This window comes from Trichosurus vulpecula, chromosome 9 (assembly GCF_011100635.1).
Source record: "Trichosurus vulpecula isolate mTriVul1 chromosome 9, mTriVul1.pri, whole genome shotgun sequence".
In the NCBI taxonomy this organism is placed as follows: Eukaryota; Metazoa; Chordata; class Mammalia; order Diprotodontia; family Phalangeridae; genus Trichosurus; species Trichosurus vulpecula.
The window spans coordinates 5788367-5932545 of NC_050581.1; the positions used below are offsets into that span (position 1 = coordinate 5788367).

The window sequence follows — 144179 nt, forward strand, 5'->3', positions numbered from 1 at the left end:
AAAATAAGGATTTCTATATACATTGTGAAATAGAAGGTACTGTGTGTGAAACTGTGAATGTGTTATATAGTTTACTTTTACTTTTAAGTATATAACAAATTTAATGTGCAACTTTCAAAGCTATCCTGCTTGTCTTAGGGAGCTGCCTGGAGCTCTGGGAGACTATGTGATACTCCCAAGGTCACAGAGCCAGTACTTTTTGGAGACCAGATTTGGACTCAGGTCTTTCTGGTTTTGAAGTCTGCTCTTTATCTACTATGCTATGTGGTCTTTCAAAAATTCAAAGGACAAATCTTTAGACAAAAGTAAATCTTAGTTCCCTAGCCACACCCAACCTGGGTACTACTACATTTTGGTTCCTTTCTTCTCTACCCATGACAGAAACCTGGGGCACAGCATGAAAAGTGGTCAATCCTAATCACTGGAACAGATCTCAGAACACCTGAGTTACTGAACCTAGTTTCATGGATTGAATCCCCATGTTGGCCTGCTACTCTCGATCTATTTTCCAGCCATCACACAGAATAATATTTATAGCCCCAACCAGGTGTCTTGAAAATGTGAGCCATTTGCCACAAGGAGAACATGGATCAGTATAAATCCATGTGACTAAATGAAAAAAAAAAAAACCAATCCTCCAAAATATCTACCTTATTGACTCAGTTACATCCCAAAAACACAGTACTAGGAACAATCAGTGAAAATTGCTGAAATATACTTAGCTTCAATCTAAAGAAAAATGTCCTCAAGACAAAAATTTAAAAATGGAATTTGCTAGTTCAAGATGAAGTGGGACCCTCATTACCAGAGATCTTTTTTTAAAATTTTTATTTATTTATTATTTTTTCTTTCTTTTTTTAATATATTTAGTTTTCAGCATTGATTTTCACAAGAGTTTGAATTACAAATTTTCTCCCCATTTCTACCCTCACCCCCACTCCAAGATGGTGTATATTCTGGTTGCCCTGTTCCCCAGTCAGCCCTCCCTTGTCACCCCACTCCCCTCCCATCCCCTTTTCCCTTTCTTTCCTGCAGGGCAAGATAAATTTTTATGCCCCATTGCCTGTGTATCTTATTTTCTAGTTGTATGCAAAAACTTTTTTTTTTGTTTTTGAACATCTGTTTTTAAAACTTTGAGTTCCAAATTCTCTCCCCTCTTCCCTTCCCACCCACCTTCCCTAAGAAGTCAAGCAATTCAACATAGGCCACATGAGTATCATTATATATAACCCTTCCACAATACTCATGTTGTGAAAGACTCACTATATTTTGCTCCTTCCTAACCTATCCCCCTTTATTTTCTCCCTTGATCCTGTCCCCTTTTGAAAGTGTTTGTTTTTGATTACCTCCACCCCCATCTGCCCTCCTTTCTATCTTCCCCCCTTTTTTTATCTTCTTCTTCCTCCTTTTTTCTTGTGGGGTAAGTTACCCAAGTGAGTATGTATGGTATTCCCTCCTCAGGTCAAATCTGATGAAAGCAAGATTCACTCATTCCCCCTCACCTGACTTCTCTTCCCTTCCTACAGAACTGCTTTTTCTTGCCACTTTTATACGAGATAATTTACCCCATTCTATCTCTCCCTATCTCCCTCTCTCAATATATTTCTCTTATCCCTTAATTTTATTTTATTTCTTTTAGATATGTTCCCTTCATCTATAACTCACTCTGTGCCCGCTCTCTCTCTCTCTCTCTCTCTCTCTCTCTATACACATATATATACATACATACTCACATATACATATATATACATAAACATATATATACATGAATATTCCCTTCAGCTACCCTAATACTGAGGTCTCATGAATCACACACATCATCTTCCCATGTAGGAATGTAAACAAAACAGTTCAACTTTAGTAAGTCCCTTGCAATTTCTGTTTCTTGATTACCTTTTCATTCTTCTCTTGATTCTTGTGTTTGAAAGTCAAATTTTCTATTCAGCTCTGGTCTTTTCACCGAGAAAGCTTGAAAGTCCTCTATTTTATTGAAAATCCATATTTTGCCTTGGAGCATGATACTCAGTTTTGCTGGGTAGGTGATTCTTGGTTTTAATCCTAGCTCCATTGACCTCCGGAATATCATATTCCAAGCCCTTCGATCTCTTAATGTAGAAGCTGCCAGATCTTGGGTTATTCTGATTGGGTTTCCACAATATTCAAATTGTTTCTTTCTTGCTGCTTGAAGTAGTTTCTCCTTGATCTGGGAGCTCTGGAATTTGGCGACAATATTCCTAGGAGATTTCTTTTTGGGATCTATTTGAGGAGGCGATCAGTGAATTCTTTCAATTTCTATTTTGCCCTGTGGTTCTAGAATATCAGGGCAGTTCTCCTTGATAATTTCTTGAAAGATGATATCTAGGCTCTTTTTTTGATCATGGCTTTCAGGTAGTTCAACAATTTTTAAATTCTCTCTCCTGGATCTATTTTCCAGGTCAGAGGTTTTTCCAATGAGATATTTCACATTGTCTTCCATTTTTTCATTCCTTTGGTTCTGTTTTATAATATCTTGATGTCTCATCAAGAAACTAGCTTCCACTTACTCCAATCTAATTTTTAAAGTAGTATTTTCTTCAGTGGTCTTTTGGACCTCCTTTTCCATTTGGCTAATTCTGCCTTTCAAGGCATTCTTCTCCTCATTGCCTTTTTGGAGCTCTTTTCCATTTGAGTTAGTCTATTTTTTAAGGTGTTGTTTTCTTCAGTGTATTTTTCAGTATTTTTTTGGGTCTCCTTTAGCAAGTCATTGACTTGTTTTTCATGGTTTTCTTGCATCCTTCTCATTTCTCTTCCCAAGTTTTCCTCTACTTCTCTAACTTTCTTTTCCAAATCCTTTTTGAGCTCTTCCATGGCCTGAGACCAGTTCATGTTTTTCTTGGAGGCTTTTGTTGTAGGCTCTTTGACTTTGTTGACTTCTTCTGGCTGTATGTTTTGGTCTTCTTTGTCACCAAAGTAAGACTCCAAAGTCTGAGACTGAATCTGGGTGCCTTTTCGCTGCCTGGCCACATTCCCAACCAACTAACGTTGACCCTTGAGTTTTTCAGCGGGGTATGACTGCTTGTAGACTAAAGAGTTCTATGTTCCATGCTTGGGGGGTTGCGCCAGCTCTGCCACACCAGCACTCCTCCTTCCCCAAGAACCCCCAACCTGGACTGGACTTAGATCTTCAGCAGGCTCCATTACCAGAGATCTTTAAGAAATTGTATGACTATTTGTCAGTGTCTCCATAAGAACATTTGTCAATGACCTTATGGAAAGGATTCTTATTATGGATTGGACTATATGGCTTCCAAGGTCCCTTCCAAATCTGAGAGTCTGTGTGAACCAAGCACCTGAACATGTGAGAGGCAAGCATGATGCAGTGGGAAAAGCAATGAATCTGGAGTGAGAGGGGTTCAAGGCAAATCTTAGCTTTGTCATTTACTACCTATGTGTTCTCAGATAAGTTACAGTAATTCCTCTGGGCCTCAGTTTCTTCAACTGTAAAAAATGAAGAGGTTACCACTAAAATCTCTTCTACTGTGATTCCATGAACCCATGATTCTATGTGCAAAAAAGACTGGTATGAAAAGCTAAGCTGCTGCTTGGAAGGGACCGAAGTAGGGAGAATTTAATTAGCAGCAACTTGGATATATATATATATATATATATATATATATATATGTGTGTGTGTGTGTGTGTGTGTGTGTGTATGTATATATATATGTATATATATGTGTGTATATATATATATATGTATGTGTATATATATATATATATATATATGGGATCAAATACCTCCTTTTCTTCATGAAGAGACACTTTAGTGGCTTAAAGAGCAAAGACAGGCAAAGGGTGCACAATGGAGGGAGAAGGGAGAGAGGTTACAAAAAGAGAAAAACATTCAGTTCAGAAGAATATTTGTAGATCCAATTTTCCACAAAGGAGAAGGGGTGAGCTCAGATTAGCTAGATAGAAGAAAAAACAGAATCTTTGAGAAGTCATTAAAAAAAAAAGAATCATGGACCAAGAATAAACTGAGTTGATGAGTTGGACAGATGTATCTATAAGGGAAAAATCAGTTAAAAGATGCCTACAGAGCTGAAATGTATAGAAAGGCAGCATGGTGTCCTTGAAAGAACTAGTTCTAGTCTTGTATGACCTTAGGCAAGTTACTTAGCTTAGTTATTGGGACTTTCATTTTTCTCCTCTATAAAATGAAGGTGAAATGATTCATAAAATTCACCTTTTTCAATTCTGACATTCTGAATTGGTTTCTACAAGTGCTGTAAAAACTGGCCTAGTCTATCTTATCTCATTGTGTATGGTGAAATAAATGGGAACAAGCAACATTACTGGGAGAGATAGTAGAGGCTGGAAGGGCTTGTCATGCTGTGCTCCATGGAGTCACAAAGAATCAGATGTGATTGAACAAACAACCAGATGAAGTAACCATTGTTCCTCACAGACCTAAGAGTACGTTGCTAAAGTGTAAAGTGGTGAGCTGCTACATTCCTGAGTCTCAGATGATATTCACAACACAAAGCCCATGGGGAGTTAACTGGGGACAGAGAACTAGCAGCCAACTGTTACTGTAACACTACAAATTGATAAAAGAGAGGATGAGTGGTTAGCAAAGCAGCCATAAAATGCAAGTAAATTTTGCATTAAATATCAATTCACCACAGCTCATTACCCATGTCCCGCAAGGTAAGGCTGGATTTTTATTCTTGCAGGCCTGGGACATAAGTAATATCGGATGTTCTTTGGGCTTTTCTCTCTTTAAATAGTAAAAATTTTGTGAAGTGAAAATACCAAAACTCAACAATAAGGAAACCCTCTGAATAGGAATCACTTGACCTTGAGGGTGGAGCACAGATGGAGGGGAAAGTATGGCATTAGTAAAGACCCGGGATTGGGTCCTGTGTCACTTGCTACCAAGTGGTCATTTAAGCTCTCTGGGTTTGTTATCTACTGGGTGAGACAGAGATAATAATGCTTGCCTTGTTGGCTTCACTGGGATGCTGTGAGGACCAAATGAAATAACATGCGTGAAAACTTTGAAGAAATCTATTTGGTACAAAATATAATCCTGTGTCAGAAGCTCCCTTTTGACATGAAAGGCCTAGTTATACTTTGGGGACCCCTCACTTCTCTGGTCCTTCGACCCTAGCCTGATGAAACTTCCAATCTTTGACAATTCCCTAATGCTAGCACCTTAGCGAGCACTTGTGAGCATGCAGGCTCACAAACATCAAACCAGAATGAACTTCAGACCCAGAAAGGACTGAAGCATACACCTAAGGATTGTCAGATGGGTTCCCCTTCCTCCTTTTGGTGGGTCCTCTTCCAGGATCCCTAGAGGCCTGAACAGTTTCTGTGACTCACAGTACAATTCCAGTGAGGGCTGTGATAGGAACAGGGTTCCCCCCATTTCCAAACAACAGAGATTAATTTTCCCTGCAAGGTGACAAAGTTGTGCTTAGGACTTAATTGGCCCCTGCCTCATCTGACATGGCTTTCTAGTCCTCTAAGGGAATAAAAAGTCCCACTCACATGAAGTTGGGCATCACTCTAACCTTGTCTATGTCTGAAGACCACAAGAGTGACTATATCCTGCCCTGCTGATCAGATGAGTTTCCGTACTGAGATCAGAGGCTGTTGCCCATGCTTTCCCTCTGATGAGGGTACAGTCTCTGGGAACCCCCTGAACCCTTGAACTCTCCTTGAATCTTCCCACTCGACCTGGCCTTGGCCTGAGGCTATAACCATTAAGCCCAAATGCCTACCTTGCCCAGTCCTCTATTGTCCAGCTGTTTCCCACCCTTAATCTTGTCTTCCCAACGACCTCCCACCCTTAATCCTGTTTCCCATCCTTAATCCTGATTAAAATATCTATACCCTAGCTCCACTACCCCAGCCCTTTATGGGTTGTCATTTCCATATAGCCTTCAGCTATTTCCCCCACCCGGGAGTCTGACCTCATCCCAGTCCCTTCAAGCTCCTCCTTAGACTCCTCCGTAAGTCCCTCCCTAGACCCCTCCTCTGGTCACCCCAGACCACCCCCCCTCAATCCCTCCCACAACCTTTGTGTATATAATCTCCATCTTGCCTCCATGAAGGTGGTCAGATCCAATCTAGCTCCGACTGATCTGGCCCTTTTTCCTTACAGGCGCCACAAGGGGTGGGATCTCTCGGGGCAGGCTTATTTGGCTAACTCTTAATAAACTTTATCTTTTCCCTTGGCTGAGAAAGCTTGAGGCGAATTCTTTCGGCAGGACCTGGCCTGTCGGTACTTTGGGGTGTTGAGCACCTCTCACCCCAAACCCTCATCACCTTCTCACTTCTGACTTCATATCACCTCTTAAAAGTCTTTCCTGATCCCTTCTTGTAAGTGTACTTTCTCCCAAACCCCCAAATTACTTTGAATTTACTTTGTATATGTCTTCTATTTCATAAGAGGCAGCACCTAGTACCAAATGGATAACTGGCTTGGGAGATAACATTCTACTTCGGATGCCTACTGCTTGCAGGACCCCGAGCAAATCTCTTGACCCCTCAATGTTCTAGGCAACTCTCTAAGATTGTAAATTGCAGAGAGGGCACTGCACTGGCTTACATTGCTAGAGGGAGTTTCTTCATCTGGGAGTTCTCTATACCAATGAAATCACAGGGGTAGTCTCTGTCCTGATGTTTTGTATTTGCTTAGTGTCTGGTTGAGGGGTGGGGAACCTGCAGCCTCAAGGCCTAGTGTGGTCTTCTAGGTCCTTGGGTGCTGCCATTTAACTGAGTCCAAGTTTTACAGAACAAATCCTTTTATTAAGGGGACTTGTTCTGTGCCATTTTGATTCAGTCAAAGGGCCGTACTTGAGGACCTAGAAGGGCACATGAGGCCTTGAGGCCAATGGTTCCCCATCCCTGACATGGGTTGTTTCCTGGTAGAATGTAAGCTCTATAAGGGCAGGAGCTGTTTAGTTTTTTTCTTTGTGCCTCTAGTGTTTTGTACAGATTTGGCATTTATTAAATGCTTAAGCGATGTGACCTAAATGTCAAGGCTGATTTGTGATACCATTTCATCCCTGATTTTACAGCTACAGTCAAGGCAGAATAAAACCCTAAGACTCGGGGCCTAGAAACAGCACTTAATTTAGGGGCATCTACGTGGCACAGCAGATAGAGTGCTGGGTCTCATCTTCTTCAGTTCAAATCTGGCCTCAGACACTTAGTAGCGGTGTGACCCTGTGTAAAGTCCATGGGCCATCAATAGGCCTCATGGGGAGCCCATTAAAGGAAGCCTGCTTGCTCGTATAGGAAGGCTAGCACACCTTTTGTTAATTTCCCATTAGGCCCTGAGCATAAGGAGCACATATTGTGAAAGGTGACCTTTTGCCTGGTGGCTCGCTTATGAGAGAGATGCTGTGATTCCCTGGTCGAGACCCTGAGCCGCGTTATGTTCAGAGCTCCCTGACTCTCTCCATTCTGTCCTCATCAACACTTTGGATGTTAAGTGCCGTCACTAAGGTGACAATAAACGCGGGCATTTACGTGGGTCTTTAGGACTTTACATGATGTTACGGGTCGTGTGTGCATTAGGATCTCCACTTTTTTGACGAGGAAACTGTAATACAAGGAAAATTAGGAACCCCTGAGTAACCCCTAGCTACTGACAAGCCCCCCAGAAAGAATGGATTCAGATATCTTTGGTATTTAGCAAACCCCTGGGACTCCATGGCTCCTTCCTGAAATGTCAATAGATAGGACCATCCCACTGAGAGATAACCTGGCAGATCCTGTCTAGCAGATATCCCTGAGACTCCTTGGTTCCTTCCTGGAATGTCAATAGATAGGACCATCCCACTGAGAGATAACTTGATAGACCCTTCCTGGGAGATATCCCTGGGACTCTGTGACTCCACCAAGGAATGTAAATGAGATTATCCCACTAGTACGATAACCTGACTGAATCTTTTGATCAGCCAGGACCTTTGTTCCTCTTCCCCCCTACTCTGTACCCCCATATCCTATATAAGCCAAGCCATCACCCCAACACATTTGCCATTGATTTGTGGTGCCGTACCCCGATGGCCGCCGGCTAATAAATTCTCCACTTAAAACTTATACTCTGTGGTGTGTCTCGCTCGCTTCTGGTACAACATTTTGGAGGCCCCAGCGAGATGCGGGCGGTATTTCGTGTTACCGCCCTGGAGACACACACAGAATTCCGGACCTCAGCAGGGAGTCTCTGCCCCCGATCCACCTTCTCTCACTTCAGAGGGCCGGCTCCTGGGGATTTCTTTTCCCAGGACTCTGATGTGGAGTAATGGTCTCGGAGAATGGACTCTTTGCTGACCTGTCCCTTTTCGGCCTACGGAGAATTCTGGTTTTGTAGACCTCTAGAGGTAAGGTTTTCTGGTTTGGTTTCTGGTTTGGGGCTAGCCATTTGGGTCTCTGATACCATGCTAAACCCTGACGAGGCTGTGGTACAGAGCTAGGAAGCTGGGACGCCACCCTTCCTATTGGGGTGTGGGAAGATTGGGGTGTTTTCCTTGAAGAGGGAACCTGGTTTATTTTCTTTCCTCTGAGGGGACCTGCTTAGCCCCAGTTAACTCATGCCATTGGTTATATGTTTTGTGTTGGGTGTGGGAAGATTGGGGTGTTTTCCTTGAAGAGGAAACCTGGTTTATTTTCTTTCCTCTGAGGGGACCTGCTTAGCCCCAATTAACTCATGCTGTTGGTCTCTGTTTTGTATTGGAGGTGTGAGAGAGATTGGGGGTCGTATCTTTGAGGAGGAAATCTTTCCTCTGAGGGGGCCTGCTTAGCCTTCAGTTCGATCCACACCGTGAACTTTGTTGTGTTTTGAGTTCGTCTCTGTTAGCGTGTCTGTGTCAATTGTGAAATGTCTATGTTTTGTTAAAAAAATCTGAAACTTAGGCAGCCAGAGATATCAGGCTGCCACTAGGGAAACAGACTCCCTTCCTTGTGGCTCCCGTTTGGCCAGCGTGGAACTACGGGAATGGGTTAAAATTTGGCAAATTCTGGGTTTTAAATTGTTAAAAAGTTTGGAAATTGGTTAGTTGAATTTGGGAAGAAAGAACTCCTGAAATTGTAAATCCATTCCAGGAGCTCACTCTTGCTGGAAACATCTCCTCCCAATGAATGCCTTCTGGCTAAAACCTCAGTTATAGTCTTCAGCGGGACTCTCGCATTTGTCTTAGTCCCGGATTCCCTTAGATTCAAGTACAAAAGAGGTTTTTGGGAGTGAGCAAGGGGTGAAGTTTACCTGAATTACAATCATTGAGATCTTTTCACTAGGGCTGCAGTAAAAGTTAGAGCAGTTAAATCAAACTCCTCTTCTCCCGGATCAGATTAGTAGAGAATGCAGGAGAACTGTAGGGAAAAACTTAAATCGCCCTCCCCACCGGGCGAAAGGAGGAAAGGGACTGAAATTCACAGACTGACAGTCAGTCCTGTGCCCCTGGGTACCTTTGTAGCCCGTCCTTGTGGTAAAGTTTAAAAGGTAAATTTGTGAAAGAGAGAAATAGAAAACCTGTATAAGTAATTTAGGGGGTTGTAGAATAGCAGCTTGAGATTACCTGTCTAGTCAGGAGTCCATGTGCTCCTCTTGGCTGCCATGTGCTGCTCCTGGCCTCACCCTTCCCCCACCCTCCACATTGAAAGGTTATCAGAGCTGAAGCTAAAGGAAACTTGTAAAGAAACAGGGCTGGTTAGTTAGTGCTTGGGAGGGTAGGCTCCTTGCCCTCAAGGGGCTGCCAGGCCCCACCTAGGGAGAAGCCCTTTAGAAAACTAAAAGGGATTTTTTCCTGCTCTTATCTTCCTTGGGAGTCCGAAAAAATCCTTTTAGGCATTTTTGTAAGATGAAGCTTGGAACAAAATTAAGTTTCTCTTTCTTTCATAAGTTCATTCATGGCCAGGCAAAAGTTCCTATACCTGGGCCAGAGGTAGTGGTGCTGAAGAATATACAGCTAAATAAAGTGTATTTGGGATGTTAATGTATTAGTATATGTGATACACGTATTTATATATTAATACATTAATATATAATACCAAAAGTAATAAGCTGAATAATTTCTATATGTGGAAATCTGGAAATGCAATAGATGTCATCTGAAAATTATTGTTTCTGTATTTCTAAACTTGCATTGTGTTCCCAAAAATTCTCTTAGATTGTGAAATTTGAGAAGACCATTGTGTGGTAAGAAATGATATTATAGCAATTTTAATCTGATTTTGATATACGTGAATTGGGTTTTTAAAGGGATGTGATAAAATTTGGAACTGTTATATGTGGTTATAACAAGTAAATAATTAATAATACTAATATTTAACCATGAGAACAGACTTTTTGTGTGAAAAAGTTTTCTATTATGAGAATATATCTGGTGATTTAAAGTTATGGTTTCAAATAATGATATGAAAGATTCTCCGTGCAAGGAGATTTAGAAATGTGATCACCTAAATTGATAAAAGGGTTGTTTCAAGTTTTAAAATGCATAGTTATGTTTAGGGCACTGGTACATTTCTAAATTGTGTAATTTGACAAACAGATGTATCAGCAATATTGAAAAATGTGGTAATCTTTTACAATGCAGAGAGTATTGGGCCTTAGAAATTAAAATGTTACCACTAGTGGTTATGAATCAGATTTGATTTGCTTATCCAACTCAGTTATGATCACTAGATTGGTAATTAATTGGAATGTGTTTCAAGTTTTAAGTACATGATAATTGCTTGCGGTGCACTTATTTCTAAGTTAGTTATTAGATACAAATTGGTTAACATCGCATTACCTGTGCTGTTAGAGAATAATTTCTCTTATAATCTGGATGTTGTTAGATTAAGAATTGTAGTTAATTAAGAAATTGAGGTTATTAACTGAAACAAGAACTTTTGAAACCATCTAGTCATGAATTCTTATCAATCTTGTGTGAGTTTTCTGTGTAGAGGAATTATTATGGAAAAAAGCCTCTTTAAGTCCTGGTAAACCTTATTATTGTGATAAGGCTAATTAATTATGTAATTTATAGAAATTAAGTGTCCTCCCATTATAACACTTTTTGATTAAGGAACTTTGTAATGTCTAGGAATTCTGTGCAATATTTGAGAGTGAGGACATTTGGCACCAACTTAGTTAATGAATACCACCATTTAAGGGTTAATTTGCTTTAAGGAAAAAGGAGATGTCTATCATTTTAAAACCTTCTAAATAATTGTGTTCAGGAAAGTTTAGTGAGCATGGCTTTTAACATCTGGATAAAAAAAAAATCCTTATTAGAATTATTAGAATTGATGCTTATCTATAGAAGGGCCCATTCAATGTCTTATTCAAGTTTTTTTGAGTAAGGAGGTTCCAAACGACAGTCTGAATTCCTTACTCCTCCCCGCCCTTAGTTTAGATAAGGAGAAAAGAATTTCACCTTAGCCCACCTGTCAGAAGGGAAAGAAAGGAGAGGGGCAGCAATGAGAGGACGGTAGGGGCCTAGAAGCCTCCAACCTGGCTTCTTTTAAGAAAACTGATAAGATTAGACTAAGACTTGAGATGGGTTTGGCCTAGTAGTTTAATTAGTGAAGTCTGCCAACTGATGGAGAAGAACCCACCCTCAGGGGGAGACGAGATGGCAGATCTTTTTAATAAGTATTCCCTTTATTTTTAGAATGAGTTATCACGAAAAACAAATCCCCTTTTTTGTGTCTTTGTGGTTTAAGAAGCTGGAATGGGATTCCAGTATACACAGTTATGACAATGAAAGTACTAACTTATGAGTTGTTTTGTCTTATGGTTGAAATATAAAGAAGACTTAGTACTAGGTTTGAAAGATTTGGAAAGGTGAATTAAGGTTGAGGGAAAATAGGAAAGGCAGATAAGAAAGTTTGGGGACAAATGGGAGTTAGCTAAGCCTCTCCTGTCCCGAGAATGATAGTTTCAGATGGTCAAAGTAAGTTGGAGATGAGTGTGAGGAAGTATTTAGAAGATGGAAAAGTTATGTAGCTTGATTTGATAATTATTAGCTCAATAAAATTTGGGCAGTCTTATTTGAAGGATATTTATTTGCTATTTAAGATTTTATGGGACTACAATTTAATATTGTCTTAAGCTCTGATTACAGGACTAGGTCACATGAAGCCAGTAATGGCACGGCAGGCATTACAAGCTGAGAATTTTTTAGGTGGGTCTGCCTGGGAGCAGTCGTGAAGACGACCTTGGACACAGCCTAGGTAGGATCTTCCTGACTTTATTTCCCAACTCTGCTATTTCCTTTCTGAAAAGGAAAGTCCCCACCTGGTTACACCTAAGCCCTGCTTTCAGCACCTGGTGACTATAAGATTGGCTATCAGATATGACTCGTGCCTGGAATCAAACAGAGCTAAGGAAGTAAGTTTTTTCCTTCTGTTAAGATATTTGACATAGTCCCTTGTTTCTTTCATAGCAAATTTAAATTATCAAGAAGTTTTGTAAGCACTATGCTAAATCTGTTAGGTAATAGATAGATGAATATTGAAATATCTCTGAGTTATTATAATAGGATATAGGTATGAATAGCTTACAATTTTAACTTAGGTTCATGACCAAGTAAAACATTGAAATAATATAGGGATAACATCCTCCGAAAGGGGAAAATGATTAGGCAAAGCAAATAAGGCAAAGATGTAATGTGATCAATGTCTAATAAAAGGAAGGGATAGCGAATTTTGAAAAAGGCAATAGGGATTAGATTGATTCCCCTAAGAATTATGTACAGATGTGTATGATTGGCTCTAAAAAATTTATCAATTCTGGAAATTTGAGCTGTTAAGTCTTTTTTGGTAATAAGATCTTAAATCTGGATGCTAATACAAGAAAATTGTATAAGATAGTGGTACAGGTGAAAATATATTCCCTTTGTAAAGTATCTGTAAGTTATAGTAAGTTAAAATTGTCTGAGAATTTCTAGATCTGAACCAGAGAAGCAGAACTCTCTTTTACTATCAAGGGACCAGATAACTACAATCAGGCATCTGGGATTTTAAAATACTGCTTTAAATGAACATTGTGAGGAGTGGACATCTGGGCCTAGAAGACCTCGCCCTGCGGTTCCAAGAGCCTGAGAGGAACAGCACCAGATGCGGACGGCTTTCTCACGGGATCCGGAACCAGAACCTGAGCAAAGACCTGCTTTTTTTTCCCTTCTGCGTCCTTGTGTTCCCAAGACTGTTTTTCCTGAACTTTTATTATGTTCCCTCTGCTTACTTACAATTAGTTTACAATTTCTGCCCATCCCTGGGGATGTCCAAATACAGAAAAGGGAAAACCTGACTCCACCTAGATAGGGATTTTAAAACTTCACCCTGTGGAAAATAGAGGGTTTTTTTTCCATACCTTTAATTGGTCTTTAGGCGAAACTTTCAGTTTGCCTTTGACCAAAAAGGGGGAAATGTGGGATGTTTTATACCATTTTTAAAAATTTCTGGAGTGCAGTACCTGGGGAGGCTCCTTGGACTCTCCTTGAGTCTTCCAACTAGGTCTGGCCTTCCCCTGGGGCCAACGACCTAGCGTTCCTTTTATTGTCACCCCTGCTTAGCGTTTTGGTTGGCCTCCTAATTTTATTGCTATGCCCCATCAGGTCGTTCCTTTTTTTCAAGGATTTGAAATTCCCATGAAGAAAAAAAGTGGGGAATGTAATACAAGGAAAATTAGGAACCCCTGAGTAACCCCTAGCTACTGACAAGCCCCCCAGAAAGAATGGATTCAGATATCTTTGGTATTTAGCAAACCCCTGGGACTCCATGGCTCCTTCCTGAAATGTCAATAGATAGGACCATCCCACTGAGAGATAACCTGGCAGATCCTGTCTAGCAGATATCCCTGAGACTCCTTGGTTCCTTCCTGGAATGTCAATAGATAGGACCATCCCACTGAGAGATAACTTGATAGACCCTTCCTGGGAGATATCCCTGGGACTCTGTGACTCCACCAAGGAATGTAAATGAGATTATCCCACTAGTACGATAACCTGACTGAATCTTTTGATCAGCCAGGACCTTTGTTCCTCTTCCCCCCTACTCTGTACCCCCATATCCTATATAAGCCAAGCCATCACCCCAACACATTTGCCATTGATTTGTGGTGCCGTACCCCGATGGCCGCCGGCTAATAAATTCTCCACTTAAAACTTATACTCTGTGGTGTGTCTCGCTCGCTTCTGGTACAACAAAACTGCGGCTCAGTGAAACCACCTGGTCCTCCAGATTTCCAAAAGAGGCTTGAGAGGCTCAGGAGGAAATCAGGTCAACGCCAAGCACTGCACTCGGCGGTCTCTAGACTGCCTCGTGATGCTCCTCTACGGAGCCTTTCGACCATCGATTGGCTTTCCCTGAAGCGGTAGCACGGTTTTCAGTCGGAGGACCCCGGGCCGACCCGGAAGTGCCTGTGAAGGTCCGGCTCAGAGGGGCCCTTCCTCGGGCCCGTGCGCGCTCCACGTAAGACCCGTCCCTACCTGATTCCCTCCTCTGCCGGCGTGCGCCCCACGTCCGTCTCTACCGCCCGGGAATGCTCCATATCTACCCCTCCTCCCCCGCTACGTTCCGGTGCTCTCGAGGAAGAAGGCGCTGACCTGCCCACGCATGTGCAGTGAGTGTACTGAGGTCACGCGCTACGTTAGCTCTCCTCCCGTCGCTTTCCTAGCTCGCGCGGGAGCCCCGGGCTAGCCGCGTATTGGTCGGCGAGCTGTTGGCGCATGCTCCGTAACTGAACGTTGCCCTCCCTCCTCGCCCACCCCGCCCCCATAACCGCCCGCGCGCTCGATGTCTGCCGAGTGCGCCGGAGTGATGACCGCCGGCCCGCTGTACCTCAGTCACCCGGCGCGTCTGCCCCTGGGGCGGCCCCGTAACCGCCCTCGTCTAGCCCGCTCAAGGCCTCCCCCCAGACCCCGACGGAGCCGTGACTGAGCCCCGCTTATCTTCTGACGTAACTCAGTTCCGCCAACTTTCCCCAGCGCCTTCTCCGAGCCAGGTACTGTGTGCGCCAGCCTGGGCCCGGGGGTGCCGAGAGGGAGTCGGAGACGGACGGAGACGGACGGCCGGGGCCTTCGAGCCCGGTGGACCACGGAAGGGCCTCTTCCCGAGCCGAGGAACTAGCCCGGGGCCCCGAGCGCGGAGGGAGGGAGAGAGGCCGAGCAGAGAGGAGACCAGATGGGGGTCGAGGCTGCAGCTGATCCTCCAGGGAGGCCCTTCAACCTCGGCGGGGGGAGGGGAGAGGGGCAGTGAAAGCCACCCGTGCCGGGCCTCGGGCGCTGGCGGAGCAAAGGCGCCAGGATGGGAGCGGGCTCGGGGAGAAGCCCAGGACAGCTTTGAAAGCTGCTTGCGTACAGAGAGGGGACGGACTGAGCGCAACGGGACGCATCTTCGGAGATTGGCTTTGGTTCCCTGCGCTGTATTTGTTACAAAGGTTTTCTTTTTCTTTTTCCTCCGGGGGTGGGGGAAGGAGTTGTGCGGGAGAGAAAATAAATGCTTGATAGTTGGAAAAAAAATTAATAAAAAGCAAGCTGTGTCCGTAGTAAAGATCTGCAGTTCTGCGTGCAGCCCTTTTCCTGTTTATACCGTGTGTACAGAAATGCCCCTTTTATTTGGTGTTTAAGTTAAGAATAGACATTCTTTGGACAGAAAAAACAGTGCGAGCAGCGGGATGAGAACAGAATAGGAGGATTGGCTTTTTAAATTCAAGGGAAAAGCGCATCATGAGCCAAGGCCAGAAAGTTAAGTTAGAGTTAGGCTGTTGAGTGTCTAGTGGAAAGCAGTGGCAAGCCTCTGATGCCTTAGACTAGACTACAGGGTCATGGCACCAGGACAGTAGGTTGACAGTATGGATTTGTCAGGAAAGAAAAGCCTCGTACGCAGATATCAGTGTGAAGAATACATCGGAGAGGGCGTGGAGTGGATGCGGGAATTAGAGTTAGGAGGCTATTACAGTAACCCAGGTAAAAATAAATCAGGGTTGGAGCCAGAAGCCTCTCCAGGCTAAGTGGTCCTAACTGCCCTCAGAGGACATTCAGCTATTCCTGCCTGCTCTTAGGAAGGCCCATACTGGCAGGGCCCTACAAACCCCTACAGGGAGTCTGATTTTATACCCTTAGAGGGTCTAGAAATGACACCCGAGACTCCCGCTATGGAAAGCATTACTATTTTTGCTTTCTTAATGGTTCCCAAGAGTTGATCTCTTTTCCTTTTTCTGTGAACTTTCAAATTGAACTATCCAAAAGCAGCCTCTGTAGGTTTTGGGGCACTTGAGGCTAAAGAAGAACCCTAGACAGCAAGTCAGAAATGACAGGAGAATACACACAGTGCCATTTTTGTAGTCTGCTAATTGAAAATAAGTATTTGCTGCATGTTATTAGAGACCCTCTGGGGTCCATTTCAATAGAATCCTCATGTTTTCCTTGAATGAGCTACTTTCCTAGGTAAAAATCAGTTACTCATCTCCTTAAGAGTTAATTACCAGTGTGAGTCTCGCCTTGCAAAAGGCCTTGGAAAACAAATGCAGTGCTAAATGCTGCCTCTGTACCTAGGGAGCTGGTAATGGTGGTTTTGTTTTGGTTTTTGCAGATACTGACAAAAGAGGCCTTTGCTGAAGCTGTTGATTGGGCCTTGCAGGGAGACACTTGAACTTCCTGAGACTTAGTTCTGTGATTTATAAAACAGATATATGAAATGCTTGCTTACCTCTTTAGTAGGGCTGTTGGGAGCATTGAATGAGAAAATATATTTTGAAGTGTTTGGCAAACCTGAAAGTGCTATATGCTTGCCAACTTTTTTGTGGCAGAATAGTGTAGTGGAAAGAATCACAGTAGAAAATCACAATTTTAAGCTCTTGATCCTATAAAACTCAGCATCCCCGCCCCCCCCCCCCAAAAAAAACAACTGGCCCCAAGAGTAAAAAAAATAGGGATAGGACCTTTGATATCATCGGTGTCAAGAACTAGAAAGGGAAAAAACCCTTCTGCCAAGGCAGGCCGGCATCTCTGCAACTTTAAGTTTGAGAGAGTTGTTGAGGGCACCAAGAGATCAAGTGACTAACCTAGGGTTACACAGCCAGTGTTTATCAGAGGTAGAACTTGACCACGTCCTGACTTCCAGGCCACCATTCTATCCTATATGATAGCCACATTGACTCTCAAAATTAATCACATGTCAATCAAGAAACATTTATGAAGTGCCCACTATGTTAAGGGTATTCCCTTATTCTAAGGGAATAAGCTAAGCTCTGGGGATACAAAAAGGCAAAAGTCAGTCCCTGCCACCAAGGAGTTTACAATCTAATGGAGGAGACAACGTGCAACTACATATGGACAAAGCAAGCTATGTACAGGATAAATAGGAAATAACAGAGGCTAGGCACTAGAATTAAGAGGGTTTGGGAAAAGCCTTATGTAAAAATGGAACTTCAGTTGGGATTTAAAGGAAGCTAGGGAAGTCAGTAGGCAAAGTTGAGGAGGGAGAGTATTCTGGGCATGGGGAGCAGCTAGAGAAAATTCTCGTGCTGCAGAGACTGAGTCTAGTGGATCAGAGTGTACTGCATGGGACAAGGCATAAGAAGACAGGAAAGATAGGAGGGGGCCAGGTTATGACTGTCTTTGAATGACAGAGCATTTTGTATTTGATATTGGAGGTGACGGGGAGCCACTGGAGTTTATTGAGTAGGGGTGTGACAAGATTGGACCTGTGTTTTAGGAGAATCACTTAAGTGGTGGATTGGAGGATGGATTGGCATGGAGAGAGACTTGAGGCCCACCAGCAATGTATTGCAATAATCCAAGAGTGAGGCAATGAGTGTCTTCACTGCAGTGTTGGCAGTGTCAGAGGAGAGAAGGGGGAGAATTCAAGAGATGTTGCAAAGGTGAAATCAACAGGCCTTGGCCACAGATTGGATATGGGGGAGTCCAGCATGACTCCTAGGTTATGAGCTTGAGGAATTGGGAGAATAGTGTTGTTCTGTACAGTAATATGGGAGGTGGGAGTGTGGGAATGGAGGGTTTAGGGAGAAAGGTAATGAATTCTGCTTTGGACTTGTTGAGTATAAGATGTCTACAGGACATCCAGTTCAAGATGCCTGAAAGACAGTTGTAAGATTCAAGACTAGAGATCAGCAGAGAGTATGGGGCAGGATAGATTTGAGAATTAAAGATGGTAATTGAATCCTTGGGAGCTAATGATAGATTACCAAGTGAAGTATAGAGGGAAAAGAGAAGAGAGCCCAGGACAGAAATTCTTGCAGACAGTATTTCAGCATCTCAAACCAGATTCCATATTTCATGCTGATTGATGACAGCAAATTTGAAACCCAGAAAATGAAGTACAAAAATCTCAGTTCAGACAGTGGTAGGATTTTTTTTCCTGGAGCTTTTGTCTGTTGTCTTTGGAATATAGTGTTAATGTGACTTAAAAACTGAAAAAGTCACTTTGAAAACTACAATTGAATATGGTTATGATAGAGTACCTGTGAAAGTAAAAGCTCTTGTTAGACAAATTATAAATATTGAATGATGACTGTGCTGTATGGAAATCATAAATGTCAAAACATAGCCTACACCTATTTTCTGCCTTTTATTCTTATAATGGTACAAAGGCTTTCTTTTAAGGAATAACTTATAACAGAACAAATCAGTAAATCCTTAGAAATGCCACATATTAGGTAATAGATGAAACCTCCAACATATAATGGCTTTATGTGTAACTGGGGTGAGTTAGAGTTGTTTCTGTTGAAATATTATAAATAGTGTTTCGGTCTCCAGACTAACTTTTCAAAAACCTATTAGAAAATAAAGAAAAGTAGGGAAATAACAGAACTCAATAAAGTTGGTTTTAGACATTATCTTGCATACTTGTCCTTGCATTATTTATATTTTTATATCTTTTTGATTTCCGCAGCTCTTTAAGAAGTCACTCCTGGATGGGAAACCAATGATTTATACCTCTTTGTATTTCAAATGCCTACCATAGTGCTGCATACATAGTAGGAAGTTACCTGAAGTAGATTTAACTGAACTATGAGTAGTAAAAGACAGAAAAGATGGGAAAAGGAGTCTTAGTCGCAAGGCTCGTACAGCCTGGCATATGGGCATCTCACTATCTTGGTTGTTTTCTTTTGAATATTCTGTAGTGTCCTTCCCAAAATGTGGCACCCAGAACTAGATATACTGTTGCATTTGTGGTCTGACCCAGTGCAAAGCTCCTTCCTTGTGTTTGCCTCTTTTGTTCTTTGATACATCATATGTGCTTATCATGTTCTGTCTACTTGCCCTTAATATTTCTTCCAGTTTGTACTGCTAACCCAACTACAGGTTACAGGCATCCTGTGAGATTTGAGAGGGTTAGAGACACAGGACCCCAGCAAATGTGAAAAACTGTGAATAACTCTTGGCCCCACCCCAAACTTATTTTTTAATAATTCTGATCATATTTAACATACAAGCAAAATAACACATTGCTCCTTTAAAAAGGTTGCTGTTTTCTACGCACAAGAGATTAGTGTCTTGCACACTGTGTCTTCACAGCCACAGTTTGCTGCAGTAACTACTTCATGGATTTCCTTCTATGAAAAGCACAAGATAAAACTATCATTGCAGGAGAAAATCATATGACTGAGTCTGGATGGCTGAGAGACAACAGAAGGCATTCCCAAAAAAGTGTGTAGCCCATAGTTCCTTAGCACACTGAAACTCTAAACAAAATTTAACTGTAATTTATGTATGTATACTTTTAGTAGTAAATGATAAAATAGTTGAATAATTTATAGCATTTATGCATTTATGACTTACTAAATTTTTCTAAAGTATTCTTTATATATGCACATCATCTGTAATTTTCTGCAGTATGTTGCAAATCTCCAAAAATTCCCATTTAATTATTGATGACCAGCCTGTGAATAACCAAAACTGCAAATGTGAAATCCTGGAGTGTTGAGGGATGACTGTACTTTATTAGCCTCTAAACACTTGGCCTCCAGTCTCTTACCTTCTTGCTTGCTGTTTTCCGTTAAGGCTAGCCTGCTTACGAGGCTGCACTTTGTCCATGTTGTCTCTCACGTGTGAAATCGTCTACCTGTCTTCCTTACATTATGTGCTATATCATTTCTATATTTCAAACTCCAACTAAAGTATAGGATATTTTTCATCCGCAAAACAATTGGCCACATCCAATCTGAGCACTACATTTTTCTTCTCTTTTCTACTTATGATAGAAACTTGGGCCACAGTATTGAAAATGGTCAATCCTAATCACCAAAACATAACTCAGAGCATTGAGTTACTGAGCTTAGTTTCATGGGTGGTATCCTCATGCTGACCTGCTGCTTTTGATCTGCTTCCCCAGTCAACACACAGTAAAATTTAGAGCCCCATCTAGGTATCTTCAAAATGTGAGCCAGTTTGTCACAGAGAATATGGATCAGCACAAATCGATGTGACACAGTGGAAAAACAAAATATCTGCCTTATTGAGTCAATTACAGAGATTATTGTGGAGAATATTCTTATGAGTTGTACTACATGGCTTCCAGGGTCCCTTCCAAATCTTAGGTTCTGTGTGAACCAAGCACTTGAACATAAGAGAGACCAGCATGATTCAGTGGAAAGAGGGCTGGATCTGGAGTCAGAGGGCCTTAATGCAAAGCTAGGCTATATCTGACACATAGTGAACGCTTAATAAATGCTTATTGATTGATCAGCATTTTTAATAATCTGTAATGTTTCCCACTTCCAAATATTCACTTTCTTTAAGTGGAGTGTACCTGAATCACCTAATCATTTCTACTAGTCCTGGGTCTACCTAATGAGCTTTCTTATTTCATTTTATTTAATGCCTGTTTTGCTTAATATCCATTTCCAACTTCTGAATTGCCTAGCTTATGTGTTGGTGAGCAAAATGGGCTCTTAGCACTTAGTTCAACCAAGTACCCTTGTTTCCTTTGAGTAATTTCAAATTTCAGTTTCAAATTGTCCAAAGTTCTTTTGGGGTCTGTTCTCCCCATTATGTTCCAGTCCCCGGTTCCAAGTCCTGAGGGTTTGCTGGGCAATAAAGTCAACAGGGTGGGGTCCCTGGGGGTCCAAGGTACTTCTCCCACCCCAACAAAAACAAATCCATGCCTCCTTCCTGGGTCCCAAGCAGCCCAAGCAGAAGGGACCAAAAAGGCAGACTCAGTGCCTTGCTGCAAAGTTTCCATCTTGCCCCAGGGCTGAACTCCAAGCTCCTGGGTTCCAACTCCCGCTGGCCTCAGCTGACTTCTGCTGGAATGTAGGTGATTCTCCACCATTTCAATCCTCTCACCAAAGTCAGCTCCAAGGCAGCTCAGTGCTTTCAGCTTTCCAAAGTTCCCATGCAGGTAGTCTTCTGCTCTGTCTGAATCAATATTCCAGCAGCCCCTGTCTGCTTCTTTCTCCTCACCAAGTCCCTCCTGCCAAACCTGCAGCACTGTCCTCCTGGGCCAGGTTTATCAGCTTAAGCCCTTGGAAGAAGGGATTATCTCCTGGGGTGGGCCCCTGGGAAACCACTCCCAGCACTTCCACTGGCCTGTTTTCCTTCAGGCCTTTGTTGCTCCTGAGGCTCCACAGAACCATAGCCACCCCAAGTACAAAGAGCAATACAAAAACTGGGAAACATTCAACCCAGTACCCCAGAATGCCATGCTTTCCTATTAAAGGCAGATCCTGCCAATTATGCCATTTGTTTCAACAATCCGGCTAGCAGCTGTTGTGGGTGTGAAAGACCAACACAAGCCCAACAACAAGAATCCTACCAGCATGCTGCAAAAGCACAGGTTCTTTTGATCTGCTTTAGTAAGGAAAGCAACGTTAAGGGGTTGACAAGCTTACTTTAATTCAGCATACAAATATTATTCACTTAGTTCAGGGGAAAAGACCAGCACACTGAACTTCAGAGCAAAATACAAACAAAGTACAAACATTGACAGACAGACCTTGTCTGATTCAAATCCCAGTACATAGTTACCAGAGTTTAACAAAGTCTCAGCATCCGGGTTACAAGCTGGAGGGCTCCTAGCTACAGCTGCCCGGAGTCTCCACCTCAGCACCACCACGATTGAGAGTCCTGCACAAATGGCCCTATCTTCTCTTCTTGTAGAATTTCAGATGTCATCAAACATCATCAGAATGATCAGAACTTAGGCTCCTACGATTGGCTCTTGAGTTAGCACCTCCCCTTAGGACCCTGGGAGGTTCACGCCCACATTGGCTTAGTACCTAGTAGGGGTTTGGGCCTGGGGCTTAGCACCTAGCAAGACTCAATGAAATACACTGAATTACTCAAAGGAGACAAAAGCCAAACTATTCAAGGGCACTTGGTTGAACTAAGTGCTAAGTGCCCATTTTGCTTACCAACACAGCTTAAAAAATAAATACAGCTACAAATGAAGAACACATTTTGATTATGCTTTTGCAAGTTGAAGTTACAGGGCTGTCCCCAAGCAGAATCTTCATGTAAGTTTGTTTTATGACCTCCTAGATTTCCTTTTACCACCCTCTCTACTTTGAGGCATTCCCTTATATTTTTTTCACCATACCAAAACTTATTTTTGAAAGAATGTCTGATAGAACATTTTCCTTGTATGATCTTTGATAAGGTTGACAAGAAAATATATATGTATATGTATATATATAATTATTATTTCTTTTTTATAGATAAAGCTTCAGAGATGTAAAGCAACTTGCTAATAAGTATCTAATAAGTATCAAAACTGGGATCTTAACCAAGGTTAAGATTATATCTTATATCTCTGTCTTTATGTCTACATGTTATCTATATATTATACTTCAAGTACAGCATTCCTCCCACTGTATTAGTTTGCTTTGGTCATGTATTCCTTGTGAATGTTTAATTAAATCAACTGGCATTTATTGGGCTCCTAGTTAATAAAAATTGAACACCGTGCTAGGTGCTATTTAGAATACAAGGAGGTTTAAGGTCATAGTACCCACTGCCAAGGAACTTACTAGTAAAAGAGACCAAACATGACAACAAATGCTTCAGTAGATCAGAGAAGGGACAGGTTGCTGAGTTGGTCCAGGAAGAAGTCAGAAAGATGTGATTTGACCTGGTTCTTGAAGAATGCTTAGGAGTGCAGAGGAAGGGCATTTCTGGCAGCAGGTATAGAATGAAGCACTAGCCTGTTGGTGAGAATTCTCATGACTCATTTAGAGACTAGATTGGCTGACAGAATTTGTGGGTAGATAGTATAAAAAATACCTTTAGTACTTTAAAGGCCTACAAAGAGCTTTCCTTATGACAAGATTTTATTTATATATTAAAAGAAATTTCTGAAATATAGGTGATATTTTATGATACTAGTTTAAAGTTTTAAAAGTTCTTTACATGCCATATCTCACTTGATTCAACAGCCTTCTGGGGATAAGCACTACAGTACCACTCTAATTTGCCTATTGAGGGACTTGAGATTCAGAGTAAGTGTCAAATGGGATTCAAGTGTAGGTTTCTTATGTTTCAGGATTTCTCTAGCATAGCACTTTTTCTGCTATATCATGGTACTGTTATAACATATGACAAAACTTTTTTTCCCTGAATTCGTATCATGCAGTTGACCACCCACCATACCTCCTAATATGAGTTGTAGATGTTTATGGCAGATTTTCCATTCCTTATTATATACTCTTCTTCCTCATGTTGTCCTTCCTTTAGCTTTTCATTCTCCATGTATTTGTTTTGTTGTTTTTCTCTTACGGTACCTTGTCTTTTTTCATGTAAATACCTGTTCAGTAATCCCACACTAGTCATTAACTTCTGGGGGATAGGAGAGGCTTTCTGTTTCACAGCTCTTAGCTATTTATAATCTTGTAGCATGTATGTGAGAAGCAGTGTTATGTAGTAGATAGATAATTGACTTTGGAGTCAGAGTTCAAGTTCTGTGTGACCACAAGCAAGTCACTTTGTCTTTGCCTCTTAATGGTCCTGACGGCTTTATAAGACTGAAAGTCATAGCTAACCTTTGCCAGTGCAAGGAATTTCTCCACAAGAATGAAATCAAAGGTATGGACCAAAAAAAAAGTATGTAATTCAAACTCAGTTTGGGTTGCAGATTAAGTTGAGGTAAATAAACATTCAATTCAGAATTTAGTAGTAAAATCTTTTCCTATCTTTGGAGGAAGCCACAATTATTTAGAGATCTGTAATCTATGAGTGTCATTAGAACAAAATTGGCCATTTTTAGCTTCTGGTCCATTTTGGCAGGGTAAAGGGCTACATAGAGATCCCTCTACTACTGGACTTACCCTTACCCAGGGATTTATACAATTTTTGTGACTTATGGTACTACCTTGGCTGGGTCCTCAGCAAGAGGAAAGCATTTTCACCAAACTCATAGAATCAGAGGAGTTCCTTTTCCCCTCATGAGTGCCACCATTTTCCTGCCTAAATATACCTAGGACTTAAAATACTACCCTGGGTGGGGCTTAGCAAGGGGGAAGGATTCTAGGTTCTCTTGGAACCTAGTAGTTATATCTTAATACTCTGACACTTGATCTTTTACTGGGAGATCCCTTGTTTACAAATTAAAGAATTTCAGAGTAGGAATGGACCTCAGTGGCTCTAGTCTTGACTTATACTATTAATTCAGTAAACTTAATTATGCCTACCATGTGCCAGGCAATGTGCTTAGCACTGGGGATACAAAAAGAGGCAAAAGACAGTAGCCCCAAAGAGTTCACAATCTGATCAATATCACCTGAAAAAGAATCCCTTCTACAGCATATCTGAGGAATGATTGTCCAGTCTTTGAAGATCATCAGTGAGGGGGAGCCTTCTTTTTCCTGAATCAGTCCATTTCATTTTGGGATAGCTATAATTATTAGAAATTTTGTCCTCAGATGATGTAAAAGTGTCAATTTGTGTCTGAAACTTCTACCCTTGTGCCAAGCAGAAAAAAATGAACTCCCTTTTTCATGTGACAGCCCTTAGAGTATTGAAGATAGCTATTGTGGCTCTCCAAAGTCTTCTCCATGCTCAGCATCTCAGTACCTTCAACCAGTCTTAATGGCATGAGCTTAGAAGCTCCTTGCCACTTTGGTTACCCTTGTTTGGATATTCTCCAGCTTATCGATGTCCGTAGCATGTAGCACCTACAACTAATTATGATACTCCAAATGTAATCTTACCAGGGCAGAATCCAGTGGGTCTACAGCTTCCTCATTCTTGGGTGTACCCAGATAGTCGTCTTGACTTCTCTCTTCTATCAGACTGGGCCTGCCAGAGACCTGCCCCTCTCTCCTCCCCTTACCTAGGGAGAATGAATCAGCTCACCTTTGGCACTTTGGTTGGAGCCTGAGCTATGATGGTTGCTGGGTGAGTGAAAATTGACCTCAACCCACTGTATCCATCTGGCACATCCCTGCCTGCCATCCACAAGAGCAGCAGGGCCTACTCAGTGAGAACATCTTGCCACCTCTTCTACCTCTGTATTTGTAATCCCCCACCCTTCTAAAGCCCTACTTTCTATTTCTCTAGAAAATATCAGATCAGTACTACCATTGCTAGGAAGGTCCTAATAATCTACTGCTCTGTGACTTGACACAAAATCCTGTAACTATCTTGGACCAGAACTTTTTTCTCTATGTACCATTCCCCTAATTGTGATGTATCTCCTTGTTTGAATCTAAACACCCTGAGCGTTTTGGTATTTGTGCCACAGCAACTACACAGTGTAGCATCTAGTAGGTACTTAATAAATGCTTGTTGCCTGGCTTATTTTAGTCTGAGATGACATTTACTTTCCTGGCTGACATACAACACTAGACCCCTCTAGTTCTTTTTCAGACAAATCTCTCTCTAGCCATACATCCTACATTTCAGACTTGTTAAGTTGATTTAAAAAAAAAATTCCAAGTGTAAGACTTTATTATCCTTATTCAATTTCATCTTACTAGATTAGGCCTGATGTTCTAAACCTGTCATGATTTTTTTGAGTCTTTGTCATCCAACATGTTAGATATCTGCAGTCAGCAACACGAATTAAATGTCTTATATGTGCCAATCACTGTGCTGGACCCTGGAAGTACAAATAGAAAAGTGAGGTAGTAGCAGCTTTCAAGGAACTTACGTTCTACTGAAGGAATACAATATATCCACAGATAAATAAATGTGATAGATACAAAATAAACACAAAGTTATTTGAAATAGGAGCTCTAATAACTAAAGAAATTATGTCTAAATTCAGCAAACATTGTATCTGTGCCTTTAAGTCATTGACAAAAATGTTTAATAGCACCAGGCTAACTACAGATCCCTGGGGCATTCCACGAGAGATCTTGAAAGGGGACATATCCATTAATGACTATTCTGTGAGTCTGGACATTCAACCAATGTAGAATACACCCAATTGTATTGGCTGGTATACATCTCTCCCTCTTTTCCACCAAAATGCCATGAACAATATGATATAGGTTATATATGCTTCACATAGATTTCAAAGTTTCTTTGGGTGGACTAGAAGGAGGAGAATTCAGGTGCTGAGTGATGTGAAGACTGTCCACAAAAACAAAACAAAAAGATCCATCCTAAAGGACTGAGGAAATATAGTCATGAGGAATAATTTAAATTGCTTGTGTCTCAGCATGCAGAAAGTTGGTACATGCTTCAATAAGATATACTGACTCACTTGTCTTTACTTTTTGTAGCGCTCGAGATGGATTTTTTAATTCTTTTCCTGGTTTACTTGGTCTGTGTTCTGACTAGTGTTCTACTGCTCTGCATATATTCCAAAAGGACCCATACCGTGGCAGGAGAAATCCTGACAGATGGATCACAGGTAATAGATCAAACATAGCATTATGGAGAGAAGTATATTTTCTAATGAGTTTATTAAATAGTTGTTCCTGATCTCACTAGTTTTTCCCTAAGGCTAAAGAGATTCTATTTCTACTATTTCATATGTGTCCATGTATAGAATATATGTATTATGTAAAGTTAATTATAGATCAAAATACTACATAACGATGCTTATTTTTTCATTAATATAATTTAATATCTTCCTCTAAAAGAAATCAGTCTCATAGACTTAAGGAAATAGTATTAGACAATGACTCCACTGGTCCTGTCTTCAGTCAGTTTTCCCAGATTGCTCCTCAGAATAAGTCAAATTATATCTGTGTGTGTAATATATGTATATACTTAATATATACAAATATATATATATATGTATATTTGTGTGTTTGTGTATATATATATGTACATACACACACAGTTAAACCCATGAACAGTATTAGAATAGGTTGGACAAAGAGTGAACACCAAGAGGTTTTCTCCATCTTCTTAAGCAGTGAAAAAAGTAAATAAACTCGCTGCCAACAGAAGTTCACCCTGGATTCTGTTACCCATGACTTGTCAAGCTAAAGCTGATAACCAGACTAGAGTATAAATTTATTAATGAATACTGTACTTTTAAATTTTGGCAAAAGTCCCATTCTGTGAAACTTCCTATGGTAGGGAAAGGACATGTTTATAACTCCTGACTTAACTGATAGAGTAACTTGTATATGGTCATATATCATTGTTTAATTGAGAAATAAAACCCAGGCATCTGTGTTCTCTATTTCATTCCATGCCCTTGAACCAAACCTTAAAAAAAAAAAAAGAAAGTAGAATTGAGCATATCTGATATGGCCTCAGTGTCCACCAAGACCTGCAGAGGAGAAAGACTCTTAATTTAATTTAGGGGTCACAGTTAAAAAAGACCAAGCAGTTTTGGAATAAGTGCTTTACCTTTTATCAGAGATAATGTCAACCAGACATTAATAGGACTGTGTTGTGAGCTGTTCACATGTAATGTCACATCTTCCCACATGTTAAGACCTCTATACTCACAAAATGGAGACTTTTTAGTCTCGTGCTTTTCTTTTTTTTTTAATACCATGATGCATTTCACAAATAATATTCTTCCATAGTTTTACCAGGCACACCTCTTATACATAGTTCAGGTTTCTTATTTAAATTCAGTCACGATGCTAGGTTTGTATTTGGTCTTCCCTGCACAATTACAATCCATTGACTATTCAAACAGTTCCTAGAGTAAGGATGTAGTTTGCAACCAAAACAATTTTTAATCATGTAAAACTAAAACAGAGGATTGAATCCATAAGTCATCAGCACCGTGCTCTAATGAGATGAGTTAGCTAGGCTCTGGGGTTTGTGGGATTGTCTGTAAAGGGAAGGGAACAAGCATTTGTTAACTTCCTACTGTTTGCCAGGCATTGTGGTAAGTGCTTTACAGTTATCTCGTTTGATCCTCACAGCCACCCAAGGAGGTAAATGCTGCTATCATTCCCATTTTACAGTTGGGGAAACTGAGGTAGATAAGAGGTTAAGTGACTTGCCCAGGTCACACAGCTATTAAGTGTCCAAGGCCAGATTTGAATCCAGTGACTTAAAGCACAGTGCTCTATCCACTGAGCCACTAACTGCCTCCCTAACCAGGCTGTAACATACAACACATCAAAAAGATGGCAGCATCAGGCATTACTAGATGGGAGAAGTTATGGTTAATTCAGTAGCAGAATATTTATCTTCCACCAGTACACAGGAAGAAAGCACTTCTGGCTGTGCTATTTCACCCAATACAGTAGGGAGCCATAGGCAACGAGCAGTAAAATCTACTGTGATATAAGTTCCAGCCGGGCTGTTTGATTTCTGCTCAACTAAATTAAGAAATATATTCCCATCATTCATCTGACAACTAGTTGAGCATTTGAAGAACTGTTGAGTGTATATGTATGGTTACTCTCAGTGTACCAACTCCCAAATGAATCACAGCTGTGACAGCTGTAAGGAGGACTGAAATTCTTTTATCTCTGTTTTTGTTTTGTTTTGCTTTACTAGTTTGCTTATTTGTTTTATGTTCTCTTCTGTAACAAGTTGTCGCTTGGCCAGGTCTACAGCAATAGCAGCAAATTCTGGAAGGATCAACTGACAGAAACCAATAAATTGGAAATGGAAAAGGAGAAGGGAAGGGCATGCCCCAAAGTGGCATACACACATAGGAGAAATTCAGTGAAGCCCCTCTTAGAAAGTTGGGTAAAAGTAGGAGTGCCTTTGGAAAGACAAAGGGAGATGTGGCTCAGAATGGAAGACAGCAAGGAAGCTTCTCATAAAAAAGAGGAGCAAATACAGTATGTGGGTCTTAAACAGGACTGAGGAGGCTAACGGAGAGTTCATCAGCTATCATTGACGAATAAAAAGAACCTTGATGTGCCTCCATTTTCAAGAGACGGAGATGAGGGCAGGTAACAGAATCTGTCATTCTCTTGATTTCTCTGGAAATCCTTACATGATGCAGAGTTGAGTCATGTTCTTGTGGAAGGGAACTAAGCAGAGGCAACAGGGCATAATGGAAATTATTTTGAATCCAGATAGAGAAAGCTGGGTTTGAAATACTACTCTGTACACGTACTAGTTGTGCTATCCTGGGAAGTCACATGACCTCTGTGGGCTTCACTTTTCCTACTTCCCCAACATATCTCATATGTATCCTCTTCTCTTCACTCACACAGCCAGCACCCTCCTTCAGGCTCTCAGTCACCTCCCACCTACAATAGCTCCCTAACTGGCCTCCTTGCCTCAAACCTCCCTCCCCTCCAACCACCCTCCACTCAGCAGCTGGACACACCTTCCTATAGCATGGGTCTGACCATTTTGCTGTCCCACTCAAGAATCTTCTGTGACTTCCTAATGTCTCGAGGACAAAATGCAAGGTCTCCAGTTTGAAGTTTTTAAAACTTCACAGTTTGCCTCTGGAGAGGTAATCTAGACATAGTTTATCTTTCTCCCTTTTATACTCTCCAGGTTTCCACCAAACTAATCTACCTGTTGTTCGTTTAACTTAACTTTCTATCTCCTGTCTCTCTATCTTTGCACAAATCTTTCTACATGCCTGCAACCCACTAGCTCCCCTCCTTTGCTTCCTAGAATCCCTTGCTTTCTTCAAGGCTCAATTCAGATACTGCTTCCTCCAGGAATCCTTACCAGATTCCCTAGTTGTACCACAAACTCTTCTAGTCTCTATGACTTACTCATAATGATAGTATAGAAGAAAACTGGAAGGGCCCAGATGTTTTCAGGCTCCCAAACATTGAACCGGAGAACTTTAATAATTGTTCTGGTTCATTATATTAATGGTGTATAAGCTTTCTTTTTTTTTTTAACTCAACTTGAGTTTTCGTTGTGTTGGACTTCTTGTGACCATTTAGAAGACCAGAAATTTTCTACATGGTGCAGAGGGTCTCTCTTGCTTGTGATTCCTTCTCTTCTCATGCTTCTGTAGTGGTTTGTAATGGATGTTAACTTTTTTGGGGGGGAGGGCTGGGCCTGCCATGGAGCCTTCCCAGCAGCTGGAGCTGGGGAGGAAGTCCTGAGAAGAGGTGAGGAAGAACAGGGATGCAGGTGGTGGTGGCCCTGCCGCCTGAGACTGGTTAGTGTATCTGTCCTGTCCATTACTGTCCAGCTGCTGGGACTGCCCAGTCAAACACTACTTCCTCAACAAAACAGAGATTCTTGGTAAATGTTAGTTGAATTTCATCAGCGTAATTGTGTAGCACGCAGCACGCCCACTTTTCACCTTTATAAATGGATTTGCTTCTCCAAAATACTATAAAAACAAAAATTCATAGCTACAAAGAGATATGAAAGTGGGATACTTTGTTCCAAGCTGTAAATAAGAGAAACTACCAATGAGAAGAAGCTCTCTTGTATAAAAATTTCATTCACTTGAGAAGACTAAGTCCTGGGGTTCCTTTTAGAGGCTTTGTGGTATAGTATATAGAATGTTGGACTTGGGAATTATAAAGATCTGGTTTCAAATCCCACTTCCCAAATAGACCAGCTATGTGACTGGGCAAGTTACTTAAGGAAACTGAGGCATAGAGAGGTTATCTGTGAAATGAGGATAGACTGGGTTGGTACAAAGATTAAATGAGGTAACATGTAAAGTGCTTTACAAACCTTGTGCTATTAGAACGTCATTTATTACTCTTCTTTTCTTTGTTTCAGGTGTTTTCACGTTTTGTGCCAGGGTGGCTGCAAAGAACTACACAAAGGGCATTTCATCACCTCTTTCATACACGGTATTTACTAATTGGAGTTTTTACTTATATTTTTCCTGAGTTCATTTATTAGTTATTGTTTTCCATTTGCTTTGGGAAAGCTAAAGGTTTGTGACAGATGCTAGGCACTCTGATAGGAGCTAGAGGGGCTATGTTTCTTTTTTCTTCAGGTTTTTAGCATTTTTATTTAAAGTTTTGAGTTCCAAATTCTATCTCTTCTTCCGTCCTTCCTCTTTCCCTTCCCTGAGACAGTAAGCAATCAGATGTAACTTATACATATGCGATCATGTAAAACATTTCCACATGAGTCATTTTGTACAAAAAGACTTGAATAAAATTTTTAAAATGAAAGAAAGTGGAAAATAGTATGCTTCAGTTGGTATTCAAACACTATCAGTTCTTTCTCTGGAGGTGGATAGTAAGGCAGTCCTTCGGGATTGCCTTAGATCGTTATATTGCTGAGAATACTGGTTCTTCATCGAACAGTATTGCTGTTACTGTGTACAACGCTCTCCTGGTTCTGTGCACTTCACTTTGCATCAGTTCATGTAAGTCTTTCCAGGTTTTTCTGAAATCATACTGCTTGTCGTTTCTGATAGCACGGTAATATTCCATTACAATCATACCACAGGTTGTTTAGCTATTCCCCAACTGGTGGGCATCCCTTTGATTTCTAATTCTTAGCCACCACAAAAAAAGCTGCTATAAATATTTTTGTACAAATAGGTCCCTTTCCTTTTGGGAATATTTTTCACAGAACAGATGATATACAAGTTGAACTCTGAAAGAAGATAAAGTTTCTTGAGTAGAGGACTTTCAAGCATATCTGTTTAAAAGACCAGAATTGAGTAGGAGCTTTGAAATATAAATAGCAGAGTCAAAAGAAGCCTAGAAAAGTAAATTAATTCGAGCAGTTGGGAGGGGCTATATGATGATGTAGTGCTAATATTTTAATAGAGGGAGAAGAAACAAGTGTTCCTTCATAACCTTAATGAGAGCGTTGAGGGAGTCAAATAAGAAAAACAGATGAACTGGGGGTGGAAGGGAAGGAAAAAGTAGGGGTTGGTTCTATTCTAAGGGCTTTAAGAAAGAAGAAGGGAGGGTAAAAAAAAAACAGTGTAGAAAGGAGGAAGTAGGGGGAGTAGAACTAACAATTTCTCATTAATTGGGATCTATGGAAAGAGTATACAGGCATTGGAGAAGGGGTAGAGTAGGGGATGGGCATCAGATGAATCTCACTCTTATCTGAAATGAACAAAAGGAGGTTGAACAAATGCACAGACATGTATAGAAATTCATCAAACTCCAAGGGGAAAACAGGCAGGGATAGAGAGGGGAAATTAAAAGGTAGGATAATACTGAGGAGAGAATGGTCACAAACAAAACAAACTTCCTGAGTCTGAAGGAGGGAATTTAGAGGGGAAAAAAATGAGAAAAGAAAAGAACTGGAATCTAAAAGGATACATTAGATTATCCCTTAGACAATTGAGCAATATCAGAACAAATTGTGGTGTATGAAAGTAGTGGAATATTATTGTACCATGAGAAAAGATAAAAAGAGATGATTTCAAAAAATACTGGCTATTTTTTAAAAAGAGTGACCTGAACAGAACTAGAAAATAGCACACAACACTATAAACATTATAAAAAAAAAACAGCTTTAAAACACTTAGCTGTAATCAATGCAGTGACCAACCATGACAAAATATGTTACCTCTCAACAGAGGTGTTGCCCACAGGCTGCAAAGATGTAAGTTTTGTATGTGGCTGTGGTAATTCATTTTGCTTTAATATGCTTATTTACTACCAGGGTTTTTTCTTTTCTTGCTCATGGTTTTGAGATTGAGGAGGTTAGCAATAGTGATGTCCAAAAAAGAGGACCATTGAAACATATTTTAAAATGCACAGAAGACAGTGGAAGGAGATTCAGAATGAAGCTCAGACAAGCAGTACAATTTTGAACATAAAGAATTTATATATTTTAAAAAGCAAGCAATTTGAAATAATTCATAGTGTTATATAGAAATCTGCTTTTGTGTTGTGTGTACAGAAATGCTTTTTTTGGTGTTTAAATTCAAAATTATATATATGCTACATATATACACCCACATGTATGTATACATACATATTTTATGTATATACACATTTATACATACACATTTAAATGGAGAGGCTTGAAACAGGCAAGCCAATTAGAAAATTATTACAGTAGTCCAGATGAGAGATTATGAAAGCCTTAACTAGGGCGATGGCAGTACGAATGCAGAAAAGGGGGAAAGTATGAGCTATGCTGTGAAAGTAGAATTGATAAAACTTGACAACTGATTAGCCGTCGAGGGTGAGGGAGGAGTTGCAGATGACTCTGAGTTTACAAACCTGGGTTATTGGGAGAATAGTGGTGCCCTCAACTAAAATAGGGATGGTTGGAGGAATAGGTTTAGGTGAAAAGATAATGAATTGTATTTTGGACTTGTAGAGTCTGAGATACCTAACATAGTAGATAGAGAGGCTAGCCTTGGAGCCAGAAAGTGCTTGGTTCAGGTTCAGCCTTAGACACATACTACTGTGTCACCCTGGGCAAGTCGTAATCGACCTCTTAGTGCCTGAGGCAGCTCTGCCAAAAAAAAAAAAGTTTCGGAAAAGGTTGCTGACATGGATTCATAGAGTGAGTTTTGTCACACAGGAGTTCACTGTGCCTTTGAAATCACAGGTCTAGTCACTTTCCTAATAAATCTGGGAGAAGCTGCTGAGCAGGTGGAATATGGAGCTCAGAAGAGAGCAAATTCAGTTAAGTGAGATAGAAGGACTGAGAAGTGAGTAAGAACAGGGGACGTGGTAATGAGTATAACACTAGTGTCAACGGGTCAAACTGGCCTCTAATCTGTGGATGGCCACAGCAGGCTAGAGACAGCAAAGTCAGGAATCAAACAGAAGTTTTAATTTCAAAGTGAGGAAAACGGCTTGCAAGCAAGGACACATGTGCTGGGGCCCTGCCCCTAGTGGGGGGACCCGATTTAGTGTGGCTGAACTTGGATTTATGTACTTGTGGCTAGATAGAGAGTCAAACAGTGTAGTGCGGCAACGGCAACAGCGAAGCAAGGTTATCTAGCCACAGAAAGCCCTTTCACAGGAGGGCTTCATGTCTGGGCCCGCTGGTGGTTGCCCAAGCTCAGGATCATCAGTTCCAGAGGGTGAGTGCAAAGTATTGTTGTTATGCCAAGCTCAGGGCACAGCTTGTTTGCTGGGCCTTAGTTGTGGAAAACAGGGTGTTCTAATAGAATCTTGACAGTAGCTGGCATCTGTGTAGCACTTTAAGGTTTGCAAAGCCCCTGACCTGTTATCTGATCCTCACAACAATCCTGTGAGGTAGGTGCTCTTAGCCCCATTTTACAGGTGAGGAAATTGAGGCAAAGGGATTAAGAGATTTACCAGGATCATACACATCTACTGAGTGTTTGAGGTAGGATTCAAACTCAGATCTTCCTGACTCCAAGTACGAGACTGAATTCACTGAACCACCAAGTGGTTGCCCAGACAACATTTCCTAGGAGTTTGGCTGTGATGGAGGAGAGATGGAGGATGCTGATTCCAGGAGATTGTAAGAAGTACGGGCAAAGGATAGGGAAGACTTGGTTATTTTTGTAGACACTAGGAAAGTAACTACTAGATTGGGAGAGTGAAGGTTTGATAGGGTTGGAGGGGGAGGGGAGATGATTGTAGGATGAATCTGCTGGAGAGGAAAAGGGTGGGATTATGATCACATACAGGCCTCTGTGAGAAGGGCCTTTTACCATAATAAAGGAAAGGAGCATGGGAGATAGTGTTAATTGGCTTTGAGGTGGGGAGCTCTTGGCAAATAGTTTCTATTTCCTCACTGAAATATTGGTCGAGATCCTTAGCTAAGTGGGTGAGTGGAGAAGGTGGTATTGTAGGCTTGAGGGGAGAGAAGACATTGTTTACAACAGCTGCTACAGGGAATATGATAGAGAATAAATTAGGGAGAAGTAAAAGGATTGCCTTAACAGTAGTGAGGGTCCTTTTGAGATTAGCTAACATAAATGTGTAGTGGTCCAAGCAGCCCGGTTTTGTGACTTCCTTCAGCTCTGTTCAGAGGTGGTTGGGTCCAGCTTATGAAGAGAGGAAAGTGAGTTCAGAGGAGGAGTTCTAGCTTGGGAGAATACTTTAGCATAGAAGCCCTGGAGGTCATGGTGAAGATGTAGAATAGGTTTAGGAGGAGTAAAGCATGGGGAGACATGGAGGGATAAGAAGTTATGGTCAGATAGAGGAATTTCAGAATGATTAATGATGAACTTGAAAGACTTGTAGGAATTAGGAGGCCAGAGTATTGGAGGGAACGTCAGCATATCTATGTAAAATAAGGACCGTAGATTGAGTGGAAAGGAATATTCCGTAATCAAAGAGTTTGGAAAAAAGAGGGTAGAAAGAGAGGAGCTTTGCTAATAGTCAACCAACAATATATTTTTAAATATTCCAGGTAGCCTATTAAGCTTAGAGAATACAAAGAAAAAGCTAAAATAGCCCCTGTTCTCCAGGACCTCACGTTATAATGAGAGAGATAAAAATCTATATAAAGAGTAGATGGAAGGTGGTGGTGTTTGTCCTTTTTTCTCAAAGTGGATCTTGACATCAGGGAGGTGAAGCCAGGACATGCAAGTGAGTTGGGTTTAAGTGAGGGAGGGCTGTGCCAAGTCACCAGCATCACTTTCTCCTTTGGGTCCAGTGGCAAGATCTAGATCAGGAAGACTGGAGAGGCAGTGGGAGACCTTGGCTTTTTTAAGCTAAGGTCTTTAACAGGTTTCAGTTTGCCCAATCAGTGATTAAGGCTAGGTAAGAAACGAGGCAGAGAATGGCCTCTTTTACCTAGTCAAAATCAATCAGGGAGGGATAAATTCTCCAGGTTTCTGGCCAAAACAGAAACAATTGCTATTTTCATTCACTCTGAGCCAGTATGGGTCCAAACAATGACCAAGTGGGGCTTGGCCTGGAACCTGTTATTGGCCAATCAATGAGAGCCAGAGTGATTGGGGTTTAAGGCATGAAAGAAAGAAAACTAGCCTGTAAACCCCAAGATATCTTGTGAAGTTTCAGCCATCAAAATTTACATTCCCTTGGACAGAGTACCTGCAGGTAAGGCAGGACACCCCATGTGGGGCAAAGGGGGGAGGTGGGGGGGAAGGAATAGAGGAAAGGAAGGGAAAGGGGAAGGGGAAAAAAAGCTCTGTGTTGCGTAAGTGGCTAGTTCCAGTTGGGTCCCAAGTGGGGCAGTTCCTGCTACTACTCACAGAGATTGTTGCTTGTCCTTTTTTCTTGACGAGGACCATGATATCAGGAAGGTGATGCCATGACACGCAAGTGAATTGGATTTAAGTGAGGGAGGGCTGTGCAAAGTTGCCAGCCTCACTTTCTCCTCCAGAGCTATCTGGATCCAGTGGTAAGGCATAGATTAGGACAACAGGAGATAGAAGGTAGCCTTATAGGGAAGGTACTACAGCTAGGGCAACCAGGAAAGGATTGTAGATGACATAATGGAAAAGGAGAAAAAGGACTGAGTTAAGCATGAGAGCATGGAGAGAGACAGCAAGGTAGAGGGAGGTTTTGCCCTTTGATATGTTGACTCTGAATCACTGGGATTTGGGGATCAGGAAGTACAAATTCACTCACCTTATGCACCAGTTTGTTGGGGACTCTACGTTCCAGGATCCTATGATGGTAGCTAGGGCCATTGGTATGGTGTTCCCTTTCCAAATACTAAGAAACTGAGATTGTGTGGGGAGTGGTGGCAAAGAATTCAGGACTGAGGTCTGGATTGCCAGGGATGCAGCTGATCTCATACTTGGCATCAATTCCCAAGATTATAAGTGATAGTTAATACCCAAAAGCTCTCCCATACATGGAGCATGCACTTGGTTCTGTCAAGTCCAGTGTCTGAGGCCTTGGTCTTTCTGACTTTTATTCTGGCATTTGAAACTGTATCCGGGTTAGTGCAATGCCTTTCTTTGAGAACCTAAGGTTCTAATTCTCTGGCTCCAGATGTGACCCCTAAGGTCCTAGATACAAGGTGTCTAAAGTGTGGCACTAGGTCTTTACCTGCAGTCCTAGTCTGTCCAGCTCTGCTGTAAAAATAATGGTGCCAGGAATGGCTCTTAAACCCTCCCAAAACAAAATTGGAGGCCATTCTTACCTCTTGTTTCACCCATCTTCTGGTGCTTTCAGGTGTAATAACAACCACACTGGCATACCCAGGATGGCTGCTAGTACAGCTTCTTTTATCTGCTTTACTAGGAAAGCAACTTAAAAGAGGTCAATGACCTTCTTTTAATTAAACAGAAAAAATACAGAGAAGAGAAATAAAGACCAACAGACAGGGCTCTACTAATTGAATCAGAGCTTTACATCTACCACTGAATCGAGAGAGCCTTTGCCTCTGAGGAGTCAGGGAGCTCTGAACATAACAGCCACTCAGAGTCTCGACCAGGGAATCAGAGCAAAAGCCCACTTCTCAGGATATATACTCTTTAGTCTCTGCACCTAATTAGAAATTAACAAAAGGTGTGTAAGCCTTCCTACAAGCAAGCAAGCTTCCCTTAATGGGCCCCACATGAGGCCTATTGATGGGCAGGGAAGATCTTATTCCCTATTGACCTTATATCAGGCCATGGGTTGTGTGCTGAAAAAGACAAAAAAAGAATAAGAGGAAGAAGAGAGATTATTTTAAAAGGAAGAAGAGAATCATAGCCAGGGAGCTGGAAAAGGGAGATTATAGTACCAACATATAATTAAGTTCTAACTAAAATAATGTCATATTACAGGCAAGGATAAAATACAGATTGTAATTTGGATTATACCATTTAACTTTTTAAAATGGTTATAGAATTGAGAAAGATAAAACAATATAGAAGTACTTAAAGTGGAATGGGCAGGTATGGCAACAAGTAGGGAGCTGGAGTAGGAATATAGAGGGGCTTGTCACTGCAGCAGGTGAACAAGAGGGAGGTCACCATTGAAGGCAGCTGAGCCAATGAGGAGAGTGCAGTAAGGTAGAACATGAACAGTAGAAAACGAGAGAAACAGAAGAATGAGGGAAAGGTTGAAACTGGATTCCCAGAGAGACTTTCTGCTAATGGTGGCCCCTTACCAAGTGTGGCCTTTCACAGTGGTTGTTGAGGCTCCTTTCAGTAGCTTAGCCCCTGGGTTGACCATCAGTATCTTAAAAGACTGGGATGTCAGGATGGATCCCGCTTTCCCCTGGTAGCTGTTGTCTTTTTTTTTCCTTCCTGTGAACCTTTTGTATCTTTCACTGTTGATAAGGCTATGATCTCTGAACCCACCTAGGGCTTAGTCAGGGCTTTCCTGGAGCCAGATTTCTTCAAACCTTCATAATCCTTGATATTTGATTTTTTCTTCTGAAGTCAAGGCCATGTACCCAACTTCCCTGTAGTTGGGGAAGCAACTCTTTCCAGGTCTCCAGCACCAGAGTTTTGACCAACTTTCACGTTACCATGATTTTCACAAGGCGTCATATAGCTTATAATAACTTTCTCAGCATTTAATTTAGGTCAGACAAAGGCAGGCTCAGTCTGCAGTAACTTGATAACACAAGTAACGTATAGTAGATTATCCTGATAAATGTATTCCCATTATAAGCCACAGGTTACTTTTGTTATCTCAGTAGTATCTGTTGCAGCAGTATCTTTGAAGAAACCTTTAGTTGGCAAAAGCCAGTACTACATTTGAATGACTGACAAAGCTCATAGAAAGACCACTGTGTTAAGGTCAGATTATAATAAATATGCATGACACTGTGGTGTTCACCATATTACTTTGCAGTGGCTATGTGCTGGAAAAGTCCATCTATGAGTTCCTTTACCCAGTGACTCAATCCATTATTTTAATATTTTAAAAATTACATTGTTCAGAGTATTGGTTAAAATGAGTGTTGTGGACTTTGCTTATTCCAGACCAACAGAGTTTTGTCAGAGGTGGGTTATTACGGTTTTCTGCTCAATATTTCATTGATCAACTCAGTAGGTATTCTTAAGTGTTAAGTGCTTACTAACATCTTGAATGACAGATTGTTAACCTGTTTTCCACAAATATTTTAATGATATTTCAATATAAATGGCTTCTTTTATAACCCCATGTACTTTGTTTTATGCATTTAAAAACATTCTGAGAAGGGATCCGTAGACTTCACCATATTGCCAGAGGGATCCATGACACGCTAAAAGGTTAAGAATCTCTTTTGTAGAGGAACTACTGTTTCTGAGATCACTTTAAGAAACTGTATCTGTAAGGATGTTGTGCAGGGCTTATATAGGAGCCTGTTCCTTAAAGGTAGTTTTCCAGTATCCAACAATGTGGATATTTACTTGCATCTCTAAAAATACAGTGTAAATTTTGAAGAATTCTGTTTAAATTTAAGAAAGCAATATACAGGATATAGATATAAATTGTGGAAAACAAACACTATCACTTTAGTGTTCTGATACTAGACGAAATGATTCACTGCCACTTAGACTGAAGAAGTTCCATTCACATTTGCTCTGTTATATTTCTAGTGTGTACACTTTCTGTGTTCAAACTGAGTTATTCCTCAGTTTATGAAGTAGGTTTCTGAAAAATTGGATATAATTGAAATTTGTAAGTAGAGACATTTCTTCTGCTATCAGTTGTGTCACTAATTGTATGACCAGTTTTATCAAATCATTTGGCCTCCCCAGTTTTGAGTTTACTAATATATAAAATGAAGAAGTTAGAGTAGGTGATCTCTTAGCTTTTGGTTCTAAAATTGCATCATGTATGTAAAATCCAGATTTAAACTTAGAACTCAGAAGTCATTTCACTCAACCCCTTCAAGAACTGAGATTGAAGGGAGAAGGAGAAGCACCTCGCCTATAGCTATATAAAGAGCAAGCAAAATAGGGGTTGAAACCCAGGCTGTCTGACACCAAATCCAGCACACTTTGCACTGTTCCATTGTCTCTACCCAAACATATTGGTGGAGCTTGATACACAAAAGGAATCTGATTGGGGGCTATAGCATCCACAAGGTCCCTTTCCATTTCTAAAATTCTGTAACTCCAAGACTCATTCAGTCTTTCCTACCCATCTGGATTGTCATATGCCAGATTTTAACTAAATCAAGAAATACTTGAAGATTCCTTTCTCATACATCAAAAATCTTTTCAAACGTGAGGATTCACAGTCATGGGTGTCACAGCAGTATAAGCTATTGTTTTGACATTTCTCATTTTGATTAGAATTCTGAGAATTCTAGAGGCAGTTTCTGTGCTAGTGGAAATGTTCACTGTTATTTTTAAAAATAGAGTAATTCAAAGCACTTTAATAATCATAAAGGTACACAGAAGAGTTCGAAAGAATTTAAGTCTTACAGGGGTGGGGAACCTGCAGCTTTGAGGCCATGCCATGTGTAGCCTTGAGGCCACAGGCCCTGAGTCCTAAGAGATCATGTGGTCCAGTGCCGTTATTTTACAGAGGAGTTAAAGCAGTTGGATTCTTCTTTAAATAATGGAGTGTCTTCAGCATAGTCTGAGTTAACATTCAGAAAACTTTGAGTGAGGGCAAGACTTGTACTTATTTTCTTTCAGAAACTGCATATTCATCATCCTGCACTTGGCCTTAGAAGGGGCTGTTTACAGTGAATATACTTGGGAGATATTTCACTACTGTCTAGAACTGGAGTTCTCACTGTATCATCTTCTCCTGCCGTATCTGCTGTTGATTATAAACCTGTTTTTTTTCTTTTTGAGTTGTACAACCAACCCTGGTAAGTTGAAGTTGATTTTGGTCAGTTAGCAAATAAGACAAATAAGACCCAAATAAATGAGACAAAGAACAGAGTAATCAGCTCTTTTCTGAAAGCATACTTTTCTCACAAAGTATGTATATGAACAAGTGTATGCAGCCAGTCAAAAACCAATAAAGAATCAGGAAAGTCAAAATGAAGGCATGCAAAATGGGATTTATGGGAGCTAACACTGTCAAAGTGGATGTTCCAGGTTTAGGAACTCTAGAATACAGTATTGTGAAGAAACCAATGTATAATTTTGTTTAGAAATTTGTCTTATTTTAGGCATCCAGATGGCTCAGTGAATACTGTCTTAGATTTGGAGTCAGCAAGACCTGAGTTCAGATCCAAAGGCAGATACTTACCAGTTTTGTGACCATGGGCAAGTCACTTAACCTGCCTTGCTTTTCCCATCCATAAATCAGAAATAATAATCAAGTGTCTGCCTCCTAGGGTTGTTGTGAAGGTAAAGCGAGATATTTGTAAGTCACTTTTCAAATTTTAAAACACTTATATAAGTATTAGTTATTATTGTTGCTGAAATGTTGAGAAAAAAAACATCATGAGAGCCATAATAAAGAGTTTAGTTAAGTTTATAGAGGATAGAGGTTGTCTGTTCAGACTAATCGTAGTTCATATTTGGATAGACCACCCACAAAGCTTGTCCATCAATAATAATAGCTTAACGTTGAGAAATATTCTTTGATTGCCTTAAGTATTCAGTATACAGTCTTCTAGGCAGATTGGAGATCTGTGATTGACTTCTTTCTCCTCAGATTCTGAACAAATAGTGCTGTTGTCAAATCAAAATTATGCCATCTCTGCAGATTCAGCAGTGCCCAATTACATAGCCCATTTACATGCAATTATATAGCCAATTACATAGACCATTTCAGGTTTTCTCCCCACGTGGAGAAATAGAAGACTAAAGGATCATAGATTTAGAAGCAGAAAGGACCTTAGAGGTCACAGAAATTTCATTTTATTTCTCCCTGATTAAGCAGGGTCTTTTCTGTGCAGAATTCAGAAACCACAGCAGCTGAGTTGTGTGTTTCACCAGTTTCTCACCCATGCTATACAGATCGAAGACCTGGAGGAGCAGAACTTCTGAGTTGCTGTTTGTTTGCCTGGCCTATCCTCCTGCCATTTCAGAACAGTTTGTCTTGAAACTAGAGGGATAAAGTGAAATAGCCTAGACCTCCTCCAGAGACTCAGGATGACTGTGGTAGTCTTTGTTCGTGGATGGCTTTTCCTGTGTTTCTGTGTTCCTTCTATACATGTATCCTTCTGCAGAGGCTGTGCTGCAAGGTGCTCAAGGTCTTGAGCTCAGAGAATATGCAAGGATTTGGCAGGAATAAACTGGAAGCAGCAATAGTTGTGCTTTTGAAAAACTTTGTGAGCCTTTCCATATTTTCTCTAGTATATCTGTGTTAAAAATTATGGCATCCTCATACAACTCATCCCTTCTTCAAGTATTATCGGATTTCCATGTTTTGGGTATTCATTTATCTATCTTCTAAGTATCTACTTACTTGGTATTTGCCTAAAACTCAACTCAGTGTACTGTTGAGATTTTTGTACTCTAGTAAATCTTGAAAGAATTCTTACTTCCCCAAACTAAGTTCAAATGGTAAGAGCTACTGAATTCCTGAGGGAACTACCTATGTGCAGATAATAAATGTGATTTATCATCTGGATATTCATGGCAAATATCCATATAAGTAGTTTAAATCTGTTTACCCATTCTGACCAGCACTTTATACCACTTGTCACTATTTATGTTCATTCCTAAACTTTGGCTTGTTGACTTTTTCTGGGCTGCTTTCTTTTGTTTTACATAGATGCATATACTATGTGGAATTAAAAACTGTACCTACCAGTGTCTCCTGTCTTATCAGGGCTTTATCATCACAACTTCCCAAACACTAACACAGGCAGGGGAAGCCTGCCTCTTCCTGCCCCCAGAAGCCATTCTTCTCAAACTCCCTAAAATCAATATTTACTCACTCAGGCTAAACATAAAATCTACCTAAGAGTCTATAGCTGGACATCCTTCCGCAGTCATATTTACTCCTTTTTATTCTACATCTTTGCAAATGCATTCAACAGCTACTGCATACTTCTTTCTCACATCAAGTCATCAGTATTTGAGCATCAGATCTCAGATCACTGTGGCAAATGACAGTTATCAAGAGAACACATTTTTCTCTCTGAGAGGAGTAATTAATAATTGCAAATGCCGCATCTTCCTTGCCTAGCTGTGGCTTGGTGGTTGGGGTTGAACCCCTAACACTGTTACCCTTTTTCTCCTATTCCTGTGGTTCCCTAGGGCCTCAGAGAGAGAATGGCATACAACAAAAGTATATCTTATGATGTCTGAACAGCATTTCATTTTTGTTAACTATTTCTTCATGTTCTATGCATGTTAGAGGATGCCTCATCTGCCTGATCAGTTATTTTCTAATTTTCGGCCTTTTCTTCTCTACTTGAACTTCTACTGCTTGCATCCTTTTTTATTTCCTTTGAACCTTGTCAGCTGGTTTGGTCAGGGCTTGTTGCTGCTCCCTTTCTTTGACCTCCTAATCCTGCAGCTGCTTCAGAGGTAATGGGTCTCCTGTCTTTGAAAGTCTCGAAGCAGCAGCTCAGTGATTTGCTAGGGATATTGTGGGAGAGTTCAGTTCTGCCAGGTAATGTCTGAAGACCCTTCAAAACCTCGCTGAGTTTCACTGATTCTCTGGCTTCTTTGTGCTCTTCTATTTTGTTTCAGATCATGCCAAGTTCTTTGAAAGCAGCAATTTTGTTTCATACATAATTTAAATTCCGTATAACATCTGGCACACAGTCGAGCCAACAATCAATACTCGAATTAATGATTTGACCGTAGCAAAACACTTGACTCCCCATTTCATTACATTCAAGGATCGTTTTTCCAGAAGCCCTGGCTCCCAAAGCTGTGCTTCATGTAGCTTTGCTGACTCCTTGTATACAAAGTATATTATGTTGTGATGAAAATTACTGCTTTTGTCTTATAGGGGTAATAACAAAATCAAATGAAGCATCATTTCTTCAAGTTTATGACTATGATGAGGTGATCTTCTTGAAAAACTTGAAGTGCCCTACCTGCGACTTGAGGAAACCAGCCAGGTCAAAGCATTGTCGTAAGTGCCTCTTAGTATTATCAAACCTACCCCAGAAAAAAAAAGATTTTTCAAAGTAGTCACTATTACTGCTATTTTTGCTCAAAAGGAAAAAGTTTGGGCCCTGGCAAACGTTGGAGCAGGGCTGGGAAACCTCTGGCCCTTGGATCACATTCATCTGGATTGCAAGGTGATACTGCTTTGACCACTGCTGCTACATATAGTTCAGAGAGTGCCTCTTCTCAGCTGAGGTGGATATTAGCAGAGCCTCTATGAGTTTATGCAAGACAATTTATTTCTGATTAGATTGTGTATTTTTAGCCTCACTTAGACCAAATTAGAATTTTTAAAAACACAAACATATTTATACATGTTGCATTTTTGCAACTCTATGTGTGTAGACAAAGTGGGTATTTCCCATCTCAGGCAAATTTGCTGGCTTCAAAGTTTTATGATTCCAGTTTAGCAAAAAGGTCTGGATGTTTCCTGGAGCTCTCTAACAGAAGGGGAAGTTCTGAAGACTCTTTGCAACAGGTTTGTATGCTATATAAATATAGGGAGAGAGGAGCTTTGGGTACTATAAATTGAGAGAACAGTGCAAAGGCCAGAGCCAAGGGCATAAGGAGCTGTCTAGATTTGGAGGCTTGAATAGGCAGGCTAGTGATCAGTGTCCAGAGTTTTGTACCCATCTGGAGGGCTCAGGCAGAAGCACAATCCAAATTCATAGGAACCTTGCCCATGGCAAGGAGAACAGTCAAGAAAGGGCATCAAGAATTGTTTCTCACAACCCAGTATAGTCATGTAAGCCCACAGAGATTAAGCAAGGACTTTATGCCCTGATTTTTAAGCTTTGTTAAAGAGCATTGGAAGTGGCAACATAGTGTAGTGCATAGAACAGACTTCTTCAGAGTCAGGAAGACCTGGTTTCAAACTCTGCTTTTGACATATATTGGCTATGTGATCCTGGGTAAATCAGTCATTAAGTCAGCAAGCCTTTATTAAGCACATGCAACGTATTAGGTACTGATTGCTGGGGACAGAAATAAAGCCCTCCCTTCCTCCCCTCCAAACATAACAAAACAAAAACTCATAGAGTCCCTACTGTCAAGGAATGTACATTTTGATTGGGGAATCAAAAGGTAAATATTTAGCTACATACAAGTTATTCACAGAACACATGAAGGCAACCTGAAAGCGGAAAGAATTAATTAGAAGGTGGGGGAATTAGGAGGGACCAGGAAAGGCCTCTTCCAGAAGGCGGGATTTGAGCAATACTGAAGAAAGCCAGGGAACCTCGATTGTGGCAGGGAGCAGAATATTCCAGGAAAATGGGAGTCTTATGTTTGAGGAACGGCAGATAGGCCGGTGCTATTGGATCAGAGTCTAGACATCAGCAAGTGTTTACTAAGCACTTCCTGTGTTCTGGGCAGAGCATGCGGAGGTGAATAAGGTATAAGAAATCTGGGAAGGCAGGAAGGGACCAGGGCCAGGGTATGAAGACCTCTTGAGTGCCATCGAGAGTTTATATTTTATCCTGAAGGTAATCATCAGGAGCTGCTGGACCTTTCTCCTTGAGGGAGGGAATGTGGGGGTGACATGCTCAGGTCACTTAATTTCAGTGCCCTCCATAAAACTCCCTAAGATTAGAGTTGCAGAGAAGGCTCAGATCTGCATTGGTAGAGGAAGGTTCTCTTCAGGAGCTCCCTATGTAGATGAAATCATAGGTCCAGTTTAAAAAATAAAAATAAGAAAGACCATCGTATTGGGAGTCAGGAGAGCTAAGATCTGTCCATGGTTTCGTCATTGCTAACTCTTCATGCTAACTTGGACAAGTCACTTCTTTCTGGGCCTCAGTTTCCTAATCTGTAAAAATGAGAAGGTTGGTTTGGTTGACCTTTAGGAAACTTTTAGCTCACATTCCAGCTTTTAGAACCAGTGCCTTGGGAATGGAAAGTTTGTGTTGGTCCCCAGAAGAGTCAGAGCTCAGGGTGCTCTTAGCATAATAGATTTAGAGCCAAAAAGGACTTTTGACAATCTTGCTGTGCCCCGTTATTTTACAGATGGGGAATTTGAGTCCAAAGTCACACAGCAAACCAGAGCCAGAATGTGAACCCCCTCTCCCTCTGTCTCCAAATCTCGTGTCATTACCACTGTACTGTGTTGTCTGTAAGCATCGGTGGAGGCCTCACTTTTTCCAAACAGCTTCATTATTCTGAAACTGTAGCAACAATTTGCATAATATGGCATCAAAATCCAGTTGCGCCTTCAAAAAAGTATGCACAATTCCAGTTTAAAAATTTAGAGCCGCATATAATGTTGCTCATTCCTGGTTTTTCTGTGTGTGCACATAGGCGTGTGTAACAGGTGTGTGCATCGTTTTGATCATCACTGTGTTTGGGTGAACAACTGCATCGGTGCCTTAAATGCAAGATACTTTTTAATCTACCTGTTGACCTTGATCGCGATGGCTGTGAACATTGCCGTCATAACTTCGGCATTTCTAATCCATTTGGTACTACTGTCGGGTATGACATTGGGGACGTATTTGGATGACCATGGACAGGAACAACCCGTTGATATTGCCTTTCTTATACAGGTAAGCATACTTCAGCTTATAAATTTTTCACTTGGATATGCTATTTAAAAGGGACAGTTTTTCGCTCCATTAAACATAAAATTCTATTGTGTGACTCTTAAATTCAACAAATTATTTGGTAAGCATTTGTTAAGGACCTACTATATAGGTCCTTATATTCCTGTGCTAGACCAGGAATACAAAGGTGGAAAACAACACAGTTCCTACTCTTGAGAAATTTATAATCAAATAGGAGGACCAGAAACATATGCATAGAAGTATTATACAAGGTAGCATGTGATAACAATAAAGGTGAGCGCCAAAGTGCTGGAAGAAAATCGGGAAAGAGATCACTTTCAGCTGGGTCGGGGTCATAGGGCCAAGTGAGAGAGATATTATTGAGGTTTCCTGGACTAGGTAGCATCTGACCTAGACCTTAATGAAAAAGGATTTCAGTGCCCAGTGGTGAGAGAATATATATGACAAGATCAGGCCCTATTGGTAGTTCAATTTGGCTGATACTTAGGGTATATGAAAGGAAGTAGTATGAAATTAAGCTGGAAAGTTAAATAGTGGAATAAGGAGCTTAGAATATCACAAGGGAGAAGTGAAGAGGGCCTGGATTAGGGTAGTGACACTTTGAGTGGGAATGCAGGGGATAGTTGAAGGCAGTGTTAAAAGGCAGATTCAGCAGGAGTGGATTGTGGTGATTGGAAGTGGGGGTGAGGGACAGGGGACATCCAGAAATGACTCCGAGGTTTTAAGCCTGCTTGGAAAGAGTGTCACCATTAACTATGATAGCAAAGTTGAAAGGAGGCATAGATTTTGGGAACAAAATGTAAATTCAGATGGGGATTTGTTGAGTTTGAGGTGCTGGATAACCAGACTGAGATATACAGAAGGTAGTTGGAAATGTGGAATTAGAGCTTAGGCAAAAATTCAGGGTTGATACATATTTGTGACTCATTTGCATAGTGGTGATAATTGGAGCTGTCAGAGTGAGTGAAATCACTAGGAGCATATAGAAAGAGAAGATAAGAGGCCTGCATTAGACCTTTAGGGAAACACCCCCATTTCAGCAGTAGAGTAGGGAGATGAAGCGGTGAAAGGGACAAAGAAAGAGTTATAGGACAAGAAGCACAGGGGCCGCAAAGTGTGATATCATGAAAACTGCAGGAGGAGAGAATGCTTAGGAGGTGGCCAGCAATATCAGATGCTGCAAAAATGTCAAAGAGGATGAGGACTGAGAAAAGGTCCTTAGATTTATCAATTAAAAGGTCAGTAGTGATCTGAAGATATCTAGCAGTGTCGTTAGACTGGTAGAAGGTAAAAGCTAGATCCTCAGAGGTTGAGGAGTGAATGAGCAGGTAAGTAAACAGACAACAACAATAGAGTAGTTTTTCTTTTTTAATTTAAGAGTTCTAATTTAAAAATCATCCCCAACATCAATATTTCTGTATATGAAGAAGAGAGAGGGAGATACGTGTGAAAAAAGAGTTTATTACATACAGCTTGTTTTTATTTATCAAGTCAGTGGGGTTTTTTGTTTTCAATTTTATTCATTATCTTTAATTTTAAGAATTTCTGTTTAGTTGAGGTTTAGTTAAGAGTTTTGTGTGGCCTATTCATTAACTTCTTCTTTTTCTCTTTCGCTGATGAAAATTTTAAGAGGTACAAATTGTTCCTTAAGAATTACTTTACCTGAATCCTATGAAACTCATAATAATTGTTTTTTGATGAACACATTTCTATGTGTTCTTGGATCCACCAGTTCTTTAGAATTATGTTATTTAGTTTGCAATTGGTTTCTAATTCTTTCTTCAGGGGCCTTTTGTTGAATGTAGTTTTTATTTCATTGTGGTCAGTAAATGATGTGTTTCTTTTCCACATGTATTTGGTGCGCCAATACTTGGCTAATTTCAAACTTACTAAGTCCTCAGTTCAAGTCCTATCTCTGACAATACAGCCTCTGTAGTCCTGAGCAAGTTACTTACCTCCCAGTGACTGGTATAGGTAGAGAGTGTTTCCTGACCCAGTGTGTGAAAGGTCTGTGAAGTCATAGATCCAATCATTATCCCTGTTCAATTGAAGAGAACAGTACTGTCATTGAGAGGCAGCAGGGCATGCTGGAAGCAGAACCAGGAGTCTCTGGTTCAGATCCTGCCTCTGACACATATCAGATTTGTGACTCAGGGCCAGTCACTGAAGCCCTTCAGCATTCTAGGGAACCTTTAGACTGTGACCTGCACTGAGAAAAGGTGTTCCCTCCTCCAGCATTGCAGTGCTTTCCTGGCCACCCTTCTGAACTCTCTTCTGTGTGTTTTTAAATGCTTCCTTGTCTTCTTCTTCATCATCACTGACCCTGAGTTCTGCTTCAGTTTTACCCTCCCTCCATGTGGTAGGTACTGCAGAAATGTTGTTGTGGTTGTTGTCACGATCATCATTCTCACTTTTCTACCCAGAGGTGGGCAGCACACTTCATTGTCAGTCTTCTGGACTTGACTGGTCATTGAATTTATCAAAATTCTTAAGGCTTTCAAAGCTGTTTTATTTTACAGTGTTTTAGTTAATACATAAATAGTTCTGATTCTGCTTACTGCCTGCTGCTTCATTTCATACAAGCGTCTCTAGGTTTTCCTGAATCCATCCCTTTCACCTTTTCTTACAGCACAATAATATTCTATTATATTTGTTACTGTTGAGTTGTTTCAGTTGTGTCTGACTCTTTGTGATCCCATTTGGGGTTTTCTTGGCAAAGATACTGGGGTGGTTTGCCAATTCTTTATCCAGCTCATTTTACAGATGTGGAAACTGAGGCAAAATCGGTTAAGTGACTTGCCCAGGGTCACATAGCTAGTAAGTGGCTGAGGCCAGATGTGAATTCAGGTCTTCCTGATTCCAGGTGCAGTGCTCTATCCACTGTGCCACCTAGCTGCCACTGCATTCTATTCTATTCTATTCTATTCTATTCTATTCTATTCTATTCTATTCTATTCTATTCTATTCTGTTCTATTCTGTTCTATTACTATACTATAATTTGCTCAACTATTCTCCAACTGATGGACACCTGTTTTGTTTCCCACTTTGTTTTATCTCTTTCAGTTATATCCATTCATGGTTATATCCAGCTGTAGTTATACCTAGTGGTGTCATTGGATTAAAAACACTTTGTGCAGATGAGTGACCTACGGGGTATACTTCCAAATTTCTTTACATAGTGTTTGCCCCACTTCCCAGCTGTACCAGCAGTGCATCAGTGTGCCTGTCATTCCACAACCCTTCCCACGACTGTCATGTCTAAACTCTTCTATAAGCTTGCTTAATTTCTTTGGTTTTCATATGGTCTTATGGAAAATGCAAAAATCTAACTTAGAAAGAAAGAGCATCTCTAGATAATTTTTTACAATAGTGTCATCTTTAGTTTACTCTTTTCCTCAGCTTTACTTCCTGTCTCCTGCTGCCCCTTTGGATGGGATGGCCAGGTGTCTTTGATTGTGCTCTGAGTCACCTGGGTTCCTAAGTGGACCTTTGCTTCCTGGGGTTGGGCATCCCCCTTGGGTCTTTGGGCTTAACAGCACTGGATCTTCAGGGCACCTCTGTGCCATGTCAGGACAGAAAGTAGAGCACCTCAGATCCCCTGATGCCAGGGGTATCCTGATCAATCTTTGCGTGGCTGTTAGGCTTTGATTGCTGCCACTGGTGCTTCCGAGGTTTCTGCTTTGCGTTTCTAATAACCGTGGGGATTTCTGACCACCTTGGGGCTCTCTGATTGCAGGGGTCTGCTCTTGCTCACTTCTTCTCTGACCTGGCTCTCCATGAGCTGACAGGTACCAGCTTGCTTGCCTTTGCTAATACACCTGCCCCCGCACCTCCTTCCCCCCTCTCCAGTTCCCATTTCACTTTTAGACAACTTTTTTGTGCAGTTCTGGGATGAAAAAAGTTGCTTACTCTACTTTTTCACTGGATGTCTTGGTCCAGAGTAATTTTTAGGTTTTTATTAGAATAGTATACGGGAAATTGGGTGGTCTGCCTCTATGCACTTGTCTGTCTTGGCCTGAAGTCTTTAACCATCTTTACATGTCCCTACCCTTTTTCTCCATTTAAGTCTTGTGGTGTAACTCTTTCTCTGCTTCACTAGCCTAGACAATCTAAACTCTATGTGGAATGCAGTGTCATTTAGGCATTTCTCTTTGTCACTTATTTTCCAACATTTACAATTTATAGACAACCTTGTAGAATGAGCCTGGCGAAGCCAGGTACAATGGAGAGAACCCTGAGCTTGGAATTAGAAGACTTGAGCCTGAGGTTTGATTCCATTTTCTTTGTGTCTTTGGCAGGGCATTTAACTTCTTTGAACTTCATTTTCCTTACCTAGAAGAAAGGGCTTGCACTATATGTCTCACAGGATTGTCATGAGGAAAATGCTTTTGTAAGCTGGGAAGTACTATCTCTGTATGATACATTAATAAGGAAGTTAATTAAGTAGATAACAGATGATCATGGAAAATTCCAAGACTAAATTGTATTGTACTGTGGATGTTTCCATTAAAGTAACAGATTTACACCTTTTCTTCCCTTGCAGTATCTGTTCTTGACCTTTCCAAGAATTGTCTTCATGCTGGGATTTCTTATTATACTTTGTCTCTTACTTGGGGGCTACGTATGCTTCACTCTATACCTGGCAGTCACCAACCAGACCTCCAATGAGTGGTATAAGTCAAGTAGAGCCAAGTGTCGTCGGTGCCATAATTCAGACCCTGTTCAAGAAAAAACCAGTGCTTACAAGAACATTTATGCCAAGGGTGTTTGGAGCAACTTAAAGGAGATTTTTAAGCCAATTACAGATTATGAAAAAAAGAAGTAAGTGTGGAGTAAGTGTTACTGAATTTTAAAATACAAATTTATTCATAAAATTAAAAGTACAAGTTTTTCCCCTCCCCCACACTCACTTACTTTCCTAATTTCTTCTGTATGTTTATTAAAAGGTTCTCAGAGGCTTTGAAAGCACTTCACCTGCTAAACATGTATGTTGTTGCCTCACTCGTTTTTTTTGTAAAATGGGGATTATAATACACTACCTACCTCACAGGGCTGTTGTGAGGAACGCCTTTATAAGCCTTAAAGTGCTACAGAAATGTGAGATATTGTCATCTGCCAATATTGTTAAATCCTGGCTAGTTGCCAAGTCTTGAGTATTCCTCGTCCTCTTTCATAAATGGCCCTTCTCTCAGCCCATAAGCCCACCACTCTACTTCAGGGTCCCACCACTCCTTCCCCAAGACTCTTACAACATGCTTCATGTCAGACTCCAGCCTGAAACCTTTCCTTCCACACAGCAGCTGAAATAAAAGGCTTAAGCCTGGCTAGATCAGTTTCTCCTGTTCAAAGATCTTAAAAGGCTCCCTGTTACCTCCATGATAAAGGACACAAACTCTTCAACTTGGTACTTATTGTCTTTCACTATCGGACTCTAGCCTGTCATTTCAGTCTTATTTCATATTATTTACCTTCATGCACTTGACATTCCAACCAAACTGACCTACTTGCTTTTCCTCAAACTCTACATGCCATCTCCTTCCTTCTTATTTTGCACAGGTAAAACTGTCTACTCCAGGCTACCGTAGTCTCCAGTCTGTTGCCTGGAATAAACTACCTCCTTACTTCTACCTCTTAGGATTCCTTCAAGGCCCAGCTTGTGTGCCACCTCTTAGAGGAAGCCTTTCTTGATACCCCTAGTTATTATTCTCTCTTTCTACTTGGATTATCTTATATTTACTTATATGTTTACTTCTCATGTATTTTATATCTCCTTAAATGTGTACGTGTTGTATCCCTTCAGTAGACTATCAGAATGAGCAAGTGGTCTTTGTTGAGAAGAATATGAGGGGAGGGATCAAAAGGAAAAGAAGGAATTTAAAGCCCTAAGATCGGGGTAGGTCAAAGGAAAGAGAGGAGCTACAACATGGTAGAAACAAGCTGTTTCACTTATAGTTCACTAGTATCAGGCAAACTCTCTTGCTTTTACCACCTTAGTATTTGTAAAGAGGGGTTGTGAAATAAAGAGAGGAAAAACTACAAGTGGACAGGATGAAAGGAAATAACTCAATTCAAAATCATCACTTTATTTATATGAGGGATAAGCTCACCCATAAAATGGAAGAGGACAGACTAATGGATTAGAATATAGAATTCAATGCTAGAGTTTTTTATAAGAAACATACTTGTAATGATCCACATAGAGTTAAAGTGAGGGGCTGGAATAAAATCTGTTATGTTTCAAGCGAACCAAAAAAATCGAGTAGTAATTATGATTTCAGATAAAGTTATATTAAGTATTGACATGATAAAAAGATAAGAAGGAAAGTTAAATTATGCTTAAAAGTGCCATAGATAACCAATAGCATAGCATCTAAATATCTAAAGGAAAATTAATCAAATTGAAAGGAGAAATATTAAAACTATAATAGTGGGAGACCTCAATGTTCCTCTTTTCAGAACTAGTCAAATTCAACAAAAGATAAATAAGAAAGAAGTAGAACTGAATAAAACTTAAAAAAAAAAGGAGCTGATCTCTGGAAATTACTAAATGGGAATAGAAAGGAACTTATATACATTGACCACAGCACTAAATACATCATTTGCTTATTGGTAAGTTGAGCCATTATAATAAAAATTGTAATTCTGCCTACATAAATGTACTTATTCAGTATCTTGCCAGTCACAGTGCCAAAGGATTATTTTGTAAAGCTAGAAAAAATAATGAAATTCATCTGGAGGAATAAAAGGTTAAGAATCTCAAGGAAATTAATTTTAAAAGTGAGGATAAAAATCTACAAGTATCAGATCTCAAAATACATTGCAAAGCAGTAATCAAAAACCAGTTTAGTACTGGTTAAAAATACAAAATATGATCAGTTGAATACAATACATACACAACATACAGAATCAAATGAACACAGTATCATACTGTTCAATAACCCCAAAGACCCCAGTTATTGGAGTAAGAAAAGAAGATTCATGGAATCTCCAGATGGAGTGTGTTGTTTAAAGAAGAGCAAAGGGGCCAGTACCACTGCATCCAGCAAATACGTCTCTAACAAAGCTGATGGTGACAGTTTCTTTTCTGGATTCTGAAGTCCTCCATGCCCATACCTGTAAAGCTATGCTGACATTTTAATGGAGTTTCCAGTGCTGTTACATTTCTTAAGTATGTCTGTACTTTGCAGCTTTCCTGTATCATTTTATTTTTGTGTCCCTCCTCATATGGAACTGATCAATCTTCCTAATATGGAAGTACCCCCAAATCTGTTGACAAAAGGCTTAATATAAGCTATGTGATGCATCATCTAAAAAGCTAATTTAGTTTAAAGCAACATTAATAGAAATATAGTCACGAAAATAAGGTAAATAACAGGTCTGTTTTATTTGCATTGGTTCTAACATTGTGAGTATCATGTCCATTTTTTGGCTGAGAAAGAGTGGCCATAGGAGGGCAGCTAAAACGTCATGAAGTCTGAAAGCCATATCGTACAAGGACAGAGGAACTAATTATGTTTAGCCTGGAGTAGAGAAGATTTAGAGGAGGCCTAGTCATTGTCTTAAAATAATCAAAGGGCTATCATATAAAAGCAGTCTTGTCTCTACATGGAGGATGATGATCCCCTCAGTGAATCAGTGAGAAGGTTTTGATTCAGTACAAAGCTGTCCAACAAGAGAACCATCTGTCTCCTGAGGTAGCATATTTCCCATCACTAGAAATACTCAAGTGGAGATATTAAGACTGATTAAATGTCAACAGACAGGAAATGGGCTTATAATTTTCTTTCTGTTTTGACTCTCCCTCGGTTAGATATCAAGACCCTATTTGCGTCATAGAAGGAATTTGGTAGGTCCCTTTCTTTTACCTTTTGCCCTCCAACAGTTTATGATAGCATAGGAATTAGCCGATCTTTGAATGTTTGATAGAAGTATCTTGTAAATCTATCTGGTTTTGGTCTATTTTTTCCCTTTAGGAATTCATTTACGTCTTCAATTTATTTTTCTGATTGAGTTATTTTAGTCCTTTATTTTTTCTATTAATAGGGAATTTTATATTTTGTAAATATTCATCCATTTAGTTGTCAATTTTATTGATATGTAACTGAGCAAAATAGATCTTATAATTTATTTCTTTATTAAGTTGTCTCGATTTCACCCCCCCCCCCAAAAAAAAAAAACAACTCAGCTCCTAGTTTATTAATTGAATGGGGATTTTTTTGTTTCAGTTTTGTTAGGCTTGGCTTTGGTTTTTCAGAATTTCTATTTTGTTGTTTAATAAAACATTTTTTGGTTAGATTTCTAGTTTTCTGTTAGTTGTGTGCTTGGTTTGTTGATCTACTCTTTCTCTCTTTCATTAATAAAAAGTGTTTAGAAATATAAATTTCCCTCTAATGATTGGTTTGGTCGTGTCCAAAAAAATGTTGGTATCTTCTTTCATCATTTGCTTTAAAGAAATTATTGATTGTTTCTAAGATTTTTTGTTTGGCCCACATTCTTTAGGATTTATTGATATGGTCTCTAATTAATTTTTTAATATTTCATCAGTAGTCCTTGAATATAATTTTTATTGCATTATAGTCTGTAAGAGATAGACTTAATATTTATGCTTCTCTGCATATGTTTGAGAGGGTTTTATGTCTTAAAAATGATTGGTTTGTGTGAAAGTGCTATGCATAGCTGAGAAATATGTATACACTTTTCTTTTTACATTCAGTATTCTTTTTGTAAATTCTATTTGGTCCCTTCATTTGTTGTCCTCAGATTTATGTAGTGGGAGTGGGGGTGAGTTGAGGTCCATTTTTCAGTTTTATTATTTCTTCCCTATAATCCATTTACCTTTTCCTTTGCATATTTAGATGCTGTGCCTTTTTTTGCAGATGTATTTCACAACGATATTAATTCACAGTGTAGTTTGCCTGTTTTTTGGCTGTTCATGTCTGAGGTCATGAGTGCTATCCCTGCTATTTTTAATTCAGCTGAAGCACAATAGATTTTGCTCCAGCCCCTCACTGACTCTGCAGTTTTCTGTTTTAATTGTGTTTCTTGTAAGCGACATCTTGTTGGATTCTGCTTCCCTCTTGTTTTATGGGTGGCTGCGTTCCATTCACCTTCACCACTACAATTGCTGCCTGTGCTTCCTTTTTAAGGGTTTGTTTTGCATCACCTATCTCCCTTGTTATCTCCCTCTTTCCCTTCTCCCCATTCCCTTCTGTTTCCCTGTCAAATGAAACACTTGAATCCAGGTGTGTGTGTGTGTATATGTGTGCATTTTTTCTTGATTTGACTAAATCAGATGATGGTGAGGTTCATATGTCGTTTTTGTACGCTCCAATTGTGTAAGATAATTGTCCTTTCTCTTCCTCTCCTTTCCCATCCCACCGCTGTATTTCTCTTTTTCGTTCTTTTTTTTTTAAAGGTCATCAAAACATGAGGTTCTCTTTTATGTTTTGATGACCTTTAAAAAAAAAAAGAACGAAAGTTTATCCTTGTCCGTCCCTTATAATTGTTTGCTCACATTTACCTTTTAAGATTCCTCTTTACTCCTGTGTTTGTATTTCAGAGTTCTTATGCATCTCTGTCTTTTCATCAGGAAGTCCTGAATGTCCTCTGTTTCATTAAAGATTCACTTTAATGCACTGTATTATACGTATTATCCGCTGTATAATATTTAGTTTTGCTGGTAAGTTATTTATGTTTATCCGTTTTTTGCCTTCTGTAAAGCCTGTATAGGGCAGCTATTGCAGCGGCTAGAGTGCCTGGTCTGGAGTCAGAAAGACTCACCTTCCTGAGTTCAGATCTGGCCTCAGACACCAGCTGTGTGACCCTGGGCAAGTCACTTAACTCTGCTTGCCTCGGTTTCCTCATCTGTAAAATGAGCTGGAGAAGGAAACGACCAACCACTCTAATACCTTTGCCAAGAAAACCCCAAATGGGGCCACGAAGAGTCGGGCACAGTTGAAAAATGATTGAGCAGCAACGACAAAGCCTTCCGGGAGAGCCTTTTCCGAATTCACCATTGGGTTACAGCGGCGACTGCCAAGCTGTGAGCGGCCCTGACTGTGGTCCTTACTGCTTCAGTGCCTTCTGGCTGTGAGAGTTCTGGACTGTTTTATTATTTCTTGAAATATGGTATCTAGGCATGGGGGGGTGGGTCAAAGATTTCAGATAGTCCAGTGATTCTTAACTCATCGCTTCTCAATCTGTTTTCTAAGTCAGTTGTTTTTATTATCCTCTACCTTCTTTTTTCATTCTTTAACTTTTTCTTAGTATTTCTTGTTGTCTCATGGAATCATTAGCTCCTGTTTGGTCAATTCCAATTTCCAGGGAGTTTTTTTTTCCTTGGTTAAAGTTTTATACCTTATGCCAAGCTATTAAGTCTTTCTAAATCTTTATTCCATAACTCTCCTTTTCCAGTTTTTTTCCTCCAGAACACTCACTTTAATATTTTAAAAATAATTTTCAATTCTTTTTTAAACTCTTGCTTCTCTTCCAGGAATTCTGGTTGGACTTGTACCCAAGTTGTGTTTTTCTTTGAAGCCTTGTTTTTTATTTGTTTCAGAGTTGCTCTCTTCTTCTTGATTTGTGTCTTGAGTATCCTTGTCACATAGTCACTCTTCATGGTGGGATTTTTATTTTTTTTGTTTGCTCATTTTACTGCCTACTTCCTAACATCAGACTTTGTATAGGACTGGGCTCTTTGCACTTCTGCAGAGATTTTTGCCCTCTTCGGTCTTTCTGCTGCTTTTTGGGTGGGGTGGTATTGAAATATTAGGGGATGGTATTGTTATATTATTCCAAGATCTCAGGGACAGCTCAGGCTGGGGACAGGCAAGTTTTCAGTACTTCTATAGTGGTCTGATCCAGGGCAAAAGTCTAATCACTGCCCTTGTGGTCTGAGCTCTACAATGTCCCGAGTTGGGTTCGGAATACATTCCTTTGGGCTTGCCCTTTGTTGTAGACAACTGCTGGATTCATCTGCTGTTAGCCAGTTGGAAAGCATTGCAGGTTTGGTGACTGAATCGCAGGTTCCCCTTTGATCTGAGATTCATGCCCTGATTATTCTACTTCATTCCTCAGACCAGCTGGAGGCTGGAACTGAGGCCCTGATTAGCTGCTATAGTCAGAGCCTCACAGCTCCTATTTGCTTTTAAATTTGTTCCTAGCTTAGCATGCACCCCAGGACCCACGACAGTTCACTACCCTGTAAAACCTCTTCAGTCTGCCCTGGATCTATGACCAGGGACTGGTCATAAATGACAGAGCTACTAGTTTGCACTCGTTTTTGTATTCTGCACAAATGTGGTGTTCTCTTGTGTGAGTCTCAGACCTCTTCTTGCCGTGGTGCTCAGCCTTAGTACTCTTAAAGTTCCTACACTCTGGAACGGTCTATCGTACACCCCCCCCCCCCCCGGTCAGATCCTATCCCCAGTGTCCACAGACCTCTTGGTATTCTTATGTTCACTTGGGCTGGAAATAGGATTCATTATGATTTTTTTTTCTTAGATTTCCCAGTCTATACTATATTTTCTAGATCTTTGTGGAGGAATTGTTTTGGGGAGCTAAGCTGTATTTTTACCTGCTACTCCATCACCATGGCTCTACCTTGAAATATCCTTTCTGGAGGAAACTGTAGTGTTGAAAGCAAAAGGTGAATGTGGTGGGGGGGGGGGTATGGTATGCGTTAAAGAACTGGGCAAAGAAAATGTGAAGAAGCATTGTCCTACGTCCAGATCTTGGTTCCAGTCCCACATCTGACACCTGATTCCTGTGTATCCTTGGGCAAATCACTTCACTTCCCTGTAATTGAGTTGACTGGACTAGATAATAGCCTCTGAGTTTTCTTCCAACTCTACATTTATGATCCTTCTAGGTATGGTCTCTGGAGGTCTGAATTGTAGGGTGAAACACTTATAATCAACTGGGTCTAAAAAACAGGTGAGAAGGTATGAAGAGTAGTCAATCCAGCCGAAGTGAATAATGCATATAGAAAACATAGTTGGGAATAAAGGAGAAAGAGTAGATTGGGAACTGATTTTGGAGGGGCTTGATTATTATGTTAAGGCTAGAATATTATATCTGAGAATTGGAGATTCTTTAGACTGTGTGTTTCCCACTTCATTCTGATGAATTACTTTTGATTTACACAGTGTCTTATGACATTTGGTAGGGGAAGGGTGTGAATGTGCAGATAATGGAAGACAATGACATGGCAGCTAAAAGGGGAGATAATGGATGGGATGTTAAGGTATAACAGCAGTAGCTTTATTGGAGATCACTCAGATAAAGCTTTCAAGACATCAGCTTGAAATTGATATGAGAGAAGCTCTTACTGGAATGAGGAACCAAGGGAGATTCTTTTTTAGCAGATTCAATTTAGAAAGCTGTTTCAGTGGTTCAGATATAAGGTAATAAGAACTTAACGAAAGAAGTGAAAATGGTGGCCATTGTAGAGATGTGGGATAGGTATAAAAGGGTAGGGCGGTTCAAGTGTGGGGAAGATCAGGATGCTCTCAGTGCTACAAGCTACAAGTTGTCAGAACTGGCTGGCTCTAAGTGGAAGAGTCAGCACCATGAAAAGCTGACTATTGAAGGTCACTCTAAAGCAGGGGTTCTCAAACTTTAATGTCACAGACCCCTTTGGAAGTTTGGTGAAGACTAGACTCCTCAGAATATTTTAAATGTATGAAATACATAGAATTACCACAAAACCCAATTATGCTGAAATAGTAAAAAAAAAAAAATTATTAATAAAGTCTCTCAGACCCCAGGTTAAAAATTCTTAACTAAAGCTGGATTCCTCTTCACAGGCTGAATCTACCCTATTTCCAAACTTACTTTCCGACCAACAGCAAACATTTCCAAGCTAGTACTTAGGGAGCTATGAGAAGAGTTTTCCAGTTTGTAGCTTTTGAGAATTTTTATCTCCAAGGGTGCTATGTGGCTCCTCTGGGTGTTGACTTTGGCTTCATTGCACTGAGTCTTAAACAATGAATAAATAGATCAGATATAATATTATATAATAATATTTCATTTGAGAGGGCCTTCTGTAAGCTTAGCTCTGGATTGCTTAGGAAATTTGATTTTACCAAGTCCCATAAGACATGTGATCACATCTTTTAGTTCACTACTTGACAGAATTTTCCGATGGCTCTCAGTCATCCATTTTCACCTTGCTCTTTCCTGTAATATCCTTGCCTGTCATTTATTTCTGCTACTGTGGTCCTGAGTAACAAGGAAGAAAAGAAGAGAGACAAACAAATAATCAGCTACCTTCAAGGTAAAATGTTTTTTAAAAATTCAGCTCACTAAATTGCCTGAAAATACATGGCCAGTATAATCACATGTAATTAAGTTGTGATTTTGAAAAATTAGGGTAACACAATCAAAATTTTTGAGGCAGAATGGATCTTAAAGATCATCTGATCATGGTCTCTTCCTATTGCAAAGTCCTAGTACTTATTTAAATCAAATATTTAAAGATTAGAGCCCCACCCTTGAGACTTCTAGTTTCCATGGCATGTAAACATTTGTTGAGTGATTGATACTCACAGGTCTAGAGCTGGTAGTGACCTCTGAGGAATCTCATACCCAGGGAGGTGGAGTTACTTGCCTAAAGTCACATAGGCAGTAAATAGCAGATGTGGTATTGGAACCCAGAAGCTATAGATGGGAACTTAAATTGATGGATGGCCAGAATAGAGACATACAGAGGAGAAGCAGATGTGGGTGGAAATAGTATGAGTGAAAGAACTCAGTTTGAGTAATGTCCAAGGTGCCCAATTACCTACAGAATAATGTCCAAACTCCTTAGCCTTAAATTAATAATGCTGTACAATCTGGCTCTACCGCTATATACTTAAGCCTTACGTTACTCTCTTTCAATGTGTCGTAGAGCCCAAACAGAATAGACAAAAATCTCAAAACACACTTTCCCTGCTCTATTCCTTTACTCTCAGGCCCTTTCCCCCTATCTCTGCCAGCTGAAATTCTGCCTTCAAAGTTCTGGCTTCGATGTCATCTCCACCAAGTCACCTTCTTCAGTCTTCCCAACCTGAGGAAGTCGGTCAAGACTTAACTTTTCCCTTTTGTAGAAATCCTTTCCTCTTTTTAATTCACAGCTCTTATAATTTCATGGTCATAGTCAATGAACAATTATTAAGTGTCTGCTCCGTGCCAGGAGCTGGTGATACAAATGAGAAAGACAGCCCTTGCCCTCAAGGAGTTTATGATCTAGTGGGGGAAGACGATACACAGCAGTAGTGGCAGAAGGTGCTAGGCCAGGGGTGGAGTTGAAACCAGCAGAGCCTCTGGAATGCCCTCTATAAAGGGAGGCCTTGGGAGGAGTTCACTGATCCAGACCCTCAGTCAGAGGGCAGAGGCAACTGAGGGTGCTGAGGAGTTGAGTATGGAAGCCGACCCCCATCCATCTCCAAGATGATGAGATTTTCAGGTTGTGAGTTTATTCTTGGGGAGCCATATTTCCTTAAATGTTTTCCATTCTACCTGGTAGAACAGTTTTCTTATCTGTAGACAAAGGTTGTCTTTGCTCCTCCCTACCCTGGTAATTGTGGTCTTGGGCAAATCACTGCATGTCTGTGGGCCTCAGTTTTCTCTTCTATAGTGAGATTACTGAATTAGATAATTTCTGAGATCTCTTCCAGATTTAGATCTTACTTATTGTGTTAGTTACTTTTCTAAGTCTTATCTCTCCCTATTGGAATGCACATTTTGAAGTGGTATGCTACAATGAAGAAAAGACTAGATTTGGGCATCAGAAAAGCTGGGTTTCACCCCTAGCTCTGCCAGCTACTAAATCCTACTGTTTACCCTTCTCTGACCCTTAGTTTCACCATCTGTAAAATGGACATACTTGCGCTACCTGCTACCTATTTGACCAAACTGATGCAGGAAAAAGTACTTTATAAAACCAAAAATTCTATGTGGATAGATAAGCTTTTATCAGCCACTTCACATTAACTGATGACAATTCTTAAAGGACTCTCTAAATTTAAATAACTAATTACCATGAGAATAGGACCTTGTCTTCTATGTGTACCTTAGGGCGCATGGCTGCACTGACTGTACTATCCTTAGCTTTACAGCAAGGAGGGGCTTCTAAGGGTCATCTAATCCAGGCCATTTGGAGTCTTTCACCACCTGGCTCCAAGCCACCATCCACTCTTTCATACGCCCCACGGTGGGGCCAGACATGCCAGAACCTCAGTAACACACCCATGCCCCCTCTACTGGGGCAGCTAGGTGGAGAAGCCTCGAGTCAGGGAGACTCCTCTTCCCAGGTTCCAATCAGGCCCCAGACGCTTATTAGCTGTGTGACCTTGGGAGAGTCCCTTCACCCGGTTTGCCTCAGTTTCCTCCTCTCTAAAATGAACTGTAGAAGGCAATGGCAAACCACTCCGCCGTCTTTGCAAAGAAAATCCTACACGAGGTCACAAAGGGTGCGCTCTCCTCGGTCCATGCCGTTGCTGTCTCCTCCCCTGCCCCTTTCCCTGCGTTTGGTTTGTAGATGTCTATGCCTGCCCCTCCTCCTCCATGTAAACCGCCGGAGGGCCGCCCTGGGTCCCACTCTTGTTTGTGTGCTCACGCAATAGCCCAGTGCCCGGCGCGTAGCAGGCGGTTTGTGTTTGCCGACTCAGACACCAGGGCCGGCACTTTGCTAGGTCCTGGAAATAGTTTTTAAAAAGCCCAACGCAGGCCCTGCCCTCCGGGAGCCCCCATTCGAACGCGGAAGGCAGCATGTATGTAAATAGAAGTACACATACGGAGTAGTGGGAGGGGGGGCGGGGGGCAGCTGAGCCGGCAAAGAAAGAAGGGAACTGCGGACCGCGAGGTTAGGGGGCCTGCCCAAGGGCGCCCGGGGATCTGTAGGTCTGACGGCGCGGGGCTGGCTGGATCTCGGGGGAAGGGGCCGAGGCCCGGGAAGGAGGGAAGCGGGAGGGGCGGACGCCGCTCGGGGACCCAATGTGCTAGCGCTGGCCCTTCGGGGGACTCATTAACGAGCCGGACCGGAAGTCGGCGTCGGGCGGGGCAGCGCAGCGCCTAAGAGAGGGTGAGTGGCCGTCTGGGCGCCGCGGGACCGGAGGAAGCTTTGTCTCGTTCCCGGCTTTCCTGGCCCCTCGGCGGGGTTCGCGGCCCTGACGATCTAAGCGCCTCGGACCGCCGCTAGGTGGCGCCGAAGCTCGATGGCCGCACCCGGGGCTGCTTTTGGCCTCGCAGGGCCACCGTCGCTTCGCCTCTGTGCTCGGCCACCCGTCCCGCCGCGTCGGGGCCTCCCGGCTGCTCCTTCGCAGCGTCGCCCGCCTGTTCCTCGAGCCTCAGACTCCCGGCCCGAGGTGGCGATGTGCCGCTGAGCTGGGCCAGGAGAAGGTAGGCCTGCCGGCGGGTCTCGCTTTGAGGCGGGCGCCGAGGCTAGGCCAGGCGCCCGGGGACACCGTGACGGAACCCGCGCCGGCCCCGGCCCCGCTGCGCCGACCCCTCGGCGGGCCGGAGCCCGCGGCCCCGGCCTGCGACGCCAGCCTCCCTTTGTCCAGACCCGCGGATGGGGCCGGGCGGCCACCGTAAGGCGCTCCCTCGCAGCCCGGGTCCCTGCTTGCGAACCGGATGCTCGCATCTCCCCCCGCTGGATGACGAGGAGCGGCGGTGCAGCGGCAAAGGGCGCCGGCCTCCGGTCCGCAGCCCGGGGAGGCGGGGATTCGTGCGAGGGTGCATGCATGCAGCCCGTGCAGCCCCCCGCCGAGCTGGGGGACTCGGGGCCGCCCGCTGCACCCCTCCGAGTCCGCCTGTTTCAGAAGTGGCGGCTTTAGAGGGAGGGGCTGCACGCTTCTCTGCCCCGCGGCGGGCTTGAGGGCCCTCTCCCGGGCAGCCCTCCCCTGGCATCTGTGGGCAGAAGAATTCATTCTCCTCACGGGGGGGGGGGTGGGGGGTGGGGGTGGGGTAAAAATCCTCTGGAGATGATCCTCTTCCAAGCGGGCGCCCTCAGAGAGCCCGAGTGGGTGGTCCTCCCGGCTTGGGGCCGGACCCTAAGGCTCTCCAGTCTGCTAGGACCCCCGGGCTGGTCCGCACCGGCAGTAGAGCCCGGGTGGAGGTGTCGGGCAAAGCTCCCTGTCATTGAATTAGGGCCTGGAGGGGCGGGGAGGCCCCGCGAGGCCGCTCTAGGAGGATAGCGGTTGCTGGATCAGAACCAGAGCTTTACATGTTAGCAGCTAAGAGAAGGTGGCTGGCAGAACGTCGAGCCAAGGGTCCGAGGGGTTGCACGGAGAGGGCCCCGCAACGCTGGCTCCTTGGCCATTATTCTGCCCAGCCCTTGGTTTTTGCAGGTCGAGAAACCGAATCATTGAGAGATTGAGCCCTTGCTCCGGCCGCGTGACCCCGAGTTTTCTGCTCGTGCCCCGCTCCGCCGCCGGCTCGCTCTCGGGACTTTGAGCCCCCGAGAGGCTGTTAGCTTGGGTCCGAGGGGAAAGCCAGTTAGAAGGAGAGGTTTAAAAGTGCAGCCTGGCGGTCAGAGACGAGCCCGCACGGAGAGCGCAGAGCGCGCCAGTAAGGGCAAATGTGTGCGGTGGTTTGGGAGGGGACAGACCTGGCTTGTTTTATGCCCCCGCAGGACCACGATGAGTGACATTCGCCACTCCCTGATCCGCCGAGACGCGCTGAGCGCTGCCAAGGAAGTGCTGTACCACTTGGACATTTATTTCAGCAGTCAGCTCCAGAATGCGCCGCTTCCCATTGTGGACAAAGGTCCCATCGAGCTTCTGGAGGAATTCGTATTTCAGGTGCCCAAGGAGCGCAATTCCCAGCCCAAGGTGCGTAGCGAGGCTTGGGAAGGAGGAGAACTGAGATGGCTTGTGTGGTCGTAAAAGTCCTGACTTTATAAACGTTGGTATAATTTTTAGTGCATCTTTACAATGCAGATAATCTTATTATTCTCTGGGCCTCTGCCCTTGTGCCATGTGATACATATTATATATATGTGTATATATATACACACATACATAGATATATATATATATATATATATACACACATACATAGATATATATATATATACACACATATACACACACACACATACATATATGTATGTATGTACGTATAAGATTTCTCTGTCCGTTGCAGCTCAAATGCTGTTTTAATGAGGAATATAAGGAAAGCCAACTGATGCAGTGATGCATTCCTAGTAAAAATTCCATAAGATAGGGATAGGCCTAAAAATAAGAAGTCCTTTCCTTCTTTCTAAAAAGAGTTTATTTTAAGTCCTGGTCCTTTGAGGGATTTGATTATTATGACCAATCTAGTATAATACTACTAACATTTATCAGTCAGCCAGAAAACATTTATTAAGCGCCTGACATGTCCCAGGCACTGTGCTGAGCACTGGGGATACAAAAAAAGGCAGAAGACAGCCCCTGTCTAATGGGAGCCTCACTGTCTGCAGTAGCCCCTGGCTCTTTGATTTCTCCTAGAATCTCTGAAGATAATTGATGAATGCCAGTCACCTTGCTTTAAAAAATGGCAGAGACAAAGACTAGTCTTCGCTATAGTTGGAGCATCACAGTCCATGAGTGACCGCTTGTTAAGTGCTCGTTACATGTGCCGGACATTGTGCCAAGTGTTAAGGAATTTCAAGACAAAAGCAAGAGTCTTTCTCCTCAAGAAGCTTACATTTGAATGGGGGAGGGCATACATATTTGTGAATATCTATAGAATATCTACAGAACGAAGACAAGGACAGTTTGACATCTGTGCTTAATATTATATTAAAGGGATAGACTACACTTCTGTCCAGCTGTGAGACCACAAACACCAACACTGATTTTCAGGGCCAGTGCCATTGAGTTGTTTGAGAATAATCAGAAATCAGACAATAACCAGTAGTTGTGAGTGGGACTTTATAGGGAAGGGTAGGATGTGCTAATTAACTAATGTAGAAATACCAAGTTTTATTAGGTTTCTTCATTTTATTTCACAGAGGCTGAATTCGCTCCAGGAGCTTCAACTTCTTGAAATCATGTGCAACTATTTCCAGGAGCAAGCCAAGGATTCTGTGCGGCAGATTATTTTCTCATCCCTTTTCAGTCCTCAAGGGAACAAAGCCGATGATAGCCGGATGGTCTTACTAGGAAAGTTGGTCTCAATGGCGGTGGCTGTGTGTCGGATTCCTGTGTTAGAATGTGCTGCATCCTGGTTACAGGTAAAATTTCTTAAAAAAAATACCAGCATGCTTCAAATGATAACCATGGGTAAAGTTCTACTAGGTCACAGGGAATTTAATGAGTTTTGCTTTCTCTGCTACTAGGATATTAAATACTGTATTTGAATCATGAATACCCTGATTTCATTTGTGTGGACATTGTAGTGATACAGGTGGCATTCTCTTCAGATAATTCTTTGGTAGCATCTATGACCAAAGAAAATACCACCACCTGGTGGCCACACTTCTGGGAATAAGCTTACCCAAACACTGCTCAAACGATCCTCTGAGGACAGACACAAACAGTTTCCCAGGTCCTGGAAAGCCAGAGTCCAAGTTTTCAAGTTTCTTAGGCCCTTCCAGAGTGGATGGTCCACTGGCAAAGGACTCAATAACCTAGGCATCAGTGGAGAATTAATTGTAGTATAGCATATTCTGATAGTCTTAAGAGATCACTTATAGTATTACTTACACACTATATTTTAGTATAGCTTATTAATGATTGTAGAGTCTGGTAATCTTAAGGAGTTGTCAGGGGCACTAAGAGAATTAAGTGATGAAAGGGGATTTCCACCTAGGGAGTCCCTTTATTGATGAAATCATAGGTCTGGGCCAGAAAAAAGTCTGACAAAATAGTCATCCTTATTTTCTGAAAAAGAATTAAATTTAAGCTAAAATCCCACAGAGTAAGATAATAATAAGGATTAGTTTTATCTTCGATTGAATATTATAGATAATTTTGAAAACACCTTGCAGCTCTCTGGGTAGAATCTTTTCAAGTTACACAAATATGTTATGTTAAATTTCAGCAACTTTTGAACATATTTTAATATTTTTATATTCCTCCCCCCCAAAAAAAAGCTGCACTAGTAAGCATGGGAAGTGTTATTTTGCTAGCATTGCCTTGCTCAGCAGTGATAATAGAGCTGTTGTATTATCATATGTGAAATCCTTTCAGAGTACTTGTCAGTAATCAAAGAAAAATTAAATAATGTTCAGCATGGTTTCAGTGTGATACATTTTTTAAAAAATTAGTAATCCATGTGTGAGATACATATATGTAAACCACTCTGTAAACCAAAATAATTGGCTAATCAGACTGTCTCATTTCTCAGTCACTTTGGCAGATTATACTATACCACAATGAAAGCTCACAGTTTGGATTAAATAGGATGGTGAGAGACAGGACATGTTGGTGTGAATTGGAATGTCTTTTAAGCATACATAGTAATTCACGTAGGCGTTAAACTAATGCAAAGTAGACATCTTTTTGGTCTTACTTTATTCTGAAGTTCACAAAAATAGTTTGGTCTGTTAAATATGTCCTTTGCAATCTCTTTTAAACTTTTGGTATGGTTAGTAAATGTGAAGTGTGGCATGTTGCAGAAGAATTGGGGTAGGAGAGATCATCTGGAAAATATATGGTTGGAAGAGATGTTGGGCTAATTACATTGAGCATGAGAGATAAGGAGGTTGCACTATTTTTAAAAAGAATGTCTCTAGTGCGCTTGGTAGATCATTTATGCAGGAACACAAACTGTATAAGAAAAGAAAATAGAGATGGGTTCTGGTCTGCACCAATGGAAAGCATTCCTGCATCAGTAAGATCGTGTATCTGTTGAAGGATCTAAGTTTTGAAATATTGTTAAACTTAGAAAGGTTTTTTTGTTTCTGTTCTTATAATTCAGTGAGATAAAATTTCAACATCATATTGACAAGAAATGTTATGCTTCTTCATTTATCTTTGTATACACGTATGATCCCTCACTGAGACTTAAGACTATGAATTTGTTGTACTTCATTTTAGATCTGTAGCTTTGACCCTGAGGTTCAGGAGATATTCAGGAAAGTAATTCCAAATAACTAGTTTAGACCAGTATTACTCAAGATGAGGTTCAAAACCCAAGGGAAGGAACCAAAGCTTCAGTTCTCAATGACTGTTTGGTGTTGCCAGGAGCATAGTATAGAGCATAATGTAATAAGTGTGTGATAAATAAATATTGGTACCTTCTGTACACCTTCCTTTAAAGTCTACTGCAGTGCCAAATGGGAGGCTGAAGTTATATGGTTCTGACTTGCCATTTAGTGTCAGTTTATAGAGGATTAAATTGGAGGGTTTTTTGTTTGTTTGTTTGTTTGGGTTGTTTTATTTTGTCTTTAGCTTGGAAGTATAGGGCATGGGATATTACAGAAACCTTCCAGGTTTCCAGGGGGATTACAGATCAAAAAAGTTGAAGAACCACTGACTTAAACAAAAAGTTAAAATATCTGATATTCCTCAAACTCCTGTAAAATTCCATTTCTTGTTTGACTGGTCAGTGTATTGTTATAGACAACTCTAGGTTGGTTCCTATCAGGTCTTTCTCACCTGGAATCCTGGTAGGGTTACAAAATAATGAAGATTTATGTTCTCTTATTAAGTCAAGTTAGACCATCACTACAGCCCTACCTACCTCTGACACTTCATTTTGGCAAGAAGGTTACCCTGAATTCTCCAAAGCTGTGCTAGTGAATCATGAGCTGAGGCAGGGTCTTGCAGGTTGGAAATGCTTTTTTTTTCCAAGAGCTAACACACCTAAGTTTGTCTAGGACTCATCACAAAGTCGGCTTTTAGGACAGTGAATTTTTCTGCTACAGCAGCTATCAAAGGCAGTAGGTTTATGATCTGTTGGTAGAGAAAATACCCTCGTCCTACCTAAAAACATAGCTCTTTGAAGTATTGAAATACTGCTTTGACCTTTCCTTATTTAAATGTTAAATCATTCCCTGCCAACCCATCTCTAATTCTAAAGAATCCTTGAAAAGAACAGTGTCAAGAATGCTTCAGATCCTTTCTTACCGTGTGGGGGAAGCACTGTGAAAAGCTAAGTATGTGTTGTTGCAAAGTGCTTGTGACTACTTGTGTTATAAATTTTTTTCAGCGCACACCTGCGGGCTACTGTGTGAGGTTAGCAAAGGCCTTAGTTGATGACTACTGTAGTTTGGTGCCAGGATCCATTCAGACACTGAAACAGATATTCAGTGCCAGCCCTCGCTTCTGCTGCCAGTTTATTACAGCTGTTACTGCACTCTATGACCTTTCCTCAGGTAACTCATTAAATATAAACTTATTTTCCTAAGAAGCTTTCAGTTTTCTCTTTTTAATTATAAACTGCAAGGAAGAAATTAATAGTAACTACTTATATCTTCCAACTTCTCTTTCCTTCTTTAATAATGCCCAGATATACATCTTTGTTTAGTATACATGCAGTCTTTTGCCGTTTCTCTTTTTCATTTTCTTATTTTATTTACATATATTATCTTGTACTGAATAGAATGCACATATGTGTCTTTTTTAATGAAAGCCAGTATGAAATGACTTGGGTGGGTAGAATTTCCTCTCATCTTTCAGCTGCCATCTCCAGTATATGTATATGATTCCTTTAGGTAGTAAACTGAAGGGAGATAATCCAAATTGGACTCAGTTGGTAAGTGGGCCCTAAATAAATACTATTGCTGATAGAACTTGGTGCTTATCTTTAACCCCTTTCTGGCAGATTCAAAATGTACAAAGTAATGAGATGACTTGAAAAGGCAATCATTTCATTATAAATTGTATTAAAATTCTTTTAAAACCTGACTGGCCTTGGGAAAAGGGAGGAAGCATGGCTGTGCCTGTGTTGAGAGTATGGTTTTCTCTCTGGTCTCTTCTTTCCTTAGAGATGAGAATTCCTTAGTAAGCTGTAGTAGAGGTCCTTAAAAATCCATTTGTGTAGCATTTGGATGAAGCTTGGAAAATGAAACTTTCCATTGGGAAAGTAGCATGTGTCTGTCCTCATGTTTAAATTACAACCTGTGACTGCAGAGATCACAGTGACTAACAAATAGCATCTTAGCCAGTCCTAACCTTGAAAGTAATTCATTGAAACTGCAAAAATGTGACTTTATTTATTCTGCAAGAATGACTACTAGATAGATACAGTAGTGTTATCTGTCAGCTGATTTCATTTTAGACATATTTTTGTTTCATCCAGCTTTAAAGAGCTGTTTTGTTAAACACTTTAATTTTCTCTAGTAAGTTTTTGTAGAAAGAATTGAATAAATGGGTAAATGCTATCTTTGCATAATCTGCCTTTCTCACAACTGCTTTGCTACTAAAACAGGAGGTTAGTTATAACGAAATGCTCCCCCAGCCTTCCACTTGATTAGTTAAAAGGTGTCAACTATTGGTTGTTTCATTTACAAGCAGGTTTACAAGCAGGCAGTTTTAATTCAGCACATAGTTCATAATCATTGCTTTATCCTTATTAAATCTTTGGAGACTTAGAACTGCTGCTGCCACAATTACAACTCATGAGGAAGAAACTTTGAGGCACAAAAAAATCTCCATTTTTACACTAAAATTGGGGTGTGTTATGTGTCATGTGGCAAATGTAGTACATCATTTTTTCTTTTTTTATGAAAATTTATTTTATTTCTCATGTGCACATACATGGAACACTCTAGAGTTTATTTTCCATCATATTGAATAGGGGGTATAGGAAGATTTACGGAAAGCCAAAAGGTATGGAGACCCAAAAGTTTGGAAAACTCTGATTAAACAAACCAACCAGCATGCAGATAATGTAAGATTATATACATCTCTTGCCGAGAATGAAGAAGTCTAAAAAGACTGTGTAGTAACTTGACAGGATCCTTCAAACTAAGTCAGAATGGGGAGGAGAGAAGGGGGGTTAATAAATTCATTTTTTTTTATTTTTAGTTTACAACATTCAGTTCCACAAGTTTTTGGGTTCCAAATGTTCTCTCCCTCCCTCTCCTCCTCCCGTCTCCCCAAGACGGCACGTGATCCAAAATAGATTCTACATCTACCTTCACGATGAACTTATTTACATAATAGTCCAGTTGTAAAGAAGAATTCTAACCAATGGAATGGATCATGAGAAAGGAGAAACAAAACCAAAAAAGAGAGAGCAAATGGCTTCCCTCAGTCTGCACTCAGACGCCATAATTCTTTCTCTGGAACATTATTTTTTCTGCAGTTACTTTGTCAGTCCTGGGCCACCCTTTCACTTTTACTGACATGTCGTCAAACAGTTAGTGTGTAGTTATGCTACTTAGCTTAAAGGTGGCTTCCAAATTAGTGATTGCTGTCTTTGGATTTTGCTGTGAGACTATTATTTATGAGCAGCCAGACCTTTAGAAACAAAATCAAAGACACTTTTTGTAGAAATTTGGGCTGCCTTTTAGAAGGAAATAGACTAGAGTTTTATGACAACCCATGTAGGATAAAAATACTTAACGTCACTCAGGGCAACAGACTGTAGCTGTACAGGTTTATATACCCGTACCCTTGTGGGTGTACAAATCCACAGGTACTTGTGTGCTATTAGGTACCTGTACGTATACATACGCAATAACTGGGACTATTCAGCATCTTCTAGATGGTGCTCTGTGGTCTCTTAATTTCCAGTGGTTCAGAGTTCACAGTAACATCACATTCTAAGAATTACCTGCCCTCTGGTCCACATACTTATAGACATTACAGTGCCATGTGAATGATTCGGGCGAGTGTGGAGGAGCGGAGCTGCCATGGTTATGGGTCTGGTCAGAATAGGTCTTTAGGGATCAGGCTTTGGGGGTTTGTGGCATGTGGCCTTGTGCTACGGCACTGAGTGCCCTGGGTGCCACGGGTGTTACGACACGCTTAGATATAGACATGCAGAGACACTCAGAAATGAAAGTGTCATTGTTCTGAATTTACATGGGGTGTTGTGCTTTGGAAGTCCATGGGTAGGGAGTTGTATTAAAGCTAGCTTTTAAATTGAGTTTGCTCTGAGCCACAATCAAGGTTGGACTTCACCTCCCGCTCCCACGTCGCCTCTTATGTCTCACTGGGCTCTTTGTCTTTTCAGATGATCTAATCCCACCTTTGGACTTGCTCGAGGTCATTGTCAATTGGATCTTTGAGGATCCCCGTTTGATCCTCATTACCTTTTTAAACACCCCAATTGCAGCCAATCTCCCAATTGGATTTTTAGAGCTAACCCCCCTTACTGGACTGATTCGCTGGTGTGTGAAGGCACCTCTGGCTTACAAGAGAAAAAAGAAGACCACGTTACCAAATGGCCATACGAACAATAAAACTGCCAAGGGATCTGCAGCAGGGATCGACAGGGACTTTCACCTTTTATACTCAAAGCTGCATCTGAGTGTTCTGCAGGTTCTAATGATGCTTCAGGTGCATTTAACAGAGAAGAATTTATATGGACGGCTGGGGCTGGTCCTGTTTGACCACATGGTTCCTCTGGTTGAAGAGATTAATAGATTATCTGATGAACTGAATCCACTCAATGCCTCCAAAGAAATTGAGCTATCTCTGGACCGCCTGGCTCAGGCTCTGCAGGTGGCCATGGCGTCGGGAGCCCTGCTGTGCACCAGAGGTAGGTGGTTTCCCTTCTGCTTCTTGCCGCCTCCTGGTATAAATCACACAAGTGAGCGGCCCCGTCACCGGGAGGACAGCCCACCTTATTAATAATAGCTAGCGCTCCATATAGCCCTGTCAGGTTGGCCACTGTTGTCCTCATCTTGCCGTGGAGGAGACGGAGGCTTAGAGAGGTGAAGTGACATGCCCACATCCAAATAAGTACCTGGGGTAGGATTTGAACTCGGGTCTTCCTAACTTGAAAGTCCACACTCTGTCTCCCCATGGCCCAGCTTTTACAGGGTAGTTAATCCCTGTGGTAGGAGTTAGGATTAAGTGGACAAAAATGTGTGAGGCTCAGTGCCAGGCACTTAGAACAAAGAAGCTTCCTCTGCATGTCCCAAAGAAGCAAATTTAGGCGAGGTAAGTAAAGACTTGTGAGTAGGTGAAGATTACCAGACTGCAGCAGCCTGTCCCCAGAGGGAAGGAGGTAAGGGCTGGACAGCTGTTTATCTGACGTATTAGAGGGGAAATTCTCCTTTAGGTAGTTCTGCTTCCATTCTGTCTACATGCTTAGTAGTATGTAGTTTTTTGGTTTCCTCCTTTTCTCCAGCTTCTTAGGCCTTCTCATAAACAAATTAGGCCAACAACTCTACTGTGTAGAGCAGCATTTTAGCTCTTCTTCCCTCCCACCCCATTCTATGTTCTCTCAACTTTTTAAAAGAAATGATACATTTTGTTTTGACACAAAAGACATGGCCCCACAAATAGCCAAATAGACCTTGATACAAAGTATTTTCCTAAAATATTTGCCATCTCTTGAGTCCCTTAATGGGCAAGCCTTCTAATGGGGAGGAAAGTTATTTGAGATGAGAGAAGACAAAATTCCTGTAATCCAAGTGTTTTGGTTTGTGTTTATGAGGAAAAGGATCCAGTGTATTTCTAGAGAGCATTAAGTAGCCATTAAACTTTACATTACATCAAAACGTTAGGAGAATTTTGTCACCTAAAGATAATTAATGCAAATAAACATTTTTCACCTACATATTGCATTACTTTAAAACATTTTTTTTTTGAAGCATAACTTAGAGTAAGTTCAGCATGGGGAAGAACTTGTTCAACCAGCAAGCTTTTGACTTTATCCTCTATCCTTGCTGAATAGACCAGTCATAAAGTTTTGGATTTCTCATTATCAGAGTCTTGACCCTTCATGACACTTTCATGCATTGGGATAAAATCACATTTTTTGGTAATACTGTCTCACCCCATGGCCAGGGTTGTCTTTAATGGCCTTTTGTGATGGGAGGTTTAAATAAACAGCAGTCTGGAATAGTAGAACAGGCACTGGATCTGAATCAGAAGGCCAGGTCAAGGCCTGCTTCTGCCAGTTACTCACCATGGGATGGTGGACAAAGGACTTGAACTTGGGAGTATTGGCGTTTTTACTTGTCATATGGAGGCAGTAATATTTGCAGTCCCTACCTCCCCGTGTTGTGAGGATAGCGCTTTGTCAGTGTGAGGATAGGCACTGCCATTGGAAGAACAGCTGTGGAGATGGTCATCATCGTTACAGCAGGGATCCCTTGTTTTTCTAGAGCCCTTTGAATCTGAGGCCTGAGCATGGAGTGGAAACTACTTGAGTTTCACTCGGAGCTATACATTGACTTTCCTACTAACATTAGTTATATTTTTGGGAAAGGGAAGCTTGAAAAATGAGAACAGGGAAGGGTTATTTTTTTGGCCATTCTCTAGTCGATGGCCACCTGTTTTGTTTCCCATTTTTTGCTACTTCAAAGAGGAATGCTTTTATTATTTTTGGTGTGTATTGGTTAGACTTTTCTGTCTTTGACTTTATTGGGTTGTATACATAATATTTTACCTGTCTCCATGCCTTTTTGTAAGCTATCCCCTTTGCCCGGAATGAACTCTGTCTTCATCGCCGCCTCTTAGAATCCCTAGGTTCCTTCCCAGTTCAAAAGCTCAGATGCCACCATCTACATGAGACTTTTCCTGATCCCCTTGGCTATCATTGCTTTCCTCCTGAAATTACTTTGTACATTTTTAAATAAACTTATAGGTGTACATGTTGTGTCCCCTCAGCAGAGTATGCCCTATTTCATTTTTGTGTTTGAATATTCAATGCCTCGCATAGTGCCAGGTATTTAATAAATGCTTGATTGGTAGTGGAATTGCTAGGCCAAAGGGTAGTCATGTTTCTTGCATTATTCCAAACTGAAATCCAGAAATGTTAGGATAACTTCTCTGTTCTATGGCAGTGCATCACTGTGCCAATCTTTACACAGCCCCTCCAGCATTGATTATATTCCGAAGTCTTTTTATCTTGGCCAATTTGCATGGTCTTAATTGGAACAGTTGTTTTAATTTGTATTCGTTTTACTGTTGCTGAGTTTGAGCGTGCTTTAATGTGGTTATTACAGTGGGCAAACCTTTTGAAAACTTTGTCCTTTGCCCACTTACTTGAATCTTTACATGTAAAATAAATCCAGTAACAAAATCAATGTTTTTAAATGCTGTTCCTGTATATTAAGAGATTTTATCATACTCAAAACATCATGCTTAAATCTATCAAGCAACTTTAATCTTATTTAGGGAAAATGAGGAAGTGACTTGGTATAATTCAAGAAGGTTATTTCTTATCACTTCTGCTGGGCATCTATGTGTTTTTCAGTAGTTTGGGGCTGCAGTATCATCAGGTGATGATTATTCTACTCTGCCTTTTTCTCATACACTGACAGTGCATATTCATGCCTTGCCTCATAAATAGGTGCTAGTTTACAAAGGGCTTAGTCAACAAAAGCGTTTATTCTTTACATTACTACCTGCCAGGCACCAGGGATACATGTATAAATATATACAGAATAAAAACAAGGGGGTGGCATTTGGGGCATCAGAAAAAACTTCATGTTGAAATTGGTACTTGATTTGAATTTTGAAGGGAATGGAGTATTGTAAGAGGTAAAAATGAGAAGGAAGTGTACTGTAGGCATGGGCGACTGTACAAAGACTCAGAGATGGGAGATGGTGTTTTCTATATGATGGAAGAGTAAGGAGGTCAGTCAGTTAATAAACAGTCGTGTGGAGAGGAGTAATCTATATAGAATAAGACTGGAAAGGTGGCTCAGAGCTGGTTATAAAGGACTTTCAGCACTGCACTGGTTTGTATTTGACCCTGCAGGTAATAAGGAGCCACTGCAATTTATTCAGTCAGTCAGAGAAGAGGAGTAGCGTGATCAGAAAATCACTTTGGCAGGTATCTGGAGAATGGATTGGAGAGGAAAGAAACTTGAGGCAAGGAGGCTGTTGTAATACTTTTCCCCATTTGAGCAAATAACCCCTTTGCTTGTGACTAATGTCCATAATGTGGTGGTTTTATGACTACACAAAATCCTGCTGGACTAAAGTTCCTTTTTTCAAAGAATGGGTAATGTTTTCTCCTAGATGTATAGCCATCCACATCTTTGTAACCTTTAGCGCAGAGTTACCCAGCTCACAGTTACTGTGAATATCACATGAAGTCCTGTTGTGGCTTTCTGATTGCTTCTGAGGGTGATGCCAAGTTTAGCTTTTAGTCTTCTCTTCTCTGTGAAGTATATGTTACAGTTTTCATCTTTTACCTGTATACCTTCTTGACAATTAGGATGAACCGATGGGTTCTGGCCAAAAGCTCCCTCGATTGTACTTTGAGAAGTCAAAGGCAAGTTGGCCAACCCACAACAGTGGAACTCTTCTCTGCCATACTCTTAGAGAGCGTCAGATTATTACCTTTTAGGGGAAGAGAGAGAACTCAACCTTTTATTTTTTTGGCTTGCCTGATAGAGTGGTAATATGAGGAATAGTATTTTTGGCTTCTAGTTTTTTGTTTTGATTATTATATTACTATATGATTTTAAATTTTCTTGAAAAATTTGATTGCATATAATCTAAATAAATGTGTTGACTTTCCACTCTGCTTTCAGAAGGGCAGCTTTTCATGTTCTCATCAAGCATTTTTGAAGAAGCCTCATTGCTGCTGCTTCTGCTTCACATTTCTAGGACTCCTGAGCTCCTGGTCAGATAAAGAGAATCCCTATAGATTCTCTAGCAGTACCCCTCACTCTGCAGGTCTAGCAACACATTTGGGGGGGGGGGAGGCAGGGCGATTGGGGTTAAGTGACTTGCCCAAGGTCACACAGCTAGTACATGTGTCAAGTGTCTGAGGCCACATTTGAACTCAGGTCCTCCTGGCTCCAGAGCCGGACCTCTACTCTCTGCACCACCTAGCTGCCCCCCCCCCCCCCCCCCCCGCCCAGCAACACATATTGCTGTCCACATTTAAGTCTCTGAGAGTATATGTGGTAGCTTGAGAAGTGTTCTTTAGAGAATGTGTGAGGGTCTTCTGGCCCTATCTTGTAGCACCTTTGACATTCTCTTTTGTACCTAGGATTCTTCTGTGTATGCTCCCGTGGAGCTATTGACTTCTGCGTTATTATGTGAAAAGATTGACTGCATGTGGATGGGGAGAGTATTTACTGTGTGGATTTGCCAAGGCCATATTTGTACTATCAGGATGCATGCCTGTGAATCTGACCAGCAAGCTAAACTTTAAAGCCCGTATTAGTAAAGCTAAGTTATTTGTATTGGTTTCAAAAGACAACCAAAGTTATTAACCAAAAACAAAATGCCCCTTCGTTCTGTGATTTTATAATTCTACTGAAATAAAAGAAAGATCCCTTCCTCTGCCACCAGGACAATGGATAGAAGTCTGCCACTGTCGTTACTGTTGGTAACATGCTGATTCCATTGGCTAGTGTTTTTTAGAAAGTCTATTGACCAAAACATCATAGGAAACATATACAAAACTCTTTTTGTCTGGTGTCTTTTTCCTAATTATTTCTCTTCTTAATTTTAGATGACTTGAGAACCTTGTGTTCCAGGCTGCCACATAACAAGTAAGTTTCCATTTTAACATTTTAAGAAGTGTGTTCTTTGTCTGGATTGGGACTTGGCCTTTGTTATGGATATGGTGTTTGATTTTAAATCAGATCCCTTCTCGTGTCGAATTCTAATTAGCCTTTTCATATTCTCAAGCATTTTTGAGAATAAACAGTTTGGTTAAACAGATTCTTGCTAACCTTTTCAGTCAGCAAACATGGTACTTCAAGTCCCTAGAGTACACTGTTAAGCTTCTGGTCACTCAGATTTGCTGAATTGGAAATTTGGTCACCAGCGCTAAAAGGATAGATTAGGCCCTGGCAGATTCATTTAAGATGATGAAACTCACGTGAGATTGATTATTGGTACAAAATATAGTTTATTAATTTACAGCGAGAACCATAGTTGCTGGAGGGAACATGTTTCTGAATCCTGGTCATTTTACTTTTTCTGCACCAGTGGATACCTGTCAAGGAGGCCAAAAAAACGTCTTAATGCAAACTCTCATTGACGAAGAACAAATAATAATGTCGCCCAGTGTATTTGTCTGTAGGTCAGGTTGTAGTCAAATGATCTCTTGAAGTCAGAGAACTTGGGACTACATGGTTGTGTAGGTTACCTTAACAAGGTTAAATTAGAACCTAGAAAAAAAATCACCTGTTCCCACTCTCAAGGCTCTGTGTAACAAGTAGGTTGTTTCTGTGTCGATCAGGAAGGTTAGGTGATGGTCCTGAAAAATTCCTCTTTTAGATTCTGTGCTAACTCCCACATGGTCCAGTTACGTTGTTACGTATCTGATCACAGCGTTTTCTTTTCGTATTGCAGTAGCAGCGTTGCTTTTCCTCTGCGTTCACAACTTTTGTCTAATATTTTCGGGTCATTTCATTATAGGCCATCATTTTTCCTTTATTCCTTTTGTGCTTTTTAACGTCATAGCCATTTCCCAACATTCTCTCCTCTGTCTTGACAGAGTCTAATAGGGTATGCTGCATTCCACAGCTGCAGTCGCCCCACCTGTCTACCTTGAGGCTCAGGAATATCATGTCGTCTTTTCTCTGGAGCCAGGATTTCTCCTTACAGTTCATCTAAGTTAATTTGCCTTCACCTGCAATATTATAGTTACCATGTCTATTCTTTGTTATGTTATGTGTCATCATCATTTATTTATGCTTTCTCATGTTTCCCTGAGTTTTTCATATTCATCATTTCTTAAGGGACAGAATGTATCCCATTACATGCATATACCACAATCTGATCAGGTATTCTCCATCAGAGGACACCTGCTTTTTTTCCCTTTTTTTGCTACTGTGGGATGCTGCTATGAATATTTTGTTACATATGATACTTTTCTTTCTGACATTGACTTCCTTGGGGAATTTACCCAGTAGTGAGATCATGTGGGCACAGGTTATGAAAACTTTTGTAGCACGGTTTTTCAGAATGATCACACCAATTCACAGCTCCACCAATGGTGTATTAATGTCTTCTCACAGCCTCTCCAACACTGACTCTTTATATTTTTGTCATCTTTGCCAGTTTGGTTGGCATGAGCAAAAACAAAGTTATTTTTAATTTGTAATGACAATATTATCTGGTTGAAGAATTTTTGTCATTCCTTCTTCTGAAAACTGCTAACAGCCTTTGACCACTTATCTGTTCGGGAATGTAGGTCGTCAATTCTTGCCATCAACTAGAAGAGGAAGAGGACGAAGTATGCTGATATTCATATTTTGCATGCAAAGAATATTTTTTAAAAATTTCTGTTAGGGACCATGTAGTTTCATACAAACATGAAATAGTTTATAGAGTAGTTATTTGTCTTCCCAATTGGCTGCTCAGCTTCTGGAATTTAGGGACCATGTCTTATAGAGGACATCTTTCTAATTTCTAATATTAGGATTCATATTTTCAGTATTTGCATCTGCTGAGCCAAAAAGCTACAAGGCATAGCTCAGTTTTCTCTTTATAACTTGATTTCTTTGAATATTTTTTTGATTGCATTTCTTGTCTAGTTATAAATGAAGGCAATAGAATTATAGTGGGAAAGGGGTCTTAAAATTATCTGAATGAGCCTTTAACATGCTTCCTATTCAGTTCAATTTAGGGAGTATTTAGAAGGGACCTCAGTGGCCATCTAGTCTGTCCCTGTCGGCACCACAGAGATTTGGAAAGTCTCTGCAGGAAAAGTCCTTCAAAGAGCTTACAGTTTAGTTGTGTGGGAAGGACATGGTTAAATAGTAGTCTATAACTCTGGCAAGATGAGAGCTGTAGAATCAAAGGGCTTAGAGCAGGAAGGGACCTAGCTCAGCCCCTTCATTTTTAGCAAGTACTGTTTGGTGGTCATATTTTACATTGTTAACCATTTTTTTATGTTCTGAAGCCTGTGGGGTGGTGCAAATTTTAAATAGTTCACTAAACCTCGCTTATTTGGCACCTAGTCACCTGGCATCCCTTCTAACCTGGATATCAACAGAGAAGCCCAGGAGAGTTGGCTCATCAAAGAGCCTAAGTCATAGAGTATAACAAAGATGTGATGTGATTAGTCAGGTCACTGACCAGAAGAAGGAGAAGGCTCATTAATTGAAGGTTATGAAAGCCAAGCCGTTAGGGGCTTGTGTCCTTCGAACAGTAGGGAAGCTGAGGGAAAAACAAAAAGGTGGAGGAGGGTTGGATAGCATCAAGCTGTAGCCACAAAGAAAGGATCAGAGGGGCTGATGAGGGAAGAGCAGGGGGAAGATACAGCAGAGTAGCTATAAGGAGAGAGAGAGAGTCCCTTGGGAGCCTTAGGACCAGGCTAAGACTTTCTGCAGTAGAGACCCTGCTTATGAGTTCAGGCCCACTGCCCACAGGCTGAATTGTGGTGTTGACACGGTAGATGACAATTGAGTATGTGGAATTTGCTACGCTGAGATAGATGACAAAATTTACATAGTAAAAGACACCATGGAGAAGCATAAGAAAGGCTGTTGCTGAAAGAGAAAATTGAGTTCTGTGTGATTTTAGAAGTGCAAGAAAAGGAAAATTTTGTAATTTTGTGACAGTAGGTTGTTCACATTAGACATCAAAGCTCAGGATAAATGTTCCAGTGGTTTGCAGTTTTCATTCTGGCTAGAGCACCTAGGTCGTGTTTTCTTAAAGTGTTTCAAGATTAGAGAGCACTCCATCTGGCAAATCCCTCTCCCTTTTCCTCTCCCCCTTCTTCCTCTATCCTTAGAAAGGATCTTTTCACCAGGAAACATTCGGAGAAAACATGATTTAGGTGCTCTAACCATGTGAAGGTCATGACCTTCAGTAAATAATATATGAACATTTGTGTTTTGTCTAGCGTGAACAATACACACACACACACGTACATACAGAGTTCTTGAACTAAGGATGGCACCTGAATTGTAACTAAAGTTAGATAAGAAGAGGTAGAAGTGAGTTGTATATAGGAAGTTGTGTAGGGTTTCTAGTAATCTCAAGCCATTCAATTTCACAAAAGCCTATAATTTTTATTGATACCTTTTTTTACACTATGTCCATTTCCAAATATATCCTCCCCAAAAATCAGTCAGTGAAAGAGTATTTCTCAAGTTCCTGCAGTGCGTCAGGCACTGGGGATTCAGGTACAAACAGTGAAACTGTCTCTATTTGCAGCAAGCTTACGTTCTTTTGGGGTAGATAATTAAATACAGGAATGCAGCCTGAACATAGTTAATAAATCTAGCTACATACAAATAGTTAACCATAAGATAGATGGAGAGATCAGAAAGGCATCATGAAGAACATGGTGTCTCAGCTGCTTCTTAGAGCAAGAGGGCAGCTCTGAGGTAAGGAGGCAGTGCATTCTAGGGATGAGGTAATGCCAGTGCAGAAGCGGAGAGATGGCAGATGGGATCATTGCGTGAGGAACAGAGGGAAAGCTGCTTTGGCCGGAGCACAAATTACAGCAGAGGAAGATAGCTTGGGGCCAAACTGTGGGGCTTTAAGGAAGGGAGGAAGGAAGCAGGCATTGGTTAGGTACCTGCTGTATTACAGGCACTGTGCTAAGCATCTTACAACTGTTATCTCATTTTTTGATCCTCACAATAACCTTGGGAAGTAAGTGCTAGTATTTGTATTTTATGGTTGAGGAAACTAAGGTAAAAGAGGTTAAGTGACTTGCCCAGGATCACACAGCTAATAAGTGTCTGAAGTCAGATTTAAGCTCAGGATGCAATCTTTTGTAGAAGATGGGAGGGATGGCATCAAATGTACCCACAGAAGGGGTTGGTCTTGGCAAGGAGAAGGGCTGTCTCTATGTCAGAGGCTGGGGGAAAGGAGGTAAGTATGGGAGATGATGTCAAGAGGTTTTGAACTGAGGAGAACAGAAGAAGGAGCTCATGTTTAATGGCCTCACGTTCTCCCTCCTCCCCCACCCCAGTAAAATGAGCCATCCTGTGTAACAAAGATTAAAAAAGAAAGAGCAAACCAGTTCAGCAAAACCAACACCCCTGGGCCCTTGCCTCTGAAGTAAAGAGAAGTGCCTTTCTTCAACTCTTCTCTGGTGCCAACCTTGGTTATCATAGCTAATTTCGTTGTTCCTTCTGTTTGCATTGTTGTAATCACTTTGTACGTTGTTTTCCTGTTTACTTCACTTTGCATCAATTTATATAAAACCAGTATTTGCCTAGGGGTGCTGTATAATTGTAGAAGATCTCAGAAGAATTGGATTCATAGTTGGCCGAAGCATATTGTTAGTGGTTGTCATGCATGTGAGGTACCATCAAGGAGACTTAGGACTCTGAGAAAAGGAATTGGTCCATTTTTGTCGTGGAGGATAATAAATGAACAATTCCAGTGCTGCCTCGGTATCCCAAAGATACTAAAAGGCCAGAAGGCCTTCAGCATGTTCATTGTATTCTCTTTGGAATTTTTGCAAAGATTTGGAGGAGACTCACAGAAGATGAGAAGGTATTGGGGGAAGTGGGAAAGGGTTTGCAGTCTGTGCTGGTGAAGGGACCGCCCACACTATCCCTCGACAGACAGAGAAGCTGAGGCTAAGTTACACAGTTGGTGGGCAGTTGGGTCTAGAGGCCAGGACTAGAATTTAGCTAATATTTCTTATGCCATTCCATGTTGTAGGATTAAATGAAAATGTTTTATCTCATTCCCTCCTATTTTTATACTTGAAATTAATGTTACATAAGGAAATGATTATGAAGACTGAGCCCTTTATCTTTAGAGAATCTCAGAACATTTTCCCCTTCTTCAGACTCCCATCTCTCTCCCCCACGAAGCTCAGAGAAGGCGTCTGTCTGGGTACAGTAAGCACTTCTTTCCATCTTCCTTCAGAATAGATTAGATGGGCACTTAATAAATCAAACTGACCTTACAGAATCAAGCCGAGGCACGTCTAATACTTTGTACTGTTACGTGCTAATTAGGCATGTTGTTCATTTATTTTACTTGCACACACCTGAACTAGGTGTTTCAGAGTCACCTCCGGGGAAGCAGCTTCTGGCACCTGGTAACCAGCCGTTGTCTGCCGCTCCCCATCCCTGAACCCCCACTTACAGGATGTTCTTACAGGATGGAGCAGTCTGTACTGCTCAGTGCTTGAGAAGAGGCTGAGAATTTGAGACAAAGAAACCTAGTGGCTGGAGTGTGTCCGAATGGTTGAGTTTTGATGTCCCTTACATAAAAGTATCCAAACTTTTGTGAATGTAGCAGAACACCATCATAAAACTGACTATACGAGTGGCCGGGAGATCATCTGAACTTTTTGGGCCTTGGTGTCTTTGTCTTAAAGGGAGGGAGTTGGACTAGATGTTCCTAACAGGCTCTGAAATCCTGTGGTTCTCTTAATGCTAATGCTTGGAAAGAGAGATCATAATTTAAGTGAGTTCTGAGGATTTCCTTAGGTTTGTCAGATTGCTTTTTTAATAGATACAGTTTTGGAACATGGGGGCATTCAGCAAAAGAGGCATGAATGAGTCGCCATTATGGGGATGCTTTGACTAGTCAAAAATAAATCATGGAGGTGTGATCCTCAAAAGACAGGGAAGGAAGCAGGGAGGGGAGGTGGAAAGGCACCAAAAGATCTCCCTAGTTTACAGTTTTGCACAAGGCTGCTCTTTCCTTCCTGATGGCTAAGGATGTTGTCGTTTTTATTCATCTGGTGGTGTTCTTCCTTTGTTCCCTTGTGAGGGTAGGGAGAATACCTACACTAATGAGCTAGCTCCACTGGGACTTAAAAACAGTGGCGGGCTGTATGCTAGCACAGGGACATTTTATGGTCTAACCTGCCTTTTTTATGCACAGCTTAGGAACTATGTCCGGACCTTATGAGCTCATCAGAGGGTAGAAAAGGTCTTGCTAGACACTTAGAGAGTTTAATCCTAGGAAGCAGAATTAGCATCAGGTGACAGTGACTGTCTTCTTGCCGCTCTTAACTCATTCATTCAGTATATGGACTAGTGTGTTGAATCAGAAAAGAACACGTCAAAAGGGGTCTGATTTTCAGTGTTACAATGAAATGTCAGAAAAATGCACATGATGATAAAAAACCTGCTGTAAGATGGCCAGATCCGAGAGTGGAAGCTTACAAAGAGGCTGAAGACTAAAAGTTATCGGCCCTGCTAAAGAGTTTTCAGACTGTTATGAGATTGATGAAAATTCCTTAGGAGAAGGCTGCTTGAAATTTTATATCACTAATTAATTTTTCAGAAGGGCAGCCATATTACTACCACCAATGAAACCATGTGATTTTATAGTCTCCGTGCAATCTCTAATAACAAATAGAGAAATCACCCCACAGAAAAGTTACTTCAATCAAAAAACCGCCTTCTGGTACATGCTATTGGGTCATTACAGAATAGTCCAGTACTCCTTTACAGCTTTGGCATAGTATGATAAATTGTACATTCTGATTACATTGAGTCATCTGTAAATGGTTAATACGTTATTTACAGAGACAGGAAAATATGTAATACGTTTTCAGAAACATTCACATTAAGAAAGGGTTGAAACAAACCAAAATACACTTAAAAGATTACTTTGATAACTCAGTGGATTTGTGGTCTTGGAGATGTTGGTACTTCTTCACGAGTGTAAGTCATAACCAGGTGGTACCTGCCCAGAGCACTCACTCCAGTGATACAGATCACCTCCCATCCTTTCCAAGTCTTGTCTATTTCTTCTGTTAATCCTTCACAGGGGGCTTGTCTAACTTTAAGATGGACCCTTCCCTCCATCTTCTTAACTCTTGACATTGTGTATCGAACTAACAAGTCCTGCTGGTGGTCAGTCCATGAGTTCCTAGGCACTCATTACCTGGCCAGTCCATCTTTTTTTTTTTTAAATCATTCTTTTCCCTCCTGATATTCTTCATACCACTTCCCATACATACATCTTTGGCCATGTGTTGCAGCCTGCTTATACTCATTATGTACATCTCTATTGCGCTTTGGGTGACCTTCAGTTTAAATTCTTTAGAGACTGGTATTCTGTAACGTACAGCTTATAGCTAGTCCCAGGAGAGTGGGGATTTTTTTTTCAGGGAGAAGCTTGTGACCTTAAAAAGCACTGCATAACTCACAAAGCCATCCTAAAAATCTAACCTTCAGTTATCTTGAAAATGATCTTTTCTGACCACTCCAAATCTGCCAGGTAGCTAAGGTTAGTTATTCTCAGAGAACATGAGAACGGTTTGGTGTCTGAGTCACTGTAGAGGTGTAGGACAAACCAGAGCTATATCATTCACTCTTCATCTACAGAGCATTTAGTAAGCACCCACCATGCATTGGGTGAACTGCAAATATGTGTATAGATACATGACCTCTGTCCTCAAAGAAGTTACAGTCTCCCAGGCATAAGAACACATATACTCAGGTAAATGTTGTACAAATGAGTACAGTAGTGCTATGAAGTAATTTAAAGGAGAGATTTAGTTGGGAAGGATTAGGTAGGGCTTCACAGAGAAAGTGGCCTTCACCTGGGCCCTGAAAGATGTCTAGAATGTCAACAGAAAGATTGGAAAAGTGGAAAAAGTCCAATGGACTCCCACAAGTTATCATCCGCAGTAGATTTAATGCGAGATGAGTATGAGACTCTTAGAGTGATTATGAAGTTGCATTCTCTGTCTCTTGTGGGTTCCCAGTTGACTTACTGTGTTTCCAACATCCAAAACTTTGTGAATTGTGAAAGTGTGTCAGCTGACCATATACATCCCTTTGATTTTAAAGGAATACGTGTTATCAACTATGCCTTGTCTCTTACTTCTTCATCTTCTTAAACAGTTGAGAATTAGCAAATGAATATTTCTGTTTTCCTTTTCAGCCTGCTCCAGCTCGTGATCTCAGGCCCAGTGCAGCAGTCAGCCCATACCGCGCTGCCACCAGGATTTTATCCTCATATTCATACTCCTCCATTGGGTTATCCTGCACACGCTGCGCACCCTGCAATCCCTGCACACCCAGCTCATCCTGCACTCCCAGCCCATCCCGTACAGACGTTCATACCAGGCATGACTTTTCCATACAGGCCTATCCGTTAAATGACCCGTAACTTCAGATGAATCACAAACCCATTTTCCTTTACCTGGTGGATTTGAGAGAAAGCCTTACAGAGAAGAGGATTACTGCTTCGGTCTATTTTTAAAAAAGACCTTTTAGAAAAAAAATTCTCTTCATCTCCAACAGAACCATACAGATCTATCAGATTTGGTATTCTTCCAAGGTAGCAGTAGAGTGGGCACCAGGAAGAAACAGATGGTTCACCATATTAGCCCTAGACTTGGACACGTTCTTTAAAATCCAGACTGAATGGATGAAGGAAAAAATTATGGCCCCTCTGCAGAGTGATTTTGCAGTTTTTGTTTCTTTTCTTTTCTTTTTAGTTTACAAGTCCTATGAGCCTGTTGTTCGTGAACAGCACCATTGTATTCACTTCTCAGTGTGTAATTTCAGCGACACACAGCTGTCTGAGTCTATAATGAAAATTGATTGGTTTTTTTCTTTATTGAGCCTTCTCAGAAATGAGAAGCCCAGAAAAGAAATGTAGTCTAAGATGCAGGATTTGAAAATTCATTTCTCCAGCTGCTCTCTTTTCCTTGTAAACGTTTAATGAGGCCCTGCAAGATACAGTGTCTATATTTGCAACTATATAGAATCCAGAGATTGATGTGTTGTGATAGCAAGGCACACATGGCACTTTCCACTGTTAAAGGAAACCTGTAAAGATAGAGATTGCCCCTGCGGTCTAGGAAAGGCACATCCTTTTGTTTCTCAAGGTCTCTGAAATTTTCTTTTATCTGTTCAAATAAATTTTTTTTAAAAAAGAAACATTGTAGACTTTATGTTAGTATAAAAAGCCAATTTAATTTGGTCCCAAATTAGATTTATGCTTCCATGATTGATCCTCACAGTAAGGAAACTAAATGCAACTTTTAATTCGTCACTGATGACACACTAATATCTTGCTTTGTCAGTGAGAGTGTGATCTGTTGCTTTGGGTTTGCTATTAAGGTGCACTATTTACAATATAGCCCTTCATTAACACAAATGGCCCATTGAATTAGGAGGTTTTTCCTAGCACACCAGTAGAAGTTCTGTAGTGCTAGTCTTAAGAGGAGTAAGGAAGTGTGGATACAAAGCAGTTAATATGTTATCATTGCATAAGTAAACAAAATGTGAGAGGAGATGATAAGGTATCATTGGATGACTACAATTTTATCCTGTGGAAATTATGGGACAGGTTGCTGAAGTTTAATTCTGTGACTTAGCTACGTAAGGTTTCCTAGTCAAAGAAGATTAGTTAATCTCTAGAGGACCAGATCAGACTACTTAATGCATTCCTGTGTTTTTTTTTGTTCTAAAGACCAAAATTCCAAACATCCAAAAAGAGTAATATAGAAGCTATTCAAAATGCAAAGCAAGTGCTGTATTTTGTTAATATTGACTAACATACCTTCTTTTAGATGTTTCCTTAAACTTGGAAAGAAGTGGTGCTAACCTTGCATTGTAACTTTTTTCCTATAGCAGTTCTGGAACCTATTTTTCCAATATCTTTCAGTGACTTTAAAAAGTATTTTGTTGTCTTTCAAAACAACAAAACCATGATCTTTCTGTTTTTTTTCAGTAGTTTTTAAAAATGTTTATTGTGTGGGAAATCTGTTGTCCCAATTTCCCATTTTTATACCTGAAGAAAATAACCGGTTTTTTGAGTTTGATTTTATCTTGATGGATTGAATCTGATTCCTTTTTAAATCAGAGCCATAAATTGTTTATTTCTATGAGGTACTGTTTTTTCAGGCTTTGGAGAGGTATGCATGCCTCCATCATGCTGAATGAGCTTCAGAATGTATGTAGAACTGAACGCAAGATCAGAATGATGTTTTTTTCCATGAAATAGAAGTATGGTGCCAGCTGCTTGTGAAAAGCCCCCAAAGAGACATCTAAATTATGCTGCTTTTGCTTAGAAGGAATTGTTCTTAAGTCAGATATGACACTTCCCTGGCCATTTACAGCACTGCTGAAAAGCTGTTAAGTTCTTCTCTGATTCATCTTTCCTGGCTCCACGATCCAACGTGAATGACCATATTACTTGGTACTTTGCAAGAGCCGGGGGAAACATTTGTCTGGAATGAATGGAAAATGATGTTTCACTTTGGCAGTCAAATGCAGGCAAACTGTAGGTAGAACGAAGCAGATCCTTTGTGTGCCGCCTTTGTAGTGATGAATTGCATAATACTTTAATGACGTAGTAATTGTCAGTGCAAAGGTGTGACGTGGGGACATTACTGAACTGTAATAGTTACTCAGGAGCTCATTTAACTTGAGGAACCTACATTTGTTAACATCTTTAAAGCAGGTACCTTACAGAATCATCCCAGTTTTCTGGGTGGCATTAGGTTCAGACTTAGATAAAGGATACAGTGACTTCTTTTCACTGACTAGGGTGGATTAGGTGAGTAGGCTTAGGATAGTACCTCTTAAAACATGGATTCACAGAATCCCAGACCAAAAGTGGGAAGGGACCTTAGAGGTCATCTAGTACAACCTCCGGCATTGGGAGGAATCCCTTTCATAGCCCGCCTGTCAGTCATTCAACCTTTCTTCCAACACCAATAGTGATAAAGAGCTTGCTATCTCGTAAGCCAAGCCTCCATTTTGAAAAGAGCTATAATTGTTAGAAAGTTCTTATTTTGAATCGAAAGTTGCCTTTTTCTGTTTTAACATTCTCCTTTTGGGCCTCCTGCTGTTTACCAGAGCTGTACAGAACCAATTTAGTCCTTGTATGTGTTAGCCCTTGAAATATTTGAAGACCACTATCCTCTACTAAATCTCTTTTTCTAGCTACTAAGAGCCTTAAAAGTAATCCCTGTTTATTGTTTAGGGGTCCTGAAACCTCCCTTGTTTCCACCAAATTCAGTATGTACCGTGGCTAACACCCACACCATTTCTACCAAGGAACTCCGCTTCCGATTGGACTGGAGCGTAATGCAATATGGGACTAAACTAAAACCAAGTTATGAGTGGTTAAGAGTGGTCATGGAAGGCCGAGTTTGTTTTGACTTCACTGTTGGAACATGTTGTACCATCACTCGCTTGGTTTGATGACTGTCGTTCACTATCCCACAGTCAGCGACCTTTCTATATTAAACTCAGGGCTGTTGTGTTTCGTGGGGGAGCATTGAGTAAGGAATTGTTGAGTGTGAATATTAAGGGAAGGTAATACTCCTTTATGCAAGAATTTGCACTTTTGACTTTGAGAAGTTTCTAAATCATGCAGGTACTGATCCAAAGTATTTCGACTGATTGGCAGCAGTAGATAGTTATTTAAAGAATTTCCAGTCAAAGCTTAAAACTATTGGCGATAGTTCGGTATTTTGGATGTTAAGTGCAAACACTGACTACGGATTGCATTAAAGTTTCTGCCTTTATAAATATCTATATAAAAAGCAAGTGTCATAGTTCATGTATGACCTCTTAAAGTACTGAGTGTGTGCAAAAGGGAAAAGAAAGGCCCACACAATGTTAGGGAATTGAGCAACTTGGGGAGGGGGGAGGGACGGCAAAAATTTGGTGAGTAATTAGACCAAAAAATGGGTGGAAGGGGAAGAAAAGAGAAAAAATGCAGGTAAGTGGAGTATTTGCCGGTGTAAACTTGACAGACCAGTGGATGATGCTTGGTTAAAATGATAAGGTCCTGGAAGAAGGGGCTTGCAAAGGATCAAGTGGAAGGCAGCGTTGCCATGATCCACTTCTGCTGACCCTGGTGTGGCAGCCCCACGTAGCAGAGCTAGCCCTGGGCCTTAGCTTTCTGAACTTCAGGATACCCAAAAAAAGTCACTTTTAAGCTATTCCCCAGAGTTTGTTTCTTTGAGTTTGTGTGGTCCTATTTCCATCCTAAATCTCTTACCTAGTAAATACTCTCATATTCTGATAATTAACAGGCTGTTAAGTGCATGCTCATCCAATAATTACCATCATGAAATGTGGTCAGTTTAGGCCGCACACTGAGTGCACACTTGTTTCTTATACAAGGAAGAGTTTTAGATGTAGGGGTTTACAAAGTATAAAATATATGTGTTGCATGTCGTCAAGGGTCTAAAAGCTACTTAGGCCACGCACATGAAAAGCTTATGAACAATATAACTGTGCAGGTGACTGGTAGGTGCTGCCTTCAGGCTTTCAGGTCAGGAGGATGATGAGTTGCACAGCAGTATTTGTGCTGCACGTCAGAATACATTACATGTAGGAGAGGTTTAATGAAGAGGACACAAAGATCAGGAAGGAGGGATCATTTGTAGCTCAAACTACTGGAGAATACAATAAAGGAAGTAGCATCTGAGGTAGAAAGGAAAATAAAGATTTTGAAGGGTGGGGATGTGGAGGCATGGACCCATCCCCTTCCATACAGGATAGCAAATGCTGGGAGATAAAAAAGGTAGGATGAAATTGGGAAATGATGTATTTTGCTTAAGTTAGAACAAATACAGTGAGTGAGAAGGTAGGGGGGATAGTAGGAAATAAGACTGGACAGATAGTTTGGGGGTCAGATTGTGGAGGGCCTTGAATGCCAGAGTAAAGAGTTTTTACCTTAGGTTCTATGTAATAAGAGTATTTTGGCAGGAGTAGTAAGGCTATATTGGAAGCAAGGAGATAAATGAGGCATTACAAGACATGGAGTGAGAGGAAGTGAGTGTCTGAACCAAGGGTTCTTAACCTTTCTGTCATAGACCCCTTTGACAGTCTGGTAAAACCTATGGACGTCTCAGAATAATGTTTTTAAACTTAAGCATGTAGAATTAGAAAGGAAACCAAAGGTTAGTGAGAAGTGTAATTTCTTTCCCCACCCAAGTTCTTGAACTCTGAAATCTGTGGACTCCATAGTAAGAGCCCCTCACCTAAACAAATGTGATTGCATTGAGAATGAAAGGGGGGACAGGTGAAGGAACTATAGACGTAGAATTGCCAGATTTAAAGGTTTCGGCCACAAGTGCCTAGGAATATTGTGGAAGAAGTGGGAAATTAGTAGGGGATGGTTGGGGGTGGGGGAGAAGTGTCTCCTTTGAAGTGGTGGGGGGTATCCAGCAGGCAGTTATAAAATGGAGGCCCAAACTTCATGAAAATTCTGCCCTAAGCATGTAGATTTAGGCATCTGTATCAGGTGATCATTGACGGCGTGGCCCAAGAAATCTAAGAGACGTGCGAATAAGCTTTTGGTTTGGCCCTGTGCCTTGGGAAGCCAGGCTGCCGCGCCAGGGAGGGGGGGTGTGCTTTAGGACTCGGAATGTGGGCACTGATGAGATTATTAGTAAATTATCAGCAGATGTGGGGAGAGAAAAAGAGATGGGGAGTCATGAAGGCAAATGATCATAAATGAGGCGGATTTGTAGCTAGTCGAAGGGTGTATTTGGCCAACCTGGGGACAAAGGAGTTCTAGATGAATGCCCCAGGGGTCTATGCTTCACACTATCTGGGATAAATTTACAGGTGACACCAAGCAGAGAAAGGCAGCTAACACTGGATGACAGAATTTCTTAAATAAAATAAAAAAGATCTCGAAGTCTAGAACATTGAGCTGAGATTGTGTGCTAAGTGTATGTAGTAATGGACGTGAATCCACAGGACCTGGGTTCAACTCCTGCCTTTGCCATTTACTGCTTATGTGACCTTTCACCTCTGGGTCTCAATTACCTCATCTGTAAATTGAGGGGTTTGGACTAGATTGATTGTCTTTCAAGTCCCTTTCAGCTCTAAAACAATGACCCTATGAAGGTAAGATGTAATAAGAATGAGTACACCTTTGGTTTAAGTTTTGAAAAGTTATCCTAACAAGTGCACAACGTGGAGTTGTGTGGCTGGACAAGAGTTCACATAGAAAGGGTTGGCAGTTTTAGTGAACTCCAAGGTGAGTGAGTCCCACAATGTTGTCTGGCAACCATAAAAATGAATGCCAAGTTGGCTTTTATTAAAAGAATAAGTGTCCAGAAGTAGGGATGTGATGGTGCGTGTGGCTACACTCTGTTCTGGTCAGAGCATGTCTGGAATAATGTGTTTTGGGTGCCGCATTTTAGGAAGGACATTGTCCAGAGTAGGTCAACCAAGTGTCAATTAAGTACAGTTCTCAGACAACTCTCACTTTCCATAAATTCATGTTATGCAAATTCAACTACGTAAAGAGTTCTGAAAGAAATCCACATTCCCAAAAAATATTCTGTGTTAACTTTATTGTGCAGTACTGTGTTCTTTTTCCACTCCTGCCCCTTGGCTCATTCTCTGCAACCTCTGCTCCCCTCCCCTCCCCTCCCAAAAAAAGCCTCCAAGGGAAAGCAGAAAAATGAGACCACCACTGCCAGACTGGAGGCTTGGCTTGAGGCCTCCTGCACAGAGAAAGACCTTCGCCCACTTTGCCCAACCCGCCTGCTATCCAGCCCGCATATGTCTGTCTTCCATCAGTCTGCTCAGGTGCAGTGTCTGTCCCTGGCCCCAACACGTCCTTGGACCATGTGCCAGCCTCCTTTCTTCCTCCCTCCCTTCCCCAGGTCGGTTGCAAATTTGAATTATGTAAAAATCCCTTTACATAGATGTCAGTAGACTAGATCCCTTACGTAAATGGAGAACTGCCTGTAACAAAGTTTACTGTGGCAAAGGGCCTCTAGTCTTTTTTTTTTAAACAGTTGAATTTATTTATTTAACATATTTAGTTTTCAGCATTGATTTTCACAAGAGTTTGAATTACAAATTTTCTCCCCATTTCTACCCTCCCCCCCACTCCAAGATGATGTATATTCTGGTTGCCCTGTTCCCCATTCAGCCCTCCCTTCTGTCACCCCACTCCCCTCCCATCCCCTTTTCCCTTCCTTTCTTGTAGAGCAAGATAAATTTCTACACTCCATTGCCTGTGTATCTTATTTTCTAGTTGCATGCAAAAACTTTTTTTTTTGTTTTTGAACATCTGTTTTTAAAACTGAGTTCCAAATTCTCTCCCCTCTTCCCTTCTCACCTACCCTCCCTAAGAAGTGAAGCAATTCAACATAGGCCACATGTGTATCATTATGTATAACCCTTCCACAATACTCATGTTGTGAAAGACTATGTTTTGCTCCTTCCTAACCTATCCTCCTTTATTGAATTTTTTCCCTCGACCCTGTCCCCTTTCCAAAGTGTTTGTTTTTGATTACCTCCACCCCCATCTGCCCTCCCCTCCATCATTCCCCCCCCCCTTTTTTATCTTCTTCCCTCTTCTTTCCTGTGAGGTAAGATACCCAATTGGGTATGTATGGTATTCCCTCCTCAGGCCAAATCTGATGAGAGCAAGATTCACTCATTCCCCCCTCACCTGCCCTCTCCCCTCCTCCCACAGAACTGCTTCCTCTTGCCACCTTTATGCGAGATAATCCACCCCGTTCCATCTCTCCCTATCTCCGTCTCTCAATATATTCCTCTCTCATCCCTTAATTTGATTTTATTTCTTTTAGATATCTTCCCTTCATCTTCAACTCACCCTGTGTCCATGCTCTCTCTCTCTCTCTCTGTGTATATATATATATATATATATATATATATATACACATACATATATACATACATGCACATTCATATATATATATATATACATATACATAAACATATATATATGCATATTCCTTTCAGCTACTATGATATTGAGGTCTCATGAATCATACACATCATCTTTCTATGTAGGAATGTAAACAAAACAGTTCAACTTTTGTAAGTCCCTTATGATTTCTCTTGTTTACCTTTTCATGCTTCTCTTGATTCTTGTGTTTGAAAGTTAAATTTCCTATTCAGTTCTGGTCTTTTCACTGAGAAAGCTTGAAAGTCCTCTATTTTATTGAAAATCCATATTTTGCCTTGGAGCATGATACTCAGTTTTGCTGGGTAGGTGATTCTTGGTTTTAATCCTAGCTCCATTGACCTCCGGAATATCGTATTCCAAGCCCTTCGATCTCTTAATGTAGAAGCTGCCAGATCTTGGGTTATTCTGATTTTGTTTCCACAATACTCAAATTGTTTCTTTCTGGCCGCTTGCAGTATTTTCTCCTTGACCTGGGAGCTCTGGAATTTGGCGACAATATTCCTAGGAGATTTCTTTTTGGGATCTATTTGAGGAGGCGATCGGTGGATTCTTTCAATTTCTATTTTGCCCTGTGGCTCTAGAATATCAGGGCAGTTCTCCTTGATAATTTCTTGAAAGATGATATCTAGGCTCTTTTTTTGATCATGGCTTTCAGGTAGTCACATAATTTTTAAGTTCTCTCTCCTGGATCTATTTTCCAGGTCAGTTGTTTTTCCAATGAGATAGTTCACATTGTCTTCCATTTTTTCATTCCTTTGGTTCTGTTTTGTAATATCTTGATTTCTCATCAAGTCACTAGCTTCCACTTGCTCCAATCTCATTTTTAAGGTAGTATTTTCTTGAGTGGTCCATTGGACCTCCTTTTCCATTTGGCTAATTCTGCCTTTCAAGGCATTCTTCTCCTCATTGGCTTTTTGGAGCTCTTTTGCCATTTGAGTTAGTCTATTTTTTAAGGTGTTGTTTTCTTCAGTGTATTTTTCAGTATGTTTTTGGGTCTCCTTTAGCAAGTCATTGACTTGTTTTTCATGGTTTTCTTGCATCCTTCTCATTTCTCTTCCCAGTTTTTCCTCTACTTCTCTAACTTGCTTTTCCAAATCCTTTTTGAGCTCTTCCATGGCCTGAGACCAGTTCATGTTTTTCTTGGAGGCGTTTGGTGTAGGCTCTTGTACTTCGTTGACTTCTTCTGTCTGTATGTTTTGGTCTTCTTTGTCACCAAAGAAAGAATGCAAAGTCTGAGACTGAATCTGGGTGTGTTTTCGCTGCCTGGCCATATTCCCAACCAACTAACTTGACCCTTGAGTTTTTCAGCGGGGTATGACTGCTTGTAGACTAAAGAGTTCTATGTTCCACGTTTGGGGGGGATGCGCTAGCTCTGGCACACCAGCACTGCTCCTTCCCCAAGAACCCCCAACCCGGACTGGGCTTAGATCTTCAGCAGGCTGTTGCACTCCTGCTCTGATCCGCCACTTAATTCCTCCCACCAGGTGGGCCTGGGGCCGGAAGCAACAACAGCTGTAGCTGCCCCACCTCCGCTGCCCCGGGGCCGTGGCCGAACCTTGAACTCCTTCCACTCCCACAGCTTTTCCCACTAACCTTCACCACTGTCTATGGTGTTTGTGGGTTGAAAAGTCTGGTAACTGCCGCAGCTCACTGATTCAGGGTGGTAGGGCACGCTCCGCCCGGCTCCTGGTCTGGTTGGGCCGCACTGCTCACGCTGGGCTCTGCTCCGCTCCACTCCCAGCTCCATGCGGGATAGACGTCACCCAGAGACCATCCAGGCTGTCCTGGGCTGGAGCCCTGCCTCCCTCTGCTGTTCTGTGGGTTCTGCCGTTCTAGAATTGGTTCAGAGCCATTTTTTATAGGCTTTTGGAGCATCTCGGCAGGGAGCTCACGCTAGTCCCTGCTTTCCAGCCGCCATCTTGGCTCCGCCTCCAGAAGTCCCGGGCCTCTAGTCTTTACCAGATGCAAGAGTTTCAATTTAACAAGCATTCTTATAAACGCCCACTGTGTGCGAGGCTCTACACTAGGGGCAGGGAACAGGAGGATTAGAATGTAACAGTCGCTGCCCTCGAGGCACTTCCGCTGAACTAGGGAGATGCGACGCGGAACCGTAACAACAAAAACAGCGAACATCCGGCGCTCCAGGTGATGTGTTACTTCATGTGATCCTTATAACCCTCCTGGGAGCTCGGCGCGGTTTTCACCGTTTTAGAGGTTTGAGACTGAGGGTCTGAGAGGCTCCCCGGTCTGCAGGCCTGCGAGGCGGGATTCCCGCCCCGGAAGGTCCCATTCTATCCCCTGGATCACCTAGAGGCTTCTCGCACACGGAGAGAAGGGAGAACCGCTTCCTCTCGAACGATTCTGTTTCTCTGTGACGCCGGGCGGGCCGTTTGAGCTCCTCGCCTTCACTTTCCTAGACTTCAAGATGAGGGCGTTGGATTTCACGATTCGCAGCATCCCTTCTAGTTCAAAATCCCATAATGCGTCAATTGGAAAGGACAGAACACAAATGGCCAACGGCTGAGCGCAAGACAGGTAGAAGATCATCAGAGAACATCCGCCCATCCTCGACTGGACCGCGAGACTCGGATGAATGACGTCCCGGGATACCGAAGGAACTGGCACGTTTTTGGTTTTATCTGTATTTTGAGTCGATCAATTAATCAACATTTATTACGTATCTACCGTGTGCCGCTTAAGCCCGAATGTTCTCGGTCAAAGTAGTTTTGGAAATACGTTCTACTCGGCTGCCTCCGCTGTAGATTGTACCGCAGATTTAGGTCATAGATTTAGAGAGGGAACGCACTTTGGGGGTCACCTCGCCCGACCTCCTTGCTTTAGAATGGAGGAATCTGAGATTCATAAAAGCGAGGTGACCCAAATTCCCAGCAAATAGTAGAGACGTAGCGCTGCTCGGGTCGTCCTCTTTCTGACAGCTCACGTTTCTATAACGCTGTAACATGTATACGAGGTGATCACGATGATCCTGTGAGGCAGGACGTGCAAATTTGTTCTTCTTGGGTCTGGACTTGTGACTTTGTGTGGGGAGCTCCCTCTGCCGAAGGACGTCTGAAACTCTTGCAATTTGTACGTAACCCCAGTCCCAAAGCCCACTGGTACAGGGCTCTCTCCTCAGTGTGGATCAATAACAGTTAGCATTTATGTAGCACCTACTGTGTGCAAGGCACTAGACTAAGTGTTTTACCAGTTTTACCACGTGATCCTCACAGCAACCCCGGGAGGCGGGCACTATTACATCCCTATTTTATAGTTGAGGAAATTGAGGCAAACAAGTAACTTGCCCAAGGTCACAAGCTAGCTAGTGTCCGAGGCTGGATTTGAACCCAGATCTTCCCGACTCTAGGCCCGGTAGACCGTCTACTGCACCACCTAACTGCCTCAGTGCCTTGTGCCTGTTTGAACAGTGGAGCGGAGGTGGTCTCTCCAGTCTCCTTGGGTTCTTCCGGCTTCCACCTTCAAGAGAGAAGACGGACAACGTCAACCTCCCTTCAGGTCCCTAAAAAGAGGAAGACCGAGAAGAGCCCGATGTGCACAAACCGGATTGTGTCCGTCCTCCCGGCTTGTTCCTCCGGGGACTCCAGGGAGTCTCCCCTTGGGTGCGATCTGAGACCCTCTGTCTCTTGGCTGAGCCGGGTTCTCTCTGCCGGCGGGCCTGGGCTATATCCTCGTGTATGCTTCTGCAGAGTTCTATGTTAATGTTGCCTGGGATAGGCGGGTGTCTTTGCCATTCGCTACGTGTGTTCACTATGAAACTGGTATTTGAGGGGGAGGGAGTCCAGCCTTCGATATAAAGTTTAGGGGGAGGGCCCTTTCCCCATTTAAAGTCACATCCCCTAGACCAGGGGTGGGGAACCCGCCCTAGACTCTGGGTGTGTCTGCCTGGTACCCCATCCCTCCGAGGAGGGCACAGGGCCGGCCTCTGGTCTACACTCTTCTGAGAGTAATTCAGGTCTTCCTTAGAGAAGGGGGCCGGTGCGGAGGAGATGCAGGACAGCCGCTGACATGCGCAGACAGGGCAGGGCTGCACGGAGCGCAGGGGCGCTGAGGGACTCGCCTCTCGCCTGGGTCACCCTCCTTCCGAAGCAGGTTCTGCACTCGTCGGTGCCGGCACCGTCCTAGCCATTTTACAGAGAAGGAAGCAGGCCCAGAATCGCGCAGTCGGACCCCGGGTCAGAGTGGGGGCGGGGGAGGGCAAGGGATGGAGGGAGGAAAAGCGAATCAAAGGAGCGCGCGGCCGCGGCCCCGCCGCCGGCGAAGAGGCGGAGCTTCCCGGGAGTTCCAGGGCGCGGGCCCTCGACCCTGGGCTCCAGAATCCCGGAGCCTGAGGAGGAAGGGCATCAAGGGACCAAGGACGGCTTCCTCGCCTCTGATTGGTCCCGGCGCCCTCCAGGCTCGGGATCCTTGGTTTAAGTTTACTCTGTCGCTTAGCGACCAGGCTCAGCGACCGTCCCCTCGCTCCTGATTGGGCCCTATCTCTGACGCATGCGCGTCAGCACCATCTTCTCCCAGGTGCTGGGAGAGTCGGGGCTGTGCCGGAGCTGCCTACTCAGGGCATTGGCGAGGGGAGGTGGGAGGAAGCCCTGACCTGCGGGTCCGGCGCCTTCCTTGTGCTTTCCGACCTCCGTGCATCTGCCTAGCAGACACCCATCTCTCCATTGAGATCTTCCCACGCCACCTCCTTCAGTCTTCCCTGATTTCACCAACCTCAAATGACCCTTTCCTCTGGTGTAACCTTGCCCCTCCAATGATCTTATTACGTTATTTTATATTTTGGTTTATACGGTCATTCCACTGATAGCTTCTTAGCCAGCAGAAGCTATATCTTATTCTATAGCCAGACCCACCGGTAGTGCCCATAATAGCGTTCTGTCTCCTGCCTACACACCTATAAAGCGGAGCCCGTGCCTATGCCCGTATTGCTCTTCTTCCTTTCCCTTTGGCCTTTTGGAACTTTCCAAGACTGCTTCTGATATTCAAGGCTCAGTCAGTTAACAAGCATTTATTAAACGCTTACTATTTACATTCGAAGCACTGTGCTAGGCATTGAGGTTACAAAGAAAGGCAAAAGCAGTAGGAGGGGTGTACATTCTAATGGGCTCAAGCATCACCTCCTTCTAGAGGCCTTTGTTGATTCCGCCAGTGTCTAATAGCACTTACACCGTGTTTCAAAGTTTGCAAAGCACTTTACGCACATCATCTCATTTTATATCTGTACTTATATGTTTATATATACAGACATACACCCACAGCAATCCTGGGAGGGACGTGCTATTATTATCTGCATTTTACAGATGAGGAAACAAAAGCAAGGAGCCTGGGTGACTTGGCCAGGGATCACACAGCCGGTCAGTGTCAGGTGAGGTATGTGGGTGTTCAGGGAGGACCTCTGGTGCGAGTGCCACTGAGCCCTTTTCAGGTCTGTTCGGCCACCTTTGGTGTCTGCCTTTCACCCCGCTCTTACTTGTGGCTCCAAGGAGCTGTAGCATGCACAGTGGCCACTGTAAAACCATCTCAGCAGATGGGCTGAACCAGGTTGGGAGTAACCAACAGGCCTCAGACCTGTCGGTGAGTTAGGAGACAGCTACACCAAGCATGTGAAGACCCTCTGCCGGAAATGGGGGAGTGAGAACAATTTGTTCCAACAGCCAAGAAGGGAGCTGAAGCAGGCGCTGTGGAGCACTCAGAGCTTGGTCGGACACTGGACACGTCAAGGTCATTCACTGCATCCTGGGCCGCTGCCAGTCATCCTGGCTTTTGTCTTGCTACTGGACTTCAACAACTCAGGAAGACAGAGTGAGACTGACAACTTTGTGCAAGTCAAGACATTGGCTGTGATATCCTCGGTCCTCCTCCGAATGAAGGGCAAACAACACCACCAATTCAGGCCTTCCTGACTCCAAATCTGTCACTCTATTCACTGCACCATCTAGCTGCCTTCGCTCATTTGTGGAAAAACCCTAAGTTCCCCCACCACCCAGGGGAATGGAAGCTTCCTGGAAAGGGAGCATCTCATTTTTGTATTTGTGTCTCCAGAGCCTAGCTCAGTGCCTGGCACTTAACAAGTGACTGCTGGTTGGCCAGTTTATTGCTGCACAGTGTTCTGCACTGCTGTGCCTGGTGCTTAAGTGTTTTAGAAAACTGAATGCCAGAAGGGATCATTTAACCCAATCCTGTTGTCTAGTGGGAGGAGCTCTGGGTTTTGAGTAAGGGGATCTTGCAGTTTGGGGGCTAAGAGATGTGGGAGATGACTTGGAGGAGAGAGCGAGGCTGAAGGCTTTGTGCAACCCTGCCTCACTTAAATCTAATTCACCCTGTGAGGTCATTGATCCTCTTCAAGAAGGAAGGATGAACAACGGATGGATGAGTGTGGGCGAGTCCCAAAGTCTCTCTGGATGTCGTTTTCCTCCTTTGCATAATGACAGGGTTACAGATCATCAGTGGCTTTCAAATTTCGTAAACTTTAAACTCTAAACAATTATGGAGGATCCCTTTGTTATCTTCAGAATGGAGTACCCCAATGAGCTTCTACTCGGGTATTGGTGTTTACTGTATTATAATTAAAACTATGTTAAAATATTTGTTAATTCACTAAACATATAAACCTATATGCTAACATACACAATACTTTTAATGAAAAATAACTATATTTTCCAAAACAAAAAAACTTCAGTGAAAAGAGTGGCATTGTTCCATATAATTTTGCGAATCTCTATATAAATTTGCAAATCTCTTTAATGTGAGGCTTAATAGAAGACAGCTGCTTCTGCATTCAGTCTCTTGTGGTTTGTTGTTTTGGTTGAAGTAGATAAAGAAAATTTGGCCTGTCTTTTAACAGGCAATGAGGGTATTGGTATTATTTTGAAAATAGTTGTAAACTTAAGAACCATCTGAGAGGGTCTTGGGACCTGCCAGGGATTCTCGGATCGCACTTTGAGAATCTCTGGAATGGTTGATATCTAATGACCATTCCAGCTCTAAATCCTCTGTCTAAAATCAATCAGGGGTTAAAGGGAGAACCCCCGGGCCATAATTTCTAGTCCAAAATGAACACCGGTATTCCCTTAGCATCTCTCACCAGTGCTCCAGGGGACAAGGGGAAGAAAGGAGCTGTGAACTTGACCTAACTGGCCACTGTAGCTTCTGGTTTTATCAATCTGCTCTCCCCAACTTTTGGCTGATCCCCAGCCACCCACACAAATTCTCTCATCTCCACATCTCTCTTTCATTCCCGGCCTGATCACTCCCTCAGTTCCCTGCTTTCAGCTGCAGGAGGGAAATATGCCCATTCCAAACTCTGCTGGGCTTGGCAGGAGAAGCATGAAACTAAACATAGCCTACTTCCCTCTTTTCTGGGCCTAAAAATGGCTTTTCTATGGAAATTTTTCTCTAAAGGTCAAAAACTCTTAAAGCCTATGGAACTCTGGGTAATGTGTGTGCTTGAGTCTCATCTAGGCTACTGCAGCGCCTTCCTAAATGGCCTCCCTGCATTGTCTCTCCCTCTCTAGCCTCTCTTCCATACAGCTGCCGGAGAAATCCCCCTAAAGGACAGATCTGATTATTCCTCTGTTTAAGAAACTCCAGTGGCTTCCTTTTATTTGTAGGATAAAATAGAAACTCTTTCGTTCATCATTCAAAGCCATTTACAAGCTGGCCCCGACCTACCTTTCCATGCTTATTACTGATTCCTCCCCCTCTCTTCCTTGCACACATTACTCTGCCTCCTGCCTCCCCGCTCAATGTCATTTCACTGGTTGTTTCCTATGCCTGGAATAATACGAAGAAGAACAGCTAGCATTTATGTAGTGCTCGGAGGTTTGCAAAGTGCTTAAAAATATTATCTCCTTATTATCCCCATTTTACAGTTGAAGAAACTGAGGTTAAGTGACTTACCCAGGGTCATACGGCCAGTAAGTGTCTGAGAAGGTCACATTAGAACCCAGCTCCTCCTGACTTCATCTCCGGTGCTCTCTCCTCTATGCCCCCGGCTACCTTGAATTTTACTTATGGGGGAAAATCCCTTAACTTCCCCAAGGAATAAAAGCTCCTTGGACAGGGACCATCTCATCTTTGTATTTGCATAAGACTGAAAGTGTAGGAAGGCCTCAAACGCTACACTAAGGAGTGTGAATTTTAATCCAATAGAACAGGCAGAAGCGATCCAGTAGAGGATTCCCAGCCCCCCACCATCCCCCCAGTTCACCAAATATTTACTAAACCCCTGCCTCCTAAGCAGCCAGCCTTTCCTTCCCTTTCCGGTCTTCTTGGAATTTAACTCTCTTCCACATCCTTTCTGTTACTCGGTGACACTGGGTCCCTTGCTCTTCCTCCCAGTGAACGCTCCTTCTCCGGATGCCATGCATTTTCAATGGCTGCCCTGCACGGCTGGAATTCTCTCTTTCTCTCTCCCTTCTGTCTTCTGGCTTCCTGGGCTCCCTTTGTAGATAAAAGCCTACTTTTTACAAGCAGCCTTCCCCAATTTCCCCCTTAATGCTAGCATCTTCTCTCTAAGATTATCTCCAATTTATCCCATGTATATACATATATGTATGTGTGTGTATATATATACATACATATTATATATCTTTTTTGGACTTTGTTTTTTGATTGTTATCTCTCTATTAGACCATGAGTTTGACAGGAGAGACTAGATTTTTTTTGTCTTTCTTTTCATTCACAGCATAGTACTTGTCCCACAGTAGGTGCTTAATAAATGCTTGTTTACTTGACTTTGGGGGGGCGGGTATGCCTCAATCACAGGATTCTTCCTTTAGTTTTAAACGATCACTTGCAATATTATCACCTGCCACCAGAGGGCAGTACCTTATTCAACTAGTGGAGTTTTTAAAACTGTCGGCTCTAGTCCTTAAAATTTATACAACCTTTGCAAAAGTACATTTTCACCTTAACTTCCACAGGCTTGATTCTTTAAAAAAAAAATCATATTTACACATTAGTCATGTTGGAAAGAATTAGAACCAAAGGGAAAAACTACAAGAAAGAAGAAACAAACAAAAAGAGTGAAAATACTATGTTTCAATCTGTACTCAGACTCCAGAGTTCTTTCTCTGGGTGTGGACGGCATTTTCCATTGTGAGTCTCTTAGAGCTGTCCTGGATCCCTGCATTGCTGAGAAGAGACACGTCTATCAAAGTCAGTCATCGCACACTGTGTCTGTTACTGTGTGCAATGTTCTCCTGGTTCTGCTCACTTCACTCAGCATCAGTTCATGTAACCTGGACTCGATTCTTAAGGATAAAAAACAGCAAAACAAAAATATCATTTATTTTAAAAAATGAAAGAAAAATATAGGCAAATGTTAGAACTTTCTGTCACTTCTCTCCTTGGTCTTTTGTTCCCTATCCACTTTTGCACAGCTTTTAAAAATGTCATAACTCAGGCAGTCTGGCTGTTTATCAGAACCTCTAGCAGGGTCTGCTACTGAATCAGCTTCTTTTGCTCTCCTTTCCTGCTCTCTACCTTTTCACCTAACCTATAAGAACCCTTTAACTATTTATTCAAAGCCATTTCTGGTTATTCACCCCAAATCTAACTAGCAGAATTAAATACAGAAAAGAAAAGCACGATTATAAGTAAAAGTTACAAAATAAATGGGAAATAGATCATAGGAGCATAGACTTAGACATGGAAAACTCCTAAAGGCGATGACCTCCTCCAGCCCAACCTCCTCATTTTATGGGTGAAGAAATTGAAGCCTGTTGAGGTTAAATGATCTTTTCCAAGGTTATATGGGAGAAGTAGGGAACAGAGCCAAGATTCAAACCAAGGTGCTCAGATTCCTCTACTGCATGCTATAGAGTCACAAAAAAAGTTAAAAAAGGAAAAGAAAAGGAAAAAGAAAAAGATCTATGACCACAGTCCTTCATGTTTGTCATTCAGTAAGACAAACATGTCCTTCCACAATGTATGCTTTGTTGTCAGTGGTAAAGTTCTGAACCAGACAAAACATAGGTCTGATCTCACGGGGGCAGTTCTTACTGGTCTGTAGTAACCAATTATTAATAAAAAGACTATCATTTGTATACATGACTAATACTTCTGGACTCCCCTGAGCTGCCTGATTGTTTGTTCGGGAGGGATGATGATTTTTGTGCTCATTCATATTCTCAAAATTAGGCTTCCTTCCTACTGACAATATAAAAGACAGATTGCTGGAAATGAGATGAGAAGTGGTAGATAAAAGGGGGAAGCTTGGGTAGGAAGAAACCAATTTTTATAGTCAATTATGTCTGATATTGAATATGGTTGAAGGTGAATGAGGGACATATAGATTGGTAGCATACTTATCTCTTGTTGGGATTTCCCACACATGATACCTGGTGTAATAGTAATTAAGGTGGGACTTTTTGCTGTTGACCTTTAATGATTCTGGCCTTTGTTTGAGTGGGACAGATAAAGTGGGTTGTTTTTGTATTTCTCAGCACTGAGACAATTGAGAGCCACTGATTTGTATCTGATGTGATATTGGGGGTGGGGAACTTTTCCACGCCCAGCCTGGGTGAGGTCAGGGCCCTCCGGCCCTGAGCAGGATATAAGTGCAAAGGTTAGTGTTCTCAGTCGGAGCTCTGAGCCACAGGAGTGGCGTGTGACTCTGGGCCAGCCGTTCTAACGAGCTCCCCGGCTATACACCCAGATGTTGATAGCTATGAATTGTATTTGGTCTGTAATTCAGGATGCTGGCTTTTCCCCCTGAACTAGGTGAATGATACTTGTATGCTGGATTAAAGTAAGATTGTTAACCCCTTAATGTTGCTTTCCTTAAGTAAAGCAGATCAAAAGGACCTGTGTTGGCAGCTTTCTGGGTGCTGGTTGTTGGTAGATCTTACACCCCCACAGAAGCTGCTAGCTGGATTGTTGATACACCTGGTCACCACACACTCAATTTGCAGAAGATACTTGTATGCTTATATGTACATACATGTATACATACATAAATTGATCTATGAATATATGTGTGCAAATATGTATATTTCAAATGGTTCTATCTATATAGGGAACTCCCAGTGGGCAAAATCCCTCCATTGACACTGGTTAGCTATTCAAACGTTACTTAACTTCTTAGAGAGTTTCTTGGAGCACTGACATGCCTAGAATTATGTGATTAATACTGATAAAGTCAGGAGGACTCACACCCATGTCTTTCTTACTCCAAGACTGATTCTTCATCTACTATGTCACACTGTCTCTTATGGACATATTGATTACATGACTATTAAGACAATCTGAATGGGTTGGCAAAGATATATCACTGCTCCTGAGAATTTGCTTTTGGCTATAAGAGGTTTATTGCCTACCCTTGGGCTTTTAACTGAAGGACGTATCCCCCTGGTCAATAGATAGCAACCAGCGGATGGAACCACTCCTTTGCTTTGCTCCCTCCCCAGCAGTGTTCCTATTGAAGGCCAGACAATTAGTTTTCTCTTCTTGGAGAAAATGACACAATGTGAAAAAGCATTTGTTTCCTATGGAGAGGATTGTGCTAGGTGCTGGGGAAGTTCCTAAATTTAGAAAAGATCTGTAGCTTATCTTTGGCCTCAGAAAGCTTAGTCAAATGAGGAATAGAACACATTCATTGGGAATTATGATACACATCATTATACAATAAGTACATGAGACAATTAAAAAAAAGGTCTCCACATGAGATCAGAGGGGGAAGATTATTACCAACTGGGAGAAATCTGGAAGTCTCCCTAAAGGAGATGGCATTTAGGTTATGATTTAAAGGATGGGTAGAAATTCGAAGTGTAGAATAGGGAAGAATAGTAACCATAGGGAAGAGCCTGGGAAGAGCCTAGGGGTGTGCAAGTACAGGTTTCATAAGAGAGCTGATTTGCCTGGAAGGTAGCCTGCATGGAGAGAGACGAACATGAAGTAAAGTTGGAAGGTAGAATGGTAGTAGGTTTTGGAGGGCCTTGCACGTCAGGTGGAAAAGTTTGCACTTTCTTGGCAGTTATTAGGAAATCATGAAGTTTTTGCATGCAGAAGTGATGTGGCTGGCTCTATGAGTGATTGCTCTAGTAGTGGAATAAAGGGCAGGTTGGAGTGGGGAAGGCAGTGGAGAGAGATGACCTGTGAGATGGCTATCACTTTAGTCTGTATGGATGAAAATGAGGTCATGTACTGGGGTGTTGAGAGTGGGAGTGAGAAGGGTTCAGGAGATGATGCAGAGTTGGAGCTGAGAAGACTGGTTCATTGATTTCATTGGAAAGGAGAAGGGAAAGCCAATAACAACCCTTGGCTGTGAATATGGGAGATCAGATGAGTGGTAGTACCATGGACAGAGACTGTGAAATCAGGAGGCAGAAGGACCTTAGGAGTAAAGGCAATGGGCTTGCTTTAGACAACATTCTTCTTATTTTTATAACTTTCTTATTTCCAGTTATGTTATTAGTTATATTCACATAATTCCCACATGTGTTTTGGTAAGTGGACTACCAGTTACTTTATACATTCCATAGTAAATTTGGATGGAATTGCCTTTTCTATCTCTGCTAGGTTTTGCTGATGATCTTTGAGAGTTTATTTTATATCCTGCTACTTTACTGAAGTTATCAATTTTCTCTTAATTTTAGTTGGATCTCTAGGGTTTGCTGGAGATTCATATCATCTTCAAAAATCTCTAATTTTATTTCTTTTCCACCTGTGCTTATTCCTTCAATTTCCTTGTCTTATTTGCTATAGTTAGTATTTCTGAGACTATATCAAATAACAGTGGTGATGATGGACATCTTTCCTTTTTTCCAGATCTTATTGGAGAGGCCTCTGGCATTTCCTTCTGTAACACAAGCCCCAAAGCTCATTGCTATGAGACTCTCGTCACTGATGGAGATCAATGCCCTTCATCTGTGTGAGAGGTTGAGGGGTGGGTGGAGATTGAGTGAGAAGAGGTCTGCTCTTCAATTTCTTCAGGCTCCGTAATCTCCTAGGGTGCAGCTTCAAGAGGGATGACGGATGATGCCAACCCCACTTCAGATTGCTGAAGGAAGGAAAAGACTTTGGGAAGATGTCAACATGAGAGGGGAACTGGCAGTCTCTGTCACATCTCTATCCCCAGAATTCTCTCTGGTTGAACTGAGTTTCCTCACACCTAGTCGGAGAGCTCATTAGATCTGTGTTGTTGGGTATGTATTCTCATATGTATACTTTCTCTGATTTTTCTTTTGCTGTCAACATACATATGTATGTGTATGTGTATATACATATATATGTTATTTTCTATTTATGTTCATTGTGGAACTGATATTTGGTGGGAAAGGGCTCACTCCTTGGATGTAAAGCTTGGGATCCTGCTTTCCCCATTAAGGAACAGTAACTAGAAATTTAGCTTGACCTTGAAAACTATATCCTCTAGACTAAAAATATTTAAGGGAGGAGATAGATGTAGTTTTATCTTGAGTACCTTTCTCTGGAGAAAGCAGAACAGTGGCCTCTGTTCCCAATTTTCTGCTTCCCCACCTGACAGGAATTAAAGTCTCCCTTGGAGTAGAGTGTGGGGAGAAGAAGCTAGAGATGTCTATTGCAGAATAGTCCTCCAATTCATACAATGACATTCCCATGCTACATGTTGGCGGTGGCCTCATTACACTCCATTATGGAGAGTTCTAGCATTTGATTTTATAAAGGCTTATTTATTCTTATGCTTTGAAAAAATTTTAAAACATAAATGTGTTGTATTTTTTTCAAAGGCCTTTTCTGTATCTATTGATATAAGCATGTGATTTTTATCATTTTTGTTATTAATATGATCTATTATGTTTATAATTTTCCTAATATTGAACTAGCCCTATATTCCTGGTGGTGGTCTAACAGGGTCATAAATTTTAATCTTTTTCATATGTTTCTGTAGCTTCTTTGCTAGTATTTATTCAATTTTTTGCATCTATATTCATTACAGATATTGGCTTAGAGTTTTATTTCTCTAACTCATCTATCTCTGGTTTACATATCAGGATCATGCCATTTATTTTATCAAAGGAGTTTGGTAGCATGCCATCTTTCCCTATTTTTGCAAGCAATTTATATAAAACTGGAGTTAATTGTTACTGGAATGCCTGATAGAATTCATTTGTAAGACCATTTGATTCTGCAGAGTTTGGTGTTTAGGGTTTTGGGGAAATTCATTTATGGCTTGCTCAATTTCTTTTTCTGATATTGAATTACTTGAATTCTCTGTTTCTTAGTCTAACAATCTAGGCATTTTGTAGTTTTGTAAATATTTACTCATTTTAAGTTATTTTTCTGGCATACAAGTGAACAAAATAATGTTAAAAACAAAACCATATTCATCTTTGATTTGCACAGTGGCCTGTTCCTCTTCCTCTGCCCCTCCCTATCTTTAGCAAGCCCAAAACTTGATCTATTTCTTATATTTTCTTTTTTATTTTCTCATTATGAACAACCCTCAAAAGTGGAAGTTTTGGTGGTGGTTTTTCTGTTTGTGACTATTCTCTCTCTGATTCTACAGTCCCTCTTGTGCCCATGTGCTGCCTGTTTCCTTGTTGAGTTTAATGTATTTCTATGCCAGACTTTGCATGTGGGTGTTCACCTCTTCCTCCGTGGTGCTACTAGCTTCACTTTTCTTGAATACCCCATTTATGTGAAGTACCATGTTTCTCCCTTTTCTTCCTCATGTCTCCCCTAGTGTGTGGCTTTTGTTCTTCCTTTTCTTTCCTTTCCTAAATCCAATCCATCAAAACAACCAGGCCCTCTTCCAGACCCTGTGTTTATCTTCCTCTGTGACCCTAGAATATAAATATATATATATATATATATGTATATATATATATGTATATATATATATATGAATTCTGAAAGGACACTTGTCTATTCTCTCTCACTAGAATGTAAACACTTGGGGGCAGCTAGGTGGTACAGTGAGTAGGGCACTAACCCTGTAGTCAGGAGGACCTGAGTTCAGATCTGGCCTCAGATACTTGACACATGTACTAGCTGTGTGACCTTGGGCAAGTCACTGAACCCCAATTGCCCTGCTTTCCCCTTCCAAAAACAAACAAACAAACAAAAGGTTCAAATGTATTTCTATTTCTAGATTTCTATTGCTCCCTGTTTGCATTTCAAAGTTTTTCTCAGCTCTGGTCTTTTCTTTGGGAGTTTTTAAAAGTCTTATATTAAAAATCCATTTTTCCCCTGTAGAGTAAATTTGTTTTTTCAGTGTTATTTTTTGGTTATAAAGCCTTTATTTTTGCCTTTTGGAGCACTGTGTTTTAAGATTTCTCTCTTTCATAATAGTTGCTCCTAAGTCTTGTGTGGTTCTGATCATGTTTGATACTTGAACTCTTGGGATGCTTGTAGTATCATTCTTCTTTGAGTTCTATAATGGGGATGTGGTACATGTGCAGACACCATCAGCCTGCTAAGAGAGTAGTGATGATGTGTAAGGGAAAAGCCTTGGAGAGACTGACTGTGGACCTTGTGTAGACAATCTGTAACTGATTGTGGTTAGCTAACCACATGTTGAAAAAGAGACTGGGGATATTTTAAAAAGTCCAGTTAGTTTCATTTACTGTCTCTTGGCCTCAGTGCCCTTGGAGGAACTCATTGATCGTCAAGGGATTGGAGCCAATGACCTTAAGAACTTGAAATGTCCGTAGGACTCAGCATCCTATAGGAGCTCTAGGGACTCTCATCCAAGGGCATATGCAGAGTCATGCTGGCACCATCCTGATATAGTTCACAGAACAGCACTCGTGAACTTCGAGAAATCAGCCACATCTACCTTGGCCCAAGGGTCCCGTGTGTAAAAGGATAGGTTTAAAAAAATAACACCACCACATTTTTTTAGGCCTCTTGAAGAAAATATAAATCCTGGGCTTTGGGGACTTAGATGTTGAGAATGTTGACAAAGCTAGGAGCCAGAAAGGGCTTAACAGCTTGGTCCTTTGTGCCAAACCAGAGCGCTCCCTGAGCCTGTGAATAATTGGTGTGCCTGATGTTCTACGTCGCTCTGGTCAATACACAGAGGCTGGAACCTGGCAATAAATACTTTGTGGTGCTATGCGGGCCTCATCAGGGAGGAGAGGTGTGATATGGGCATAGCAGGGTGAGAAACCATGCCCACTTTCATAGTATGACATTTTAGTTTGAGTCTTCTCTGTCTGGGCCTTGGTTTCCTCACTTGTAAAGTGATGAGATTAGTCCAACTGGATCTCTCAAGTCTCTCTTAGCTATCTATATATCTACGGTCTCATGTTGTAATAAAGCCACAAAGGAGAGCATTGTGTGTTCACACACCGACAGGACTGTGATATGTGCTTTGCAAAAAGAATAGCACAGAACTATTCCCACCCCGCCCTTTTCATTTTTCACTTTTTCATGCTTTGTTGCAAGGGGTGACTCACTGGCTAGAGGGGAGGGAGGGATATATTGAGAAATGAAGGCAATAAAAACAAGACAGCAATAAAAAGTATCTTTAAAACTCAGAAGGATACAAAACAGAGCGCCTCATTATAAATCGAATATTTGAAAGTAAAAAATACATTGGTAAATATTTAGGAAAAAAAAGACACAGATTCATGAACACCCTGTGGTGCCAGTCCTAGTTGTCTTATTCCCCAAGGAAAAGAAAGATCTAAGTTTTGTGCAGTCAGTGCCCAGTAGAACATTGCATCGTGGGATCTTCAGCAGATTGTTTACATTTTTCATTTGGGATGGAATGCAAAGGCAGTGACAGACCGAAGCTTATACAGTTTGGGATTTGGGAGGCTTAAAAACTCCTTCTCACAGGTGCTTCCTCCTCTCAAATGCCACCTTTTCACTTTTTAAAAAGAGGCGTTTGTGTAGTGGACAGAGTGATGTCTTCAAAGCCAGAGAAACTTGGGCTCAGCTCCCAGCTTTGAGGTGTACTGGCTACCTGACCCAAGGCTAGGTACTTTAATTCTCCATGTTCTAAGACAATGCGTTGCAGAAAAGGTGCTGACCTGCGTTGGTGGAGGGAATTTCCTCCCTCAGGAGTTCCCTATGTTAATGAAGTCACAGCTTTAGTTCCTCACTTTAAAGCCTGAGAAAATGGAATTAGATAGGGTGTGGTATAAGACCGTCAGGTTAGTTATCACCGATTGTACTTATTTGCAAATAAAGTCCTTATGGAAGAGAGAGGTGAGAAGGGTCTAGGACAAACCTTAAATAGAGAGATCCCAGCCGTACACTAATGGAGTGACTTCTTACCATTTCCTAACTATAACTCTTCCTCTCCCTTCACCCTTTACTTGCCAAGGGAATAAGGGAGGTTGTTTTGGGGAGGTACGGTCTCATTATTTGATTGAACTTGACATCAAATCAGACCGTTGCTCCAAATTCATCATAGGATCTTAGGTTTAAACATGGAAGGGACCTTGGAGGTACTCTGGGCTGACCCCCTCATGACAGATGAGGAAAGTGAAGTCTGCAAAGGTCATACAGGCTACAAGCCCAGGACCTGAACCCAGGGCCTCTGACAGCAAGGTCCTGGCATTCCACACACCATGGGGCAGGGCTCAGCTCACACCTTGGGCTTCTGACAATTTCTGGTTATCTTTCACCACTAAATGTGTTCCTTATTTCTATTTTGTGACTTTTCTGTTATCTCAGCATAAATATTCATGTATGTGAAGCCCAAATTTGTGTTCAAATTACTCCCACACCAGCTGGGTGGTGTAGTGATACAGCACTAGCCTTGAAGTCAGAAGGACCTGAGTTCAAATCCGGCCTCAGAGGCTGCTAGCTTTGGACCCTGGGCAAGTTACTTAACCCTGATTGCCTCAAAAAAAAAAAAAACCAACACACACAGAAACCAACCACAAGAGAAGATGATATTCTCTATAGAAAGCTCCACAGGAGCTAGAGAAAGATGTTTTATGTTATGCTCTCTATATATTTTGTTGGGAAGTAGGCAATGATTTGCCAGGACAAGAAAATTCTAGAACTGGCACATATTGTTAATATAGGAAATTTTTTTCTCCCTCCTCTCATGCCAAACTTCCACACCTCCCATGAAAACTACCTGACATTATAAATTGCTCCACCTTAGCACCACATGGTCTTTCCAAAGCATGTAAATGTTGCATGATTATTTACGTACTTCTATGGATCCCTGGTTTCCTAGATGCCTCTTCATCCTGTGTGATTCTTGTTCAGATCTTTCTTTTTTCTTCCTATTTTATTTTTTATTCTGAACTTAACACTAAATAAATTTAGCATTTCCATATAAATTGTGGTACAGAAGGAGATTATACATGAAAATGCCAATTTCTATTATGTAGAGCTTGTCTTTTAAATTATATTATAAATTTAACATATAACTTTCAAAGCTGTCCTGCTTGCTGTAATTCCTTCTGGCCTCCCTTCTGTTCCCTTCTAACTTGAGGGCTGGGGAGAAACCTATCCCTAATTGACCTTATCCCTTCCTTCTTCCCCCATTGGAAAAAAACCAAAACAAAATAAAACCCTCTAAGAAAAGTAGTCATGCAAAACATATTCACATATTGACTATATTTAAAAAATGTCATGCATGAGCAAGAACATCCAGAGAACCTCATTATGCATTTGGAATCCCTCTTCTCTTTGAAATTTGCACAAAACATCCTCCATGGTAATGGCAAATACCTTTGGTAATCCTGTATCACCTTGTTTATTGCCTTGCTCAATACTGAAACTCAGGATCATCGAACAAAGTAGTCACTGTAGATGTATCTATCAAGGACCAGAGATTACAGGAGCATACATTTAGAGCTAGAAGGGACCTTGGAGACCATCAAGTGCAACCTCACCATTTTACAGAGGAAGAAACTGAGACTGAAAGAAGTTGTCAAGCTTGGGAGTATTTGCTAGTATGTGTCTAAGGAAAGATTTGAAATTAGGTCTTCATGAGTCTAAATCTAGTCTGGCCCCTAATCCACTGTATTGCCTAGCTGTATAAATTTTTTTTAATGTAAATTGTATTTTATTTTTTCAATTACATGTAAAGATAGTTTTCAACATTCATTTTTATAAGATTTTGAGTTCCAATTTTTTCCTCCCTTCCCCCTCCCCAAGACAGCAAGTAATCTAATATAGGTTATATATGTCCAATCATGTTAAACGTATTTCCATTAGTCATGTTGTGAAAGAAGAAACAGAACAAAAGGAAAAAAGCACAAAAAACCCCAAACAAAGTAGTATGCTTGATCTGCATTCACAGTCCATCAGTTCATTCTCTGGATGTGGACAGCATTTTCCACCATGAGTCTTTTGGAATTGTCTTGGATCCTTGTGTTGCTGAGAAGAGCCGAGTCTATCATAGTTGATCATCTCACGATGTGGCTGTCACCGTGTACAGTGTTCTCCTGGTTCTGCTCACTTCACTCAGCATCCATTCACGTAAGTCCGGGTTTTTCTGAAATCTGCCTGTTTATCATTTCTTAGGGAACAGTCACATACCACACCTTGTTCAGCCATCCCCCAATTGATGGCTGATATCCAATTCTTTGTCACCACAAAAACAGCCACGATAAATATTTTTGCACATACGGGTCCTTTCCCTTTTTTATGATCTCCTCAGGATATAGATCCAGTGGTGTTGCTGGATCAAAGAGTCTACACACTAACTGCATAATCTTACCACATACATGGCAGATGCTTTGTTGGAGATCTTTAAGACTGTGTATGGCTCCACTCAGTCAAATGATTTTATGCGCTCAAAATATAAAGAATAGTGAGCATTTATATAGGGCTTTAAGGTTTGAAAAGCGCTTGACAAATAGCTCATTTTTTGTTCACAACAACCCTGGAAGGTAGGTGCTTTTATTTTCTCTTTTTTACAGATAAAGAAACCAAGGTATTGAGGTTAAGTGACTTGCCTACTAGTAAAGCTAGTGTCTGAGGCTGGATTTAAAACCTGGTCTTCCCGATTCCTGGTCCAACTATCCAATGTGACAGAAATACAGTGGGATCTCATATTCTCTACACTTCTCAGTAAGTTGTGCTACTGTGAAGATTTGGTCTGTTGTCATTGAATACCCTGCATAAGTCTACGTGTTCCTTTGTCATACCTTCATCAATGATACCTCAATAGGAGCATACACTGTTCTCACGGGGTTTTTAAAAATTTTTTTAAATTTCAAACTTAAATGCAAAATAAGAAAAGAAAAAAGACAAACTTAAATACTAAAACTTAAATACAAAATAAGAAAAGAAAAAATCTGCAATATGCACAGCAGAACATAAGAGAGGATTCAAAATATACAGCAATAAATTCCCATTTCAAGAAAGCCTACAGAATAAATACTATAGATTGTGTTCAGAGCTGTCCATCTTTTCTTTACTTCTTTGTAAGTTTTCTTTTGTTCTCTGATATGCACTTTTTACTTTGTTCTTTTTTTCCCTTTCCTTGCCCCCTCTCCCCAAAAGGCTACAATTAAGCACAGATATATGTTTATATGTACATGTATATATACACATAAACATGTAAACATACATACGTACACATATATATACATAGATATCTATAATCATACACATATATACATTCATATGCATGTATGTAAGACTATACTACACTTGTCTGTGCTATTTCTCTGAAGGTGGATAACCTCTTCCTTCATAAGTCAGAGTCTTTCCATATTTTTCTAAGTCCACCAACTCATCATTTCCTGCACCACAGCAATATTCCAACTGTATACTATCTGGTTATTTTAAATAGTCTAAAACGGTATTGATTAATATGGCTGACATTTAGTACAGTTTCCCTATTTTTCTCTTTTGATTAAATCTATTTTAGCTTTAACTTTGTCTGAGATCATGATTACTAGCCCTGCTTTTTTACCCTAATAAATTCTACGTCTGATCTTTATTTTGTGCTTGCGTGTTTCTCTCATTTCCTATCCCTCCTTACTCCTCTGCTTTACATCTACCCACTACCTTGACCTCTTGTTACTTAACTTACTTTCCTCCAAGGATCCTTCCCTTACCCTTTTCCCCCTCCCCTTTCCACTTGCCCTCTTATTTCTATCTGAATTTAGAAGACCTTCCAAATATATATGTTGTTCCCTCTTTATCCCATTGCCATTAATCTAGACACCCTTCTATACCCCTCCCTTATCTTATTCCCTCTCCCTCTTATTTCTTTTTAAATTTAGAAGACTTTTATTCCCTTCTAAATGTATATACAAGGTGTTCCTAAAGTCTGGACACGTAGGCAAAAATGAATATTTTCAAGAAAAGAAATGATTGAAATTTTCAACATCATTTTACTTAATTGGAATATTAACAAATAACATCTTCAACTTCAAATGACATCATATGATTTCATATTCATATTCCAAGAGTGAATTGCTAAAATTGACAGCAAATGTGGAGTTACTGCATTGAGTTTACATGAATCATGCAAAGCGCATCAACCTTTGCATCACAAATGATGGAAATCATATTGAAAATGTTATCTGTTAATATTCCAATTAAATAAAATGTTGTTGAAAATTTATATCATTTCATTTCTTGAAAATATGCATTTTTTGCCCATGTGTCCAGACTTTAGGAACATCCTGTATTGTTCTCCCTTTAAATCAGATCTAATGTGAGTAGGATTCCCTCTAAAAATCCCTCTTCCCTCCCTATCCCTTTAGTCTTTTAATTCTTTCTGAATTTAGAAGACTTTTATACCCTTCTAGATATATATGTATTGTTCCCTCTTTAACCCATTCTCAATGAGAGTAAGGTTCCAGAACCACCAGCTCTCCTCCCCCATCTAAGTCCCCTGTGTCAGTTCTTCCTCTCCCACCTCATTTCTATAATTAGTCTTTTTTTCCTTTTCCTGGATGGTATTACTTTTTAGAATCACATCATACTCAGCTCTACCCCAATCTTTCTTTCAATTGCTAATTACTACCCAATTACTAATTACAATGTTATACATAGAGTTTAAATTTCCTTGTATAAAAGTGAACAGTTTGTCCTTATTGAGTCCCTTGTAATTAGTCTTTGATGTTTACCTTATATTTCTCTTGGATCTTGTATGCCAAATTTTCTATTAAGTTCAGGTCTTTTTGCAGTAAAATCCTGAAAGTCTGGCAATTCACTGAATGTCCATTTTTTTCATTCAGGATTATGCTTAACTTTGCTGGGAATGATATTTTCAGCTACAACCCCAGTTCTTTTGCTCTTCTATATATAATATTCCAAGACCAGCAGTCTTTTAGTGTCACCACTGCTAGGTCTTATGTGATTCTAACTGTGGCTCCACCATATTTGAATTGTTTTTTTTTCTTATTTCTCATAATATTTTCTCCTTGAGCTGAAGATTTCGGAATTTAGCTGTGATATTCCTATAGGTTTTCCTCATAGGATCTCTTTCAGGTGGTGATTGGTGTATTTGTTCTATTTCTACTTTCCCCTATTGTTCTAACACTTCAGGACAATTTAATTAATTCTTCTATTATTACATCAAGGTTCTTTTTTTAATTGTAGCTTTCAGGTAATCCAATTATTCTTATGTTTTCTCTTCTTGATCCAGATCAGTTGTTTTTCTTATGAGATGTTTCACATTCTCTTCTATTTTTTCATTCTTTATATTTTCTTTTATTATTTCTCAGTCTTTTATAACTTCATAGGCTTCTCCTTGCTCAATTCTAATTTTCAAGGAATTGTTTTCCTTCTTAAGATTCTGGATCTCCTTTTCCAGTTGGTTAACTTTCTTTTCCTAATCTTGTTTTTTTAAAAATAATTTTCCTCAAGCTCTCTCATTTGATTTTTAAGGTCTTTTTAAAGTTCTTCTATGAATTATATTTGTCCAGGTGACCATTTGATGTTACTCTTTGGTGTAGAAGAGGCTTTTTTTTGTTTTTTGCTACAGTATTCTCCTCTGAAGATGAACCCTAGTCTTCTCTATTCCCACAGTAACTTTCTGTGGTTGGGTTCTTTCTCCTTTGCCTGTTCATTTAAAAAAAAATTATAGCAACTCTTTGTAATCACCTCTAGTCCTGGAGTATGAGGGATGGTGCTTCTGGCCTCAGGTCCTTTTTCAGTTTTCCCCCTTCTGGCCTGGAACTGAAACCAAGAACTCTGCCCTTCTGTAAGTGTCTACAGCCAGCTGCAGTCCCACTTCACTGTTTATGCACTCACTGGGCTTTTTCTGGTTTCTTCTCATCCGGAACTGCATCTCCACAGCTCACCTGGGCCTGATGTCCCTTATCAGCAGAGGTTACCTCAATCTTCCCCTGCTTAGACACCCCACTCACCACTCTGTCCCAGGGGTGAAAATCCCTGTGGCTGGGGCTGAGGCTACCTCCCAACCCAGCTAGCCCCAGGGTTTGCCACTTGCTGTTTCAGTGGAACTAGCCTGGAGGTGTTTACACTTCACTGGGACCAAACCTCAGTCCTGGGATTTTTTTTTTTTTCCATTCTTCTCCATTGTCCTGGAAGGACTACTGTTCTGCCCCAACTCTTACTTATGTTTACTGGTCTACATTCACCCTGAGGTGCTATTTTTGTCTTGTGTGTTGGAAAATCTGGAGAGCTTGGAATTTTCTGATCTACTCCACCATCTTCCCAGAATCCTCTCTTTCTCATAAAGATTTTTACAAAGAAAGTAAGAATATGGGTTAGAAATTGCCAATTTCTTCAAGGTCACCTTTTTTTTTTTTTTTTAAAAAAAAAAGGAAATTCAATCTAAGAACCTCTTTGAGATCTCTTGAAAATCAATCCCTGAGTAGTTTTAAAATGTTGTTGCCTCCAGCACATACACTTGGCCAGGTCCAGCTGCTCTTCCCAAATTCATCTTCTTGAGTTTCATTTCTATTTCCTCATATAGCACATTGGATAATGAGGTAGCAGAGTCCAAATATGGCATTTTCCATTGTCACTGATGATAAGAATAGATCAGTTTAAAAGAGATGGAAAATCTGTTCCATTTCATATCTCTCTCTTGTTCTTCCAGTTTCATCTATAAATGCTATTGGTATTGTCTGACTTAGTTAGATCTTATGCCAAGCTTTCTACAGACTCATTTTCTCCTCCACTGATTTTTGCTTTTGTTCGGTGAACAAATACTGCTCATAATCTTCTGTCATCTTCCTCTGTGATGTTATGCAAATGAACTTTGTACTCAAAATCAGTGTTGCCCTTGACTGTTTTTTACTCTTATCCATTTCCCATTTTTTTCAGAGTCAAAAGTCTGTTAAAATATATCAGGTTGGAGCTGTTGTGATTTCATGCAGTGTCATCTTCTCATATTTATCCTTTGCTCTAATTTGATATTGATTTTGACCTTTGCTTCCAAGGTTTGACTTCTAAGTTCTGTGATCTGACACAGACAGTTGATTCTGAAAGTACTCCTATGGGGGAAACCAGTCTTTTCTATTAAGATAGAGGCAGGTTCTTTTTTCATGGGGTTTCTTTCTTCCTTTCTTCCTTCTTTCCCTTCTTTTTTTGGGGGTGGGATGGTTCCCTTCTGATAGTCTTCTTGAAGAAAGTATTCATGATAGAGAATCATGAGGCTTCTGAGAAATTTGTAAGACTTTGGTCTTTTTCATTCTTTAATCCCTAAACATTTTTCTGAAAATTGGCATAAGTTGGAGGTCTTGTTGAATTTGTCATAGAATTTCTCTTAGGTTTTGCTATGAGTTGCAATTATTGTCATGATGGTTCATTCCTTTATGCTTATTATGAAAATTCCAAGGCATGACACATCCCATGAAGCGAAGTTTATTGTTGCCTTTAGGTACAGGTCAAAATTAATGGCATCATCTCCTTTATTTGCTTCTCCAAGGAGGTCCTGTGAGCTGTCCTTTTATTTAGCAGCACTTCTTTATATCTTTTGGTGGCATTTATAATAAAAATGTCAGTATGCTTGTGCTTCAGTTCTTCCAGTAGTGTGGTCATTGCACAAAATTTCACATGAAGAGTGCTAACAGTTAAATGAAATTTCATAGATCATCTAAAAATTACTGCCTCCTTTTCTGCCATTTTATCTGTGCAACTGCAGAAATGGAAGGGAGTAATACAGAAGGGAGGGCTATTTTGTATGTTAATCTATTATGATAGTAAGCTTTTCTACATTCAGGTAGGCTAGTCCTCAGAAATTACCTGCAACCTTTCCTTTTTGGTACAACTTGGTAAAGCTTGTCTTTATTGACATTGCCTTTTAGAACTACAGGGTTACCTCCAGTCCAGAATAAGGAAGTGAATTATGTAGAATTCTCAGTTCTTTTCACACTGGATCAACAAATCATTCACTTCACCTGAGAAGTTTTTCTCCCCCATACAGTGCAATTGTATTAACTCATTTTCGACTTGAGCAACATTGCACTGTTGACAGAAATCACTGGGAGATCTCTAGCTATTCGAACATTTTACCTTTTCCTCCTAGCAAAATGCACCATTTAGCATAGCCCTTCTCTATATTGGTGAAGAAAAGTAGAAGACAACATATGTGCAACAGACTGTCTGCTAGAGAAGGATTTCCAGTCAGAGCTGACTTTGGCTTTGTGAGATCAGAGATTTACAGTAATGAGGAACCTCAGAAGGTCATGGATTACAAGCCCTTTGATTTTAGAGATCAGGAGACTGAGTCACAGAGAGATGACATGACTTGCCAGGTACTATATCTAGGAAGTGCCTGAAGAGGAATTTGAATCCAGATCTTCCTGTCTCCATGTCCAGCACTCTACCCACTATTCCACACTGCCTTTTTAGCTTTGACATGGATAGTGGTCTTTTGGGAAGAGAACTATATGGAATTCCTGGCTCTTTGAAACTCACTTCAGAAAACTTTCGAAGTGCTTACTCACGCAATGCAGTTGTGCTGATTTACTGCAGTGAGATCAGGCTATTGAAGGGACTCACTGGGTTGTCCCGGGATGAATGCCAGTCATTCAAACTCTTTGCCTCCATCCAGACTGAAGAGTTTGTCAAGCATTTTCTCTCAATTGGTTTGAGACAATTTTCCTAAGAGCCTTTCTGCTCCAGAAGCTTTATCAATCAAAACTGGGCTTTATATGAGGGAAATAGTTAGAATTTATATAGTACTTTAAAGTTAACCTTGCCAATAAAATGTACTACATCTCCCGGTTCTGTGTAAGGTCAGGGCAGAGGTTAGGGCCTTTTGGGAAGGAAATTAGGCTGGCCTCCATGGCAGAGTTTTTTAGAGGTCATATAATGTTAGTGCTAGCAGGGATTGTAGATCTCAACCAATCCGATCTTTCATTTTACAGGAAGAAACTGAGGGCTGGAGAGGTTAAGTAATTACCTCAAGTATTTGTGAGAAAAACGCTTTGCAAATCTTAATTCCCCCAATAAATATAAGTTGTGGTTGTTATTCTATGCCCAAGCTCACACAGATAAGAAATAGCAGAGCAAGAATTCAAACCTAGTTTTTCTGACTATTTCCACTCTCCTCCCTCTCTCTGTTTGGGTAACAAAAAATTATAATGACTCGTGGAAAGAAGAGACAGGAGGATGTTGACAGACTCAGCATAATGGAAGCACAGAATGTCAATACACAGAACCAGGAGATCAAACAGCCTAGAGACCAACCAGTGTGTTGAGGTGTAGGTGACAAAGAGTGGACTTTCTGTTTGGCTAGCAGGCAGTCTGATCACCAAGTCACCACCCAAAGTCAGAGAACGGTTTGGGCTGTCAGGGTCTAGGGAAGATGTAGCAGGTCAGAAATTTGGAGCTAAGCAAAACAGAGAAAAGGACCAGGGGCTGCTCTGCATGAACTATAGCGGTAGCCCCAGCCAGTGTCCCTTTTCTCTTTCCCAACCTGCTCTCAGCCCCGGTCAGCTGAATAAACCACAGCTGCTATTGCTGACCCCAGGAAGCTCAGGGGCAACAGCCCATTGTAATAATCAATCAATTAGTAAGCATTTATTAAGCCCTTACTTTTCACTAGGCACTATGCTAGGAGCTAAGGAATACAAAGGCATATGAGATCAGAATCTACAAGAAACACCTTGTGATTCCAAAAAGAGTTCCTGCCATTCCGATTCTCCTTGTAGCTCCACCCCAAATGAGCAGTTTTCTAAGTGCCTTCTCTACACCAATTGAAAAGAGTGGAAAACAATTTTTTGTGTGTGTGAGATTTTCTGCATTAGAAGGGTAGCCAGGCAGACCTGGTTTCTACACATCAGTACTGCAGCAGAGACAGAGATGCTTTAAGAGAACTGAGAATTCCTGCTTCGTTTCTGCTTTGTTCAGGAAAGCAGTTGTCTCGCCAGGATAACTCCTCCTGATACAATAAGAGTGGGCTACTGTGATGTAGCAAAATCAGGATGTTTACAAGAATCATTGTCTACATATCCAGTCTCCTCCACCTTCCTATTCCTCTGTCCAAAGGCAGGAACGCAGGAATGGTTGTTCTGTTTCAGAAGTCTGGTGTGCATGGAGAGAATAACATTGATCCCACATATTTTTACTAAACCATTCTATCCAAAACGTTACCTTACCACTTAGCATAGAAGTAAAATTGCATGTGGGGACAAGTCATAGGCAAAGTGATCCCTGAGGGACCTGACAGACACCTCAGAGTGATGAACTCCTTGTAGAAGAAACTCAGGGACAGTGACAGTGCCCAGACGCTGAAGCACCTCACAGCCCCCTCATTGGTTCCCCTCCTTTCCACCCCACTCCCCAAACTGGGTCTTTCTGGTTAAGGATGATTGGATTAGGTGAGTTGAGGGGAACTTCAGTAAACAGCAGGGCTCACTGGTGGGACAAGGAAGTGTATATTTAGAGATGTAAATGTCTGCATTAGTGATTATGAGAAAGTGGATTCCTGTATTTAAGTTGGCAAGTCTGGGGGCATAGTCATATAAAAAATATATATTGCTCAGGTTGTTATAACTCACTGTACTCTTTCTCCCTGCCCCCTGAGTCCGGTCTTCCCCTCATCCTACCAGATTTCTTCCCCCTCCACCCACAAAAAGAAGACCTGAGCGAGAAAACCATAATTCTGATATATGCCATACAGGGCACAATCTAGTCTTACTACCTTTTGATCCCACTTGGACGATATATAAGACACTGGGTCGGGGTTCACAGCCAATCCCTGTACAGTCTCTCTTATATAGTCCCAATGTGCAGCTAGGGCTCCTATGTTTCACAGTTGCCTGTCATACCCTCATCCCCTACTCTTTCATATTCCAGTCTCACGGCACTATATGACCAGATCAGATGGTTAGCACAGTCGCTAGGTCTTGTGTGCTTCCTCAATCACTTGTCCTACTCCAGTTTCTCAATCGACAATCAACTCACTGAGCTTGAAGGTTACTTCCTGAGGCTGCTAAAGAACTACATGTACTTGCTTCCCCTTCTAGTCTGGGTTTCCCTCTACCCCTTTTGATGCCAAAGTCTTTTGGGATTATCCTCTTACTTTCTCCACTGGGAGAGTCAGGAGTGATTCCGCCTCATAGACCAAACTGCTGCTTCTGCTGGGCTATACTGGTGTAGTTCCCCAGAGATATTTCTAGACCTTAAAACCTATTTGGGTTTACCATCTAGGCAAATTATTGCTCCAAGCTCTCATTTCCCCCACTCTCTGAATCTCTTCTCTATAACCAGCTGATATTCATCAAATGACATACATTGTAGAAATGGAAAATTGGTTTTAATTTTTTTAAATGCAGGATAGTTATAGATTTTTTCCAGGAGCTTTTTTATTATTTCATATTTTTAGTTTTCAACATTGATTTCCACAAGATTTTGAGTTACAGATTTTCTTCCCATTTCTACCCTCCCCCGACTCCAAGATGGCATATATTCTGATTGCCCCTTTTGCCAGTCTGCCTTCCCTTCTGTCACCCCACTCCCCCCATCTCCTTTCCCCTTGCTTTCTTGTAGGGCAAGATAGATTTCTATACCTCATTGCCTGTATATCTTATTTCCCAGTTGCATGTAAAAACAACTTTTTTTGAGCATGTTTTTAGAATTTTGAGTTCCAAATTCTCTCCCTTCTTCCCTCCCAACCACCCTCCTTGAGAAGGCAAGCAATTCAACATAGGCCACATATATATCATTATGTAAAACACTTCCATAATAGTCATGTTATGAAAGACTAACTATATTTCCCTCCATCCTATCCCGTTTCCCTTTATTCAGTCTTCTCCCTTGACCCTGTCTCTTTTCAAAAGTCTTTGCTTTTGATTACCTCTTTCCCTGATCTGGCCTCCCTTCTATCATCCCCCCTCTCTTATCCCCTTACCCCTACTTTCCCGCAGGGTAAGATACCCAATTGAGTGTGTATATTATTCCTTCCTTAAGTCAAATCCGATGAGAGCAAGATTCTCTCATTCCCTTTCACCTACCCCCTCTTCCCTTCCAATAGAACTGCTTTTTCTAGTCACTTTTATGTGAGATAATTTACCCCATTCTATCTCTCTCTTTTTCCTTCTCCCAATATATTCCTCTCTCACCCCTTAATTTTATTTTTAGCTATCATCTCTTCGTATTCAACTCACCCTGTGCCCTCTGTCTATCTATCTATCTATCTATCTATCTATCTATCTATCTATATCTCTCTATATATGTGTGTATATATATATATTCCCTTCAACTACCCTAATACTGAGGAAGGTCTCATGAGTTACAAATATCATCTTTCCATGTAGGAATGTAAACAAAATGGTTCAACCTTAGCAAGTCCCTTATGATTTCTCTTTCCTGTTTACCTTTTCATGCTTCTCTTCATCCTTATATTGGGAAGTCAAATTTTCTGTTCAGCTCTGGTCTTTTCATTGAGAAAGCTTGAAAGTCCTCTATTTTACTGAAAATCCATATTTTGCCTTGGAGTATTATACTCAGTTTTGCTGGGTAGGGGATTCTTGATTTTAATCCTAGCTCCTTTGACCTTCAGAATATCATATTCCAAGCCCTTCAATCCCTTAATGTAGAAGCTGCTAGATCTTGTGTTATCCTGATTGTGTTTCCACAATACTCAAATTGTTTCTTTCTGGCTGCTTACAATATTTTCCCCTTGACCTGGGAACTCTGGAATTTGGCGACAATATTCCTAGGAGTTTTCTTTTTGGGATCTTTTTGAGGAGGCGATTGATGGATTCTTTCAATTTCTATTTTACCCTCTGGTTATAGAATATCAGGACAGTTTTCCTTAGTAACTTCTTGAAAGATGATGTCTAGGCTCTTTTTTTGATCATGGCTTTCAGGTAGTCCAATAATTTTTAAATATCTCTCCTGGATCTATTCTCCAAGTCAGGGGTTTTTCCAATGAGATATTTCACATTGTCTTCCATTTTTTTCATTCCTTTGGTTCTGTTTTATAATTTCTTGATTCCACTTGCTCCATTCTAATTTTTAAGGTAGTATTTTCTTCAGTGGTCTTCTGGACCTCCTTTTCCATTTGGCCAATTCTTCCTTTTAAGGCATTCTTCTCCTCATTGGCTTTTTGGAGCTCTTTTGACATTTGGGTTAGTCTGTTTTTTAAGGTGCCATTTTCTTCAGTGTTTTTTTGGGTCTCCTTTAGCAAGTGGTTCATTTGTTTTTCATGATTTTCTTTCATCACTCTCATTTCTCTTCCCAATTTTTCCTCTACTTCTCTTACTTGCTTTTCCAAATCCTTTTTGAGCTCTTCCATGGCCTGAGCCCAATTCATATTTTTCTTGGAGGCTTTTGATGTAGGCTCTTTGACTTTGTTGACTTCTTCTGGCTGTATGTTTTGATCTTCTTTGTCACTAAAAAAAAGATTCTACAGTGTGAGTCTGAGTCCTTTTGCACTGCCTGCTTATGTTCCCAGTCAACTACTTGACCCTTGAGCTTTTCGTCAGGGTATGACTGCATTCAGAGTGGAGAGTGCTTTGTCCCAACCTTTAGGGGCCTTGTGCTGCTGTTTTCAGAGCTACTTCACCACAAGCTCTGTCGTCCTCCTCCCCCAAGAACCGCCTACCAAGACCGTGACCCAGATCCAAGCAGGGCAAAGCAAGAGAACCTGCCTCTGAGTCAGCAAAGCAATCCCTGTGCTCTGACTCTGGTCTGCCACTTGATTCCTCTCATCAGGTGGGCCTGGGGCTGGAAGCAGCTGACACTGGGGCTCTGGAAGTAGCCACAGGAGCTTCCTGCTGCTGCTGCCACCTCCGCCACCCCTGGGGCTGGGGCCAGACCACACACTTCTCTCACCCAGATCCAGCAGTTTTCCCACTGACCTGCTTGTGGGTTGAGAAGTCTGGTAACTGCCACAGCTCAGTGATTCAGGGCCCTAAGGCCTACTCCGCCCAACTTCCAGTCTGGTCAGTCAGGCATCACCAATGCTTGGCTGTGCTCCTCTCCCAGCATGGTGTGATAGACCCTTCCCAGCGACCATCCAGGCTGTCTTGGGCTGGAGATTTGTTTCCCTCTGTTATTTTGTGGGTTCTGTACCTCTAGAATTTGTTCAGAGCCATTTTTTACAGGTGTTTGGAGGGATTGGGGGGAGAGCTTAAGTGAGTCCCTGTTTTCCAGCCACTGTCTTGGCTCTGCCCCCCTAGATTTTTTTAAATAAGAGAAAACAGCACTTTCAACAACCTGAAGCTGTCTCCTGACATAAACTCTTTCTTTAAAAAAAGGTATAATAAAAGATTTAGTTAACAGTTCAAGAATAAAATATTTACATACACATAGAATAAGGAAGAATTTACCTAAAATGGTTCAGTTAATTGCATGTTTTGGTTAACTAATAGTTCCCACCAATCTGTAATATACTTGGATGCACATGATTAATTTTTATTTATTTTTTATTCATTTTGAACTTAAATACAAAAAGACAAAAAATTTTCCATATACACAGCACAACAAAAGGAAAGAATTCAATATGAAACCATGAATCTATTTCACAATTTTTTAAAGAAAAACTATGTAATAAATATACACGGCTTTCAAAGTTATCCTGCTTTTCTGTGCTTCCTTTGAGTTTTCTTGTTCTCTGCTGTGCACTTTTTATTTTTTTTCACCCTGCACTACAGAAGGCTACTATTGGACACATGTGTGCATGCATGTGTGTATATGCAAAACTATACTATACATACTTCTATTTATCAGTTCTTTCTCTGGAGGTGGATAGTCCTTTGTAGCTGATTTCAGTAGTTATAATACTCAAAATCACTTATTCACATTTGTCCTCTGAACTCTACTGCCATTGCTGTATGCAACGTTCTCTTCATTCTGCTCAAATCTGATAAATGTAAGATGATATCTCAAAGTTATTTTAATGTACATTTCTCTAATAAATAATGATTTTGAGTATTTTATATGACTATGTATAGTTTTGATTTCTTCATCTTCATCCTTTGACCATTTATCAGTTGGGAAATGACTCATATTCTTATAAATTTGATAAAGTTCTCTACAGATTTGAGATATGAGACCTTTATCTGAGAAGCTGTCTATAAAAAATTTTCCCCAAAATTTCTGCTTTCCCTCTAATATTGGCTACATTGATTTTATTTGTACAAAACCTTCTTAATTTAATGCAATGCAGATTATCCATTTTACACCTCACAATGCTCTCTATCTCTTGTTTATTCATAACTTCTTCTCCTATCCATAAATCTGATAGGTAATATGTTCCATATGCTCCTAATTTTCTTATATCTCTCTTTATATCTAGGTCATATATCCATTTTGACCTTATCTTGGTAAATGCTGTAAGATATTTGTCTATGCCCAATTTCTGCCAGACTGCTTTCCAGTTTTCCCAACAATTTTTACCAAATAATGAATTCTTATCCCCAAAGCAACTTTACATAAACTCTTTATACCAATATTATATCTTTAATATAACTATTCTCTTGATGCTATATGACTTCAAATTAGGGAACACTAGAAATCCTGATGAATCAAAATTGTGAGTGAGTGAAACAGCAATGAAGAGGCATGTGATATGTATACATCAGTAGCTTACTGCATATTACTAATAATTATTAATATTACTAATAATCTGTATAAAAGGTAATTTGGTTTTAATACATCATGATCTTATTTGAGTGAGCACTCTCTCTATTGGTATGTACTGTAACCTATCCATACCTGATCCTCTATATTTGTCCATTTTTAAAAGATGATATCTTTTTTATATCAACTTTATTTTCAGTTATGTCCCTCTTCTCTCCCTAGCTAGTCAGCCATCATCCCTTATAATAAAGAATAAAAGAAAAAAGGAAAAAGAGAAATCTAGCAATCAACAGACACATTAATCATGTTTTACGGTGTATGTGTAGTGGGTATGTTGCCTATGTAGGTTATGTGGAAACAATGGAAAGGTGCGGCTAATAGTACAATTAGATAAATTCAGGACAAGACAATACTATACTACGTGGATTCAGTATTGCCTGAATGGCTGGACCCTAAAAAAAGTCATTAATAGTTTCATGAGGACTTGAAAAGAAATCTTCAGTGGATTGGCCCAGCCTTTTGTGGTACTGAACTTTTTTTTTTTTTATCAGATTTGCGAATGACAAAAAACTGAGAGGGTAGATAACCCACTGGAAGCCAGTCATAATCCAAAAAGATCTTAATGAGATAGAACACTGGACTCTTATAAAAATGGAACTTAATTGGGATAAGTGTAAAGCCTTACGTTTGCGTGCCAAAAAAACCATGTTCACAGGCACAAGGTGGAGAAAAATTGCTAGGTAGTAGTTAGCCTGGAAATAAATCAAACAATAAATCAGCAATGTGTTATACCAGTCAAAAATGGTAGCGCTTTGGCGGTATGCAATCTTTGGCAGCGCTAAGAAAGGCAGAACTGCCGGGAACAAGAAGATAGACGGCCGGCTGCGCTCTTCCCCGGTGAGAACCCGTCTGGTGTATTGTGTTCTGGGAAGAACACGGATATGCTGGAGAGTCTCTGGAGAAGGAGGATTAGGACAGAAGGGCTTCAAGATCATGCCGCATGAAGATCACTGGAAATCAGGACTGGCGATATCTAGGCTGGAGAAGAAAGATGTGGGGTAGGGTAAACATGACATATCTTAAAGTATCTGCAGGGCTGTCACATGGACAGATTAGACCTAATATGGCATCAGAGGGCAGAACTTAGGAACAACATGTAGAAATTGCAAAGAGGCAAATGATTCTGTGATCAGGAGAAAAATTTATGATGATTAGAGCCAGACAAAAGTGGAACGAATTGCCTCACTTGAGGTCTGGAAATGCTGGATGACTACTTGTCATGTTGTGTTACTGAAGAGATTCTTGTCTTGTTCGTGTATGGGTTGAACTAGAGAGCATCTGAAGTTCCTTCCAACTCTGAGATTCTGTGAAAACACTGAGGCCATTAACCAACAAACTGACTTTCCTTTTCTAATTCAGTTTTACTTATAGATAGCTCTCCTAACAGACAAACCTTTGCAAGCTGAAAAATCTCTTGGAAAGATGTTCCCTCCCATTCTCCCCACTCCACTCCAGCTCAACATAGTCAATGTATGGAATAAAATTATTCCCTTCTGCTGGAGGTCCCAGCAAACTTTTAGAAGAACTGGAGACAGCTGTACCTGTTAGCATGCTGATCTTAAGGCAAAAAGGTGGTTTATCATCAAGATACAATGAGAATTGTTTTATAAAAGAAACAAATGATCTTCTAGTGCAAGTTTAAACAGTTCTTTTTTGCTTTCCACTTCAGTCTTACCTTTTCTAGGCAGCAATCCTTCTCCAGTGGAAAAAGTCTCCTGGAAACATGGTGTCTTCCACTTCTTTTCATGAATGTGGCCAGCATCCTCATCTGCACTCCCCCCCCCAAATCCCCCCCCCCCTGCCTTGGACTCTGGTCCTGCCTCTGCTAGGTGGGTTTTCACCTTATCTTGCCCAGAACCAGGTCTCTGCTCTGCTTTCCGGTTATTTCCACACCATGTCACTGAGAAGGTATCTTGAAGGCAGGGACTATCTTGCTTGCTTACATTTGTATCTCCAGCATTTAGCATAGTGCCTGGCACATAGTAAGCACTTAACAAAATTTTTTTCTACTTATCTAATGTAGAGAAAACAAATACTAAATCACTCATTTAGGATGGAGATTTCAACAGACACTTAGAATATGTGAAACTGGATCACATGACCAACAAGAAAAAACCCCGACATTTTCTTTGATCCTCTTAAATTCTCAAAACTCTCTCAAATAAGAATTATGCACAAGATATAAAGTAATTACCACTCTCTCTAGGGCTCAAGACACCAAGAAGTTTTAAACAAGGTAACAATATGATGAGTTAACACTAGAAAAAACTAATCCCTAATCTCTAACATGACGATTCAGCACCACCTCCCCATCATCTCCCGTGTTCTGGCAGATGCCACAACCTGATCCTCAGGCTTATGCTCTGAGATCTCATCTGAAATTCCCTTGCTGTGGCTAAAGTTTCTACCAACACATTCTGCCTCAGCCTTCACCCCACCATGCTGCAGCAACAATAAGCAGAATACAGATCTGCCCAACACCCCACTCATCCCACTCTCACCATGTTAAGGAAATGGAGGTACAGGAAAAGCAGAAGTGTGTTCTGCTTGGGGCTCTACTGTGTTGTGGCCAGAAAACTAAAGAACAGAAGGACAGGGTGCTAGTGTGCGGCAGCTGCACTAGTCACCGACTGAGGTCATTGAAAAGTGAATTCCCCAATGAAGGAGAAGACTGAGGCAGCTTTAAAGTCCAGCCCTTGGGTTATCTGCTGTCAAAGTGAGCAATAGGGAATATAAGGTTAAAAGATGGAAATTATCAAAGATCTCAGGAGGAAAAAAAAAAGTCGTTAAAAACCTTGTACACAAGTGGACAAATCAACAAGGAAGATTTTGAAACAGAAGAGGAGATGGCCTCCAAGATAGTTAAATGAACCCAAACATCTCTGGAATAAATTTTGCAAGACAGGAAACTGAAACAAAACTTGGTGAGGCAGAGAACCCTATGGATTGCCCAAAGAGCAAGGAATCACAGTAGGATATTCTCAAATGGTTTGAGAGAAATAAGAATTGCAAGAGCAGAATTTATGGTTTGCATGACAGAAATAATTGACAGAAAAGAAAACCTTGAAGTCTTAGTGGCAAGTGTTTCTACAGAAGCAAAGGAGAGAACGACTCATTGGGGATACAAATAGAAGTCTTGAATAAGAGAAGCTAAAAAAGCAATAATATCAAAAGAGCACATGATTGCTATATAAGCAAAACACATTGATCTCAAAGACATGGTGTTTGGATACCTTAAGGATCATAGGTCTTCCAGAAAAACACAATAAAGAAAAAAAAACTGGAACACCATAATGCAAAAAATAATACAAAAAACTGACCAGAACTTCTGAATACAAAGTGTTAACAGAAAGAATCCACAGATTGCATTAAAAAAAACCAAAAAAACACCCAACCGACAACAAGAAACTGTGTTGCAAACTCCAAGACATATACTGTTTAAATCTAACAATTCTAATTATAAACACCAAATTCTACAAGCAGCAAGGAGAAAGACCTTCAAATATAAAGGAAAGGAATTTCAAATAATACAAGACCATTCTGCACCCACACAAAACCAAAGGAGGGCATGGAATGTGGAGTTCCAAAGAAGAAAGGAGTTGAAGATTAATTCATGATAATATATGTGGCCACCTTAAGCCAATGAAAAAACAAAACCAAAAAAAAGATGAATGCTCAATAAAAGAGAAGCCCTTGAAGCATTCCGACGAAAACAAATCAGATAAGAGAAGCTTCTTTGCTTTGTTAATACCCCCAGAAACCAGAAACACAAGGTAAATAAACACAGCTATCAAAGAAGGCAAACATGATGAAATTAATTATCTCTTTTTCTTCCTCCCCGCCCTAAGGGTGGAAAAAAACCTAGAAAGAGAAAGAAAGACACCTATGAAGTTAGAAAACAATGACAAAATAACAATAACAAAATAACCATTAAGAGATTTCTTTCTAAAAGTACACAAGGAGATAAAGATGAAAGTGAAACTTCAATAGAAGTCATGGCGGAGGACAGGACCTCATAGCATCTCCCCCCCCCCCCCCCCCCACCGCAGGTGATCGATGGTTTCTTTGGGACTAAATTGAAGTATTGGAGGGTACATAAAAGAGGCCAGGGGAGGAAGAAGATAAAAAAGACTGTGTGATGTTCTCTAATCAAATCTATTGTAAATAATGAAGGGAAAGTGCTTCCTGTAATCTCACAAGAAGAAGAAAGGTTATGGCAGAATAAGAGAGGTGGCAAAAGGTAGGACTGAAAGAGGAGAAAAGAGAAGGGAAAGTCTTGCTTTAGTGTTGGAAGGGGATCCCAGTGAAGAACATTCCCATGGGAGGGGGAGATATAGTCTATAATGGGAGATGGGGACCTTACAATAGGTATCATCTGCAGGGATTCATGCTCAGAGAGACCACCACCTCTGACAGTGCTGTGCCTCCATGGACAGTATCCCCCTTCAGGAGAAAGGGAAATCAGAGTTCCTAGGGATGAGGGTCATCGAGAAGGATGGGAGGCCATGGACCCAGAGAGATTTCATGGCAAGTAGGATAGAGTGGCTGAAGCTTCTCCAGAAAATCGCCCTGCAAACACTCTGGAATGAGTCAGTACAATTGCAATGCATGGAATCTAGATTTATAAGGAAAAGATTTATTGAACTAAGGTGAAAAGAGCTGGACATTCTCACAAATAGCACTTCTGGGGCAATGGGCTTAGAGTTGGGGGGAGGGTCATATTTTCCAGAGTTCACATTTGGTCCAGAATTTAAACTGATCATGCCAATTCTCATTTTCTTTTGGCCAATAAATCTTTAATTTGGAAAAGAAAATTGAAAATTTTTTGCTAAATCATCCACCAAATTTTGGTCTTTGATACTACATCCTGAAGTACACTAGGGCAGGAGTTAGACTTGATTTCCTTTCCTGGCATAGCAAATGACCTTTTGTTACTTGGTGGCTCTGTGCCTCAGTTTCTGTTAGCAAACAAAGAGAGCTGTATGTTACTCTCCAGGAAAATACTAGAGGGCAGACTGACAGAACCTAAAGGATTTCTAAGTCAATACGTGGTCATTATGTTTCCTTTGGATCTTTAAGCTGTTGAGCCGAACATAAAAATGAGCTTCCTTTCCATGCATAATGTGCAACAAGAGCATTTGTTGTATTTTATCAGAAATTTACTTTTTCTTTTATACAAGGCTTACTACATTAAGGGCCCTAATGTCCTCTAGAGTACATCTCCAAATTTATAATGAAAGTCAATAGGAAAGTGGTATTTAATAAATACAATTTCATTTTATAAGAATGTACCTAGTTCATAAAGTGAGGCAAATCCATAGTTCCTTTCTAGCCAAAATTATATTATCCAATATAAACATAATGTAATATATATGGCACATGTGCTATGAGTTACTTTGATGGGACCATGGTTTCTTTAGTGTGGATGCCCTCATTCAGAGAGAATAAAGCTTGCGACCCTTCCATAGCTCCATATTCTCATTTTTGTATAAAGGATCAGTTCAATACCCAGGTTGCTTTCCTCTGGTTCTTTTTAAATTTAGGCAGGCTCAATGTAGCACTCATGCTGTCAATTTGTTGGATTTCATTTTTTAATTAAATTTTTTTTTTCCATTAACAAAAATCAATTTTCTGTCTCCTACTTTTCCCTTCCCCCCATCATTGGGGATGGAGGTGGGGAGAAAGAAAACCAAAACCCCTGCAGGGAGTACGAATAGTCAAACATACAAGTTTTCTCATTAGCTATGTACAAAAAACATATGTCTCATTCTACACACTGACTCCATCACCTCTCTTTCACAAGATGACTAGTTGGCTTCATCCCTGGTCCTTCGTAATCATGGATGGTCATTGCACTAATCAGAGATCTTAATTCTTTCAGAGTTGTTTGTTTTTACAATGTTGTTACGTAATTTGTTCACCTAGTTCCTCTCACTTCAGTCTGCCTCGGTACATACATGTTTTTACATGTTTCTTTGAAATTATTACCTTTATCATGTCTTATAGTTCAACAGTATTCCATTACATTCATATACCATAATTTGTTCAATCATTCTCTAACTGATCATCATCTTCATTTCCATTTCTTTGCTACTACAAAATAACTTCTATGAATATTTTTGTAAAAATGGGGCCTTATGCCTCATCTCTAAAATATACAGGGAACTGAGCCAAATTTATAGGAATACAAGTCATTCCCCAATTGAGAAATGGTCAAAGGATATGAACAGGCAGTTTTCAGAGGAAGAAATTAAAGCTATCTATGGGCATATGAAAAATGCTCTAAATCACTATTGATTAGAGAAATGCAAATCAAAACAACTCTGAAGTACCACATCTCTCCTGTCAGATTGGCTAACATGACAAAACAGGAAAATGATAAATGCTGGAGAGGATGTGGGGAAAAATGGAACACTGTTACATTGTTGGTGGAGTTGTGAACTGATCCAGCCATTCTGGAGAGCAATTTGGAACTATACCCAAAGGGCTATAAAAATGTGCATACCCTTTGACCCAGCAATACCACTTCTAGGGTTGTATCCCAAAGAGATCACACAAGTATGAAAAGGACCCATATAGCGACTCTTTTTGTAGTAGCAAAGAATTGGAAATCAAGGGGATGCCCATCAATTGAGGAATGGCTAAACAAGTTGTGGTATATGAATGTAATGGAATACTATTGGGCTATAAGAAATGGGGAAGATATGGACTTCATAATAACCTGGAAAAACCTACATGAGGCAATGCTGAGTGAGCGGAGCAGAACCAGGAGAACATTATACACAACCACAGATACATGGATTCTGTGATGACTAAGCCTGATAGACTTGGCTCTTCTCATCAATACAAGGTTTAAAGACAACTCCAAAGGATTCATGACGGGGAGAGCTATCTACATCCAGAGAAAGAACTATGGAGACTGAACGCAGAGTGAGGCACACTGTTTGCTCTCTTTTTTTTTCTTCTTTTTTTTTTCCTCTCTTTTGTTTTTTTTTTTTTTTTTTTTTTTTGGTTTTGTTCCTTCTTTCTCATGATTCATTCCACTGGTAATAATTCTTCTTTACAACTTGACTACTGTGTAAATAAATTCAATGTGAAGTTATATGTAGAAGATATATCAGATTCCATGCCATCTTGGGGAGGGAGTGGGGGAAGAAAATCTGGAGCTTAGGATCATGTGGAACTGAGTGTTGTAAACTAAAAATAAAAAATCTTAATAAAAAATTAATTAAAAAAAGAAATGGGGCCTTTCCTGTTTTCTCTGGTCTTTTGGGTTCTAGATCTAGTAGCAGTACCATTGGGTCAAAGGATATGCGCAGTTGAATAACTTTGTGGGCATAGTTCCAAATTGCCTGCCAGAATGGCTGGACCAATCCATGGCGCCACTTGTCATTTTCCTTTTTTTTTGCTTTGCCAATCTGATACATATAAGGTAGAACCTCAGAGTTTTACTTTAATTTTCATTTCTCTAATTATTAGTGATTTGGACCATTTTTTAATACGGTTGTTGACTACCTTAGATTTTTTTCCTTAGAAAGCTGACTTTGTACCCTTTGACCATTTATCAATTGAGCAATGACTCTTATTCTTCTAGATTTGAATCAGTTCCTTGTTAGTGAAACTTGCTGCAAATCTTTTTCCTCAGTTATCTGTTTCCCTTAAAATTTTAATTGCACTGGTTGTATTTGTGAAAAAAACTCTTAATTTTATGTAATCAAAATTGTGCCCTTTCTCTTTTGTGATCTTCTCTATTCCTTGTTTGGTCATGAACTCTTCCTCTAAGCATAGATCTAAAAGGTAATTTCTTCACTGCCCCTTCGATTGGATGCCACTCTTGATAAATGACCAACCTATCTCCTTTTTTCCATCAATACATGCTCTTGCCCCAGTTAGGATCATGGAATTTAGAGTCAGAAGAGGCCTTAGAAATCATCCTTTTCAACCACCCCATTTTATAGATAAAGAAACTGAGGTCCAGAGAGGCTGATTTGTAGGTTATATAGGATTTGAATCTGGATTTCTGACTCGAAATCCAGTGCTGTTTCCACTCCAACAAGCTATTTTGCGTAAACATTGGTGTTATGCTGTATCTGTTTATGCACACCCATGCATCTTTTCAAAGATTACTTGTAATTTTGATTCTTCTGAGATTGTGATGCTCCATGATTTGGCATAGTTGGGAAAATATTAGTCTTGAAGAGATGGAGGTTTGAAGTAAAGAACACTTTGTAGCTTCTAAGAGCAATCCCTCCTGACTTCCTCCTTTTGTTATGCTGAGTCATATACACAGAAATGTGGTGTTTAGCATTTCCAACATTATTATGCAGTAGTGAGTTATCACTCACTCAGAGAGGTAGCGGTATAAGCAGTATGGTACAGTGAAAAGAGAACTAAACTAGGAAGCTGAAGACTGGGGGAGTTTAAGTCCTCATTCTAAAACTCAGTAGCTTGGGCAAGTCATTTTGGGCCTCTCTGAGCCTGTTTTGTCATCTGTCAAACATGAAGCCAGGATCACATGTTTAGAGCCACAAAGGACCTCAGAGGACAATAAATCCATACCTCTTATCTTACAGATGAAGAAACCAAGACTCAAAGTGACCTACCCAGGGTCACAGTTTGTAAGTATCTGAGACAAGATTTGAACTTGAGTCTTTCTGCCTCCAAGTCCCTAGCTGCTTCTCAAATGTTACGTGTGTGTGTGTGTGTGTGTGTGTGTCTAGAATTGGGCCCAGACCACCTGTGAGGCCGTCAAGAATTCCAATACTGAATGTGTGAATGGAATAGTAAGATTTGTGATGCATACCTGCCAGTGTAGCATACTCCATAGCTCATGGGGTGGCTGTAAGGAAAACGTGCATCATTAAGTACACCACAAAGCCCTACGGGAATGCACATTGTTCTAGAGCTCAAACAGCCTGGTCATGAAGACCTTGGAGCAGAGGGAGGTTATCCAGAAAAACCTAGAGAAAACTCACTAATGATACGTCCTTGGGAAAATTGTGGTGAGGCCTAGACGAGGATGAAAAGGAGGAAAATAAGAGGTGGCGAGGGGCAGAAGTGAGGAAATGAAGCAAGGCTAAGTGAGTTAACTCCCCAGACTCCTCTTTAGAATAATCGCTGCCAGCCAGAGAGGACTTTTAAGGTTCACAAAGTGCATCACACACATCATCTAAACGGATCCTCACAGCCACCCAGCGAGGCAGATAGCAGAGTTTTTTATCATTCTCATTTTGTAAATTACAAGTGGAGGCTAAGAAAAATTAAGTGATTGGCCCATGAAATGTTGTGGATTAGTATGGTACCAGACTGATCTTTGGTTGTCCCGAGAGACACAAGTGCCTTCTTTCCCAGCGTAGGTCATGTAAGGGAAGATTCTTCTTCACAAGAGACATCTTTGAGCTGGAGAATATCTCACATGTCTGTTTAAATAGTGAATTATGTTTGAATTATTGTTTAAGAAAATGGAGACAGGTTTTGGGAGTGGCAAGCACAGGGGAATCTTGAGCGGCAACATCACTGCCATGTTTTCGTGACAGATCCAGACGTCAGTAGGTCAGTCTAGCTAAGAAGACAAGTGGTCACAGTAGAACACAGAATCAGAGGTTTGTTCAAAAATGAAACATGCAAAACACATCTCTCAACAACACACAAATAAATTTACACATACACACATATTTAAGTCTGGTTCTATGATTCCGCTGGTATAGGGAACTTCCAGTACAGAAATGCCTCTGCTGATGCACATTAGCAATTCATTCGTAATTTATGATCTTAGTAAGTTGCCCGGGGGTGCTGGGTGGTTGTGTGATTTGCTTATAGTCGCATAGATGGTATGTATTAGAGAGAGTCTTCTTCATTCCAAGCCTGGCCCTCAATCCACTATTCTACTCCATCCTTCAATTACATACAAATATACATATATAAATATAAAAAACACATACATACTATATATAGTCATCTTGTCCAACCTTTTTATTTTATAGATGAAGAAACATAGAGATGAATTAGTCAAGCTGGCATTGGGAGTCTTTTTTCACTCCAGTTACAGCACTCTTCCCACAGAATCACTTTACCATTTGGAAAACTCTCCACTCCGTCTCCACCCCTCTCCGTGCAGATGGGCATTTGACTGCAGTCAAGAGTTGCTGTGGCCAAAAAAGTTCATCACTTGGTGAACAGCCTCTGAACTCAGCAAATCTGCGTCTTGGACAAGACAGAGAAATTTGCCTTTGAATCTGTACTTGAAGCCTTTCTAGCGTTGTAAGTCTTGACAGAGTTTGGGCTTTCCTGGCATAGCTTTCAAACACCCAGTCTCCTCATGAGACCAGAGCAGAATGGTGCCCTTGAAGACATGCATGCCTTCACTTGTAGCAGCAAGCACCCTGACACACCCAGCAAGCACTAGCATACCCAGGATGGCCTGCTAGCACATGTTCTTTGCTCTGCTTTTAAAGGAAAGCCACTTTAAAGGGGTCAACAATCTTCTTTAATTGTATTCACTAGTTCAGGGGAAAAGACAGCACCCTGAACAGCGGGGAAAATACAAGCAGAGAAATTAGCACAAAGACCAACAGACTAGGCTCCAACTGCCTGATCATAGCAATATTGCTATACACTTTACATCTATCACTGGATAGAGGGAGCCTTTACTTCTGAGTCATCAGGGAGCTCTGAACACATGGCTACTCAGTCTTGACCAAGATAGCAAAAGATCCTTCTCCTAAGCGAACCCTCAAAGCAAAACCTCACCTCAGAGTATGTGTATGCTTCTGGGTAATAGGCTCAGAGCCAGATGGCATCACAACCCTCATGACTCAGTTCCAAATTAACTTAGTACCAAAAAGTGTGAAAGCCTTCCTACAAGCAAGCCTCCCCTAAGTAAGCTTCCCTTACTGAGCTCCACGTGAGGCCTATTAATGGGTGGGGAAGATCTTCATATCCCATTAACATTACATCACTCAACATTTGGTTTTGCTTCAAACTACATAGATTCTACCTACACTTATTTTATTCTATTCTTTTTCTGGGTACTGTTACATGTTTCTTCTACAAGGTCATTAAACCTGAAAAACAGAACCAGGTTAAAATATCCCTGAACTCAGCCTACTCACAAGTTCAACAATGGTGTCTACTGCCTCTTTCAGCTTGTTATCTGAATGGTTACGAGGGAGACTGAACTAGAGCCAAGCCTCGTCCGAGAGTCAGGACCCTGGGAACATGCACTTACGTGCTGACCTCTATCTGCCCCGCACACACACACACACCTCTTGGGAGCATCTATCAAGCTTCCTGTGCCTCCCTCCATCTCTTAGAGCAGATGGCTGTCATTCACCCCTTGAGCTCTGGCAGTCTGTGCCTTATCCAATCAAATTCTGTCTCTCGGGATCTTCTCGTGCCTTGAAAAACTCCTTTTCTTCATGCTGTTTCTGCTTCATTTTATTCAAGGTCACTTATAAGACACATCGCATGAAACTTTAGTGGAATGGGAACCATAAATCAAAGCAAGTTGATATCAATGGACCCAGAAGTATACTTAAATGATTAATATTTCATATTAAAGCCTTCACAAACTTTAAAATGGCAGATTTTTCTTATTTGTTTATGGTATGCTTATGGCTACAAAACATGGAATTCTACAGGCTCTGAAGAATTAAAATTGTGTGATTCAAAAGTTAATGGAGACATAAGTAGCTGGAGCATATCACCAATGATGACCTGTGCACACGAGGTGTTACAAAAGACATCATCTGTGTAGCAATACTAATACAACCATTAATATAACATTTCAAGATTTGCAAGACACTTTACTTGCATCATCTCATTTAAGCCTTGCATTAACCCTGTCAAATAGGCGCTATTAATTTCCTCATTTTACAAGTGAGGAAGCTGAGGCCTAGAGAGGTTCAGTGATTTGTCTAGGGTCACACAAATAGTGCGTGTCTAAGGTGGGATCTGAACTCAGGTCCTGACTCCAAGTCCAGCACTCTCTCTGCTATAGCACCTGAAAAGGAGGTGGGCGACTCACATAGAGATGGGAGTGCAACCTTGATCCCATCCCAGGTAGTCTTCTCCAGCAGCTTGTTTCCTTTATAATCCTCTCTCTTTAATTTTCAATATCCATTTCTCAGTTCCTTCCATGCTTCCTTCAAACATGCTGAAATCCCCCCTACCGTTAAAACAAATCTTCACTAGACCCTCTATTCCTGCAGGCTATTGTCATCTATCTCTCCTCCTTTTCTTAGCCACATTCCTAAGACAAGCTACACAATCTCATAACCTACATTTATATTTCTCTGACTCATTTCTCAGTCCTTCTGATCTCCTCACTAGACTCAGTTACCCCCAAGTTACCAATGATCTCTTACTTGCCAAACCTGATGATCATCTGTGAGTCCTCATCTTTTTTAGCCTCTCTGCTACATTTGATGTTGGTTACCCTTTCCTCTTGCATAGTCTTCTCTCCCTGGGTTTTCATGACAATGCTGTATTCTCATTTTCCTTTCACCTGCCTGTTCTTTCTTAGTCTTTGCTGGCTCATCATACATATCGCATCTCCCCCAAGGTCCTCTTCTCATCTCTATACTCTCTTGCTGGATGACCTCATCAGCTCCGTTGGGTTTAATTATCATGTCTATGCAGATGACTCATCGATTTCTAGTCTCAGTCACTCTACTGAATACCAAACTACCTACTGGACATTCAGTTGAATGTCCAGGAGACATCTCAAACTCAACCTATGTAAAACAGGATTCATTATCTTTCCCCCCAAACCCATCCCTCTTCCAAACTTCTCCATTTCTGTTGATAGCACCGCCATTCTTTCAGTCTCCCAAGTTTGCAACTTTGGTGTTATCCTTGGCTTTTCAGTCTCCCTCTTTCCAATTCACACAGTTGGTTGCCAAAATCTTGTTCTTTCTACATTTACAATGTCTTTCATCCATCCCCTTCACTCTAGTCACACAGCCTTTACCTCACCTCAGACCCTCATAATATCCTGGAATATTGTAATGGCCTCCTGTTTGGCCTCTATGCTTCAGGCCTCTCTCACTGCAGTGCATCTTGCATCCAGTGGCCAAAATGATTTTTGTTGATTGCAAGTCTGAATACATCGCTCCCCTGTTCAACAAACTCCAGTGCTTCCCTATTGCCTCTAGGATTAAATATAAAGCCCCTCATTTGGCTTTCACAACCTGGCGCCAATCTATCTTTTTGGCTTTGTTATACGTTATTTATCTTTCCATACCCTATGATCCAGGAAAATTGGTTTTCTGACTGTTCCTTAGGCATGGGCTCTATCAACCACCTTGGGTACCTTTGTACTACTGGTCATCTCCCAGGCCAGGAATGCATACCTTCCTTCCTTTTGCCTCACAGAATCCCTCACTTCCTTCAAGATGCAGCTTCAAGCACCATCTTCTACATAAAGCATTTCCTTATCATGCTAATTGCTAGTGCCCTTCTCCTCTAATTTTGTATTTAACCACCTTGTATTTACTTTGTATTTATTCTGTATATATTTGCATATGCAAATATTTGTTGTTTCCTTTAATAAAGTATAAACCCTTTAAGAGTAAGGATGGTCATCATTTATATTCCCAGTGCCTAGCACAGGGCCTGGCATATAGTAGGTTCTTAATAAATGCCTGCTGATTGATTGACAGCCAGAGGACCTCATAAGTGCCTGCAGAATGTTAAAAAAAATATCTCCAGGGTATTAGGCACATCCTTTATGGAAGGACATGGATAAGAATCACACAAAATATGAAGGAGTGAATAGGTTGTGATTTTTTCCACTACAGAAAATAACCATGTCAACTGTTGGAGGTCCCCAGGTGGAGCTGGCACCAAGCAAGACTCTTTCTACCTCCCCTTCACAGGCAGCTGCCACAGAACCCATTTAGAACTTGTGTTTATTTAAAGACATATATATATATATATACACACACACATATATATATGTATGTGTATATATATGTATATACACACATGGATATATGTTTATATGCATATATATGTACACACATATACCTACGTGCATATGTGTGTATATGTGCTGTTTTTTTTCAAAGAGATCTCATTTTGGCAGTGTGGCCTATATTCAGCTGCTGCCTACACAGATGAAGAAATTGAGCCTCCAAGAAGTGGAGTGGCCACATCGCTGTAAGTGACAGACCTGGGACCTGAATCAAGATCTCCAGATTCCCAGGCCTGTACTCCTTCCATTGTATTACTGCAGACTGGAGCATGATCTTTAGGTGGTCATGGTCCAGTTAAGTTTAAGCATGAGAAATAGACGTAGGGCTAAAAGGATGTCTCCAAGGTCTCTGGGGGCAGGATTTTTTGCTCTTGTTTTTCTGGGTTTTTATTTATGGGGTGTCTGGAGGTATGTGTTTTTAATCTAGAATCCATTAGAATGGTAATATTTATTTTATGTACATTGGTGAAATATTTTGAAAACACTGGAAATCTTTGTGTTTTGGGGGATGTGAATGTGTTTTCAAAAGCTATTTGCTGTCAGGGTAAGCCATGCCTTCTAATTGTCAGCCTTGTGCTCCTTGGGGCCATTCATTTGAAAGAGGAAAACTACAATGAGGTCCCATTTCCTAAAAAAGCCAAATTGGAAAGTAGCAGATGAGGCAGCAGAAATGCCTTAGGAAGTTATGTCTACAATTGATGATTGATCTTTGCAGATGATAAAGTGGATAATGGCCAATGAAATACTGGGAGAAATAATCCTACTTTTGTCTTTCCTTTTTACACTTTTACTTTCTTTTTAAAAAAATTTAATTTATTTTTTGTTCTGAACTGTCTTCCTCCCTCCCTTCCCACCCTGCACTAGAGAAGGCCACCACTTCACACACACACACACACACACACACACACACACACACACACGACAAGCATGTTATGCATACTTCTATTTAGCAGTTCTTTCTGGAGGTGGAGAGCATCTTCCTTCAGAGGTCCTTTGTAGTTGATTTGATTACTTATAATACTCAGGATAACATTAAGGTTGCAAAGCACATTTTAATGGGAGACTCAGGGAGAGAAATCTTTCAAGATCCAAATTTGGGTGGCTGGAAAGACAGTGGTGCTCTTGACAGAAATCAAGAAGTTCAGAAGAGGGGATGATGAGGTCTGTTGTGGACACGCTGAGTTTGAGATACTGTGGAACCTACAGTTTGAAATGTTCAACAAGCAGCTGGTGCTCAGGAGAGAGCCTAGGTTTAGATAGAGATCTGTGAGTCACGTGCATAGAGATGATGATTAAATCATCATGATGAGGTCACCAACAGAAAGAATTCAAAGAGAGAGAAGAGAAGGGAAGCTAAGGAAAAAGCCTTGGAGGAAACCCACAGCTGGGGGCGTGATACAGATGATGACGTGGTAAAGGAAACTTTGGAGGCGGGGTCAGACAGTGAGGAGGAGAGACAAGAGAGAGCAGTGTCACAAAATCTCAGAAAGGGGAGATTATCCAGAATGTGAGGGGAGTCAGTGCTGTCAAATGCTGCTGGGAGGTCAAGAAGGGTGAGGATTAAGAAAATTTGTCACCGGGGAGAAAACCATTTCAGTTGAGTGATGAAGTCAGAAGCCAGACTGCAAGTGTTGAGAAGTAAGAAAGTAAAGACAATGAGGACAGGGAGCTTTTTCTAAGAGTTTGGATGAGAAAGGGAAAAGAGATGTGGGGCAGAAGCTGGAAAGGATGGCCGGCTATGGTAAAGGTCTTTCAAGTATTAGAGGAGCAACGGAGACACATAGAAATAATACATTAAAGTGTGTTGAAAGTGTATAGGCGAAACAAGGGGTACTAGGGGAAATATCAGAAGGCCTACTCTAAGGAAACTTCCCTAGAGAGGTGAAATGACTTGCTTCAGTTTACATTGGTAATAAGCAACAGAGCTGGGACCGGGACCCAGGCCATCTAACTCCACATTAACTTGTATCAGGCTGTTCAAACTCAACTCTTTCCCTGCCCCATTTTGACTCCTGTAAGCAACTTCTCAAACTCCCACCTTTATAACCAAGAGGACTAGTCTGGATCTTCTGCTATTTCCACTCTGCCGTCCCCCAATCTTGGGTATTAGCCATCATCTGACGCTTCTATTTCCAGGCTTTGGAAGATCCGGGAGGAAGGCACAAAACTGTGCTATTTCATCAGCCAGCTATAGATTTATGATGCGTAACTTCAGTATGGGATTTTATTGCTGCTCGGCAGTGCTATTTAAAGTTATAGATTCTCTGTCTCCTCCATCTGCAGTGAATGTTCCAGAACTTTTTATCTCTCCTCAATCTACCCATCAAACCTTCCTCCCTCACAGCAGATGACGTACTTCACTGAGGCGACTGAAGCATAGTTAGCAGGTTTATATAATTTCCAGATGACATGAAACTGAATTTTAGCTGGGATCCAAAAAAAATCTACACACACTGAATCTAATTAGATTAAATTATCTAGGGATAAATATAAGATCTTAAACTTTGGTTGGAAAGATCAATAATGGAAACACAAAATGGAGGAGGTTTGACAAGATGACAGTTCACAGAGAGAAGGCCTTGAGATTTCAGTGGACCGCAAACTCGATATGGGTCAATAGTACAGTAGGGTGGCCAAAAAAACTAATGCGATTTTTCTAGGCATCCATACAGGGAGTGATACTCTTCTTATGCTCAGCCCTATTCCAAGTAATTCTGGAGTTTTGTGTTCAGCTCTGTGTGCCTAATGTGCATCCTTTCCAGGGTCAGGAGGATGGACCCCATCACCTCTTATTGTATTTGACTAGCTAGGGTTTATGCCAAATTGTGAGATTATCTTGCATATACCATCTCCTCTTCACTTCCTTTCATCACCTAGTACTCTTGAGGTGTCTTTAGCTGCCCAGTGCCCTCATAACAAAGCTCTATTCGGTCTTGTCTGCCCCAGTCAGTGCCCCTCATTCTCTCTGACCCCACATCAACACTTTCTTTCCTAACTTTTGGTCTTTGACAGTTAATTTTCATAAACCAATCAATGTGAAAGCATTAATAGGATCCAATGAATTAATGTCACTCTCCCAATTAACATAAATACATTTTAACAGGGACCTTCTGGAGACAATGTTTTCATCCAAAAGCATGACTTTCTCTTGAGTTTTCTTGGAGGATTCCCATGTTCCATGGAATGATGGTGAAGATCCCAAGGTGCTGACTGGAAAGAGGACATCTAATACTTGTGACAGAAAGAAGGGATGAGTAGAGTTGTTTGGCAACCTCTTATAGAGAGATATGAAGGTAGCTACATGTTGACTTGACAAATAATTGGGAGGTGTGTTCTCTTTCTGGAGTACAGATCCCGGACATGATGGAGAGTCTCATGAGACTGTTCAACCTTGTGACAGCTGTTGGCTATTCAAGGGGAGATGGCGGGTGATTTCATTAACACTCAGTCAGCAAGTGTTTATTAAGTGCTTACTGTGTTCTGGGCACTGTGCTAAACAGGAAACAAGATTTCTATAAGTTAAAAAGTTTTAGGCATAAAGCTCAATATCCCATGGTCACAGTGGTGTTTTCATCATTGTTGCTAAGTGAAGATGGAGGCTTTAAGAGAAAAGAGGCAGAGCAAAATGAACAGGTGGTTAAGAGAAGTGTTAGAAAAGGGAATTTGTATTTCTGAACCAGTGCTAAAGATCAGATTGTTCGAATGTGAGAACTTTTTTGTTTGACCGTATATATTTGTAACAAGTTCCCCCTCCCCCTTGGTTTCTCTATGGTTTTGGGGGGAAGGGGGAGGGAGAGAAGATGGATTTTTGTTTCAAAATTTTAATAAAAAAGGGAAAAGACTGGCCAGGGAGGGAGCATATTTTATGAAAGCCAGGGAACATATATCTGTCTGGAGACTTGTGGGTCTCTTTAGAGAGCTTTAAATTTAAAATGAAGGGAAGGGAGAAAACTGTGGCCACATATCTGCTAAACCAGATATCAGAGAAT

The 144179-nt window shown here is 41.0% G+C and overlaps 2 protein-coding genes across 5 annotated transcripts; both read left to right on the top strand.

Annotated features, from left to right (window-relative positions):
• Positions 1-14659: 14659 nt before the first annotated feature.
• On the top strand, positions 14660-54828 carry ZDHHC4 (zinc finger DHHC-type palmitoyltransferase 4). 3 transcript variants are annotated; one of them, XM_036738021.1, is made up of 7 exons: positions 14660-14983; positions 26666-26796; positions 31029-31102; positions 40711-40889; positions 43943-44068; positions 46399-46643; positions 50961-51026. In XM_036738021.1, exons 2-7 carry the CDS (start codon positions 26674-26676, stop codon positions 50967-50969), a joined length of 756 nt encoding a protein of 251 aa, XP_036593916.1. In that variant the 5' UTR covers positions 14660-14983; positions 26666-26673; the 3' UTR covers positions 50970-51026. The 3 variants fall into 3 exon arrangements, with proteins under 3 accessions (XP_036593916.1, XP_036593914.1, XP_036593917.1); XM_036738019.1 differs by lacking the exon at positions 50961-51026 and adding an exon at positions 51206-54828 and having other exon boundaries at positions 14666-14983; XM_036738022.1 differs by lacking the exons at positions 14660-14983; positions 40711-40889; positions 50961-51026 and adding an exon at positions 51206-54828 and having other exon boundaries at positions 26709-26796.
• A 7868-nt stretch (positions 54829-62696) lies between these two features.
• C9H7orf26 (chromosome 9 C7orf26 homolog) lies at positions 62697-86506 on the top strand. 2 transcript variants are annotated; one of them, XM_036738017.1, is made up of 7 exons: positions 62697-63045; positions 64280-64478; positions 65645-65866; positions 68788-68953; positions 71761-72288; positions 77179-77218; positions 85503-86506. In XM_036738017.1, exons 2-7 carry the CDS (start codon positions 64287-64289, stop codon positions 85717-85719), a joined length of 1365 nt encoding a protein of 454 aa, XP_036593912.1. In that variant the 5' UTR covers positions 62697-63045; positions 64280-64286; the 3' UTR covers positions 85720-86506. The 2 variants fall into 2 exon arrangements, with proteins under 2 accessions (XP_036593912.1, XP_036593913.1); XM_036738018.1 differs by having other exon boundaries at positions 62697-62728.
• The last annotated feature ends 57673 nt before the right edge of the window (positions 86507-144179 follow it).

Excerpts from the sequence above, each read along its gene's own strand:
- C9H7orf26 (XM_036738017.1), top strand. The coding sequence starts at position 64,287 with ATGAGTGACATTCGCCACTCCCTGATCCGCCGAGACGCGCTGAGCGCT. Across the intron at positions 64,479-65,644 it reads AGCGCAATTCCCAGCCCAAG|AGGCTGAATTCGCTCCAGGA; the intron begins GTGCGTAGCGAG and ends TTTATTTCACAG. Across the intron at positions 68,954-71,760 it reads ACTCTATGACCTTTCCTCAG|ATGATCTAATCCCACCTTTG; the intron begins GTAACTCATTAA and ends TTGTCTTTTCAG.
- ZDHHC4 (XM_036738019.1), top strand. The coding sequence starts at position 26,674 with ATGGATTTTTTAATTCTTTTCCTGGTTTACTTGGTCTGTGTTCTGACT. Across the intron at positions 40,890-43,942 it reads GAGTTGTACAACCAACCCTG|GGGTAATAACAAAATCAAAT; the intron begins GTAAGTTGAAGT and ends TTTGTCTTATAG. Across the intron at positions 44,069-46,398 it reads AGCCAGGTCAAAGCATTGTC|GCGTGTGTAACAGGTGTGTG; the intron begins GTAAGTGCCTCT and ends GTGTGCACATAG.